We start from the raw sequence: 144,179 nt of genomic DNA on the forward strand, positions 1-144,179 counted from the left end.
TTGTGTTTTTACAATCTTATTTATATCGCTCCGAAGAGAAAGAAGGGAGCTGCAGAACATGCACTGCTTTCACTTTGATGCTTGTATTGATTTTCCCCTGTTCTCATTAGGAGGATGCTTTAAGGGGGCTGGGCTGATTTGTTCTTCCTTGATCTTAGAAGATAGTGCAGGGCATCTTTGAAGCCAGAATGTATGTTGGTTGTCATCTTTGTGAACAAGAGCACATGTATATTTTCAGATGGTTCATATTCGAAATATATCTCACCAAACGGTATTCTATTGTACCCTAATAAATCCCCAAAATGTCTTATTTGTTTGTTAGACCCACACACAGCTTATCGGTGTCATGCTTCATCACCGGGTCTCATACTGGTCCCTAGAAACCATGAATGACTGGATGTTCAAAACTCTGTTTCACATACTCCTTCGTATTTTTTCGTGGTTAAATGCTTCTGCACAAGGACAGTAGTAACTGTTGTTGAAGATTACTCATCTCCCCTGGCTAGCAACAAAGGGATGCCTGTTTGAAAAGATGGATTTAAAATGCTTTCTTCAAAACCAGTTGGAATCCACTTCAAATTGTAAATGAAGACTGGGTGGCGATGATAAAGGATTATGAATTAATCTGCTGCCAAGAGGATTGGTCAATAGAGAATTTTAGTGTGGATGGTTTCCAAATGATTTGTGCTCCAGCAATTCCTTATTCATCAGGCAGACCAAAATGGGGTTTGGCAGTTCTTGTGTCAGCCGGGGCAACATATTTAAATGTTGAAGTTCTGTGTAACTCAGCCTGGTACTAAATAATCCGTTTATCCCTCCTGGCTTTCCCTGACGTAATACTTGTTCATTTTTAGGTTTCGTCTAGTGAAAGCTTTTGTATTGAATGTATCTTAAAAGCGGCTTGCATCCCGCCCTCTAGCTTTCATTGGTTCCTCTGCTTGCCACTTACTTTTCCTCCATTTCTATTGCCTGTAGCATGTTTCCTGCATTTACCACTGATGATTCTCTTATCAGTTTCCCATTGGTAAAGTACAGTATCCATTCACTTTTGGAGAACTATTTTCTTATGGTTTTGCCTGCACAGCACTTTAATTTTAAGTGCTCACACAGAAATTAGCAGATTTTTATACCCAATTTATCACACAGAGAGATTAAGTGATTTGCCCAGAATCACAGGATGTAGCGCCACTGACTTGAACCTTGATCCCCAGCTCTTGAGTCAGCAGCTCTGGCTGCTGCGCCACATCCTCTCCTCTTCTGCAATACTTGTTCCAAACGGAGGCAGCTGCCTTTTCATGTGCTCCTTCAAAACAAATATCCCATCGTGCCAAAAGCAGGCGTGTTGGACCTAAAATATGTTTTCTGTAACAATCGACTTTAATGCATCCAGAATATCATACCCACAAGAGGGGAGACCTTTTCTTAATTTAACCTCAATTTTCTTTGTGTACACAATGCTAGTAATAAATGAGTGTTGTTGGTAAACCTATAACGTGCACAAAAAGTATAACATTAGCCATTTTGTGGTGATTTGATTTTAACGTTTTCTCTTTTCAGTATGGCAGCTTGAGGTTGACAAGGGCAACACTGGGCGCCCTCTGGGGTGACATCACGGAGTCTTGTCTTCCATGTCTATGGGCCTCAGACTGCGCTCTGGGATGGAAGTGGTGAAACCAGCCCGGGGAGTGGGCTGTGTGTGCTTGGGGTTTCCGGCCTGGGGCCAGCACTGGGGCTCCCGTATGGCACCTGATGTAGCAGTGGGTGCAGGATGGAACTTTGACAGCAGCGAGGGGAGGCGGCAGCTGAGATCCCACCCACCAGAGGAGGGAGCAAGCATCGCACAGTGGGCAACTGTGTGGCTGTGAGGCCCCCAGTCGACTGCAGAGGGACCTCCCAGTACAGGTAAGAGTCATCTCAGTGTACGGCACTTAAAAGTGACACTTCTGCCAGCCTGATTCTGGAGCGGCTAGAAGAAACGTCAGGTAAACTGTTGTATCTGTTCTTTCCTGCACCTCTTCCAACCACTGCTCAGCTTTCACTTTCTTGTCAGAGTTTCGCTTTTCTGTTGCCTGTTTCATCTGCTCGTTGACCTTGATATGTCATGTCTTGTGTGGTCGAAAACCAAGTTTATTCATTGCTTCTCGCTGGGAGATCAAGAACTTCCTTAGTCCCCTGACTGGTGTGGTGTGCTACCCTAAAAGGGGTTACTCAAACTTCCACAGGTGTATGTTTCTTCATAGCTGCCAAGGCTTGAGATTGCTTATGTGTGACATTTCCATAATTTCAGTGTAATTATGAGTGACATTCAACGACTACTAGAGACACATTCTGGAGATCAAAATCAAGCAATGAAGATGAGGGAAACATGTAAATATCAGATATTACACCCATTTGAGCAACAAGAAATTTAAAAAGATCTTAAAACTGCTGCAAAGCACCAGGCAACTAAGGACACTGCAGGATGGATGAGCGTGTGTGCCAACCTTGCAACACATCTCTCATTAGTGTCCTTTTTCTTTTCACACACTTTTATTAGTCATGTGACTGGTAGCGCCTGCTCTCGGTCCTGCATGAACTCACACTCATAACCATGCCCATCTGGTGCTTTGCAACATGACGAATGAACCAACTACATGTGTGCAGCAAATAAACTAGAGTGACAATTTATCAAAAACAAGTGAAGCCCCCTCGTGTGTATCCATATCCCAACAAGCATTGGTAATGTTTTTTTGTTGTAAGTTGTAGCTTTGTGAGCAGTTGTGCAATAAAAGTTAGTGAAACCATAAGGCTTTTCAGGCCACTGCATTTACATTTTCTTTAGCACTATCAATATGTTGAGAGCTGTGTTCATACTTTACACACTTTTTCACAGATTCAGAATTACAATTGGTATTATCTTGTTGACTCATTGGAGCGCACAAAATATTGGCTTTCTTCATAAAAAAGTCCTAACACTTTAACGGAGCTTCAGTAACTCATATTGCACAACTGCTCACTAAGCTACAATTTACAACAAAAAACAGCTTATTATTTTGTTTTGGCGGCAGCTCTTACCTGCAGCTGTGCAGGACGGCCGTCGCAGGAATTGCCAGCACCGGCCCCGCTCTTACATGCAGTCGCTGGGCGGCAAACGCAGAGACCACACCGGGCTGCACAACGGCTAGTTACGCCATTGATTACCAATGCTTGTTATTATAATATCTTTGACTAAAGGGCCACTGATGTCATTGATCGATTGGATGCCATATCAGGCCTCTTTGTTAAAAGGAAATGTGATACTGTCATCATACGGGCAGGAGATTTTAACATCACAAGATGCTGTTTTAGAGGACTATCTGTTTGTGGCTGTGTTGACGGGTGCGGCGAGAACATCACACATTTTATACATACTCCTTATGATGAAGCGCTAAATGGGCTTGTAGTTAAGAATAATTTGTTATTAGTTAGGAGATAATTAACACCCATCAACCTTCACTGGAAATGGTCAGGTAGCCCCATACATTTTATACTGGTGTCACCTGAGCTGTGCTCTATAAATCTATATTTTAAAATTCTTGTAAACTGTATGAGTGACAACAACCAGTTATTAATTGCTCTTAACCTTGATGTGATTGGAAAGGGTAATAATGCAGAACTACAGGATTTAAATTATTCTACCAATATTGGTTTGAGATTTAAGTGGGACAAAATCAACCCTACTCAATTTTATTGACCTGATCTCAAATAACAATGAAGCAATAATGACATGTTTGACACCAGAGTTTAGTCCTGTCACTGTCTTGGATAGATTTTGTAAGGTTTGATAATCTATGGCTCAACAACTTACATCTAAGAAATCTGTGAGGGCCACCCCAATATATAGATGGTTTAATTCAGCCTGCTCAGTGGCATAGGCATCTTAAATCCACCCTTAAAGGATTCCCTCGAAACAGCGAGGCTGTAAGACCAACCAGAAAGGTATATGAGACTGGCCTGGAGTTAAAGAAACAAGAAATTAAAAGGTCTGCATGTGAAGACTTGAAAGCAGCTGTAAATTGTAAGGATAACAGAAGTTTTTGGGTTATTGATGCCCTAAGTGTGACGGGTATGCCCAGATGAGGGTCCCGTGCTAACTGTGCCACTGGAATCATGCTATACCTGGCAGATGAGCCCCTATTAAAGGCAAAACCAGTCCTGGATTGCATGTGTTCCAGTTCATGGAGGACCTGGCCTGTCAGTTTTGGCTGGATTATTCCAATTGTAGCAGGTTAAACGCTCATTTGCATATGGCTGGGTCCAAACTGAAGTGGCATCGTGGGCGAAAAGCAATGGTACGGGATAGGGCCCAAGTGATCGGCTGTGGATGAGATTGATTCAAGCATTCCATCCATTACTTTGTTTTTTGATGCCCCAGCCTTGATTAATGGTTTTTAAAACCAGATGTTTCCATCACAGAATACTGAGTTAGGTTGACAGATCCGGTACTGTGTCCTAGAAAGCATATGTAAATACTCTATTGTTGGGAGGAGTTCTGCATATTAGTTACAGGTAAAAGTGGGACTGGGGTTGCATACAGCAAAAAGGAGTTCACCACCTTGTATTGTCAACTTTTCCATCTTGGAGACTATTATATTATCCTTAAACACAGTAGCCAGATTATCTCTTTTTTCCCCTTGTTGACAATGTGTGATGGCTCAATATCCAGATGAAATAGCTTCATGAAGTATTTGAGCCATAACTTTTCCTGATCAGTTTTCTGTGAGGAATAACATGTCCAGGTCTGTATCCATCAGTAGATAATAGATGTATTTATTTTTGTCATTGAGCCAGTGTCCATCAGCTTACTATGAAGGTAGAGTAACATTTTGATGTGTACGGAAGTGTTGGAGCCCAGGTTGCTATTAGTGGCATCCATTGAGCTCCTTGTTGTTCTGACACTATGGCTGGATGTAATTTGTTCTTCATCTTTATAAGAAAGTTGAGGAAGTAGGTAGAATGCATGGTGGTAGCACTGTGACTTTCCTCATAATCGCTGTCCTCCTCAATCAAGCTTATTGGAAATGTAATGGGGTCGTTGTGGGGGTGACTATGACGCCAAGTGTATTTTTTGAAACAGGTTTTGGAGTAAGGCTATCTTTTGTTGTTGTGTTGAACTTCAGTTTAATTCTGCTCTGATGTAGCACAAGTGATGCAAAAGTTGTGTGAGTGGTATCTCCATTGCATTTGTTCAAAGTGGATAGAGTGTGAGTAACAGGATGGGGGATCATAAGGATCTAATTTTATAGCTCTAAGGGCCACATGCATCATTGAAAATACCAGTCGCAAAGGCGCAGATTCTGCGGATCTGCCCCTTTGCGACCGGTATTTTTGCATTTGGGATGCATCATCCCAAATGCAAAATTCGCAATATAAATTTGCGATTACTTAAATTGCGATTGCATTTATCGCAAATTGTGATTCCCTAAATGCAATTCATTGACCAAAAAAATTGTGATTTCGCAATTAAGAAATGCTAATTACCATCAATTCCAAGTTAAGGGTAATTTGCGAAAACTTTGAAAAATGCACAAAAGTCCATTTTTCAAAGTTCCATGTTGCACACATACATGCTCTTGGGGCATGTGTGTGTGCAACATGTGATAACAATGCATTTTCAGGGGTGCATTAGGGTGTCCTTTTGGCACCCTTGAAATTGCATATGCAATTTGCGAGTACCTATTTGGTACTCGCAAATTGCGCATGCAATTCTCATTGATTGGAATTAATAGGAAGCAATTCCTTAATTGCGATTCGCAATTTGCGAGTCGCAATTAAGGAATGTGTAGGATTCGCAATTGTTTTTGCAATTCCTACATGCATAAGCATTTGTGATTCCTAAATAGCGATTTCTTAACCTCTTCAGTGCCCATGACGAGATAGTCTCGTCATGGAGCACGGTCGCGCTGTGCCCATGACGAGACTATCTCGTCATGAACCCCACCCACTAATAAAACGCCCGGCACAGGAGGGGGAAAGGGCGTGGCACAGAAGGGGTTAAAAATTGCAATTTAGGAATCGCAAATGCAAACTTTGATGCATGTGGCCGTAAATTCAGCAATTGATGAGACCTATGGATGGGTGGGTTGGTGATTCGCTATGGAGTGCTGGATGGTTAGGGTGTATGATGAGTGTAAGACCTGGCTTCCTAGGCACCAGGGCACTCTGGGGTTACTGTACTCCAATCGCATCAACCGGAGTTTTCCCTGCTGGTGTACTGGGGCCTCAGTATTAGTGGACCCAAATCTGAATAACCAAGTACTCCTCTCCAGCACTTGACTCTCTCAGGCTGGTGAGACAGAGCAGTCCAAGGCTTACTCAAGCAGGTGAGGTGGGTTTAGATATTCAGAATACAGTGCACATCGTACTACCAGCTGATAAAATCAATGTCCAGTCAGTCCTTTACTTGTTAATACACACAAGAGAAATATACTATAGACAGATGTCTCTACCACCCTCTGGGCCAGAGTTCTAACCCCAAACACTATTGTAGTGTCTAGACAATAAACTGTAAAAACACAGTTAACATGTGGACACTCAATTAGCATTGCATATTACAGACTATGTAGCACAGGGTTGCTCTCATTCGCTAGAGCCAGGATACCAATCCTTGTATTGAAATGATATTGTTTCAGCATTTGATGTGAAGTCAAACGTTCTTGGTTAGCCCTTAACCCACCACCCATGGAAGCAGAAGTGCACCTCTGTCCTGAGTGAGGACACAGGTCTAGTGGCATCAGGTATGTGATCACAGGTGCCTGCAGTCTTGGCAAAGTTTAGTGGAGTCCCACGTGTCCAGTAGCCACTGGCTGGCTGTAGGAGGTAGTAGCTGCCCAGAGTGCTAATACACCCTGATACCCCCGGATGTCAGAAGAAGAAAGGAGGGAGCCTGTACCATGGGACACTCTTCATCAGCTACAGATTGTAACTGGAAGTACGACAAGAGCTCCCACAGCACAGGGGAGGGGTCTAGGCAAAGTGATATCAACTTCAAGGACCTGGATCAAGCTTCCATGTCTCCCTCTGTCTCCGTTGATGTTCTGCAAGCATCCTTATCTTGAGCAGTTATCTGCAATTTCTTGTGATTCAAGCAGCAGCTCCACAAGTCTCATAGACAGCTGGTTCCTTGACCAATGCCCTGGCTCCTCATTAAACTGGCAAGTTCCTTTGCAGCATAATCTAACAGTCACAGAGAAAAATTGCTCAAATTCAACCCTTATCAAGGGTGTTGCAGACGCGGTGAGCCAGTGTCTTATCTTGCCTTCACATCAAAGACCCTGGCTGGCTTCTTTGGACGGACCTGGATTGGACCACCTTGATAGAATCGTAGACCAGTCTTAATCAATAACTGACTGCTAAGGCCAGACTTTTATCAACTCTGATTGGTAGGCTGATCCAATCAGAGGGTCTGCTACTTTTGAATCCTGGGTGGCCCTCCAATCGTGAGGCACATTTTTGGCATGTTCACTGCGTGTCCAAAGCATGCAAAGGATGATTTGCTGTCTTTCCCTGTCAGGCTCTTAGTGCCAGCCCAGGTTATTCCCCAGAGAAGAATTTTAATTCACTTCAGACCAGGAGGCCCTGACCATCACCCAGCAGAAAGTGGGGAGGGTTCCTCCTAGTAGAGTTAGTGCAGCTAAACACAGATAAGAGCAAGTGTCTACTTCCATCCCACCATGCTTCTACAGGTAATATGGAGGGGCCCGGAGGGATAGGAATGTCCCAGAGAACAGTTCAGTTCACACTACACACAATTGCACAACTCACCATCCTCCCCCAGGAAACTAACTAGCATTCAAATATACATCCCAGACAGGCAAAGGCAACAGAACCACAGGCAGGGGAGACTGCACAGACTTGATCAGGCAGGTGGCTAGTGGCAGACTCTTGGTAGAATACAGGGATACTCTAACTATAGATTTATTGCTGCCACCACAGCCAATCTACCACAGCCTGGGGAGAGAGGGCAGTAGCCACTCTCTACGAAGTAAGGGTGCAGCATGCATGACCCCTCCCCCTCGACCTCAAAGCCAAGCTCCATGGTCTCAATCCATGTAAACAGGGAGACCCTCAGTGGACATGCGTGGTTGTCTTGCCCACTGAGGTAGAGATCCAGAAAACATACAGTAACTTTCAAGTGACCTGCCAGGGGATCAGCATAAGACAGGGCAAGCAGTCTCTCCAGAGACATGCAGAAGCCTTCCCAGCCCAACAGGGGGAGGTAGTAGGTGAAAGTCTTGTAATGGTGATAGTAGTGAGGTGTAAGTGTGGAGAAAGGGATTAGGGTGGCCGACAGAGATTAGAATAGTTATCAGGTATATGAGGATGATAAGAGAGTGAACAGTGGTGTGAGGTGGAGCCTGATAGAATAGGGAGACAAATAGGGAGAGAGGTGGGATGTGACTATGGATACATGCTTTTCAATTGGGAGCAAAAGAAATCTGGGGTTAGAATTGTTATTGCCAGAAGGTGAGGTTGCACAGTGGCTATATTACTGGATTTTACTTAAGGAGCTCCTGTGTCACCTAGTTGTAAGAGTGTATACACAGGTGCAACTATCCTTGCCTGCCTTGCTGTAAATTGTACTAGTTGCCTATTTGGTGTATTTATTGAACAGTCAAAAATTCACAGATGCTGTTTAAAAATTAGAGCAGGGACGGACTTACAATTTATCTTTAATCATGCTTGGATCTCCATACTGAAGAGCAACTGGTAAACAGGCTATGAATGAAAAATGGGTGCTTACGTTTTTGACAGATATACCATGTTAAATTATAGCCAAATCATCAACGCAGAAAAATATCTTACAAAACACAAAAATATACTCTGTTGAACTTTTGAAATAACCCTATACGTTATGGCAAGAAATGAATGTCAGATATCTCGGTGTCCTTGGATGTCATATGTCGACGACGTTGTTTCTTTTTCTCGCTTATTATCTAGAATAGTCATTTTAAGATACTTCCTCAATTCTGTGCAAATTTTGATGAGGGACTGAGTTCTAGTCAAAACTCCATTCTCCTCTGTTTCCCTGTTCTCTGATGGACAGAGTAAAAGTATAAAACGCATGCTTGGTTTCAGCATTTAGTGGAAGGCTTATGCAGGGTATGTTACCATTTGTCAGCCAGTTCTCTATCAGCGCATGACTGATGCACAAGCAACGAGGCCTAGGACTTACAGCTTTGAACACACTTTCAGAGTTTTGAGTAAGACTAGTACATTTTCTTACACTATGCACGTTCACATACACATGGATGCTCTGGACTTGTATGGAGGGAACACATTATGCAACCAACGTCTAGACTGCTGTGTTTCCACTAAAAGTACCTAGCCTTTATTATGTTTGGGTGTGTTCAAATGTCAACTATCAATACATATACAAGATACACACGGAAAATCTTTGCCTTTTTTCAGAAACATTGTGAGCGAAGTGATTGACAGAATTTGTGAATTGTTTCGTCCAGTGTCAAAACCAGATGCAAAATTGCTATTGTTCCCCCAAAAAGGCACAAAAAAGCATGTGTGTATGTTCAAAATAACAGTGACAAAATGCTCAGAATTCTTAACTCACCTCTTCAATGCCTCCCGAAATAGGACCACTTCATTTTATTTTCCTTTGGTTCATTTTGTTCCACACAGATTGTTACTTTTTATCCTCGTTTTGGAAGTTTTTGTCCAGTTGACCTTAACTGATACTATATTGTAAAATAGCAGGGAACATAAAAATGATCAGAAGGAGGTTAGCTATTTTATTCCCATAAAGTCTCTTTACGTTCCAAAAAATAACGCAAATTTAAGTCAATATTGTGGAGCATGCTTGCACGTATAATTCTATTCCATCAATGAATATTTGCAACATTAATATTTCACTACATTTACCCTGACTCTTCCTACTAGCAAGGCTTTCATAGTTTGCCCAAGTAACACAATATACAGAAACAGCACCTGTGGTTTGACTCACAATACTTTCTTATTGTACACCCGCATCCTTCAGTTAGTACTGTAAGGCAATTGTAAATAATTTGGTTGCTAAGTGGCATTATTCATTCGAAAAATGTGCCACTTGAAATATCTTGCAAATGAATTAAGGAGGAATATTGCGCACTCTGCAACCCACCTCTCCTGAAAACACTGGTCCCTGCCTGTGTTGCTTGGCATAGATCTGAGTATGTGGGTTTTCAGGGGCAGCCGACCACATGGAGGTCTGCCCCTGGGGACATTGGGAGGGTGGTGCAGTCCAGGCAAATACCATTTTATTTTGGTTTTATTTTGGTTTTACCCATGGGGATATAGTCCAGTGGGTTTATAGCTGGCTGTTTTGGACTAATTGCCACCATTTTAGGTACAGGTGACCTGGTGACTGGTGGCAGGGAGTGCAGGCAGGGAATTCTTAAGTCTTGCCCACCCGGCTCCCTTTTTTCTTTGTTTGCTGATTTTTTTTCATTTGCCCTGTTTCTTCCAATAGGTTGCTTCCGTTTGGGACAGGTGCACAATTGGGGGTCGTTGGTTGTAATAAATGTTTATCACTTGAGACAGGTGTTTGGTAATGGCCTGGAAACTTTGCATGAGTTTACAGGCGTTTGATTGGCATTGCCATTGGCGAACCACATGGAAAGAGAGAGGGTGAACAACCTCTTACCTGGACAAGGCAGGAAGTTAAAAGTTAAGTATAGGAAGTTAAATTGGTTAGAAGTTAATCCATGCAGTCATTGGCTGTAGGAGAAAGTTAAGGTTACAAACTGTAGAACTGCAGAACAACAGGAAGTAGATAGTTGCGAGGTTAGGTATGTGGGTGGGACGGGAGGGGTGGGGCTTGGAGAATGGATAGTTCTTTTGATGTTTAGCGAGGCTTTAGTTTTGTAAGGCGGAATGCCCAGGAAAATATTGTGAAGTGCACCTGTTTCAACAAAGCATGCTTTTTCACACAAATCAAGCGGTCTGTGCTTCGCCCTTCTCTACCAGTGCGAAAAAGGAACACTGACACCTCCTCACACATCTTCACAGCCTTGTACACACATGCCCCCAGTCCCAGTGTGCCTGGTGTAATTTTGCCATGCAGAAAATCCCTTACCGCACCTTGTGGGGATTGTACAAGGGCAAAATTAACACACTTTGGGCTTGATTACAAGTCAGGAGAATTAAGACATGCTTTCATGAGTTAATTTCACTCCATCTGATTACCTCTTGGATTTTCCACATCCAGATTAACCGACTGTGAAGGAACCCGACCCGATTTTGCCAATTAGAAAAAAAACCCAGAAAAATTGCATGAAACTTTTGGTTGCAACTGCAGCCAAGGCCGGGGGAACCATGCAGTGCTTTCTCCTGCTAGAAAAAACCTTTCTCCTCCCCCCTGTACTCCCCCCACCCCTTTCACTCACCACCCACCCCACAAACCGGACCTATATTTATTAGAAAACCCACAAGGAATGTCAATAGTGTGTGGTTTTACTGCCAGAAGATTTTGCCACACACAGTAACTCCCTATTCCACGGAGCTAAAGTCATAATCGTATGGCACTAGCGTTACTTTACCGCATAAATGAGCATGAAAGTTTGCTGCGCAGTAAAGTCGCCTTAGTACTATGCAACTAATAATAAGAGTGTTTTTTGAGTTTCCTGCTCCGAATGAAGGATAACTGTCAGAATCTGGGTTAGAAGTCCAGACCTCTGCATGATTTTGTTTTTTTCTGACCCATTTATCCATACAAATTTCACCAGGTATTTCCTAGCAAGGTCATGGATGTGTGAAATGACTGCCCTACTTAGAAAACTGACATTGGGCAAAGACAGTGTTTACTGCTATGTTCTGCTCTGGCCGTGCACGCCAGGAGGAGGGCCACAGTTTTTAAAAGTACTCTGGGCCTTATTTATGTTTTGGTAGGTGTGTGACATCCACAAAAAAATGGCAGATGTCCCATCCGGACTATAGTGTGCAAGGATCAGTGCTCTGGAAATTGTAAAAAAGTTGGCTAAAACACACATTCTTCATTTTTGTATGGCAAAATATGGCTAAAAATCATGCAATCCTGATATACGCCTCTGGAAAGCTACTGAAATCCTCAGACAGCAGCAAATGCTATGCCATCCTACATTTCTATAATCCTTCAGAACACAGTGGTATGCTATACGCCTCAATTGCTAAACCTCATATAATAGGAAAAGTCCAAAACCATCACCTTTTGCTGACACCTGATGCAGACATTGATTTTCCATAAAAACGAGAACTGTCTTAATTGCAGTTCTTGGCAACGCAGCATCCATGGAGATATGGGGAAATCATACATGTGTTTCAAGTAGATGTCGCTGGCACTGGCCACACAAGCTATCCTTACCAGGAATGACCTGCAAACTGATAAATATCTCTAAACAGATTATTCCTCAAATTCTCTCTGCAAAACAAGTGGAATCCACCAGGGACTGCAGTTTCATACCACCTGGCATTCCCACCTTCCTCTCAATTAAAATGATGCCACACATACGAGGCTGGCATCCCGAAAGGGGTGGAGATTAGCTACAAATGTATCATGTATCTAGGCCGCACATAGTTAACTGATGCTGATATGTTGGTGGCTCTAGCAATGCCACATATTTTGAAAAGTAGGTGTCGGGCTTGAAAAGATTGTGTTATTTGCAGTGATTCCCAATAATTCTGTACTATACATTCTATATGTACATTCTATATGCGTTCATAAATAATACGTAGGTACTTCTTAGATTTCATGTGAACGTGGGGCCAACATCTTACATGTTTTGCAGATGCATGTCAGCAGTTAGGAAATTGGTGAATTTCCATTGGCTAAAGCCAAGCAATGTCAACACAGAGCCATTGGTTGCCAAAAGGGAGACTGGATCTTTTGTGTTCTGCCCTCTGCTTTGTGGCACTCCAGCACTCCTTGCGTTTGGAGTTTGTGGAATTGCTTTGGAAGAGAGTTAGATTTCCTCCTACTATATATCTGGACAGTTGATGAACAGTTTGAATATTTGAGACATATTATATAATTGTAGGCTTGGATTAAGTGATTTGTTAATTTCCACTTCTCTAATCCCGCTATTCCAGAAAGAGTATTCCAAAACTTTGTTATATTTACTCAGTCGGAAGCAGAAACCAGTGACATTGATAGGTATCCGGCGAACAGAATACCACAACCAGATTGTGCACCAATTCATCTTACTTGCCACAAAAGTTATGAGCCTGTGCTGCCTTATTTTCTTGAATATATGACTTTACAACATATGCTTTTACAACGCATTCTTTACATCACAACTACCATTACATTGCATGATTTTATAACGCATGCCATTACAACGAATTTTTAAAAACTACCATTACAACGCATTCCATTAAAACACATACCATCACAACGCATAATACTTTTAGGGCAACAATAAGGTAAGTGTTGGATAGTGTAGGGGTAAACATTACTATTCCCACTCCAGTGAGTGCAACAGTAGGGAAAGTGTTGGGGTAATAATTACTATTCCCATGTACCCCAAAAACCATTCCCACCCTCATACTAAAAAAATCTCCATTACTCACCTATAATGCGTTGTAATGGCATGCGCTGTAATGGTATGTGTTGTAATGGCATGCATTGTAATGGCATGCGATGTAAAGGCAGTTACGTTGTAACAGTTGCGTTGTAAAGTTAGGTTGTTGTAATGACTGTGTTGTAATGGATGCTTCCCTATTTTCTTATATGGCATTGCATTGTTGTGATTCACCACCCCATCATACACATGCCCATTTCACACTCTTTTAGAATACCACAATATGGAATTGATCGTTCCAATCTCCACTCCATGCAATGTGTTTGTATCTGCATATCATTTTCTGAAACTATTTCCAATTTATTTTGGAGCAGCAATTTTGCTTTTCCTGTTCTGCAAAGAACTTCAGTTGTTGTGCCTCCTTCGTGAGGGATAACAATCAGAAGATATTCAAACGATTCGGAAGTAAATGTTCCTATACCCTACTGTCTCAGAAAGTAAATTTTGACATGCTTGCAGAAATTTGAGTCAATTCAACCCTGAGACCTATACTGTGTATGTTGATCCCAGAGATAATTGAGTTGCCTGGATTTCCAGATCTGTGAATTTTAAAAGGTGCAACGTTTCTGGTGACAAGCTGTCTGGAAAAGCTGGTCAAGTTGTTAGTGGGTGTTGTTGAGTTGGACTACCAATACTGTTATGTTCTTGACACTGGTGGATTTCCTGAGGTATTTATCATAACAATTTGTATTGAACACGTCATGATACTTCTTCTAGTTTTTGGGTACATAGCTAGAAGAATAGTTGCCTAATGGTGACCAACAACTATTACCTGCTATTACCTACTATTAACTATTGCCTCCAATGCATCCTTTGTAATCGTAGTGCCTTCACATTACGATATATTTACCATGTTTAACTGACGGGCTCAATGACTTAAGATCAATACTAGCAATAAAACTTGTCACTTCCACCCAAAGTTAAAATCTGTGGGCACACAAGGATGGTTGAAAAGAGACCTATCCCTCGGCCTTGAGCCTGTCTGGCATTCATTCTTCACCGTTAAGTAGATGGTTGTCTAAGAAGTGTATTAATGAATCTCTTTGAGTGCTGTAAAATATTGTTCTACGTTCATGTTTTAGTTATAATTTAACATGATATGTATGTCGACAACTTAAGCAACAATTTTTGTTTCATAGTCTGTTTACTACTTGCTCTCAATTCCACCTAACCAGGACTATAATCTGGTTTCAAATTTTGCTTTGGTTCCATACTTACCCTTTTCGCTCTTCATTGCGTTCACTTTTTGTTGGTCAGCTATTATCTTTCATAGATGGCTTCTTAACTTAGTTATAGTGTATATTGGATATATGTCTTGATAAGTTACTTGAACATTTCAGAGCAATTATCATTCGGCCATATGGCTTGCCTTATAGATTCACCATATTTTGTTTGGCGTAGTCTCAAAAGACCAGACAGAGTGAAGTATTTTTAAAGGTCTTGTTCCAAGGGTTGTGAGGATATCAGTGCAGTATTCCTCTACCTAGAATTGCAAATACTGTTTGGTACTCTGGGTGTTGTTAATCCCGCATGTGGGAATAGTGAGGCATTCAAGCCAGAGAAGCGTGGAATTAGCATGGAAATTGGTATTGCCACAGGCTGACTCCCCACAGTAATTAACAGTTTTCTCCCTTTTTTGCCTCAAATTCCACAGGCTTCTTGCTAGTAAAACACATCTTGTGTTGCGTGGGAGGAGTGGTGATTAGGGAGTGTTACATTCTTATCCCGCCTGCAATTCGTAATTTCAAAAGAAAAGCTGTTTCCAGTCAAATCCAGAATTGCACCAAAGTTGTAATAGGGGCTAAATAGAGAAATGTCTTTGAACGATATAGGCCAACATATACCCACTCATTTCAATGTATGCGAGCCTTTGGCCCACTGTCCCTGAATTTCTGAGTACTCATATGTCATTCTAGGGTGTGCTTTACCACTGCTTCTGTACTCAAAAATCAACTGTTGGTAATTTTAACATATTCCGTGGAGGAAAAGCTTTCCTGTCGAATAATGTGACGTTTCTCCAGCTGCACACATATTCCTGGTCCAGGGACTTTTGTTTGCTGGCCAGGCATCCAACTCAGTTTTACAAGTGAACTTCAATGCTGAGCAGTGTTTCGGGTCAGTAGAAACATTCATAAACAGGATCTCTTATCTCGTCTATTCTTGGAAGATTGGTATCCTACTAACGATGCCGACTCAGTGCCTGGCACAGTGTTTCACCAAGTGGGGAGATAGCAGAGGTGTCCTGGAGAGATATTTAAAAATGCATTCCACAACTCAATTTGAGTCAGAGTGCAAAAACATTTTGCAACAGATGATAAAATATTGAAAGCAAATGTTTGACGCCCCCAGAGTACATTATACACCCATAATATCGTTCAGAGAGAAAAATCTTTATTTATCCCATTGGAGGGACGAACAGATGAGAAGCCAGGCTTTTGAATGTGTGCCAGTTAAGGAGAGGCCGACCATCTACAAGTGGACATAAAAGCTTACAGTTCTGAAGCAGGAGAGATAACGTAATTTGAAAGCAGAGAGCTGCTGTTATGCGTAAAAGTATTTCCCACTTTCCCAGAAATAGATGTGAAAGAGGGCTGCGGACAGTGCTTAATCTGAGCCGGTGGTTTCCGGCACTTAATCATCAACACTGGTGCTTATCACCAACACCAGTTAAAGACGCATCCATTTACGAGGAGATTAAATGATTTGCCCAGAATCACGCTGAGACTCAAACCTGATTCACAGGCTCCGAAGTCTGCAGCTCTGGCCATTACGCCACATCCTCTACCCACTTTCATGGTTAGTAGTTGGTTCTGTTTTAGGCGGCGGTAACAGGAGTAATGGGCTTGTGCAAGCTGCCTCCTGACGAGAGCCCTGGCACTTATTTTGTTTTACAAATTAACCACTGGCTGTGGACAAACCTGCTTTCAAGGAGTCGTCTGAAGAGGCAGGAGGTATGCAAGGCCCCTTGATGCTCGGTAGAGCACATCATTCCTGTTGAGGCCAGGTGATGGGTATACAAGCATCCTCTCAGTGTTACCTTTTTGAAAGGAGTTTATGTGGTAATTAAAACATAAAGGGAAAAATGATGCATCTGAAGCGATTTTGTTGGTCTTTGAATTATTACCTCATTGTTGGGGCCGCTTGTTTCAGATTAAAGAGATACAGACTTATTTCCACGAGGTCTGCTCTGCCTCTGTTCGCATCCAATTTTAGGTTCAAAGCGTGAATATGACATTTCTAACCATTTTGGTCATCATGGAAGCCACATTGAATGGGGACCGTATGACAATCTTTCATTCTTCTCGGATGCTATTGACTAATTATGAAGCCTTTCTTTCGGCCATAGAAGACCCTGGGCTCCAGTAAGTCTTTCAGGCTATTAACTTCAATTAAGAATTGACTGCCAGAGTCAGACAAATGATACAATAGGGGTTTGTTATACATAAATGTTATACAGAAAAGTCTCACACAGTTCCCACTGTTTCAAAAACAGTATGAGACAAACTCTGGGCTTAAAGTTTTTTTTCTATACCACTCATGACTGAACAACACTTGAACTCAAAGCACTCATGGAGTCATTAAATGAATGCAAAGACAGCTCCATAGATAAGCAACATGGAATATTATCTCCGTCCTGCTGGGAAAGACCAATCAAACGGATGAGGTTTCAACGTCTTGTCAAATAAAATATTATACAACACTCAAAGCGCCTCATGTGCAAAGATTCCAAATAAAAAATTGTAAACTGCGACTAATAATGATTTGCAATTTGCGTTTTCTTATTTGGAATGTACTAGAATGGATTCAGTAAAAGTGGTAACAATTTGCGCACAGATTTCCAATGAATGCATTGGTTTTTTGTGAACCAACCTAAGTACTAATGGGTCAGTGCTCAAAATATCAAATTGCGGCAGGCCACAATTCAACCTATCTCATTAATTTGCATGAAGTAGGCCGCAAATTATGACCCACTATGATTGGCCAAAATCACAGGGATGGTGTCTAGTTGGAGTCAGCGGACCACCATGTCTGTGATTGTTATTTATTGAAATTAAGTAAAAAAAGGTGCATAAACATGTGCCGTAAGTTAGTACACAACACCTTAAGTACCGATACAATTGACTATTCTTCTCATAATAATACAAGGGAAGAGGTGTGGCGCCACGGCCAGGGAGACTGACTCCGGAAGCTGGGGATCACGGTTTGATCCCCGGCGCTGGCAGCAGATTAGCCCAGCACCATGTGACTCTGGGTAATAGCTTGCTTAATCTTCCCGACGGCCCCCAGTGCCTAGAGACCCTTACGGGTGATTGTTCGTGCTTTAGAAATGTGGATTATTATTATAATTATACATCTTACAGTCAATATTCCATCCAGAGAACCCGGGCTTATCCCAGGGCTGCAATGGCCTGAACCTAGGGATTCTATATCTTTTCATATTTCTTGTGCACCCCTCGGGCTGTATATACTAGTATCTTGAGTGGGGTGCAGTGGTTCATCCCTTACGTCCACTCACTGATTGAGAGTTCACAGTCATCTTACCAGTGGCCTGCTAAATCTCTCTCTGTGATTGTTTTTAGAGAAAGCAATAAAAACATTTTTTTAAACACTTAAAAAATATGGAAAGTTGCACAAACCCTTTTTCGGAGTAGGCAATCGTCCCATGGGCTACTTTTTGTCAACATTTACAAAGAGGAAAGGGCCCCTTAGTGACCCCTTCCCGTTTTGAATGGCTAACCACCTCCTTTGAGTTGGTAGCAAAATATTAGGGCCTGATCCACAAAGGCCCTCTGCACTCGTGGTGGAGGTTCTGCATTTGTGGGGGAGTCTCCGCACTCAGGGCGGAGTCTCCGCAATGAGAATTCTCTTACGTAGATTCCACCCCTAGTGCGGAGCCTCCCCCATGACTGTGGGGCCCCCGCCACGAGTGCAGAGGCCCTTTATGAATCAGGCCCGTAATGTTTTGCGATTAGATTTCAGTCACAAAAGATTAATATCTAACATAAGAAATAGATATCTTGAGGGGACGTTTGAACATACCCTTTCCAGATACTAGTTCTGTATGGTATGGTTTCCTAAACCCATTTAACGATTTGGAAAACCTTTTCTGAATCGTTAAGTGAGTCGGAAAGCCTTTCCCAAATTGGTAAGCTGGTTTAGCACATTCCAAAATGTTTTGAAGCTGTCTCAACCTAAACTGAGGATTTGCAACCATTAGAAGACTTTGTGCATGAGGCCCAAAGAGTGAGGGGCCGGATTTCAATAGAGGGAGGTACGACTTACCTAAACCTTTTGGATCCTCTCTGACGCTAAAAATCAGAAGACAGCAAGAAAAAATGCTTCTTAGTTTTGCTCTCCAGTGGGGCTTTAAACATGTAGATCTAGTTATGTGCCTCTACAAGAAGACCAGTGATGAGCTGGTACTGACTATGAAACAGACCGAGTAGGGGGCTACTCTATTAAAGACAGTGAAATGTGATCTGTTAACTAACACCCGTCTGCGGAATGTACATGGTCTCCTCATTGGCAGTCTGATCAACATTGTTCAAGTTGTACTTGAGAGGATATATCCAAAGATTGTGACGGGAGACTCTGAAATAGAAGGCATTATGCAGTGCCCAACAGTGCCCTACTCTTTTCAGGCACCATATCTGCACATGAAAGTCAGTCACCACTGGTAGAATTTGTTGGAGGTTTTACTCTCATTCAACAGCGGTCAGTGCAGGTAAGTGCGATGGGGCGGTGGGGCGAGGCGGGGGCAGGCCTGGGAGGGAGAGATGTTGACATATGATGGAATAGGATTTATATAATTTTCCCTATTCCGTCGTCTGTCGACTTCATCCCCTCCTGCCCCTCCCCCGTCCCGCCCCACTGCGAATACCTGACGGCCCGCCACTGCTCTCATTTCAGAGTCATGATCTTGGCAGAGGACCAGATGATTTGTACTTTTAGGGACCTGACAGGGCCTTTTGTGGTGTCCTTGCTTGGCCTGCCAGCTGCATGATTGTGCCTGGCGGTTTCATTTTCCTTGAATGTGGCTCAGCCGTAGTTTCTTTGATCAAACCTCTTTCAGGAAGATCAGAAGGATGCTGCTTCGTGTATTTTCGTGAACATTTCAATGAATGGGCACCATCAGCAGACTACAGCTGGGAACTCCATTGACCAAATAAAAATGCGAATGCTAACTAGGAGGATGAGAACATTCAAACTGAGCCTCTTTTCATTGTTAACTATGAACCAAAGTCCTTGACAGTATTTCCTAAAATTGTTCTAAATAATTGTTGGCATCACTTACAAAGAAAACCTCCAATTCACAACTGACTTGCTTCTGTAAATTTACGTAGCTTACTCTTGTGTATAATATGATATATGAACCAATTATTAAAAGCTAGAGTGAGTCAGTGAAATAGGCGTGTATAACTTACAAGATTTGTTTAGATTTTTTCTTTTTCTAGAGAAAAATACAACAACTTGTGGGTGCTTAATGGGGCAAGAAACCGGACACTGTGTGTTTTTTACTTTGTAGTATAGACCAGAAAAAGAAATCCCATTCCACTATAGTTCTCCTTTATGTTTTCTAATCTTGTGATAGGGAGCTAGCAAATGATAAAATGTGCCCTCTTCAATTACATAATTAAAACAACCCCCACCCCGAGTGTGGATCAATTCCACATGTGTACAATTGCTCTAAAACAGGATTGAAGAGGTGTCCTGTGCAAGGTGTCCTTGGCCGGGAGAGGATTTCAGATGAGGTATGCCACATAATTGTCCAATACAATAGGAGACCCTACTTTAAGGAGAAAATTATGTCAAAATAGCATGAGTCATTGAATAAACCAAAAATTGGAGTTAATCTCAGTAGAAACTAGTTGGACCAGTTTGCCTTTTATTAAATGGCTTTCATGACAGGTAGATGAACTGATGGTCTGTCCTTATGAAGAGTGATTTATGTCTCCTCCTGACTCCCTGTAAGTAGAAGCCCAGCATCCCTGAAATAAGTGCAAGTGATCAGCGCAGCCAATCAGCAGCATGAATGCTTCCTTCAAAATGGCAGTAATTGAACTTGGCAAACTTTGCCGAGCCGGTATGTCTGTGGCCTCATCAACTCTTGTTGATGTTTCAGCACCTCCGTCTTGATTAGGTAGACTATTTTTTTATAGGAACTGACACCGGAAATGAGAAAGGCAGTGCTTTACTGTTCTAAGAAATTACTGTGATAGCTTATTACTGATTAAGGGTAGCGCGAACTGGAAAAAAACTGAATTTCCTCTGTATCTACTTACCCACTACAGGGGAATCTAATGCTTTTGCAAATTTAATACGAAAATGGGACAAAAATCCCTTACCTTGAATAAAATAGACATTTCAAAAGAAGGAGTACAGGTAATTGAGATACTTAAGTTCATGTTGGGGGCTGGAGGGAGGGGATTTCATCAGGAAACTTTCTTCCACCTTAGGCATATTACAGTGGATGAAATTCTGCTGTTAGATTCTCCCACAGGTTTAGCACTTCCCCCAGAAATCATGGGATTTCTGTTACTACTCGATTGTCGAACAGGTCCCAAGTACTTTTATGTCCAAACTGGAACAAATTGGGACATTGACAACCTGGTGACAGGGTGAAACTTTGCTTTTCATCTCACTCTCTTATGAAATGTTGAAATGTAAAAACCTTTGTTGATGCCACGTGTAGTGAAAAATAACTTTTAGCCAGTCCTTAGTTTATAACAGAAAATGACTGCAGGTGCACAGATTTGTACTTAGGAGGTCACGCAACTTCACCTATTGGGCGCGACCACCAAGAGCAGCGCTTGTATCCGCCATGAGCCCTGGCTGCATAGACGCCACCCAAAGACAAATGGCAGCCAGAGACTTCTTAGCATGAGTTGTAAGTGTTTCTCATCAGAGATAATTCTTCAAAAAGTGGGTGAGACATTGTATTTTGCAGCACAATTTTCAATTTAATGTTCCCAACATATACTTTTCCCAACATATACTTTTTACACTAGAAACACTAGAAACACTGAATGTCAACAGAAAGATGAGATCCAGTGTGACTGGTACTTAAGGAGCGGTTCCAGTATCTTCTGTGCATTGAATATTATCCACTCTGTGTGGAGTTTCCAAATTCCAGACAACATTGGCTTCACTGGTTTGGCAAGGGGGGACCACTGGACCTAATGCAAGCAGGGAAAATGGGATCCGTTCCTCTCCGGCTGAGTAGCAAATTACAACTTTAATAGGGCCCTTACTCTGTGGCGGCTGGCATCTACCAGGATGGGGAGTGAGGAGGGAGGACGCGCAGGGAAAATATTATTTAAGGAAATTGTTTTTACCTCAGTTGACGCGACGTCCTCACTCCGGACCTCTCCATCACTGCAACCGGATGCTGGAACTCCCTTGGCTAATCCTGGCGCTGCTTACATGCAGCATGTGAGCAGCACCAGGATTGGTGGGAGCAGCCTCACTCGGTACTCCACAGCGCCCCTGGAGGCCTGCACAGTACAGCTGGGTTGAGAGGCTTAACATGCGCATGTGTGGCTGGCCATCTCAAGACGGCCGGCCGAAAGACATGCGCACTTGAAACAGTGCACAGACAGCCCACCCTCCTCCCTGCTGAGTGTCATGCTGCTGTCACTCAGCTCGGTACAGGGGAAGAAAAATAAAATGGCAATTAATCACCATTTTATTTTTCATCTTTGGGGGGATTTTTAGGTGGGGCAACGCTCCTACGCTCTAACAGAGGAGCCGCCCTGACCTTACTCCCTTGTCGCTCCGTGGCACTGAACCTGCTGTAGTGCACTAGTGAGAGGTGCAACCTTTCATACAGTGCACATATTGCAAAGCTGGCTTTCAACAGCCGTTTTTATATATATATTTAATCTTTATTTCGGCCAATTTGGCCATAAAAGGTATACACAAGAAACACATATGAACATGTAAAACCGTCAAAGAAAAATAATCAGGAAACAGCCGTTTTTACTGTTTATACATGCGCAGATATGTGCTGTTGCTGCTACTGCATGACATCTTTTGCCTCTAAAAATGTAAGAGCTCTGTGTTATCGAAAGCTCCTGATCATTCCTCACAGCACACGTGAAAGCAGGCTCTTTACCTTTTTCTCTGCCTTGTTCAATGTAGTGGAATGAAGAGACCGGGTTTGCATCCTGTTTCAGATGACATCATCGAAAAGGAATGTCTGACGAGGAAACACCAACTCCCACCTCCCGTTTTCCCATTTACTTGTTTTTTTCACAGGCATCTCCCCGGTGCTGGATAGCTTGAACTTGTGTGTTCTAGAGATGCTCGGGTTAGCTTGGCGTTTGCAATGCTGGGGCAGCTTTTCGCCGGCTCGGCCGTGGCCAGCAGTCTGTGGGAAGCTGCTTGTGGTGAAAGGTGCCCAGCACCGAATCAGTCCACGCCGATAGAAAAAGGTTTCTGTAATGAAAGTGAAACTCACATTCAGCCAGCAGGGTGGTGCAGTGACTTGGATAAGCAACAGCAACAACATGTGGCGGCCTAAAGGCCGTGAGTTCGAATCTTGGCAAAGTAGATTCACTCAATGCAATTATCTTTCAATGGGTAATACAAACGACATCTGTTATTTACAACACTCAAAGTCACTTATTAAGTCAAGCTATGATGAAATCAGGAGTTGTTACCCAGGGAAATAATGCTTTCTGGCAGCTGAGATCCTCCGAAAAGAGTTACGCTCTTGCACATAACTAAATGGGTGCACAGACTGAACAACGGTTAAATTCTGCATTATTATGAAATTATCTCTTTAACTATTGTGCGTATAAATGCATGGTGCTCCCCCAGATAAATTCAGCTTCCCGAAAATAGGCGCGTGTGGGCCCCACCGGCACCTAGGGAACAGATTAACCACAGCCTCCAGCGCATCTTTATGCAAAAAAACATTTTAGCATAGTTTGACATTTTTGGAAATCCAGTCAAACATTACATCAAACCCAGGTTACTCTGCGTTAATGTCTAATGTGCATGCATGTGACCTCAGCAAGTTAATCATGCACATCTACACCACCAAATTCTAGAATATGACTGCAGGCAATCTTGTTACTTCTCAAGGAGCTGCAGCAGTGATATCACAAAGGATGGGTGTTTCTTTTATAAAAATAATTTCCTGAATTATGGCTGCCAGTGGCATTGGACAATTGGTCCTTAACTACCAGGAAATGCCCTTCCCACTAGCCCAGGCTTTGGCTTGCAGAAGAAGACATACATCAAGTCTGCTGAGGAATGTTACATTGTGTCATTCCTGCATAGAGCGACCCATTTTTCGCTTCAACCTCTGTGTTTGCAAAACGTGTTAATGCTTCAGGTTGCATTTTCTATATCTGATGATCTTAAGGAATTTTTTGGAATAAAGAAGTTACTTTTCTATCAATCTTGGCCTATTGGACTTCTTGAGCTGTGCACTCCCATTTGTCATAATAGTTTCTGATCTGGAGCACAGTGACGCCATTCAACGGCTGACGCAGGGGTAGTTTGCACAGCGAACTCACGTATAGGAACTGGCACGAGGTGCCGCATAGGAGGTCTGTCGTTGTTGCATTTGGATAATCGCGTTAATGCTTCACCATGTTTGTAAACTGGACTATGCTTTCATTTCCTTTTATTTCCACCAATTGTCCTTTTGCTAATTGTTCATATGTAGGATTTAAGGTTGATTTGGATGTGTAGGATATGTAGAATCTGAGGCTGATTTCATAGAATGCTCGTGCAGTGTCTTGTTTTATCCTGACAATCTATAAACAAATACGGTGTAATAAAACCTCTAATGAAAGGAAGGGGCGTGTGTGAGTGGTAATCCAAAATTCCCTGCCTTAAGCAACTTAGAATCACTATTGCTCAATAGTGTGGTCCCTTGCTCGGGGGTAGGAGGTTATCTGGCCTCTGCATCACATTCCTGAAGTGGCCATGGCGTAGTGAAGAGCTCACTGGCCCTAAGCTTCTCTTCCTGGTTCCTGCCAAGGTGCGTCGAACCAGGAGGAGGTCAGTGAGGTCCAGGGAAGACTGAGCGGAAACCCTAGATCCTGGACAAGCTGTCAGAGAAGGGGCGGTGTCAGGTGAAACTGGAGATTATTTCACCCTTTTGCTATCTGGAGGTTATGGCAGTATTCAGCAGAAGCCCAAAGGAACCCCCAACAACTGAGCATGGTTATGGGACACAGAGGAAGGGGATGCTAAACATCTACAGAGAAGGGCCTGGTCAGTTTCTAGACACATCAGGTACAAATGAAATCCGAGCAGCTGAGAGGCGAAGGTTGCCTGGATCGCAGCGATGAAAGCCCAGGCCCTTGGCATTGAAATACCCCAAAATATGGGTAGAGAGGGGCCCGGACAAAATCTTATCCAATTGGCTATCTCTCCTCTGTGATTGGTTGGACATGATAATCAGAACAGAAAAGAGACCACAATCCTGGTAGAAGGTATTGCCCTCACTCCTCCCTAATTGAGCATTTGTTTTCAGGGAAGAATTAAGAATGACCAAAAGAGGACCTCCGCGGGAGCTCTTCGCCAGTCTGAGGGATCCGCCAGAGGATTGTGCGGATCTCAACTGAGCTCTTCCAATGCCCTCATCCACATGGAAAACCTAATTCAGAACCACTGAAGATAACTGGTACTATTGTGAACTACTTTAATGATACCCCATTTGTCCACCTTAAAAGAATAAAAGACTGAGCGAAGCGGTCCAGAGTCCCATGCTGCCTGCATAATTCAGCTGTGAAAAATTAATTCATGGAGCCACAATAACCAGCTAATGTGTTCTTCTCATGGTGTATTACAGAAAAGTAATTGGTAGGGGTAGCCTCATCGTGTAGTTTGCAATAAAGAATATTTCAAAAGAAGAAGAAAAAAACATGTAAAGCCTTACATTTAACTGGTATCTGATTGGAAACCACACCACACCACATTTTCTGAACAACAAGTGCAAATTATGCACCATTAAATATTATTCAATTTTATTTACATCAGTGAAAATATTTTATTTAGTGTTACCTGTTTTGTCGCAGTGATTCACGGTGCTAAGAAACTATGAGGGGTTTGTGTTGCAACAGCAGTCTTTTAAGTGCAGCTCACACTGTCAAATCTAATAAGCAAAAACTACCTGTCAGTGACTGACAACTTTTGTTTCTTTCAGTTAAGAAGGATCAGATCTAACTGAGAGCAGGTCCTTGCATGTCAATCTTATGCAGGCATCTGATGAGGATGAGGTGCGTGAAATGCTGCAGAAAGGTCCCAGAGAAGGAGAGCTGCCATGTCCTCTCTGTCAAGGATCATATAGATGTTGTCCATGGAGGAGCTGAATGCCTCTTCTGTACTGTGGTTGGGCCTGAATCCAGACTGCCTAGCATCAAGGAGCTGGTAGTTGCTGAGGTGGTCGTGAGGCATCAGTTAATTAGTTTGTCTAAGACCTTGGCCGGGTATGGTAGGAAGGAAATGGGTCTGTATTTGGAGAGCTTTGCTGGGTCAGTGGATGATTTCTTGAATATGATGCAACTCCTGGCTTGTGCTGACTTTCTTACTTGGCAATCTTTTAGTCAGTGGGTTGGCTGTAGCAATGTGCGGTACAGCAGTTGGTTTTAAAAATGTTTCCATGAGGAAGAGCAGGTCCGGAGTGTGGGCGTGCAGTAAGTCCTATATCGCCATGGCATGTTTGGTGGATAAGCTGGTGTTGAGTAGCATTATTGCAAGTTTGATGCGTTGCATAGGGTGGTAGGTCTGTGTGAGTGCAGTGGCTGTATTGTGTGACTGAGAGAGAGTGTGGTGCTGGATGCTGTTGATGGGGCAGTGGTAGGTGTAGGTTATGAAATTGTGCATGAGAATTTGCAGGAGGTAAATGTGAACGATCTCTCTGCGTTGTGTGGTGCGGTGTGACAGCAGAGAGGTGAGCGGTGGATGGGGTTAATAGCGGGGAGGAGCATTGCAAGGTTGTGGTGGGTGAGGGGAGGACCATGGTTCTTGTGTTGGACTTGGTCCAGGTGTGGATGGGTGCAGACGGCCTTGTCTTTGGTGGGCCAATGGTGTACTAGCACAGCGTCCGTGGTGCAGCCGCAAATAAGTAGTTACTTTACATATAACCAATCAAACTTGTATAAGCCCGGAGCGTGGTCTGGCCATGTACAGCGATGGCCGCTTAACTCCGGAGCTCGGTGTCGAGACGGGCCCCAGTCGGCGGCAGAGGCATCTTTGGCACTGTGGGGAAGACGTGAATAACCTCCATGTGCAGCAGTGAAGTAGCGGACACAAATGCTAGTGTCCCAACAGTGAAGAGAGCCCCCATTCCAGCCCGCGCTGCGGACTGCGAGAAGGGCCTGGGGCAGAACCAGGATCCGCGGCTCACAAAATAGTGAAAGAACTATACAAACCAGCCAGCATGTCCCAAACTATGCCCCTTTCAGTAGACAACTGCGAGATAATCAGCAACTCCTTTATCAACAAAATCTCCAACATCTACTCCTCCTTCAAAAGCCAACCCACCTCTAATGAGCCAGATTGGGAAATCCTGGCTCCCCATCCCGAAGCACGCTCTCACTTGAGCAACCTTGTCCCCTTCCCTGAAGAGCAGGTCGCAAAAGCGATGAACGAGGTCAAATCTGGATCTCCGCTTGACCCATGCCCTCATTTTATCTTTTCTCGGCTCACATCGGTCATATGCCCTTATGTAGCCCAAATTTTCAATACATCTCTAGAATCTGCAGTATTCCTGGATTATTGGAAGGAAGCTATTGTATTTCCATTATGAAAAAAAGCTGGCAAGGAAGTCCACAATCCTGCTAACTACCGACCAATCTCCCAACTTTCATATTTGTCTAAGATATTGGAGAGGATGGTCAATAAACAACTAACCAACTTCTTAGAGACCAATGAACTTCTGGACCCCTCTTAGACTGGCTTTAGAGCTACAAACAGCACAGAAGCCACCTTACTTGCGGTATTGGACAACATCAGATCCTTGGTAGACCAGGGCAAAGCTGCCGACCTGATCCTCTTGGACTTGTCGACAGCTTTCGATACCGTATCTCATGGCCTCCTGCGGAGCATCTTGCGCGAAAAGTGACTACACTCAAAAGCCCTTCAATGGTTCAACTCCTTTCTACGTAACAAAACACAAAATGTACAAATGGGTCCCTTCTCTTCTAACCCAAAAACTATTGATTACGGTGTCCCGCAGGGAGCCCCCCTGAGACCTACCCTTTTCAATGCCTATGTTTCCTCTTTGGCCAAGATTGGCAGGTAATGGGGCTTTAATATCTGCTCCTATGCGGATGATACGCAGCTGCTGATAGCCTTCGAAGAAATGCATGAGGATACTAGGAACAACGTGATCAACTGTCTCTCAGAAACTGCATCTTGAATGACAGACTATTGTCTGAAACTAAACACTGAGAAGTCTTAGATCTTGCTTTTTGGAGGCGCTCACCTAGTTTGGGATGCTACCTGGTGGCCCCGGTCACTAGGAACTGCCCCAAAACCCAAATGGGTTGTAAAAAACCTGTGCATACTCATCGACAATGCACTAACCATGCAGGACCAAGTCCGAGCGATGTGCGGAAAAAGCTTTGCCATGCTAAAGCTAATAAGAAAACTCTTCTCCTGGATCGCCCTGAACTGCAGGAAAATCATTACCCTTGCCTTACTTTCTAGTAACTTAGATTATGGGAATGCGCTCTATGTAGGTATGCCAGACTACCTTTTTTCCCCGACTGCAGGTGATCCAGAATGCAGCTGCCAAGCTTGTCTGCGATAAAAACAAATACAGCTCGGCATCAGAATGTTTGAGGAAGCTCCATTGACTGCCTGTGTGCCAAAGAGCCAAGTTCAAGCTCCTGTGCTATGCACACAGAGCTCTACACAAGCGTGGTCCCTGAATCCTGCAGGCCAAAATCAAATTCTATGCCCCTACACGAAAACTGAGGTCCTGCTATCATGCTTTGGCAAAGTCCATATGCATTAAGAAAGCTAGAGAAGGGAGCTGCTCTTTCTCTCATTTGGCCGCCATTCAGTGGAAGGAACTGCCTTTAGACCTTCGCCTCATTGACGATTACATGTCATTTAGGAAGAAGCTGAAAACACTTCTGTGTCCTAGGATGTAATCGCTGACATTCCGCAGCCTCTTGACCAGGTTTCCCGTTTCACAGATACCCTGGTACCGCTCCACCCTCATTTCAGGTCACAGCTTTCCCAGCGCCATGATATCCCTTGGGATGACTGTCACGCTTAGCAAATTCAAAAAATAAAAAAAATACAAATACAGTACTACATGTGCTTGCATGTCATAAGTCCCGCTCCTCCTTTTCACAGTCTGATCTGCCTTTGGCACACCTGGGACCTGCAATACATGTGAATCCGACGGCCTCACATGCCATTACACCCCAGGACACATTACACCCCCCCACTGAACAATGGACTCGGTACAGAAGCAGAGGCAGTTGAGGCTTGCTTATCCACACTGTGGAACTCGGTGTGGTCTGGGAATGTCTCCTGGCAGGATGATGAGGAAGACTGCTCGACAGCTCCTGTTTACAGAAGCGCTAAATCGGGGATGCTCCACGAGCAGCATTCAGAGGGCCACCTCCTTGGAATCGAGATCAACTCCTCCCACTATAGCTGCCACACCGGACTCCCCCATGGAGCAGATACTACAAGAAATCTCAGCCGTGGGCCGACGGCTGGGGAGCATGGAGACATCCATCTCCACCTTAGCCACCGAGACCAAGTCCAATGCGTGCGGACATACCCGGATTCTAGAATCGCATGTATGGCCTAACCCAGATTGTCTCTGTCCTGGAGGACTGCCTCAATTCTATGCCATAACAAGACCAGGAACTCCTATACCTATGCAGTAAAGTTATAGATTTGGAAGACAGGAGCAGCCGAGACAAAGTCTGATTTTTCAGATTTCCAGTAAACTTGGAAGGCTCCAATGTCAAGTCTTTTCTTGGGGCCACTCTCCCAAATCTTACAGGTCTAACTTTTGACCGCCCCCTTGGAGATGCAGGGAGCTTATCGTGTCGGACTGCCCCGACGTGGAACACCTGCACGCTCACGACCGCTTATTGCTTGCTTTCTATGCCACGAGGAGGCCAGACAACTGATAATTGTAGCCTGCACCCACGGCCAGTATATATTTGAGGGCCATGAGATCCGGATAGCAGCGGACTTCTCCAAGGAAACCAGCGAGCGTTGCAAGGCCTTCCTTTGCCTGAGGCCCCTCCTCTGGTAACAGGACATTAAATATGGCCTCTTCGAACCCGCATGTCTTTGGATCACCAGGGACAGTGTCTCAAATGAAATCTTTAACCCAGAGGAGCTCCGTCATTTTCTGGAAGGTCTCCCTCCTCAGGGAATGGATATTGTTGCTTCTACCCCTGGAGACAACTCCACTCTGCCATTGCTAACTCTTCCTGCGCACTCCAGCGGGCTCCGGCGGAACTAGGGAGGCTCCCGATACAGAAGCAGGGACCCTGTTAGAGTTGCTCGCTCCCTGGGAGACAGGACTGGGTGGTTCCACTCACACAGAAGCACAACAAAGACAAGTTGCGCTATCCCCTAAAGCCCAACCCTTCCCAGGACGGTGCATCCTGAGAACTAGTGAACTTTGTTCCCTGTACCCTGTCGGAGGAACAAGGATTGCCGCACTGAGAACTGACGAAGGGGCCGAATGGCTGAGTACCAAATTACTTTATTATAGACTATTTCTTTTTACTTTATTGTTTCTTTTCTCAGTATTTAATTGCTATCCGCATGCATCCTATCTGTTTTATGCTTTATGTATTATGGGTTTCCTAATCCTGAGAGCCCCCTCTTCCAACTCACCTCTCGTGTGCTACTCCATGTACCCATCTGACGCAAGTGTACAGCATTAAGAACCTAGCGATCAGAGCTGCCCTGCACTACCTCCGCTCCATTCCCCTATACGTCTTTTTCCTTATTAATCCTGCATCCCCCCCACCTCCTGGGAATTGACAGTGGCCATGACCCTGCGCCCCAGTGATAACACATTCTTCAGACTTAGCGGATTCGGGTGGTGCATCTCTCCTCTCTACTTTGCCTGACTCTATCCATGACCACCCAAAGCGTGGCCACACCACCTCTTCCCTTTCTCGAATCCGAGCCCCGGGGCCATCCTCGCTCTATGCAAAAAGCTATGCCCACATCCACCCCCTGCCGGAGAGCCTACCAGGAAGCACCTGTGGGCCGCTTGTCCCTGCATCTCCTGCCTTGTATGAGGCCCTGCCCCTACCTCCCACTATACCCTTGTAGGCCCTCCTCCGTCAACTGCAATACACCAGCATGGGTGCCAGTTGCACACAAATAATGGATTCGGTACCCCAACCCCATAGACAACAACTTGGGTCACTGTCTATCCGCAGGACTGACCTCCCCCCTCCCTTCTTCTCAGTCGCACAACCAGTGGTGCCCTTCCATCATTCCTCCTTACTGCACAGGACCCTGGAGCCTGCCTTTTCCCTTCCCTGCATGCCCGACCATGCACTAACGTCGGCTATGACTGCGCGGCGCACTGGAATGCTTCCTAGCCAGCTCTGCTGCCCCGAAGGGGACCCCCAGCACGCTATAGTCCGCGAGCTTAGACTTGCAGAGAACAGCCCCACATTCTCAGAGGCGCGTCCCTTGCACGCAACTTACCCCTCTACTATCTTCCCTTCCCCTTTCAGACCCCACCCCTCGCGCCCTCTTTGGTGATTCCTGTCCACTCATTCCTAGTAAAATCACATGCCACCCGGTGCCCGCTATGCCAACGTGACCGCTCCCCTTGCCCGTCCACTCCTTTTTACCCCTCTCTCTCCATACTTATCCACATCCACCTCTCCCCACCTATCCTTTACCAATCCTACCCTAGCCCCCTCCCTGTTCGACTACACCGGTCCGCTGCCTGTACAGTCCCTCTAATACAGCGCTCCCTACCAACTCTACCTCTTCACACACCCTAGCACACCCCCTTCTCCCTCCTCCCCACAAGTGTCCGGATGCCTTCAGAGTCTCCTAGATCGCATACAGCAGTACCCGTACACTGCTCCTCCCAACCACTGCGCATCCCCTGGTGGAATGTTATTGGCCTCATGCACTATATTAAACAAAAGAAAGTGCTCTCCCACCTCCAAAAAAAGAAAGCAGATGTTGCCCTCTACAGGAGATGCAGCTGACTGCCTTGGAGTCCGATAAACTCTCCCACGACTGGCCGGGTAGGGTGATTCATAGCAGCGTGACAGTGTTGGCCACCACTGAGGGGGGTCAACCGTGAAAATGCGGAGTTGTAATACATCCCCGCAAATCATTGGCTGTTACAGTCATGAAAACATGGTCCGACCAAGTCGGCAGATACACATTTGCCAAATTGAAACTGGGAGACAGATCCCTGTGGTGGGCTCAGTGTATGCGCCAATGGGAGCCAAACACTCCTTCTTGCTCCCCCTAAACCGTCTGCTTGTAGAGATTGGGGTGACTCAATACATTATAGGTGGTGGCTGGAATCTCGCACACGATGCTGTGCTAGACAAGACGGGACCCCTGGACGGGAGGAACGACGGGGACAGAGCCCTGCTGGGAGACTTTCCTTCGGACCACGGTCTTGTGGATCATTGCCGACTTTGCCATCAGACGGACAAGGAATACACCTCCCTGTCTTCGGTTCATGGTACCCAGTCCAGACTGGACTATTTCCTCATATCTCATCCTGCGGTGATCGCTTGGTGGCGAATTTCGCATATTGGAGGCCGTTCTCTCCGATCACTCTCCGGTTCTGGACGTAAACAATGGCGCCAAAATGTCCAGAGATATCGCTCACCCCAGGGCAAGAACCACTCTGAACACATCTATCTACTTATCTGGCGAACAACAAGGCTTTAGTAATGTCCTGCAGGACCTTGTGGGCGGCCGTAAAGGCAACTATTCAAGGACAACTAATGAGAAATTCGGCCGTGGCCAATAACCAGGCGGCTCTCCGTCATACCAAGCTGGAGAACCAGATCACCTCCCTTACTCGTCTCTACTCCCCCCCTCCCTCGTGCCCCATCGCCACCACCTGGAACTGGCCCTTATGGCCCTTAATGGCCTCTTCACCTCCAAAGCCAAATACGCCTTCCAATGCCTAAAAGGGGAGCATTATGAACAGGGGGAAAAAGCTGGTCGACTGCTGCTGGTGCAGTTGAGGCAATGTGAAGCTTCAATGGCTATTCCCTCTATCCAATCTGTGACAGAGGATGTCCTTACTCAACCCAAGGACATTGTTAATGAATTTGCCTCATTCTACTAATAACTTTACACTCCGGAAGCACCGGCCAGCGCATAACGGCTATCCGCATATCTCGAGGGAACTGATCTTCCGTGCCTGATGGATAAAGGCAGAGAGCTACCGGAAGGGGATATCAGTAAAGAGGAAATAGCAGCAGCCATTGCTAAATTGCCCTACAATAAGTCTCCATGCGAGGATGGATTCCCTGCGGAATACAACAAATGGTCCAGAGAAGAGGCAATTGATACTCTACATGTCGCCTTACAAGAGGCTGAAAGAACGGCCTCCTTAGGTCCCTTCTCTAAAAGAGCGGTGATCACGGTCTTCCCCAAACTGGGATGAGACCCACTCCTGTGCACCAGCTACCGCCCCATCTCTCTCCTAAATGGGGACATTAAAATATTAGCCAGCTTTCTGGCTGCACGACTGAGCAAGGTCACACCATCCTTTATCCATCAGACACAGGTTGGCTTTGTCCCAGGCCGTTCCTTGAGAAACCACCTCCACACCCTAGCCCACCCCCAATGGACCACAAAGGATCTACCAGAAGATGCGGTAGCCCACTCCCTAGATGCAGAAAAGGTATTTGATCCCATCAACTGGGGGTACCTCTTTGTGCAATGACCTGGGAGAACAGTTTAGCTGCCCACTTTCCCTCCAATTGTTCCTACTGACCATGGCCTCTATCATTCGCCACTTGCCATAGCGGGTATACCCATTGCGGGAGGCCTCTCTAAAATATATTATTATGCCATCAGCATTCTTCTTACCCTTAGAGATATCCTACGCTCCATGCCAGCACTACTAGAAATCATTGAAGGCTTTGCAGCCCTGTCAGGCTACAAGATGAATTGGTACAAAAGCGAGGCCCTCCCACTCTCCTCAGGCATTACGAAGGCAACGATTCATGGTCATTCCTACCACTGGAAATCCTCCCGACTTAAATACCTTGGGGTCCTGGTTAACAAAGGCTTAGAAGAAATGGTTGCAGATAACCTTACACCACTAATCGCACAGATGAAAACAGACTTCAATAAATGATCCCTCCTGCGATTGTCTATGTGGGGCAGAGTGCAAGGCATAAGAATGCTCACATTGCCACGCTTTACTTATTCCCTGGGAATGTTGCACGTCGTGGTGCCGTAGCTACTCTACGCCTCATAGATATTCGGATATGGGCCTTCGTTTAGGGCTCTACCCGCACCCGCTTAGCCACATCCAAACCATGGCCTGCTGCTTCTGTGGTGGCCTGGGCTTACCATCGATGGAACATTATTTCTTAGCCCTACATCTCTCCCAGCTTGCCTATTTGCTTCCGGAAACGCTTGATCCCCCGCAGTGGGTCACAATGGAACAATCCCTCCTCACTTGCAGTGATGGCCTTGGCCCCCTCTATGGGGACTATACCCACCAACAATCTCCTCCACACCCCGTGATACAGGCTACACATAAAACATAAGAAGGTAAAATTGCCAACAAGGGATTTTGTTTGAAAAGAACTGATTACTTGAATATTTCAAAAAACTTAATTTGTAGGTGTGTTTAAATAAATTAACACCACAACGAAATCAATCAACTGATCTAATCGTCAGATATTAACAACAACACACACGGGGATTTAGTTTTGTGATTTAAACACAATAAATTTTATATATTCATCAGAAATAAAAAGGAGTACAGGTGAAACAATGATTTGAGCAATATTTCATGAAAAAAGGGGGCGATATTAGATCCACATTTCATCAATAAAGCATCTATTCCATCTTAGTTTGAACAGAGACAAAACTCATTATTGAGAAAATAATCAACTGTACATAACAAATAGTCTGAAAATAGATGGTAAAGTCGACGTTTCGGTCTTGAGTGGTGTCAATCCGTCAGACCATCTTCAGGACAATTATTGCATAGCAAAAAGACTCCTAAATGAACATAATACAAACAGTTACATCCATGTAAACATAATTTGTGCTGTCAGAATTAAATACATTATCTATTAAGAACCAACCTGTGTGCGAGAGGTGAAACTATAAATGTTTTTATCTAACGAATATTAACTCCGTCTAACACTTCTTGTTGATAGAGCAGTTATCATTGTTTTATATTAAATAGTTACCTTTATGAGAGCACAATTTCTAGAGAAAAAGCAAGATTTGCTTACTTTCTGAATCTTTTAACGTTCTCACGAGACTTTGTTTAAAATCGTGAACTATACATTTTTCATTGGTGCTGCAACAGAAAAGAACGAAAATTCAGCATATAATTACAATGAATCATTGTGGTTTCAAAGAGGAATGCAGGAGGTAAAATCAGATCCTACCAGTTAGTCTTTAGAAATTTTGACTGCCAATTTGTTTAAAAATGGGAGAGTCTTTCCTCCTGTAATTTCGCAGCTGTGTGACAAAGCAAAATGGTATAATATTATACAGTGACTTTCATCTACGCTAGTTGTTTTCATCCTAACGATACTGTCACTACCGAAAACCAATATTTAAGCAGTGCATTTTTCTCACAGTGTCGATTAACTTGTAGTTCCGCTGTTGTCTAACGGCGCACAGTGATGCAATGTAATACAATGGCTGCACTTATTTATTTTAACAGTACTTTCTTTACCTAAAACCAATCTTTAAGCAGTGCATTATACTGATGGTGTCAGCTTGCTTAGAGGCCAGATAGTCAATGCGAGTATGCGAGTATTGCTATAATTAATCTGTTTTTCGATACATCCAATGGCTGTGTTATTGTCGTTCGATAGATGTTAACAAGCTTCTATAGGTCTTAGAAAGCTTGTATTAGTGGTTTACAGTTAGTCGTTACTCTCGGTCCACCGTACCTTAATGTAGTAATTAATCTAAGGGGAGAGTGAAAGAACATTTCTGGGGCTAAACTGAACGCAAGTCTCTCGTGCCCGAGTAATCAGTTTAAATTGGTCCAGTGTTTGTCGTAGTGTTACGAGGAATACGGATGCTCGAGTCATCGCTACCGTATCATTTATTTTAGTGCAACAACAACATTACTGGGGCTAAAACTGAACATCACTCTCTCACACCAGGGTGACCAGCCTGCATAGGTCCAACGGTTACAATAAGGGGAACAAAGTGTCTAAATTGAACTGACTATTCGTTTTAGTCAAAAACCTATCATATGAGTCACATAATTAATTTGACTCGTGCTGCATACATTTAGGACTATAACAGAAAGTAAGAAATACTAAATGACCTAGCACACACTCACTAACCACGTAGGAGCTAGAGTCTACTTACATGTCTTAGGTCTGAATCAAGGCACGCATGGGGGGTCCGTCCGAGTCCGGAAAGCCTAATTTTTCTAATCACACTGGAGTGTTTTTAAAGGCAAGCGGCAACTAAAAGAGGAAGTCAATACAACTGACACCGGAAATGCATCTAGATTGTTTTGGCGTTGTAATGGGGCGGCCATCTTTGAGTGCCCTACTCATTAGGGTTTCGTATGTTATTGCTGCTGCTGTTCGATGCACCCTCTTTGTTATGACAACGTCTTTAGATGTTGAATCTACATTTCTGTTAATCAAGTATCTCAAAGATTAAAATTACGAGAACTGGATTAACTCGTGATTCTTTTAATGTAAATGATGTTATCTGATTCAACGAGCCTACATTGACGATCAATAGAGGTTGAGAAGCCAGATAGAGAAGCCATTTCGGACTACCTAAATTGTTATTGGTGAATCGCGATTTAGTCCTTATTTAAGAACCGCCACGTGGGAGAGTCTTCTAGTTGTTCTAATCACTCTCTAATTATAAGTTTTCAGATTATTGTACATTAATCAGTGCATTTTTCCTGAATGAATAATTTCATAGCAGAAATACAACATGGCGCTATGCACACCGTCTTTTGGGCGTAAACCACCGCCTACACGCCAAGGCATCAATATGGGCAATGACAGCATCCGTATAAACGGCCAGAAACTTAACTGGCCCAAATAGAACACGGTAGGTATACTGACCTTGGATCAGGTGCTGCTGAACAGTGATTTAAAGCTCTTCGTCAGCTATGGGAAGAATTTGGGCTACACCCGCAGCAGGCCTGGCAGCACCTGCAGCTACAACACCGCCTGAGGCGATGTTTTGGTCCTCGACATTGGGCTCTGCAATCCTCACCGATAGTGTACTATCTGACGGTGTGAGGCTGCCACAGGAAAGTGATATCAGGACTTTATGGAACCCTAATGAATCACCTATTCACACAACCTCTCCTACTTGGCCTCCGCGCAAAGTGGCAGGCACGCTTAAAATTTACCGTTGAAGACGAGGACTGAATAGAAATCGTAAAGGCCTTCGACAAGGGAACTAGTGAGGCCTGACTGAAATTTTGCCTGTTTAAGACCCTACACGGTTGGTACTGGACTCCTTCGAAACTACAGAGGGCAGGCCACATTCTAGGTGTCAGAGATGCCCAGACACGCCCTGCAATCTCCCCTACATTCTCTGTGAATGTCCCTCTATCCAACCTTTCAAGTCTTATATCGGAGTCACCCTGTGAAACTCAATACCCCTCCGCCTTCCTCTCACCCCTCACATCAACCTCCTACATGATATCAGAGATTCCCCGGATATTACTCTCCCACAACGCCACCTCCTACACACGGCTCTGTCCACAGCTAAGCTCTACATTTCTCGACAATGGAGGTCACCCACTCCCCCCTCGCAAGAGGACTGGACAGTAGCGGTGGTCCAAACAGTGTCTCACGAACACGTAAGACATGGCATGCAGCACCAGGCGGAGGTGTTTACGCAGACATGGGCCCTCTTTCTTTGGGAGAACATACGTTAATATCTTATCCAGATCCCGCCGGACGGACTGCGATAACTGCAGGTCGACATAGCCCCCCATCTTCATCATCTTCCTCATACCCCACAGATACTTCTGACTACCCTCCCACATCCTCCTCCATTACACTTCCATACCTTCCTCTCTCTTCCCCCTTACATGCACATTTTTACCCCCTTCTCCTCCCTCCCCCATCACCCCCCCACTCTGCCCTTCCCCTAACCCTCCCCCTCCCCATAAAGCCTTGCCCCCCCTCATTTACCTTTTCCTGCCACTGGACGCGTAGGTAGGAACCTGTCACTCCCCCATCTGATATGGGCTGTCACCACCACACAATCAAAACCTGGTGCCCCAATCCCCTCCTTAGGGATGCAATACTTTCGACCACAAGGACCCTCAGAATCACTCCCCTGCTACCCCCCCATTACCTGTCATCGATGCCCAAGGTCTATGATAGTCCCCAGTCCGGTTCTGTCAAGGGGGTGCCCCCCATGATTCCCCTTCCCATCCCCCATCCCCCTCTCGCATTTTCACCTTAGCTTCGGAGGCCCTTGCCAACTCGCGACCTCCCTCCCGTTCCCTGATCAGCGAGTCCGCCACTTGCGGCCATCGGTGGGAATGGCTGAGGCACCATCTCTGATGTCCACTGCATTGAGTCAGAGTACTGCATTTCAAGATGTTCGAGTTCTTGCAATGTTCATGCTGATGATATAGTCAATATATTCCTTTATATTGTTATGCTCCCCTCCCCCTTTCCCTCTTTACCCCGCCCTCCGACTCCCTTCCCCTCCCTGAACTTCTCCCCCTCCCCTCCTCCTCATTGCAGTATAGATGTATCCATCATGCTATAACCTCCATTTTTGTACTATGTTGTGCGCCTGTCACACTGCTGTGGTTTTTCTTATACCCAATAAAGAATTACAACACATAAAACTAGTATAAGCCATAACTCAAGACAGGGAAAGGAAAAATTAATTTACAGCATTCAAAGAACATAGAATATATACAGATAATGTAGTCAAAAGGTTTCATACAGAATAAATAGGCTCAACGTCTATATTGATGTATCCGTCTTTTCTGGAATATGCGGGCACTGGGTTAGAGATTGTTTGAATAGAGGAGTTTTGAGCTGTTTCCTGAAAGTAGTGCGAGGTTCGAGCTTTCTAAGGTTCATGTGTCGAGAGTTGCATGTGGTAACGGCTGTTCTCGAAAATGATTATTTTTTTGCTAGTGAGGAACTGAATTTTTTAAGCTTTACCAACAGATAATATTTGCTTCTTGCTTCTCAGGCCATTAATCCTATTTCAATGGAAATATTCAGCTAAATAGGAGAAAGAGCTTGAAAAATATCCTAGCTGGTGTGGGAAGCCAGTGTAGGCCAATAAGCATTAAAGTTATGCAGACAGTTTTATTTATTGGCATTATAAGTCAGTCTCACCACTGAATGAAAGGCAGCTTTCATTGAAGCCAAATGTAATTGGGGGATTTCAGCTAGTAAGGCAATATGAAAATCTAGTTGGAATAGGACAAAAGCCTGCACTGCTGTCATGAAAGAGTTTGAAGGGATTAGTTGATGTATCTTCCCCAACAGAAGAAGACAGTAATTTGCTTCAGTCTTGTTAATGTATAGGATATATGTAAGTGCAGGATCAATGGTGAACCCCAGTGATTTAACTGATGGTTCAGGGGTTGTTAGAGTAAGTAACAAGGCTCAGAAGAAACAGATTCAACTTTTTTGCACATGAAGAGAGAAGAAGGAATTATTTTTTTTCAGAATTTAAGAGGAGAAAATTGTCTTTCATCTAAGATTGAAGAGGGCCGTGCCCAGCCGAAATGGCTACCAGGATGTGCCCTTAGGGAGCTCTGTCTTCTTGCTTCCTAATCCTTCTTTATCCTGTGCCCGCACTCCACCTGTGGACACCGAGGCATGCTGCTGCCCCCTGTACCCAACTGGTGGGCTGTGGGGACCTACTGAGGCCTGCCTACCCCTCCAGTCGGGATCCAATCGGCTAGGTGAAACATGCTGAGGCCCGCATTGCCTGGGGCCTACTCTGGGCCAGAAGACTTCTGGCTGCCATCCTTTCTGGGACTCATGGGAAGAGCCGCACAGACAGTGAAAGGATCTTAAAATGGGCCCCCTCCCCAGGAGACGTTGATGGCGGCTGCTTGGCCCGACCCTGCGACTCTTCCTGGGCCTTGCCGCCCCCTGATGACAGCATGCCGTAGACTGCGCTGCTAAGGGACTTTGGCAGTTCGGACTTTCAACGGCCGTGATAAGCTATGGGGTATGGGTGAAAGTGCGTCCCTCCCCCGAGAGACACTGTAAATGTAAATGTGTTTGTACTTGTATAGCGCACTGCTACCCAAATTAGGGTCTCCTGGCGCTGCACTCATACCGCTGTGGAACCCTTCCAGGCTTTTCCCTGTGAAATGTCCACTCCTGGGCACCCCCAAGGTGAAGCCAGGCATCCCAGTGTTGTTGTGGAGATTAAGCAAGCTATTGCCCAGAGTTGCAGAGTGGGACCCATGATTAGAATAGGCACCGAGGCGAGAATTAACAGGTCCGAGGAAATTGAGCCCAAGACCCGCCGAGGCGGGAATTGAACCCTGGTCCCGGGCCAGATCTCTGCATCAGGGTCTGCCACTCTAACCATTGAGCCACACTTCTCCTGTGGGGGTATGGGCTGCCTGCACTAGGCCTTGATGGCCCCTGAGGCCTGTGAATTTGGCACGGCCTGAGAAGTCAACTGCTGCTTTCTCACAGTCCTGCCTTGGTCTGTGGACCAGCCTCGCTGCCGTCTGCGGCTACATGAGTGGGGACACTGAGAGGGCCTGGTCCTTCGGTCGGCTCATGGCCCGGATCGTATGTGGCACTGGGTCCCCGGTGGCTGATTGGGCCGCCTGCTGCCTGGGAGGCTTCTGCCCCTGAGAAGAGGTTGGGAGTACGTTCCGCTTGCCTCGCCCTGGTCAAGGGCTGGCATTTGGAAATCTACTGCGGCTGGGAGAGGATGTGAGGAAGAGGACGGCTAATGGAGACTGGTGTTGCTGGGTGGTAAGTTGGCTACAATATGAGGGACCATGGCGCTGGACCTTGAGAGAGGCACTAGCATTGGCAGCGAACAGCTGTGCACTTGGCCTGATAAGTCTTCCCCCTGGGCGACAAGCATGGGAGTGCGCAATGGAGAAAGTGGGCTCCAATCCAGTTGGGCTGCTTGAGCAAAGGCCCTACCCTGCCAATTTGCTGAGGTCCCTGACACTGGCGTCCTGAACTGCCTCTGAATTTTGGTCTCAGTACTTGAAATACTTTACCCAGTGGTTTCCTCCTGGGTTGCAGGTGGCCTGGTGCTTTCTTATATCCTAGCCCGGAGGCTGAAGTGGGCTTGCCAGGATGAGGCTGAGTTTGGCAGGTACTAACAATGATATGCTTCTGAGTGGATCAGTCAGTGTGTGCGAGTGTCTCTGAATGAATCTGTGAGTGGGTGTATGAGTCTCTGACTGGGTCTTTGAGTGGAAGCATGTCAGTCTGACTGGGTCTCTGAGTTGGTGCATGAGTGCCTGAGTGGATCTGTGAGTGAGTGCATGAGTCTCTGAGTGCGTCTGTAAGTGGGTGCAAGAGTGTCTGAGTGTGTCTGTGAGTGGCTGCTTGAGTGTCTGAGTGGCTTTGTCAGTGGGTGCCATAGTACCTCAGTGGGTCTGTGAGTGAGTGCATAAGTGTCTCCGTGTGTCTGTGAGTGGGTGCATGAGTGTCTGAGTGCGTCTGTTAGTGAGTGCATGAGTGTGGCAATGGGTCTGTGAGTGGGTGGATGAGTTACTGAGTGAGTCTGTGAGTGGGTGCATGAGTACCTCAGTGGGTGTGTGAGTGAGTGCATAAGTGTCTAAGCGGGTCTGTGAGTGAGTGCGTGAGTGTCTGTGTGGATGTGTGAGTGGATATATGAGTGTCTGAGTGGGTCTGTGATTGACTGCAAGAGAGTGTCTGTGAGCGTACTATTTTTTTGCGCTTATTTACGATCTTTGCGAATTTGTCATGACACCAAATTTGTGAACATCGCATGTGGGACTGAAAAATCTGTTCTTCGACTGTGCCCATAAATTAAAATGGTGGGTGCAACTTGCTGCTCAGGTTGCTCTCAGCCAATCACGGCATTCCTGTTGGCACGCCCATTCTCTTCCCTGTTGATAGATTCTGGCTGCCTACATTTCTTCGCTGTTGATAGATTCAGGCTCCCTAATTTCTTCACTGTTGATGGTTTTAGGCTGCCTATCTTTCTTTACTGTTGAAAGATTCAGGCTGCCAAACTTTCTGATGGTATAGGCACCCCTGCATTCCTCCTGGGGATGGGGAGGTTGGATGTGTACATCTTGACACCAAGATGTAATCACCCTAATTCGGTCATGCATTAGTACAATGTAACTTTTATAATGTAGTTAGAGAGAGTGATTTATTTTGATGGCATGTATTTTTTATTTAATAGATAAAATCCGAATAAAAGAAATGTTCCCTTTGGATTTCCTCATTTGTGCTGAATAGAACTGTGAATCCTCCTTTTTGAATCAGTATCATAAAAAATTGTAAAGTGATGTAATCTGATCAAAATAACTTAAAAGTGGGTGAAAATTCAGTGCAGGCTTAAGGAGAAATTAAATGTGTTTTTGTTTAATATAAGATGTTGTGGAATCAATGGAAATATTTTACAGGCAAAATGGAAAAATAAACACAGTCTCAGTTAATTACAAAAAAAAGGGAAACATTAACAGCAGTAAATAGGCCTTTATAGGGCGTGTGAGAGTGTTCGGCCTACGTCTTTTAAAGTAACCTCAAATATGAGCAGAACACGGAGAATGCCTACTAAATTATGTCCTACACATGCTGTTTGCATTAATACAAGTGCTTTCTTCTTTAGTAAGCATCACTGGTTCGTGGAAAGTGGATCTTTGTATGCAAATCTTCTTGTCAATGTTTTTTGCAGGATTGTTGGAGGATTTCACAATAAAGCAATCTGTACGGGGCTGTAGAAAGAAAAACACTGAAAATGTTTAAAGACCAACACACAAGTTCTTAGCACAGCTAGTTCAACTTTCGGTCTCTTGGGTCCTTGATGCATTCTTGTCCAGTGCCAGAGAATGTATATATGTACGTACGTACGTTTGCATGTTTGTTTGTATGTCTGTATGTATGTGGCACAAACCTAGCCGAAAGGAGGGGAGCGCTCTACAGGGTCAGGCATGTAGAACCAGGAATGCACTACCACATTCCACTTTTATGATACCTGTTGGACTTGGCCCTTCTGGCAGGTTCACCCCTGAACTTTTTTGCTTTTATTGGTGACTTGGTGATAGTGGTTTTTGGTTCCTGCGCACTTTCCCTGTGTCCCAGGGTAAAGTGCGTGCGCACTCTGAGTGCATGTGGTGAGATAGGCCTGCCCTCCCATAGGAATGCATGGGGAATGTATGTGTACCTAGTAGTTCCTGATGCGTGGGGTGTGCAGGCCCGAGTTTGGTATGTGCGGACTCGTGTGATTGAATGCTGCGCGATGATGTGTGCGGCGTGCATGTACCTAGTGTGGAAGTGCCACTTCTAGAAGTGGGCACTTCTGTGTGCAGTGTGTCTGGCGTGTGATTGGCTGGAGCTGGCTGGTGAGCCTGGCTCCAGGAGTCTGGTTGGGTCTGCCCCAGTGGTGAGTGTGAGATTAGCATGCTGATGGCTGGGGAGGAGTGCACCTTGGACCTGAATAGGGCAGGGCTTTCCCCACACAATGCTGGCTCCGCCCCCTGTGGTGCGACTGACGACCCTAGCCCTGCCAGAGAATAGAGTGAGAGGCTGAGCACATCAAGGGTGCTCCCCAACCAGCTGCGACTGGTTTTCCCCCTCACCCTGAAACAAGAACAAATGGTTTTAGTGTATAAAAATGGGGCTGTGTCCCCACAGAAACTGTTCTCTGCCAGGATCCTACTTTTAGGGGGGGCCTGCTGCTGCTGGGCGCCAGGAGAGACCGCCACTGGGGACTGCCTCCCTGCTGGAGGGCCCTGTGAGCTAGCCCCTGGGCCCAGTCTTTGCCCCCTACCCCTACAAGACTTTCCCTGGACTTTGCATTGCTAGAGGAGAGCATTTCCTCTGCCTCCTGGACGCCTTTATTCCCAGGGACCTGGCCTTTAAGCGCTGGGAGCGCCTTATTTTGCCCCTAAGCGCCTGGAAGCGCTTTTATTTCCCTTCAGCGCTCAGGAGCGCTTTGTTGCTGCAAGCCGGTGCCCACCCGGCATTTGCCCTGTTCTGGACTGATCCGGAGGTCCCCTGGCAGGTGCCCACCCTGCCAGGGACATTGCCGCAATATCGAGTGCCCACCTCGATTTATTGAATTCTAAAAGCGCCGGTGCCCACCCGGCATTTGCTCCGTGAATCGCCCTCCGGCGCCCGACCAGGAAGTCAGGCGGGCCGGGGGCAGGCCTCCGGGACAACCGGAACAGGAAGTGGGAAGGCAGGAGCCTACCCCGCCTCCCACCGAGGACTCGTGCTGATTTGAAAGCCCCGGAGCCGGCAGGAGCCTACCCTGTGCCCCGGGGCCCTGGGGAGAAGTACTGCGCCCCCACCCAGGCGGGAGCCCACCCCGCACTGGGACGTGCTGCCGGCTGAGGAAAGAGCCTTCCCTGACGATCCCGGTGAGTGAGGGCTCCGAGGGGGGGTCTGGCCCACATTTCGCTCCCGCCCCAGCGGGGGCCTTTCTATGCTCGAGTCCCAGAGTAGGACTCCAACCTTCTGGGGACAGTATTCTTTAGCCGTCCAGAGCGCGAGTGGCGCTCCAACTACGGGGGCATTTTCCTGCAGTCAGAGCGGCCCCGGAAGGCAGCGGGCCGCTCCAACGAAGGGGCAGAGTATTTGTTTCGAGCCCACGAGGCTCTAACGGGGCACATTTGTTTACAGAGCCACGGAGGCTCTGGGGGCCTTTCACCTTACTTCTCGAGTCCAGGACCAGGACTCCAACGGGGAGGGCCATCGTTGTTGTAGAGCGCCAGGACGCTCTAGTGGGGCAGTTTCATTTCTGTTTAAGGTGAACCCACGAGGCTCCACACATAAGGGGGCATTGCTTTCGCAGAGCCCAGTGAGGCTCCAACGTGTGACATTCGTTCCAGGGGCACAGTGGTGCCCACGCTCCTCTCCACAGCTGCCCAGCACTTAGTGGGCAGCTGCAACGTTTAGGTTGGGGCGCTTTGCGCTGACTGCGTGCGCAGTCTTGCCCTGACTCTGCTGGACACAGCGTGTCCTAGCCCCGACAAGGCCAGTTGGCCTAGGGACTGCCACAGGTGGTGGCTTATGTGAGTTCTTGCGCTATTGTTCCTTTCCTGCACCTCTGAATGTGTTTTTATGCGTCATGTGCCTTGTTTTACACCTCTGAATGTTTTTATGCATCATGTGTTTTCCTTCCCTACACCTCTGAATGTGATGCATCATGTGTAACGCCCTATTACCCCTACAGGTATTGTGATACTTAGGTGGTTGTTTGTTTTCTCCTAGTACAGGTGGTGCTAGTGAGGTCCTGGTTCCCTGCGCGATATTTTCCTAAGGTGGTTAGGGTTGCGTAGGTGGTACTTACCTGATACCAGTAGTTACTGGTTGTGTGCTATACATGTTATTTTGTGCTACAGTAATTTTATTCCTATGTCCTATGTGCTAATTTCTACAAAGTGCTAATTCCTGACAGTGGTCCATGTGGCCCTGTCCCCTGTACATATAATCCCTTGTAAATTCTGCCCGTGCCTGTTGGCACATTGTAAAGTGTGTGTTTTTATCTAATGTGTTGTGGTATAATACAAAGGTTATTTTTATATAATACCTTGTGTGGAGTTTCCTTTGTGGTGGGCCTTGGGTGTTGTTGCTGGGTGCGTGCGCAAACGCTTTACACATCGCCTCCGGGATCAGCCTGACTGCTCGTGCCAAGCTACCAAGGGGATGAGCAGGGGTTATCTTTGGCGTGTAACTCCCCAGCCCTGACTAGAGTGGTGGTTTCTGCCTGGCTTTGGCGCAAGCCCTAGCCAACCAGAAATCCCATTTCTAACAATACCCAACATGTTCTCTCAAACACCATAGTCTCATTATGAAGTTCCCTTGAAGGGGCTGGTAAAAGGAGTCCCCCTGCTGAAATTGCGAGATACCCACTAACTCCACAGATTTTGTCTTTCACCTGAAATCTCCACCTACTACAGGCCTGTAATACTCCCCTCCTCGCAAGAGTTAACGATGCACCACTGTCTGTAATTCCTGGGGTGGATGGGAGTCAAGTTAACAAGAATTACTACGGGGCTCTCGTAATGAGGCCCTATATATATATATATATATATATATATGTATATATATATATATATATATATATATATATATATTATCTACTGGAGGTCGCCAGTAGATAGTTATAGTTAGGACCGTGTTTCCATAGGAAATCCGCAACATTCTATTTGGAATAACTTTGGCGCCGGTTGACGAATCCTCGCGAAATTTTCAAAACTAATGGGGCGCTACGCTCCGCTCCTACCCTGAAAGTCTCGGGGGGATTCGTCAAGCGGGGGCTGAGAAAAGAGGGGGGTCCCAAAACGCGTTTCCCCCATGCATTTTTCCATAGGACCTTTAGACACAGCTACAGCCCGAACGGCTGAACAGAATTACTTGAAATTCGGCAGAGAGGTAGTCCTCAGGTCAAGGATGTGCCTTTTGTAGGTCTGGTGTAAATATGTTCAGTAGGTCCTGAGAAAATAGCATTTAAATCAATATATATATCTGTAAGCGCGCTCCGTGCGCTTACCGTAAGCTTACCGTACGCGTACGGTGCCATGCGCGAGCTCAATTCTGATTGGTGGTTACATGACTGTAAACATTCGAATCGGTCGAAATCAGGAAGTGTCGGCCGCCATTTTCTGTCTCTCGCACTGAGAAACAAAGGTGGGGAACGTGAAACGGGGGCAACGAAGAGAGTTGCAGACCCCCTAGTGTTTGTCAGGGGGTCCAAGAAGGACCCAATAGTACGAAAAATAAATGTAATAATTTTTTTAAAAAATCGCGGGGTACGCGTACGGTAAGCTTACCGTACGCGCACGGCAAAAAAAATAAAAAAAAAAAAATAAAGAAGTAACAATCATATTTATTAAATAAATTAAAGGACCCACAAGGGAGAAAAAAACAAATGTTACTGCGTAAAAAAAGGCGAGGCGCGCACGGCATGGACTGCGCAATGTGGGCGCTCGGTGCGCGAAGCGCACCGAGCGCCCACAGCGCGCGCACGGTGCGCCAAACCCACCGTGCGCGCAGGGTGTGCGCATAGTGAAAAACCAGAAAAAAAAATAAAAAATAAATACATAACTTAGCATTTAAAAATCCGTACAAATTCACTGAAAAAACCATAGGTTTCACACACGTTATAGTTAGGAATTATCATTTACAAAACCTTGCAAATTCACTTAAAAAACCATAGGTTTCACACATGTTATAGTTAGCTGTACATTTCACTCGTAAAAAACCAATGAAATTCCACGTTATAGTTAGATCAGGTAACTATAACTTGCGCGACCGCAATCCACAATGTGTAATTTCAGATGTCATCATTGATGTAATGAGTGATGTCACTGACCATGTCATGAGTGATGTACTATGTGACGTCATCAGCAGTTTATTGTGGGCGCGCAAGTTATAGTTACCTGATCTAACTATAACGTGGAATTTCATTTGTTTTTTACGAGTGAAATGTACAGCTAACTATAACATGTGTGAAACCTATGGTTTTTTAAGTGAATTTGCAAGGTTTTGTAAATGATAATTCCTAACTATAACGTGTGTGAAACCTATGGTTTTTTCAGTGAATATATATAAATAAGCAAAAAAGGAAAATGACCAACCATGAACGACAATACAATAATCTTATGACAAAACTAAAAAAAGAAAACAAAATAGTTATCAGAAACTCCGACAAAGGGGGAAACATTGTACTTTGGCCTATGGATAAATATTTGGAAGAAGCTTATTCTCAGTTGAATGATGTGCAGTGTTATCGTAGAAGTACAACGGCAAAATATAAGACTATGATAAATCAATTTCATTCAAAACTATTGGCCTGGAAAAGTGTGGGACTGCTATCCATGGAAGAGTTTAAATATCTAAAGACAGAATACCCACAGACTCCATCCATGTACTTTATTCCTAAGGTCCATAAGAATATTCAGAAGCCCCCCGGAAGACCAATAATATCAGCTATCAACGGGCCACTTGAACATATGTCCCGTTATATTGACTTTTTTCTCCAAGACCATGTGAAGAAACTAAAATCATTTGTGCAGGACACTGGGGATTTTATCAAGAAAATCGCTAACATCCAATGGCAGGAAGGGTATTTTCTTTTGGCCTTAGACGTATCCTCACTGTATACATGCATTAGGAATCAGGATGGGCTAAAAGCAGTTGATCATTTTCTGACTAACAGACCATTGCATTATGTACAACACAATAAGATGATAATGGATATGTTGGGGTTCTGCCTAGAGAATAATTTTTTTATGTTTAAACATCAAATGTTCCAGCAAATTCAAGGTGTGGCTATGGGGGCCAGCTTCTCCCCTAGCTACGCATGCCTTTTCATGGGCTGGTGGGAGGAGCTGGTCCTCATGAAAACATATGAGCAGACTTATAAAGAAAATATTGTATGCTGGTTACGTTACATAGACGATCTCTTTATTATATGGAAGGGAACCCAGGACAAAGCAATTAAATTTGTTAAGTCATTGAATGACAACGATGTAAATTTGCAGTTTACATCGACTATAAGCAACAAAAATATAACTTTCCTAGATGTTCAAGTGAATATAACAAACAACAGTATGAACACTTCATTACATCGTAAGGAAACAGCAGGGAATACTCTGCTTCATGCCTCTAGCGCCCATCCCCCGCATCTAATACATAGCATTCCCTATGGGGAAATGCTTCGAATACAGAGAATTTGTAGTGAGAAAGAAGACTGCTACATTAAGCAACAGGAATGTAGACAGCGATTCCTTGATAGAGGATACACAAATGCATCAATTAAAAATGCGATTGATAAATCTAACAGGCTTGCTAGACACGAGCTCACACAAAACGTGAAAGCAAGTAAGGAAGAAGAACAGACTCATGCTGAACCCACCAGACTTATTCTGACTTACTCAAAGCAAGAGCAGCAAATAAGAACTATAATAAGAAGAAATTGGCCAATAGTTCATGATGACCCCATAATTGGTACACTATTGCCTAAACAGCCTGCTATCACATATAGAAGAGCGGCTACAATGGCCAATGTTCCAGTTAAGAAAAACCCTGAGGAAAGTGAGAAAGTGGGATGGTTGGTGGCAAGGAAGGGCTTTTTTAAATGTTCTGTATACAAAGCATGTAACTATGCTTTAAATAGAACCACCTATCAGACAGCATTTAGTGGTGCGACAAGAGAGATCAGACAACATTTGACTTGTCGCACTGAGTTTGCAGTATATGTGTTACAGTGCTCCTGCAACCTACTGTATATAGGTAGCACGAAGTTACAAGTCCATAAGCGCATATTGCAGCACATTAGAGCCATCACCAACAGTGACACAAGCTATCCTGTAGCTAGACATTTTAAGGCACATCATGAAAATAACTTAAAACATCTTCAATATTTTGTGATTGATGCGATACCCCCACTCGGCAGAGGGGGAGATCGGGAACAAAAACTTAGGCGCCTCGAAACACGCTACATTTTAGAGTTAGATACCAAATTTCCAGGGGGTCTGAATACTAGCGAGGATTTGCACACATACCTTGACTAGAAATTGCGCATTAATCTGATTTTGGCAATTAAGTTGCTCCTGCAGGCATTGTCAAGAAATGAATATTAACCAGTGGGCAGGTGGTGACATATGTTAGAATATGGATTTGTGGGTATGAACAAATAATTTTAAACATCATGTTTGTGTAATAATTGGTATTAGTATTTAATATTTAATATTTAACATTTAATATTTAATGTTTATTGTATATTATTCAATACTTATATGAAAGAAGTTATTTTTAAATACCTACATTTTATGTTCTGCATATTTTACCACCATTATATGAATCTATGTCTCTCCTTTTTACTTCACTGATTTTAGAGTTAATGTCTTACTGTTGGTTGATTGATTTGAATTGGTACAGACAATAATGATGGATTGATTATGCTGGTATTTTACCTACTATGCAAGGAGAGGGTTTGTTTTAACGGATCACATGTGTATATTTTAGAAATCAATTATTTATATTCATATTTATTTATTTATTTATTTATATACTTGTATATTTCTTAATTCCACACATGTATTTTCGACTGCCCTTTGTCAAAGTATACCCAAACAGAGATCTGATACATTTGGCAGTCATCCAATCTCCTACAGTACAATCGTTGTCTGTTCATAATACTACACCAGTCTCAACCAGCAAATGCATGGCACATGAACATCTCCAGTCCACGATATAATCTATCATAAGAGTCAGCTCAGACATTGAATAGTCTGTGACATAAGAAAACAAATCTTGTGACTATTATTTCAATCAAATGCTGAGGGAGGTTATATAGTCTTATAGTCCCTCAGCACAAGTTTTTAAGCACTTTTTGAACTTATTTGCACTTTAAATAATTTTTTTTAAACACCGGTTCCTTCACTAATTTTCAAAACATTTATTACACGGGTATATTTTAGTTTCACACAGGTCCCATGCAAAACAATCTATACAAGCAATCGGAAAACATATAGGTATTAGGCATTTAAGCCATTATTTAATCGTTTGATATGACTCTATGAATATGAAGTTATAAGAGTTTACCAATAATTGACATGACAAGTGGGTAATTTTATAAAAGGCTTGTTAGCGATAAAAATTGTAAAACCTATAGGTCTGTCTTTTAAAATTACACACTGTTGTAATGTTTTAATGTTTTCCATGTTTACTCACCATGTGACCATGTAATTTCACTTTAAAAATGTATCCTCCCCGTGCAAGCGCTGTCATGTGATCAAGGCAGAGGAGCTGCCGAAACGCGTCATGGTGGAAGGTGTGCTTGCATATTAAAATCTACTAAGCACCAAATTGGGTCCATTCTCGCTTTTTTCCAGCAGCTCAGCAAGGAGAAGTAGAGCGAGCGTTCTGCTGATATATATATATATATATATATATATATATATATATATATATATATATATATATATATATATATATATATTACCTACTGGCGGTCGCCAGTAGGTAGTTATAGTTAGGACCACGTTTCCATAGGAAATCCGCAACATTCTATTTTGAATAACTTTGGCGCCGGTTGACGAATCCTCGCGAATTTTTCAAAATAGGTGGGGCGCTACGCTCCGCTCCTACCCTGAAAGTCTCGGGGGGATTCGTCAAGCGGGGGCTGAGATAAAAGGGGGGTCCCAAAACGCGTTTTTCCCATGCATTTTTCCATAGGACCTTTAGACACAGCTACAGCCCGAACGGCTGAACAGAATTACTTGAAATTTGGCAGAGAGGTAGTCCTCAGGTCAAGGAAGTGCCTTTTGTAGGTTTGGTGTAAATCTGTTCAGTAGATTCTGAGAAAATAGCCTTTAAATCAATATATATATCTGAGCCAGCTTACGGTGCGCTTACCGTACGCGTACGGTGGCGTGCGCGAGCGCGATTCTGATTGGCCCTTAGATCTTAGTAAACATTCGAATCGGTCGAAACCAGGAAGCGGCGGCCGCCATTTTCTCTCTCGCACTCTGACAGGGGGTTGAAAAACAAAGTGCAAATCATGTAAAGGGGCTGTTTACACAGCTCCCAAGCACCTAGCCATGTCGAGGGAGTCCCCAACGATCCCCCAAGTGAAAAAAGGCAATTTTAATTTTTTCGAAAATTTCGCCGATTACGCTTACCGTACGCGTACGGTAAGAAATAATAATAAAATAAAAAAATATCCACATTCTCCCCACCCCGTGTGCAAAAGGTGCCCGAAGGCCACCTTTTGTGCATGGCTCATCAGAGATAAACAAAACATATATTTTACCTGTCACAACGATGCTCATCATATGACCTCCATGTGCGCACGGTGCGCGAAGCGCATCGTGCGTTCATGGCCCATCTAGCGTAACGTGGGCACGCGGTGCGCGAAGCGCACCGCGCGCACGGAACGAACTGCGTTAAGTGGGCGCGCACGCCACAAATGGCGTAAAGTAACTTAGCATTTAAAAAACCGTACAAATTCACTGAAAAAACCATAGGTTTCACACACGTTATAGTTAGGAATTAGCATTTAAAAAACCTTGCAAATTCACTGAAAAAACCATAGGTTTCACACATGTTATAGTTAGCTGGACATTTTACTGATAAAAAACCAATGAAATTCCCCCGTTATAGTTACTGTAGGCAACTATAACTCACGCGACCGTAATCCTCTGCTGATGACATATGTGTCTTTATGAAAAAAAAATATTTGTAATATATGTATAGCTAAAATTTAATGGAAGAAGACATGGGCAAATAAGTGTCTAAATACAGTATTAGCATCAGCAGAGGATTGCGGTCGCGTGAGTTATAGTTGCCTACAGTAACTATAACGGGGGAATTTCATTGGTTTTTTATCAGAAATGTCCAGCTAACTATAACATGTGTGAAACCTATGGTTTTTTCAGTGAATATATATATATATATATATATATATATATATATATATATATATTTGTTTATACAGAGTTTTATATAGCGCAAACTTGACCAGAAGGCATCAGGTATCAGAGCGCTTTACACAAGCACGAGTTGCATTACATGAGGACAGATTCATTTTTGTCAAGCCTAGGGAGATTAAGTGATTTGCCCAGAATCACAGGATGTTATACCTCCTTGCCGAGACTCGAGCCCGGTTCCCCAGATTCGAGGTCGACTGCCCTAGCCGTTAGGCCAACTCCTCACCGAAGTAGAGGCAGACAACTCATACTCCAGAAACACTAATCCAGCAGGGGCAGATTGACAACACCTTTTATGTACCTTCCCCCATCTTCTCTGGGATTTGCCCATAAAAACATTTTGCCCATGACAAACTGAGTTCTCAGAATTTAGGCGCATAAGTGAACAAGGGGATTAGGAGATAGAGGTTCCAATTCAAGTATTTGCATAATTGCCAAAATGGAAACCACAAAATTCCAAAGAAGAACTTACTTTCACAATTGAGCTTGACTGCAGCTTGATGGTGATTACGATGCACATTACACAGCCATCACCAAATAGAATATTGATCCAAGCTAGGACAATACTGGCCCCATGGCATGACTATCCCCAGATAGGCCAGAGAAGAGACAAAGGATCTAAGAAGGAAAAAAGGATGGCATATCTGCAAATAATTAGTACGTTAGTAAAACAGTAGTAGTATTTATTTATTTGGATACTTGTGAGGCACAGCATATTGCAAGTGCCTCAATGTGCCAAAAGCATTCCTTTAAAACATTGAACACCAATAGATTTGAACAACATACCCAATTTATTAAACAAGTCACCTATAATCTCAACTTCAAAATGAAAATAGCAGCAAAACTGCTATGACACCAAATGAAGTCAAAGTCCCCAAACACATTGGGCACTCAAAACTCCTCAGCCCTCATCCTCATTTCCACGCTAGTACTCGTCAAGACCCACCACTGCAAACGCTAAGAGATTACTACACATCATGAATCTCAGTGGTGCTGACACTGGGACAGCGCAGAAACCTCGGTAACGGGGAAAACCAAAAACCCCGCACCAATATCCTTCCCTTTAGGCAGACCGGTCGTCACGCTTAACTCACTATACACACACATCCATTGGTGGGGCCCATAACACCAATACTCACACACTAACCATTCACCGGTCTGCACACAGTTGGAAGGATGAGCGGTTTCAAGCGCTCAACATGTGGGGGAAACACCTATAGGGAAAGAAAGAGTTAATTTACAAAATATACATTATTACCCTTCTGCCTACAGAGCCTCAATCCTGAACATCATGGCACTCCCTGCATGTGGTCAATGGACCAAATAGTTGGATTGGTTGATGGTGATTTAGAACCAGCTAAAACACATTCAAGATTTAGATCTTACTTTCCTCAATAAACCACAAACTCATTTCGTGTTTAATCAATATCTGTTTATCTAGATTTCTGAAAGAGTTAATTATTAAATTTCAAATAGAGCGCGGAACATCATATTTACCTAATCTGGCTAATTGGAGTCCTCTTAGTCATTAGTTCATGTTGCAGTCAGTTGTCAGAATTCAAAAGTCTTTCGCTCAGCACGCTACAGTCTCAATAGATCAGCATAGACCAGAGACGTGCAAGCATCTGTCAGTGCCCATAGAATCTTAGAAAAGTTCGCAATTTTCGATAATTGGGCAGCATCTGGATCGTCATCCGCGCATCAGCAGCATAGCGATAGCATGGACATCATCGGGCATCGGGAACCTCTCAATGAACCAATGAACGAATGAAAGAACGAACCTCTCTATTCTACCGCGCATTTTTATAGTAATATCAAAGGAAGAAGATACATTTTATTATTTTAAAACAGTCATGATTGGTCGGTTAGGATCATTCAGTGCTGACATTCGCAATATTTGGTACAGTTCAGGGGAGATGTAATGGCTTCCTCTAAAGTCAGTCCGTTCTAGTTCTTATGTGATCCGCTATTGTCTTTCGTCTTGGCAGTCATCCCACAGTGTTCTTGCTTGTGCTTATTAGGTACATAGTTCATGACGAGGTCTGGAAGTTATAATTGCAGCTGAGCACTTCGCTCCATGCCTCGTGGGACAGTGGCCATTTTGGGGTGTCGAGTCGGCAGCCATTTTGAGATTTAGGCCCAAGCGTTAACTTAAGCGAAACAAACACAAAAGAGTAATTAATGCATAGAAATAATAAATCTAATGTTAACCCCTTACTAATCCCCTTATGTGCTTGTATTTATCTAGCGTATAGCAACATTTAAAGCGTTTATATTCACCATTTTGGTTCTCCTCTCGAGCAACATTACAAAGACGTTACAAAAGCAACATATATCATGCAATATTCTATTCAATATATATATACTACTGTTAGTATGCGTACGGATTTTAGTCAAAATGGTTTTTTGCCATGCGATATGCAATCCCACGTGTAAGGTTGGTTATTTAATAATGTTGGCTTAATATTCATGCAAAACTCATTTAATAATATTATAATTAATAGATTATTCAATTAGTATTTTCATGCTAAATGGGGGAGGCATACAAAATTTTGTACTACCCGCTCCATCAATCCCCCCTTTGGTGATTTCATCACCACACAAATAAAATTTTGTATTAATTTCTCAAGAAAGTGATATGAATTCTTTTTGGTTAATTTACATTTCTGTTTCCCCAATTTCTTCTCTTCTAGCTGTTTTATACATGCTTTCTTTCATCTTTTCTAATTCTATTTCTTCAAATTACCTCGTTTGTCTCTTACTCTGTCTTCTTTTTAAATTTTCACTTTTCAGCTTTTTCTGTATTTTCTTCCTTTTATGACACATACACACCAATCTTCGAATTAATACTATAAAAATCACACATATTAATGGAAATAAGATTCTACCTATAAAGGTACTACCTAAGTTTATCAGGAAATTTTTAATAGACGAAAGTTTATTCCCAATTCTCTCCCAAACACTTTCAACCTCCAGTTGTTTAATTTCCTAATGCAATTCAGTTATATTCTTAATGTAAATTTTCAGATATTTACTTTCGTCTGGAATGTAAGTACAACAATGTTGAACTTTCAGCATTCCACAAACTCCACCCTCTTTTGCCAATAATATATCAGGGGCAAGTCGATTCTGCATTACCATGGCACGCATGGCAAACATTTCTGTATTTACCAATAAAAATCCTCCAGCGGTGCTTGTTGACAAGCGATCCACTACTGTTGATAGTTTTCTAATTTTGTGTGCATTCAGAGAGATTCCCACTGCTGGTATCAATGCTCCAAATATGTCTCCTACAATTTCTGACCAAGATTCTCTCTTTCTACGTGCTAAATGACTACCTAATGTATGTACACCATCTTCTTCTCTTCCCATATGAAATATCTTTGGAAAGACTAGACCTACATAACATGTGCCATACCAATGGTCTGGCAAACGATAGTATGCCTTGTTCCCGCAGATAAAATATAACCCAGGAAAAACTGGATCATTTCCTCCTTTAAATCCCCATCAACCCATGATTCGGTATGTATCATGGCACTCACTACTACCTGCAAAATAATTATCGTACGCAGTTTGATTCCTTCTAATACACAACTTCCCTTTCTGAGGCCAATCTAAAGCCATAGTTGGACTAGCTTCTCCCTTCAAGTGTTTTTCCATTTCAACATCCCAGACTGTTTTCTCCTCTTTTCCCTCAGATACTTTCTTTTGCATTTTCAATCTTCTTTCTTCAACCATATCCAAAAACGTCTTTTCTTCCTTCTTTAGGTTATTCCTAAATATGTATTCTAATGTTAGTTCCTTTGTTTCTAAGAAAAATTCACCTTTGCAGGCTTTACTTTATTCAATTTGTTAATCACAGGAACTTGTGAAAATATGTTATCTACATCTGAAAAATAATATTCTAATTTACCTGTTTTATAAAACAAACTAGCTATCAAACTACATGTTATTCCATAAGTTACTGGAAGGTGATGGTAAGTCACTCCCTCCGATACTGATGCAGGTAACTGCATACACACATAGCAGTCTCTCACGTCCATTGTCTTTACATATTCGTATAAAAGTTTTGAAAACACAGTGTTAGAGAAATCATTTATAGACCTGTCTTTATGTAGATAGTTTCTATTTATTTTAGTCTGATATACTTTCTGAATCTTCTCTATCTTAGTCTTATTATCACTATGTCCTTCTATTGTGTCTATGGTAACTTTAAATGAAATCATTAAGGCTAATACACTCCACAAAAGCATTAGTAATCCTGTACAACAACAACACATTTTAAACCACCTTCTAATGATCAGTGTCTTTTGACTTAGCCTCTTCTACTTCACAACTAGTTTTGTCTAACCCAAGGCTCTAAGCACCTACTTGGTTCTACCAGTTTTGTCTTTTCTTGTATTCTATTTCTTTTCCATTAGCAGCAATTTCGTCTTTTTCAGTTTGGCATTTGGTCGTCTTTCACTTTTCTCTCATAATCTTGATACAGAACTTCCTGATCATCCGTCTCTTCTCCAATAACGGACAAGATAACTCTCAGGATTTCCGATTCTTCGTCTTCCTCAACCACTTCTGGTACAGTCACCTCTGGGTTTTCTTGGCTATCCGCCTCTTCTTTTATTTCAGGCAGGGCCACATACGTCCATTCTGGTGACTTATACTTCTGGTTGGGTTTTCTTGTTCTTTTGTTTTCCTCAGTTGTAACTATTGTGTCATCTTTTGACTTTTCTTGGCTTGATACTTCATTCACCTGTTCTGCTCTTGGTGAATTCACTCGTGTCAATCGATATCTTAATCTCTTTATCTTGGTAGGCCAGATTTCATCTCTTGCTGGTCTTTTCGGTTTATTTCCTTTATCGTTCTTTTCAGCTCTCCATGCTCTTTTTCTCAGGACTCGTCTTTCTGGTACTCCCTCATCACTTTCTTCTGTTTCTGTTTCAACTTGCTCTTTACTTTCAGTTATTCCACTTTCCACCACTTCTTTTATTTTCCCTTCTTCTGTCCCTCCTCGTGTTTCTTGTACAATATCTTCCTGCTGACTAACTATCCCTTCCTCTAACTGGATGTCAGTATTCCATACAACTCCTCGAGGATCTTCCGCAATAATCTTTCCCTCTCTCCATGTATCTTGCACCTGTTCATCTACTTTTGTTATTTCGGGTGGAATTTCTCTTAGTTTTTCTTCTGGAATCTCTTTATCAATAACTTCTTTGATTGTCCCTTCACTGCTTCTCTCTTTTCCTGAGCATACTGGTATTTGTTCAATCTCTGAATCTGAGTTGGTATCAGAAATCTGTATTCGTCTTCTCAAAGGGATATTCTCTGGGGTAACGATCAAACATGGCTCTGACTCCCCCCTTTCAGGATTTTCTCTTGTTCTTACTTCTTCAGTGTCTGATTCAGAGCTACCTTCTGACTCGTCATAATATTCTCGTTCTTGGCTATCCACTGGATTTGGGTGGTGGCATCCGCTCCAACCTGATGAAACACAGAATGAACTGCGTCAGCCAGCACCTTACAGTAATCCAACACCAAGTCATCAGATATAGGCAACAGCTTGTTGACTGGTATGAATACATGGCGCATTGCTCTTCCCATGATAATCTCATGAGGACTCAAGCCCGTTGTTCTATCTGGAATTGATCTAATAGTCATGAGTACCAGAGGCAACACATCAGGCCATTTCAAACCTGTGGCTAAACACATTTTTCCCAATCTGTTTTTTATAGTACCATTCATTTGTTCCACCACACCAGAAGCCTCTGGGCGATAGGCACAATGTAGTTTTTGTTATACATTCAATGCTTCACTAATCAATTTTATGATCTCATTATGGAAATGCTGTCCTCTGTCTGATTCAATTGTAACTGGGAACCTGAATCAAGGGATGAATTCCCTCAACAGTAGTTTTGCTACAGTAATTCCATCACTCCTTCTTGTGGGATATGCTTCTACCCACCTAGAAAACAAACAGACCATTACTAGAACATACCTCAAACTATTACAAGGCGGCATCTCAAAGAAATCAATCTGCATTCTGGTGAAAGGCCCTCCTTCTCGACCTATCGTTCCTAGACTTACTACTGTTTTTCTTCCAGGATTGAACTGCTGACATATAAGGCATCTTTGACAAAGACTCTCAGCTACAAGTCTAAATTTTGCATTGTACCAAGTTTGCTTGAAGGACCGAATCATCGCATCCCTCCCTAGATGTCCCTGTCCATGATACATCCGTGCCGTGGCAGATATCATGCTATCAGGCATGACTGGTCTTCCATCTCGATAAACCCAAACATGATCCGTTTCTCTTGGTGCACAAACTGCTTTTACCCACTGTCTCATTTCCTCATCTCCTGCTTCTTCCTGCAATTGCCTCACTTCTTCCCAGGTACCCACAATGTTAGTAAACATTAGAGTTAAAGAACTAATTTCCCTCTCTTTGGCCCTGTTCACGGAATTCTGATTTCGAGCACAATATTGAGCCATATCATTGGCATATTTATTTCGAACCGCGAGATATTCAGCAGTTTGCACATGGGCAGCACACTTCACAACAGCCAATTGTTGAGGCAGCTGTATCGCCTCAAGCAATTTTCCAACCACTTCATCATTCTTTATAGGAGTTCCACTTGAAGTCAGAAATCCTCTCTGTAGCCATATCTGGCCAAAATCATGCACAACACCAAAGCCATACTGACTATCAGTTATCACAGTCACTCTCACATTCTTCCCAATATTGCATGCTCTAGTCAAGGCTATAAGTTCAGCAACTTGGGCCGATTTTACTCCTTTCAGGTAAGATGCTTCCATTACTGCTGCAACTGTGCATACTGCATATGCTGCACTCAAATTTCCTTAGTCTGTTCTCAAACATGATCTATCTACAAACATCACAAAGTCGCTCTCAGACAAACGTACATCCTTTATATCAGGACGTGGTTTGGTACAGATATCCAAAACATCCAAACAATCATGATCCACTTTATCTCTGACTTCGACATTTTCAGCATCAGGCAATAGCGTTGAAGGATTCACATTCAAACATCTCACAAGGCTCACATTTGTTGCACCTAATATGACTTTCTCATACTTAGTCAGCCAACTATGTGTCATGAACTGAGTGCGACTCCTTGTTGAAAGGATTGCCACATCATGAGGTACAAACACTCGCACAGGATAGCCCATCAAAATTCCCTCACTCTGTTCCAGACTCTTACAAGTAGCAGATACTGCTTTCAAACAACCTGGCAAGGCTACAGCTACAGGGTCTAACATAGCTGAAAAATATGCAATTGGTCTTCTCAGTTTTCCATGTTTCTGTATCAATACGGAAAGTGCACATCCATTCCTCTCACTGCAGTACAGCTCAAACTCCTTTTCATAGTCAGGCATTCCTAATGCTGGCGCTTCACACAAACTGTCCCTCAATTTCTTAAAAGCTGCTAATTCTTCCTTACCTAAGTCAATGGGATCTTTCACGTCACTTCTCGTCAGTCGTACCAAAGGTTTGGTAATCAGGGAAAAATTACTTATCCACTGACGACAATATCCAACCATTCCAAGAAACATCCTCACTTCTCTTTGTGTCATTGGGGCTCTCATTCCTTTTATTATCCTGATTCTGTCTATTGTTATTTTTCTTAGTCCTTTTTCAATTTTGTGACCCATATATTGTACTTCTTTCTGACAAAATTGCAATTTTGATGGTGACACTTTAAGTCCTCCATCTGCTAAATGATTTAACAATGCTATGGTGTCCACTACACAAGCTTCTCAAGTCTTCGACGCCACAAGTAGGTCGTCGATATATTGGACTAGTACTGAATTTTCGGTCATTTCTAAATCTTCCAAAGACTTTTTCAATATCTGATTAAATATCGAGGGACTCTCCGTATACACCTGTGGGATTCGGCACCAAGCCAAAATACGTTCGCCAAAACGGAACGCAAAAATTTGCTGGCTATCATGGTGCAACGGGATGGAAAAGAAAGCGTGACATAAGTCAATCACTGTGTACCATTCTGCATCATGAGGAATCTGATACAAAATCGCAGATGGATTTGGTAGAATAGGACAACATGATACAACAATTTTGTTTATCTTTCTCAGATCCTGCACTATTCTGAACTTACCATTAGGCTTTTTCAGTCCCATAATTGGTGAATTACATGGACTACTCATTATTTCTCTCAAAATTCCTTGTTTAATCATTTTCTCAATTATAGGAGTAACTCCTTCAATTATTTCAGGTGTCAATTTATATTGAGGAACATTTGGGTAGCTTATTCCTTCCTTCACTGTTACCTTTACAGGATCCACATTTCTCATCAACCCTACATCTTCTCCTGTAAAATCCCAAACTTCTGCTTTCACTGTCTGTTTCAATTCTATTAGTAGTTCATCAGGGTTAAATACAGCATAGGCTTCAGTAACCTCGGTTTCCATATTAGCCATAGTCATTTTATACAGTACATCTTCATCAGGGGTCTCAAATGCTATACCATCAGGGGTACAAAATATAGTGAAATTCATTTTGCACAACAGGTCTCGTCCTAATACGTTTTAAGGACTAGAATCACACACGACAAAGCGGTGCATTTCGGAAAATTTCCCTATATTAACTTTTACTGGTCCTGTGAGATACGTTTTAATTTGTCTGTTGGATACTCCAACCACTTGGATTGTTTCATCCGAGAAAGGAAGATTCTTAACATCAGCTGACCTAACAGTTGATCGAGTAGCACCAGTATCTAATGTACTAGTACTAGTACAATAGATACTGGTACTAGTACTAGGAAAGTACTAGGAAAGTAATATTTTCATAATTTACATTTCCGTCCACAAAAGGGCCTGTCTGGTCTACCTCTAGAGTTGCGCCAAGTACACACTCTTCTTCCTCCCTTCAGCACCGTCAATAACCTTCTTCTGATTCACTCTCATCGCGTTGTAGCCAATACTGCGAAACAGCGCTAGCACACGGCAGCTTAGTTACCTGTTCTTTGTTGTAGAATCTTGTCTCATTACTGTATTTCTGTGAATTAACGCTCTGTGGAATGGGTGGTTTTGGCACCTGAGTCTGTTGGGTAACAACCTGCTGCTGTCGCTGCGGTTGACCACTCACCTCTTTCTGCACCTGCGGATTCAATGATGCATTATCACCATTAATATTTGGGGGAAATTTACACTCGGATTTCCAGTGCCCTATTCTTCCGCAATTATGACATGGCCATTTCTTTTTGGCTTCTTCAATATTAAATTGTCCCTTTCCTTTTCCTGTATTAAATCTAGGTTTTGGTCCTGCATTATTCGCCTGTTCAATCAATTGTGCTTCTTGTCTTTCTGCTACCTTTACTTGTGCCCACATTGCTTTCTCTTTTAATTTACGCTGCTTAGCTTCAATTTCATCACTGAAATATTTTGCATGTCTCAATACTTCATCTATTTTCTTATTTTGCCAATCCACTGTATGCTGCTTGATCATTTCACTACTTTCAGGGCGTAGTCCATATACAAATCTATATACAAAATGACTTAAATCTTTTTCACTTAAATTTTCATCATCACTAAATTGTTTAAAGGCAAGGATTAACCTTTCATAATATGCGTGTACTGACTCCTTAGCTTCTTGATGAGTCCGATCTATTTTTACCCAATCAGTCTCTTTGTTCATATTTTCTCATCACTTCTGGATCAGGGGCACCTGTCTTTGGGTCTCTAGGGTATTCTTTTGTAGGCCAGTCTATCATCAGTTTACACTCTGTCCATAGATCTGCTGGCACTATTATGTCAAATAGACTATTCAAATCAATCCACAAAACTTTTGATAATTTTACAAATCTATCCACTTGTCTATACCACTCGACTGGCTTTTCGCGTAGTCGAGGGAAATCATGTGTAAATGACAAAATATCTTGCCTAGTCCAAGGAACATGTACATATCCTCCTCCTGGAATTTCTCTCATAGGTATTCTGTCACTATCTTTTCCTTTTCTCTTATAGGGAAAGCTGCAAACGTTTTCTCTGAGGCATCATCTCGTTTTCGTTTTCTAAACCACTTACTTCTCCATTCCCCACTTTCTCAATAAAATGATTATGTCTTTAATCTGGATTATCCGTCCTGTGGTGTTCAAGTTTTCAATATCTTTCTCAGTGAAATCTACTCGATATGGTTTTTGTAAAGCTTTTACCTTTTCCATGTCTATACCCATTTCATTTGCTATTTCCTCTAATCTTTCGTGTAGGCTTTTTTCTCTCCAAGTTATACTTTTACACAAAAACAATAATTCCTCATCCTGATAAGTTTTGAATTTTTTTGTAGGAATCGTTCCTACTATTAATTCTTCCAAAACCATCCTTAGTTTAGCTACATCTATAGATTAGGATTCTCTGTCTTTTCTCTGTAGGTTCCTTAACCATTCACTTAACTCTTTTGAAGAAGGACCTACTGGTTTTCCTTCATTGCTTTGTTCTGATTCTCTTGGGATTTCCAATATGGGATCTGTGTTCATTATTAATCTTTCAACTAAACCTGGATTTGCTGTTAGATTTTGAAGCATACTTTGTTCTGATACACTTACTGTTTTTCCTCATGGGTTTTCTTCTGAATTTATCCTTGGCCTTTCTGTCTGTTTGTTACTGTTATAAGGGACCGTTAAACAATGTTCATTTTCTTTCTGTTTATCAAAAATAGGCATCACTGGACCTATAGTTACAGGAACAGTCACGGCTTCCAAGTTTTTAGTCAATTCCCTGATCTTTTCAGTTAACTCCAAAGTGGTTTTTGCTAATTCTGTTGAATTCTCATTACTTACCTTGTAATTCCTGTTTTCTCACTGTCTCTCTGAAAGAATCATTTCTCCCTAACTCTTTGGGTATTGGTTCAATCTTAATACTTCGTAAGGTCTCTCTCATTGGGGCACTTGGTATTAACATTTCAGATTCTGGTTGATACGGATGTGGATTTTTATAAAACATGTCGTCAAGAACATCATCCTCTAATTCATTCACTCCATACCCTCCTGTCCCTATATTATGTCTCTTTTCCATACATTTTTTACCACTAGCTTCTTCAAAATGTCTCACAGTGAACAAACAATCAACCATATTTGCGCTTCGCCATCTCCTCATTCTGTCATCATGATTCTCTTGACAATGGGGTCTACCAAACATGTACCTATATCTTCCGCCACTCCGCTGTCTTTCTCTGTCATACATCTCATCTTCCCATTCCGTCAATGCTTCAAATTGTGTTGGTCTAGGTCTCGGTTCTAGATTCATCATTCTCTCTCTTAAATTTCTCAAAACCGCTAAATTAAATGAACCATGCTCTGGAAATGCCAAAACTCCATCGTCTTTCATATATTTCGCCCAATTGTCCAACCAAATGCATGTATGATACCCGTATTTTGCAACCATAAAGGATGCGGGCGATTTCGGTGGAGGAAGCAACTGTCCCTCTCTAGTCTTAATCAGCTTGTCCTTTTAAACAAACTTTTAATCTTCCCAATCCAGGACTTTTTCTCCTTTTCTGGCGGACCGTAATACATCATTTTGTCTTCCGTGTATCGCTAGACTTCCCTACGACTATTCTGTTGTTTTAGCCAATCGTAGCGTGACTCACACTAACGCACCAATCCTGAGCATCTATATCACTCTGTAATCCTCCAATCCCAGCACGACTCACACTAACGCACCAATCAGGAGCGTTTACGTCACTCTGCAATTCTCCACTCCTAGCGTGACTCACACTAACGCACCAATCAGGAGCGTTGACGTTTCTTACTAGCTAGCCAATCCCAGCGCAGTCTTTCTGACGTCAGCTTTTCTCGCTGCTACTGCTTCTGCTGACCCCTCCTTTACAAAATTTCTCGGTGAGCTTCTTTTTCGTTCTTTAAACTTACAAATCTGTTAGTAACAACATAAATACGCCACCATTATCTGTTTCGCTAACCAAGGAATAGTAAATGACCTTTCTTACAAGAATTCCGTCTTTCCCGAGAGCAGCGCTTTCCTCTGCCCTACTACAGAATCGTTACTTCCGTTGATAAAGTAGCACATCCCTCTACTTCACCCTTCTAACAAGCATCAGCTAACCATTTCTATAGAATTAAGACACCTAGTTGGAGACTCAATGCTCCTGAGAAATAAAACTAGAGTTTCACAATTAACCTGAATGCTATTTCATTCACGCACTTTCATACGGAAAATGTAGTTCATTCACACAGAATTCTGTCTTTCCCGAGAACAGCGAACAGACTGTCCTACTACAGAATTATGACACTTGTTAACAAAGTAGCACTTCCCTCTACTTTATCCTTCTAGCAAGCTTAGGGAACACCTATTACCTTTCCAGTGTTAAGCGTTATCAGAGCTCCTTTTGAACTCCTGAAGACCAAAATTTCATAAGTGACCTTCGCTACCATACACTTCTCTCATACAGAAAACACACGACGATGTTACCAAATCGAACCCAGATAATGCGTCGTGCAACTCCAGTCGTTACACGTTTTTCCCCGTGTACCTACAGGGCAACAACAATTCTGTCTTTCCCGAGAACAGCGCTTACCTCTGCTCTACTACGGAACCGTTACAAAATTACGACTTCCTACATCCCAGAAGCCGTCAAACAACATAGAACTCAACGCAACTCAACATAGTGTGTTAATACATAAACCAATATTTCCACAATCGATAATCAATAAGCTATTTACAAGCAATAATCACCAAACCAAAACACTAAAACCATCATCTTGCTACCAGAAAAACTGGGACAGCGCAGAAACCCCGGTAACGGGGAAAACCAAAAACCTCGCACCGATATCCTTCCCTTTAGGCAGACCGGTCGTCACGCTTAACTCACTATACACACACATCCATTGGTGGGGCCCATAACACCAATACTCACACACTAACCATTAACCGGTCTGCACACAGTTGGAAGGATGAGCGGTTTCAAGCGCTCGACATGTGGGGGAAACACCTTATGACCTATAGGGAACGAAAGAGTTAATTTACAAAATATACATCATTACCCTTCTGCCTACAGATCCTCAATCCTGAACATCATGGCACTCCCTTCACGTGGTCAATGGACCAAGTAGTTGGATTGGTTGATGGTGATTTAGAACCAGCTAAAATACATTCAAGATTTAGATCTTACTTTCCTCAATAAACCACAAACTCATTTCGTGTTTAATCAATATCTGTTTATCTAGATTTCTGAAAGAGTTCATTATTAAATTTCAAATAGAGCGCGGAATATCATATTTACCTAATATGGCTAATTGGAGTCCTCTTAGTCATTAGTTCATGTTGCAGTCAGTTGTCAGAATTCAAAAGTCCTTCGCTCAGCACGCTACAGTCTCAATAGATCAGCATAGACCAGAGACGTGCAAGCATCTGTCAGTGCCCATAGAATCTTAGAAAAGTTCGCAATTATCGATAATTGGGCAGCATCTGGATCGTCATCAGCGCATCAGCAGCATAGCGATAACATGGACATCCTCGGGCGTCGGGAACCTCTCAATGAACGAACGAACGAATGAACGAATGAAAGGACGAACCTCTCTATTCTACCGCGCATTTTTATAGTAATATCGAAGCAAGAAGATACATTTTATTATTTTAAAACAGTCATGATTGGTCACTTAGGATCATTCAGTGCTGAGATTCGCAATATTTGGTACAGTTCAGGGGTGATGTAATGGCTTCCTCTAAAGTCAGTCCGTCCTAGTTCTTATGTGATCCGCTATTGTCTTTCATCTTGGCAGTCATCCCACAGTGTCCTTGCTTGTGCTTATTATGTACATAGTTCATGACGAGGTCTGGAAGTTATAATTGTAGCTGCGCACTTTGCACCATGCCTCGTTGGACAGTGGCCACTTTGTGGTGTCGAGTCGGCGGCCATTTTGAGATTCAGGCCCAAAACGTTAACTTAAGCAAAACAAACACAAAAGAGTAATTAATGCATAGAAATAATAAATCTAATGTTAATCCCTTACTAATCCCCTTATGTGCTTGTATTTATCTAGCCTATAGCAACATTTAAAGCATTTATATTCACCATTTTGGTTCTCCTCTCGAGCAACATTACAAAGATGTTACAAAAGCAACATATATCATGCAATATTCTATTCAGTAAATATACTACTGTTAGTATGCGTACGGATTTTAGTCAAAATGGTATTTTGCCATGCGATATGCAATCCCACGTGTAAGGTTGGTTATTTAATAATGTTGGCTTAATATTCATGCAAAACTCATTTAATAATATTATAATTAATAGATTATTCAATTAGTATTTTCATGCAAAATGGGGGAGGTATACAACATTTTGTACTACCCGCTCCATCAACACTCTGAGAAATAAGATTAAATCAATCCATCAGAACTTGTAGAGCGTGCTCATCACCCCGAGAGGTATCCAGGCACTTGTGAGAGGTGGACCTACTTGAACAGCCAGGTCTTGAATCTACTCCTGAAGTAGGCGAGGGAGGTAGATGTTCGGAGGTGGATGGGGCGGACGTTCCAGGCTTTGGCTACGAGGTGGAAGAAGGAGTATTCTTCAGCCTGGGGATGATGGATGTGGAGGACAGTGGCAAGACCCTGGGCGGCAGCCTGCAGGTGTCTGGTGGGCTGATGGAAGGTCAGGCGGTTGTTCAGGTAGTCTAGTCCTGTGTTGTGGAGGACTTTGTAGGCATGTGTAAGCAGCTTGAAGTGGCATCTATTCTTGACAGGGAGCCAGTGCAGGCTACAGAGGTGTGGGGTGATGTGGGATCATCTGGGCATGTCGAGGATCATTCCTGCTGATGCATTCTGGTTTGCTTGGATGCTCTTGAGGATGAGGGTGATGGTTCCGGCGTAGAGGCCTTTCTTGTAGTCAAGTCGACTGGTGATGAGGGCTTGAGTGACGGTTCTTCTGATTTTGGTTAGGATCCATCTGGAGACTTTTCGGAGCATTATGAGCGTGTTGAAGAAGGTGGAGGCATCCAAGTTGATCTGACGTCTCATGGAGAGTTCGCTGTCGAGGATGATTCCGAGGTTGCAGGTGTGAGTGGTGGGGGTGGGTGCTAGTCTGAGTGCGGAGGGCCACCAGGAGTCGTCCCACGGTGAAGGGGGTCTTCCAAAGATGAGAACTTAGGTTTTTTCAGTGTTGAGTTTGAGGCTATGTTGATCATGGTGTTCTGGAAGTTTGCTCTGGTGGTGTCTGTGTCTTTGGTGAGGGAGAGAATGGGCTGGGTGTTGTTGGAGTAGGAGATGATGTTGAGACCGTGACTGCGAGTGATGGTTATCAACCCTACAAAAGTGCCCTTAGGTCCTTGAACGCACAAGGCGAAAGTGTGTGTGGAGCCAACTATGCTAAGAACAAGGAGGGGAATCCCTTTTCAGGACGGTTTCCCTCACACACCAGAGGTGTCATGCTTCATCATAGGGATACCGCCTCGTGTCACAAGCCTAGTCGTGACGCGGGCTGTGGAAATATGGATTTTTCTGGTCAGTTATGTCCCCTATCTTGGACCCCAACGGTTCTATGTGCATGTTACAAGTACATGTATGTTCCCTCCAGTTCCAGTTATGAAGACGCAAATACATGTGCGTCCACCGTTAACATGTCCTCTTTCAGATCTGCCATGAATGGGCCGGATATTCCATTCCTAAGTACGAAAGGCCACCGCCTTTATATGGTTCACTTATGCCATTTTACAGTCCAGGCAAGTAGGCCCTGATTCTGTCATCAAGCTTTTTCTGCCTTCTTCCTCTGAAAGCTCCAGTCTGAGCCTGCATCTGTGACCATGAACTTTGTCTCATCCTCTGCGCGGCTCACGGTGCCTGACATCAGCTTGCTGCCTGCCAAGAACTGTATTTCACCTTCGAAATTATCTGCTCCGTTCCCTGCCCAATGCATTCCTGTCTAGTAGTTTAAATAAACATTCTGCCAGCTACCGAGCAAAGGCCCGGCTTCTCTGTCTTTATACAAGTAATTCATAGCCCTATTACCATGGAAGACTTCTGCCCTCGCATCTAGTGTAGACACTTAGACGCTTGTACACACACTAACAGTCAGTATAGTCAGTATAGAATAAGATTCTACTCTAAGAGACCTCTCTTTTGGATAACATAGTTCTTTAAACATAGGATGTTAGATATGATTTGGGATTAGGTTGACTTGACCCTCCAGACATCTGTCGCCACATGTAGAGCTAAATGTCAAGTCCCCTTCACCCCCTAGTCGCACGTCAATCACACGTCATGCTGCTGTGCGCGCATTTCTGCCAAGTATTTCTGCTGACATTGCGAAATTCTTTCATGGAACCACCCTATTATGACATCACATCTGATGACGTTCTTTAGTCACACCCAGTTACACCTACTTTTGCTACGTATGTATGTTTTATCCACACTATCAATTGTTACGCCTCTCGCATTTGCTTCACTGTAATGCCTATTGTATAAAAGTAATTACTTATCAATAAAGTATGTACTCCACTTCCTGAACCTCCGTGGTGATGGAACTTGGAGGCCACGATTCGAATCGTCCATTGGAATAAAGCCCATTCCGAACCTCTAATACCACGGATTCTGCCTCTTATTTATTGAGCTATTTTTATTATGTTTTGTATCAAATTAAGTCCCGGTAATTAAATTATTTACCACATGAATGGCGCCCGAACAGGGACACTTTCTCATCTCACGCGCCGGCGGTGCGTTGCAGGCCCGGTCTCCTGCCACAGCTGGACGGACAACAACGCGTACCAGCAGGATTTCCTGTATCTCCCTCCGGTCAAGCGGGGGCGACTGAGGCTGAGATCAACACCCAGACGAGGCGGTGAGAAGTGCGAAGTATCCCGACCAGAGCCTAGCTGAGAGAGCAAGATCCGAGGTATACAGAGGCCCACCAGGTTTCCGATGTCCCGAAGTGTCCGAAGTTTTCGAGTCGAGTCCAGTCCGGTCCAGTTCAGTTCAGTTCCGTTCCGAGGCCTTCCGTTCCGAGCTACCCGGTGAGTACCATTACTGGGGAGGCGTTCTGGCGTGCACATAAGTTGTGCCGATCCAGACGGGTTTGGGTACACAAATCCGGTCTGCACTGTTTTAGCAGTGTATCTGTACTGTTTAGCAGTATATCTAGTATATCAAGTATATAAATTCAGAAAATTCCGTTAATGTCGAGAATTATGTTTTGTGATTAAGTTTTCTTAGATCGTCATCTTCATTGTTGCTCATTTAAAATGTTAAATGTTAAATGTATTAATACGTCCTGCATATTGTGGTGTGAATGACTGTTCATTATCGTGGTTTATTGTATTAAGTTTGTTCAAGACCAAGTATCAGACCAGTTCTCAATATGCCGCTCTTTTCGAAACTAAGACAGATCACAACTAGAAAAGGGGTACTCGAAGAAGCTGTTCCCATTCCTCCTAGGGACACTCCAGGGTACTTCATGTATCATAAACACGGCTTAGACGCTATATTATTTCTTGATTTATGGGTAGACTACACTAAGGAATTACCAGAAAGTCAGAGGTGGCCCGCAGCTGGGACCTGGGATACAGATTGCATCGTGAAAGTAGAGGAAGAATTATGGAAAAAGAAAGCTAGACAGTCACAGAAAGACGCCATTGAATTATGGCGTAAAGAATCGTATAGACGGACAGAAAAAGCACGTAGACAGGAAGAGAAGAGTAAAGAGAATTCAAATAAAGTCAGAGAAAATCTATTAATTGAAGAAGGTACACGAGTGAAATCAGAACAAGTAGACAGACAAAGAAATGCCCTTATGAAGGGTATGTATCCCCTTCTGGCCGAGGGATTACCTAAGGCTACTCCGGGGATACCAAAAGACTTGCCACCCCCATTATTTCCAATAAAAGTACATCCTAAGGGGCATCCTAGAACCGCAGAAGATGTTTTTCTTTCCTCATATTTAGATGACGCAGCTCCCGAGTATGCTAACCCCGCCCCACATAGACCGTCGGCCGGGGAGGTTCAACGCCAAGATCCTGTATCTGTATCTCTACAACAACAACACCTGACACAAAAACCGGCAAGCACGTCCGTTTCCACATCTGTTCCTACAGCTACTTCTATAGCTGTGTCCACACCTATAGTTGCTGTATCGCGTTCTACGAATCCTTTCACGCCCGATACTCCAGACGGGGCTACTGGAGGTGCTACCAACATTTTTTCTACGCCACCCAGAGTAAATAAACTTACCTTTCTAGAGTCAGCACATCCACGTACCCCCAAACTCATAAATTCCCGCACGCTTAAGGAACTTCTTATAGATTGTAGATATGACCCTGTGCCCGGCAAAGAGGACGAAATGATCATGGCATCATTACGTATCAGACGAGCCGCGGTGTATTTAGGGAAGTTACCAGGAATGACTGTGCATCTAGATAATATATATCATTTTGTCCAAACAGGGCGAGATTCTGAAAGTATTAACAGAGCTATGGAATACCAGAAAGTGGAGGTACAGGGGGAACTGTTACGTTTCCTCATAAATTGTGTGATCAGAAATCAAGACCGACCGGGGGTAGACCCGGAAACAATGGAAACTCTTACCAGATGGAGCCAGAATATATCAGAAGGGAGACATGATAGGCAAAAATGTATAATAGCCATGTGCAGAAAGATCCGAAAAGAAATGGAACGCCTACACGAAGAGAGATTAGCGGTAGACCAGTTTGAACAAAACGAGGAGGAGGAAGGATCAGGACCGTCCACAGGACAGTCCGAAACCATAGCCTATGTAGGTAGAGGAAGATCTTGTAATAGTACTAGATGTTTTACTGACCCGATACGTCCGATATGTCCAGATAATAACAGGAATTTCCAAACACCTATAATAAATATGAGGTCCCCCGAGCATTCGTTCCAAGCCGCTGACAAATTACTGCGAGAACGAAGGGGTTATCATTTACTCGATTCTATGGATGAACAAGAATTAGCCAGGTCAGCCGTTCATTGGGTTGATAGTCCCGGAAAATATGGTGATGATACAGTAGCACACACATTTTTGAACCTCACCCCAGATGAACAGCGTTTAGCTGGGATTTATATGATTCAACAACTTCTTATACTATATAAAAGCCAACATTCAGATCCTGGTCCCTTACCTGATATATTGACTGAATTACTCACGAATAGATGGAGAGGTTCAGGTACTAAGTTAATTAAGGAAATACTAGAATCCAGAAAGCAGTACATTCTTTTTGTATGTCCAGAACATGTTTCACTGCCCACCAAGGAAAGACCGATGTATTACATGGACAGACAGAATCCCTTACGAGAAGTACACCCAATAAAGGGCGAGGACAATCAGTTTAAACGTGTATTTGTATATACGCCCATATCAAAAATAGAATTGTTAGAAATGAAGAAAGTGGTACCCAGTCATGACAAAGACCCAGCGGGTTTCCACCGAGAAATTAAAGACATGTTACTCATGGGAGAGTATACCTATCCCGACATTATGACAATATTAAAGGTATTAATGCCTGCTGGCATTTATGAAAAACTCAAGGAAAAAGAGTGGGAGGTAGGAGACCAAAAGATAGATTGGACAGCATTAGAGAATGAAGAAAAGGCCCGAGGTCCAGGTTCGGGGCTTGGGGACAAAACTAAAGCACTACCAGGTTTACTAGTACAGGTACTGCCACGTTTATTAACTACGAAAAAGGAAGACTGGGGTGCAATCTCAGCCTGTAAACAAAAGCAAGATGAAGACACTAGTGATTTCTATGCCCGATTCGAAAAATGTTTTGGTATAAATAGTGGTATAAAAGCAAGTAGCGAGTCATACCCACATCTGTTTGTGACAAAATTAGTTGAAAATTCCTTGCCCCAAGTGAAGAATAGAGTATTAAAATTCGAGAGTACCTGGCAAGGTAATACCCCATCGCAAATGTTACAAATGTTACAGTATCATTACAATAGAATTAGAGAAGAACAAGAACATGAACAAAGACGCATGAAAGACACAAAAATGAAAATGCTAGTCTCCCAGACAGTTCCAGCTGAAGGTCATAAAAAGGGTACGACACAGTCCGGTGATTCAGCAAGACCTGTAAAAGGGACATGCAACTATTGTAAACAACCAGGTCATTACATACACGATTGCCCAGTCTTGAAGCGTAATATCGCCACAGGTAAAACACAAGAAAGACCACGGCCACCTAGACAGGATCAGAATGAACAAGGAGCACCGCAGCATGCACAGTCCATGCCAGCTCCACAACAGTCTATACAGTTTGTGCCAGCTGCACCAGCGCTGCCGGCTGCTGCCACACAAACCACGACACGACAGCTGTACCAGACCGCACAGTATGACTATCCTGATTATCAACGATACGCATGAACCAGCCTAGAGAGGGAAGTTGACTTACCCCTTATCGAGGTCCCTGTAGACCAAGAAGGACCTTATGTACATAGTGAATTATTAGGCCAAGATAGAAAATTTTTACTTGATACAGGGGCAAGTCGAACAACTATAAAACGTAGTGAAGTTCCAGGGGCACCCCTCTCAGGCTCACAGAATATTTCCCTTGGTTTTTCAGGAAAACCTATTGTTAATGAAGTATCACAGCCTCTTCCACTTACGATAGGACCCCTGACCAGAACTACAGATTTATTGCTTACTAAATCATGTCCAGAAAACTTGTTAGGTATAAAAACACTGAAAGCTCTAGGAGCTATAATATGTTGTTCTCCGGAAGGAGTAAGATTGTTTTTACGTGATTTCAAAGGTCACTATGTGTCTCGAGACATGGATTCCCGACTGCAGACTTTACCCACACATTTATGGGCACAAGGCCCTACAGATGTTGGTTGCATGAACATTACACCATATCGAGTCACACTAAAGGCAGGAGTGGTACTACCACGAATGCGACAATACAAGTTACCCCCAGATGCTGTAATGGCTTTACTGCAAATCATTGACGAGCTTATTGGCCAAGGAGTGGTTGTGGAGACCGACTCCAATGTATGTAATTCACCGATAATTCCGATTCTTAAACGAACTGATCCAAAGGCTCCCCCAGTATATCGATTGGTTATTGATCTGCGCGAATTAAATAAATGTATTGTACCACAATACCCCGTAGTTCCAGACATCTCTTCATTACTGACAGCTATTGATTCCGAAGCAACATTCTTTACTGTAATTGATCTCAAGAATGCCTTTTTCAGCGTCCCAATAGATCCAGAAAGTCAATACTTGTTCGGATTCAGTTTAAATGGACGTAGCTTTAAATTCACACGCGCACCTCAAGGATTTACAGAAAGCCCCAGCATCTATAGCCAAGCACTGAAACGAGAACTTGACAGTATACACATGCCAGTCAACACTGCTCTGCTTCAATATGTCGATGATCTGCTGATCACCGCCCGAAGCGAACCTGAATGTGAAAAAGCATCACTGACGGTTTTACAAGTTCTAGCCGCAAAGGGACACAAGGTGTCCCCTTCTAAGCTGCAATTCTGTGTCCAGCGAGTTATTTACCTTGGTCACTCGCTGTCCAAGGAGGGAAGGCAGCTTACACCAGATCGCATCCAGCTAATTGCAAATATGCCAATACCCAAGACACAAAAGGAGGTGCGGGCTTTCATAGGCCTCACTTCGTATTGTAGGCAGTGGATCCCTCAGTATGCATTTCTAGCAAAACCACTCATTCAATTAACAACACAGGAGGCAGCCACATCGACTGTCCTCCCTTGGACTCAGGAACACACACTAGCTTTTGAAAGCTTAAAGAAAGCTCTATGCCAAGCACCTGTTTTAGCAACACCATGTTACAGAAAACATTTTACACTCTTTGTTACAGAACGAGAAGGTACTGCCTTGTCAGTACTCACACAGGAACAAGCAGGATCACACAAACCGTGTGCTTATTTTTCTAGTACATTAGATCCCGTAGCTCAGGCTCTGCCTGCGTGCCTGAAATCAGTGGCAGCGACAGCTTTAGCAATCAGACAAAGCGATGCCATAGTGTTAGGACATCTATTGACAGTCCAAGTACCACATGCAGTAGAGGTTCTTGTGAATCGAACGCAAACACAACATTTGACTATAGCGCGACTTACAGGTTACGAATTAACATTGTTTCAGCCACATATAGAAATCAGACGTTGTAGCACATTGAATCCTGCCACACTTTTACCTGTAAACGGAACAGACCCACTAGCTCATGACTGTATTGAAGTTATTACAATAACGACGAAACCCAGACAAGACTTGACAGATGTCCCATTGTCAGATCCAGACCTGACGTTGTATGTAGATGGTTCATGTATGAGAACAGGTACAGGAGAGTTAGTGGCCGCTTATGCAGTCACAACAGACACTGAAATTATTGAAACAAAGTGTATAAATACCTTGTCCGCTCAAGCAGCAGAGCTCATCGCTCTGACACAAGCCTGTATTCAAGCCACAAATAAAAGAGTCAACATATACACTGATTCACGTTATGCATTCGGAGTTGTACATGACTTCGGCGTGCTGTGGCGAGAGAGAGGTTATTTAACTTCTCACGGTGCCCACATTCAGCACGGACCCCTTATTCATGCCTTATTAGATGCAATACATTTACCCACTGCAATATCGATTATGAAATGCAAAGCTCATACGAAAGTTACTGATATCATTTCTCAAGGCAATGATCTAGCTGACAGAACAGCTAAACAGACTGCTCAAACTCAAACATCCGACATGACAAAGACAATAGTCCAGACACCAACACATTGCATGATGGTTAAGGATCCCGCTCTTGATGTAATTGACATACAGACACATGCTACTCCAGACGAAATAAGGAAATGGACTGAATTAGGAGGGATCCAAACGGATCAAGGATGGATGACGAAGGAAAAATCTGTGTGGTTCCTTCCTGATTCAATGGTCCAAGTCATTATTAACACTGTCCATAGTCCAGAAAAAGCTATGCTAGACAGCATTCAACACATTTGGTTCAACAAACATTTACGAGCAGCAGCCAAACAAAAAGTTCGTACCTGTATGATCTGTTGTCAGTTCAACCCAGGAAAAAGCATTCCCGTAGAGCAGGGTGGATTTCAGCCTCCTGATCACCCTTTTGAAATTCTCCAGATGGATTATATCCAGATGGAACGATGTCGAGGATTCAAATATGTTCTCGTAGTTGTCTGTGCTCTTTCCCGTTGGACAGAGGCATACCCGGTTTCAGATTACACTGCCCCGACTACTGCCAAACAGTTAGTTCGAGAATTCTTCCCACGATACGGTTTACCACGTGCTGTCTACTCAGATAACGGCCAGCCGTTCTCATCCGAACTAATGAAACACGTTTCACTTTTGTTAGGCTATCAGTGGAAATTCCACTGTGTCCGACACCCCGAGGCAGCAGGTCTCGTGGAAAGACATAATCAGACCCTGAAAATTAGATTGTCCAAAATATGCAGGGAGAAAGGTGTCGACTGGGTAGTAGCATTACCAGTTGCACTCTTTTACATGAGAATGGTAGCACACTCTCGAACAGGGCTATCCCCGTATGAGGTGATCTTTGGCAGACCACCAAATATGTGGGGGACGCCTATACCACGTAAAATAACTGATATTGACTGTAATATGCTGACAGATTATTTGGCTTCCTTGATGTCTGCACTACAATCTTGTCGTTCACAGGTAGCTGCAGCTTTTCCTGACAACACTGAGGTGAAACCCCATGACGTAGTTCCGGGGGACCTGGTCTTGGTGAGGAACTTTGATCGAAAGACTCAGCTGGATCCTAGGTGGAGGTCGCCGCAACTGGTCTTGCTCACCACAAGGACAGCCGTGAAGATCGAAGGCAGGAAAGGCTGGGTACATTCAAGTCATATCAAGAAATTTTATGGACTACCATCGGATGTAAAAACCACACCTCGCGTGTCTTCACCCATTGACTCAAAACTTCCTTTGGTTGAATCAAGTAGTCACGAACAATATAAACTAAAACTCAGATCTAACCAGTCGGGCAATTTGATTGTTTAAGTCCTCTCCAAGGTGAAGCGGTTGAATTTGTCTCTGACATGTATCCCTTAGACCTGAATAGAGAAAGAACCCGAAAAATGTTGAAACGACATGCATACTGTAAATCACTGCGTAGTCATTGCACAGTGACGTTATTGATTTTGTTTTTCCTAAGTCTTTTAATAATTACTGCAAGTATATTGTTGCACATATGTTATCCTATTTTTAGACATGTTTATAATGTTACTGCTGAACATTCTTTTAGTGAATTACCTCCGCATGAATTGTCATACAGATTTGCGCTGCGCAATAACACTTTTATTAGTATGTTACATCATTCCCATCAGGTTAGCAATGCTACAAATTGTTGGATATGTGGCCGACTCCCTCCCTATCAGAACTATAAAGGAATTCTACCTCTTTTTCCATACCCGTTCACACACAACGGCTCCTGTGGAGCATGGTTTAGTTTACTTAATTCCCAAGATTCGAACTCCGCAGTTTATCAAGACAACGGGGTATGGGGAAATCTGAACTTAGTTTTACTTAAAGTCTGCCACCCCAACAAGGAGGGACTTCCCAAAAGAACAGGAACTGATCTAGAAAATGAAGTATATGGATTAGGTAATTTTACGCTTAATCTCCTGATCTTGAATGTCGAATCCGAAGCTACTCCAAGTTTGCCCGCCATGTCAGTATTTCCAGTAAAAGGTGAATTATGTGTAAGAAAGAATGGCTCCATACATATGGGCCATAGTAGATGCACCATTGTAATAGAATTCAGTGATCAAGGCAAGTCGACATTTAGAGCTTCCCGCCATTCCTATTTTATATGTGGTCAGATGGCATATGTACGTTTGCCTCTAGTTTGCCTCTAGATTGGGATGGTACCTGCTACATTGGATTCCTTTAAGTCCCGGTAATTAAATTATTTACCACAGGGCTACAACCCCCTCTCTGCGAGGGAGGAGCTCAGGGATGTTTTTTGAGATGTTGGGTGGTCATAAAACCCAATGTGAGCGTCATATGTGGTAGGGGAAGTGCAGTGCTTGATGAGTGGTGGTTAAAACTAGCTACAAGGTTAGCCTCACAAATTGTATTGATGCTACCTGGTGCTATGGTAAAAAACAAGTAGTGAGTAGTGCAACTGGCGACATTAGATGCTGTTGACCTGCACAAGTGTCGTGGCTTTCGTCAGGATCTATAGTTGAAGCTACTGCGACGTAAGTGAGGAAACAATTAAATTGTGATCAAGCATCTATGTGTGTATGAAGATACTTAAACCAGTGATCTGGCAGTTCTCCAGATTCATCGGTGAGACCTGTGAAAAACATAAACAACATACCACGCTGTTAAAGCAGTAATGCACAAAATGGCATAGTTAGACCAAACTCATTAGTCCGAATGGACAATTACGTGCAATTAAATACATAGGTGTCATGCATCAGAGCTAGTGTAGCACTTTGGTTACTAATGCCTAGCTTCTATGTCACTCACCTGCAATAGTCAGGTATTTTACCACATCTGTCCCTGGCGAATTGGCAATCGGATCAAACGCCTGTCCAACCTAAAGAGTAAAGGGGGGGCGTTACAAATCTGAAAGATAGTGCCCAAATAATAAAAAGCATCAAGCAAGCATCCAGGGTACAAGCGGACAGAAGGTTAATAGCGCAAAAAACAGTCTGTGTACCTACAAATCAAGAGTAGAAAGGAAGCCATAAAGGATCCCTTACAAACGCACAAGAAAAGCTACTGAAGCTGTACTTGTGAATGGCCAACATGAAAGCTTCAATGCAAGGAGGTGGAGGGAGACGGTGTCGTAGGTCGCTGGCAGATCGAGGAGGATCAGGGCTACTGACTTGCTGCGGTCAAGGATGGCTCTTACGTCATCTGTGGTGGCTATAAGGGCAGTCTTTGTGCTGTGGTTCGGGCAGAAACTGGATTAGGAGGGGTCGAGCAGGTGGTTGGATTCCAAGTAGTCTGTGAGTTGGTGGTTTATGGCTTCCTCCCGTACCTTGGCTGGGAAGGGGAGACGTGAGATTGGGCGGTAGTTCTTGAGGTCAGATGGTTCTGCTGTGGGCTTCTTCAGAAGTGGCATGCTTCCAGGTTTCCGGGAATGTGGCAGAGTTGAACTCTGTATGGATGATGCTGGTTAGCGGGGGTCCGATTTCTTTGTGCCCGAGGTTGAAGGTGTGGTGGGGCAGGGGTCAGTGGGAGCTGCGAATGGATGAAGGACATGATGGATGTTGTGGCTTTGGTGCAGAGTGGTGTCCAATTGGTCTGAATTAGGGCAGGAGATTGGTGGGGGGAGCGTGGAGGTCCAGCTGTGGCAGTTGGGGTTTGAATTTTTTGTAAATGTTAGCAAGCTTGGTGTGGAAGACGTCAATGAGTGAGTTGTAGAGGGACTGGGAAGGCTGGATGCTGTTTTTGACGGCGTCTGTGGAGGCGAATACAGCCAGTCCTAACACAGCTTCTCGCCACTACATGCATGCAGACGCGAGAAAGCACCCAGGAGGACATTCAAACAACAAAAGTGTGACTGGACCTCAGTGGCTGTGAATGCGTAATGGGGTATCATCATCTGGAAAAAAACACATCAAAACATTCTCCCTATGATCCCACAACTGATCAACAGGAAATTAATGGTACACTAGCCATATTATTAGGGATGTAACTATTAAGTGTATCAATTGCTAAGCCACAGAGCCCCTGTAGACTGTCAAAGGACACACAGATGGCATTTCGGAGCCACTCATCTTAACTGCAATCTGAAAAGGCACAAACATATTCAAGCCGAAGTTAGACGCTAAGCCAGTTTCATTTGAATAGCACAACCAATCAAGCAAGTCAAGAGAGTCTTTTAGGAAATAATTGACTTTCCTTTCAAGTTAAGATTGGGTGACTCCTCAAACCATACCATAAAGAAAGCCAAGAATCAACACGTTGTCTATTGCCACTGCCAGAAGTAAACAAGACTTAAGATTTCAGTCAGTATGCGATGTGTACTTACGCTTCACTGATTATTACTACTGCTACTCTGACAAATTTAATAATGATGCCTGTTGAGTGGCAAGATGGATGTGTAGATGCATGCAGACAAATTAAATCAGTCTGAGTGAGACACACAGGAGATGCATATACAGACCCTGAATGCACTCAATACCCCCTTCCTTCAAAAGAGGCTGGGGATAACCATTTAAAACGACCATAAATCTACTGTGGAAGCTACAAGCCATCCATAACTTTACTGTGAAAGTAGAGGAGATAAAAGAGTGCAAACATCCGGGCACACTGCATCATCTAGAGAGCAGTATTTTAACACTGTTTCATATATTTGCATCAAGGGATGTGCAGAATCAGCCTCATGTTTCAAAACAAAGCCTTCTACGAATGGCACACATTCTTAGAGATAAAATAAAGACCCCTATTTACAATGTCGAAGGCACCACAATTTACCCTGCCTGCCAGAAAATGCACACCAAAAGTGAAACTGCAAGGGCAGACAGAACCACTCAATGATGTTCAAGGATAGTGGAAGCTAACCTAATATTAAATGATCCCCTCTCCAAGGGAATCACACCTAACAAGTTAAAATATGTCCTTGTTACACCTCTAACGAAAAACACACCAGCAAATGCACTGGACCTCTCTATCTACCGGTCGAGCTCTAACTTGCACTTCCACCGCAAAATCCTGGCTAGGGGAGTTACAACCCAATTGCCAGACTAAATGAAGAAAAACGATTTCTTTATTCAGGTCTGGGCTCTTACCCGTAATCTGGTCTGGGTCTTCCACTGTCTGATGTATGGGTGACTGTTTCTGAAAGCCACAATGTCACCATACACTGGAATAAGTGGTAGGCAATTAGGAAATTACCTTTGAGAAGATGCTGATCCAGCGCGAGACCGGGGGGGAAGATAAAGAGAGAGAGAAGGAAAACAAATTTACAACTATCCCTTCTTGCGTGGCAGACCTGTCGTCACACTAGTTCATTTACACACGCATTCATTGGTGGGGCCCATAGCACCAACACTCACACGTCTCCACTCACGAGTCTGCACACAGGAGGGATGATGATTTCGCTCTGGACATGTGGGGTGGGGGGTACCTTATTACGTATAGGGAAGAAAGGTTATTTTACAGAATATACATTAGCATTCACCACTTATAGATTCCTAATCCTAAACATCAAGGCACTCCACCACTTGGTCAACGGACCAATTAGTTGGATTGGTTGATGGTGATTTAGAACCAGGTAAAACACATTTAAGACTCAGAATCCTTTACTCTTTTCATTGAAAAACCACAAACTCGTAATTTCTGTTATTCATATTTGTTTATCTAAATATTATTTGCAATTAATATCAACATTACCTATTGCTATCTGGATTTTTCTCTAATTCATTTGGCTCTGCATGACCGAATTTAGCCGTTAAATTGTCCAAATAAAGCAGGCCAAAGCTCAAAGTCCAAAAGTTCTTTGCTCAGCACGTTACAGTCCCAAAGATCTCCAAAGGACCAGAAATCGTGCAAGCATCTGTCATCGTCTGTGGGGTCGATAGAGGTGTGCAGTCATCGAAACCGAGGAATGCCTAGAACGTCCCTCCCTATTCTACTACTCAATTCAATTCAAAGTAAGCTTTATTCGATTATTAAAAATACAATCATAAAAGCACCAGACAACAAATATAACTTACTATACAGGTTAGACCAAATACAATTTAAGGGATCAAGTATACAAAATTTACAATATCTAAAAATCAGCCACCTAAACAGGTAAATTAAAAAAACATATTTTTCCTAGCAGCAATGGATTTAAGAATAAACGTGGCGGTAAAAAAGCATATGTCAACCTCATTTAAAGAAAATAACAGGTTCATAGCAGATTTCAATGTACGAGTCCCATATTTCTTGAAAAGTGGTTTCAAGTAGGCAATACGCAAATACATATACAAATCACATGTGAGGAGAAAATGTGTGGCACTCTGTTTAGTAACTCGATCACATGGACAGGGAACGGTAGGATATTTTCTTATTGATGGAAAAGACACCAAATGATGAACAATACCTAATCTCAATCGAATTAAAACGAACCGAAGCGAGCATCGAGTAACTTGAGAAAGGTATGGTTGAAATCCTACAGTAAGCTCCTGTGAGTAATAAAAAGCCACAGTTGCCAGCTGCATATTCTTAGAATGGCGGCGTTGGACTTTTTCCCTTAAAAAGATCTGTTTAAAATCAGACTTGGATAGATCGGACGCATAATATGGGTTTTCTAGGATATTCACCTTATAAAAATCCTTAAAAACAGAAACCACATAGTTTAACCATGGGATTTGCAGGTATTTGTCTAGACAGAGACAATCCGTAATAATGCTTCTGTTAAAACCAGTCTCTTCCTTCATCCAGATTGACCTCCATAACATTAATGGTTTCAACTCTACCAAATCAGATAAATAATTCAGCCCCAATTCATCATGAATTAATGTGGTAGAAGCGGACGTGGGGAGACATAATAACTTTTTTTAAAAACCATTTTCCTCAATCTGGAGCACTCCGTGAGGGCAATAACCCCAAACCCCAGCGCCAGAGAGCGCTGCCGAAACACACTTATTATTGTAGGTGTGTAACATATCTAGTAAACGGCGATCCCCCAATTCAATTGCGAATTTAAAAATGCCGTAGGCACTTCTAGCCATTTTAGCTTTAACACTTAAAATTTCATCAAGCCACATCCCATTACTTGAAAACATGATGCCAAGGTAACAAAACTTATTTACTAAAAGAATTTCCTGATTCTCAATGTAAAAGGGTCTCAAGTTCCTTGTTTTACGGCCACATGGTAAAACAAAGGTTTTAGAGTGATTAAGTTTTAATTTCCTGTTGTTTATAAAATCAGAGAATTTGTTCATTAGCTTTGGTAAACCAATAGGGGTTCTTGAGAGGAGGACCGTGTCGTCTGCATAGAGCAACACAGGTACCTCCTGTCTCTCAATTTGCGGGGCATCACATTTAACTTTTTTTAAAACAGCTTCTATGGCATTGATAAAAAGAGAAAAAAGAAGGGGTGCCAACACACAGCCTTGCCTAATGCCAAGACTCACCGAAATTTGGCTTGTACACTCTCCTTCTTGACCATAGCGTATTTTTGCAGACAGTTTAGCATAGAGTCGTGCCAAGAAAAAGATGATAGCCTCGGGGGCTACAAGGTCCAGAAGGGTTAACCAAAGTAGGCCATGGTCTACCAGATCAAATGCGCTACTAAGATCGGCGAAACAGAGAAAAAGGGATCCCTGCTTCGTGCGTGTATTTTTCCCTATAATAAGATCTAAGTTAACGCATTGTTCCAAGGTTCCCCTTCCTTTCCTAAATCCGTATTGCGACTGGGCCAAAATACCCTTATCCTCTGCCCATTCCTCTAACCTAAACAACAAAACCCGACTCATGGTTTTTAGAGAGGAGTGTAGAAGAGAAATAGGGCGGTAATTTTTTGCTTCGGATCTAAGGCCCTTTTTATATATAGGGATTATTATGGATTCCCCCCAGGTTGACGGAATCATTTCCTCTACAGCCGCATTAAAGATGGTGGATAGGACCGGACCCCAAATTACAGTATCAGCTTTAAAAAGATCAATTGGCACTCCATTTGGCCCAGGAGCCTTTCCACCTTTACTACATCTTAAAGCAAGTACTACTTCAGAAGGAGTAATATTAAGTGGGACAATCGGCCGTACAGAAGGTAGCCGACTAGGCGTACATAATATATCACTATGGTTAAAAATTGATGAAAAATGGAGAACCCAGCTTTCCTTACTAACTTGAGAGGTAATAATCGGGACATCGTCATTCCTTAAAAATGGACTATTGACAGTATCCCAAAATAGCTTACTGTTAGATAGCTCCACCGCAGCCGTCAGTTTATCCCAGGCTTCAGCCTGAAGTTCACGTTTCCTACGCTTTAACTGCTCCTTATAGGCTGGCCTAAGATTGATGATGGATGGCCTATTTCGGGGTCTACACGAGAGAGCTTCCTTAAGCTTCTGCAAAGCCTTGGTGCAAGCCGTGTCAAACCACCCATGATTCTGATTATGTCGCTTTTTGTTAGAGGTAGTAAGGACTTTATTAATAATATCATTGATTTTACTATAGCATTGTAGGATAATTAGGTGACCAGCCTTTTTTTCAAGACACGTACTTATCTCCGGCAGACATAAAGTGACAATTCTTTTCAAGTACGTGTCTGAATTAGTAGCAGTCCACTTGATCCTAAAACCATTGGGCCTACTTAAGACAACGTCTTTAACGATAGTCTCGGACCCTTGGTCCCTATTACCCCATAAAGACAGGCATAGGATAATACAATTATGATCACTAACAGAAAGGTCCAAAGTCACTGGAGTACCACAGAAGGGGACAAGATTCACTGAGGTAACAAGGTGGTCGATAATGGTTCCAACGCCCGTACCAGTAAAAGTAGGGACGTGGTTGCCATGATCATCTTTTACACTCTGTAAGACTACTAGATCATATTTAGCCATAACAGACTTCAACATCTCTCCATACGAATTGTGTGGAAAATGGACCGCAAGATCAACACTATCAGCAGCATATCCACAAGCCTCGATTAAAGATAAGAAACAGAGGGGGGTATTAAAATCGGCCGCCCAAATAAAATCAAAATGAATGGGATTATCTAAACATAATTTATCAAGCGCACCCATTAATTCCATAACCGCAAGTGATTGCCTCTTATCAAACAAATTGTTATAATAATTAACAATCAAAACATTGCGGCCATGTTCATGCTGTAACCAAAGAACTTGGGAGTGATAACCAATTATTTCATATGCCTTAACGACCACCGGGAGTTTAATTGACAATAGTATTAAAAGTCCACCCTTCGCGCGGCCTGACGCAGATTCCTGGGCTGGAAGATTAAAAGAAACAAACCCATCGAGGTTAATTTGATCTTTGCACCAGGTTTCCTGCATACAGAGTAGGTCACAGCTACCGACGAACTCCCTCCAACCCAAAACATCCCGCTTTCGTTGCCACCCGGCAATATTCCAGGTGGCTAAATAATAGCCAAGGCCAATAGAACCAGAACGAACGAATTTAGACTGGGGCAATGGACCTAAATACATAAGTGCGTTCTCAATAGGAGGACCTGTTTTCGAACTAGGGGCCATATCAACCACTGCATCCAATGGGATCACCTTCTCACTCCAAGCCGGTGAATCAACATTAATAATCACCGGCTCAAACGGAGAACCAACTATCTTCGAAACAAGGTTATCAGCGCAACCTCCCAAAGCTTTATTTGTACTGATTAGCTCACTCTGCAGGACGGTAGACCGTCAATCACAGTCTTCCAGACCCGACAGACCTTCAAACCGATTAAATAGGGGAATTCCTATGTCCATCCTTTCAGCGGGGATACCAGATATAAACGGACGCGGACGACTCCAGTTATAGCATATCGGTGGGTAAAAGAATGTAAGTGGTAAAGAATTAATGTGAGAGACCGAGTTATATACGGGACAGGTGCAAATATGCTCTTTTATCTCTAAAATTTAAGACAACGCAGTCTCCCTTTACCGATTTGACTTTAGGACCCACCCAGTCTACCCTGCGTGCGAGAATAATTTCAGCTGAAACCGACGCTGGTAGTGGCCTATGTTGGTTAAGCCAGTAAATACACTTGTGCTTAAGGTCCAAAAATTCCTCTCGTTTCCCATCTACCAATTTTGGAACACCTGTAAGAACGACAACATAAGGGATCGACTCAGGCGGAAGATTTAAAAATTGCCTTTGGTCTGCTGAGACTAAATTTCGGGAGTCTCGATACCCTAAAGGTCCATTAATATTAACATTAACTTCAGTCCCAGGGCCAATCCCAACCGTTTTATCAGACAGATTAGGTAACACCCTATTTTCAGTTGGAACATTTGCGGGTGGTTGAATATCCTGCGATAGCCCTTCTTTTGCAATTGGACCCTCTTGGATACAAGGTGTTAAATTCGGGGCATTTGAATTGGCTCTATCCCGCGATTCCAGTCTAGATTGAAGGGACGCAAGAGCCAATTCGAGGCAAGAGATCCTATTTTCAATACGATCTAATCTATCGTTAAGCGGAGAGATAGATTTATTTAACATTAAATCTAATCTATGCCAAAAATCATCACCTAGCTTATTTAGCATGCTATCGGCCGGCACCAGGGAATTAGACAAGTCTTTTTGCAGCACCTCCCCTCTACTAACAGGGGCTACAGGGTTGCTATTTTGGTGGTCTAATTTACGGTTTTTAGAAGACGGTCCCAAATCATGTATCTTCCCCCTTTTCTTTTTTAAACAAATCCCCTTCGTAGTAGTAACAGAAGATGACTTAAGCAGACCCTGTTTAGTAACAGAGGTCGATCTGGTTCGGACTGGGGATGATAAGGTGGGAAGGATTGCTGGGTTTAAGCTATTAGGACGGCATGAAAGCCTACAGCTTGACATGCCATCCTCCTCAGAAATGGGATAACACCTTTGTACAGTTTCCGATATTCTCTCAATCCGGGGTGAAAGGCTCCCATTACCTATCATGGAATCTGCTACTGTACCAGATGGAATTGGCATTTGGTAATTAGGAGAATTAGCATGTCTAATAGATCCCAATGAAGAGCGTTTATCTGCCACAATGTCCAACGACAATCTCCTCTCCGTGAGTTCTATTTCATGGGCTAAAAGCGAAGATGCTCTAATTAAAAATGTATCTAATGTTCCAGACACTGAACCCCTAAAGGGAGACTTATGACTTGAACATCCTGGGGGGGAATTCATGATCCTACAGTGATATAACTAATAAACCAAAATAAATGAACAATAAATACAAAATATCACACCGATAACACCCCCAGTGCACATAAGACAAACCCGATGTTAGGGACAGAGCCCGTCCCGTCCTCTGCCGTCCCCGAACGGCCACAAACGGCCCCGCCCTTGTCCCGGGCTTCTCCCGGCGCGCGACCGCGCTATTAGGAGCTCCGTCTGTTAAATAGCTATTACAGGCAACAGGGGGCGGGAAGAGGACACAGCTGGTCGCTGTTACGGGGGCTGCTGGTCCTCGCAGTCCCGTCCTTCTTGCACTCCCAAAGTCGATACGCCGGTTATGCTGGGCAAGGTTCCAGGGGGATTACTCACACCACTAGGCAGGCAAAGCAACGATGAATTCAACCTCCTCTGCGAACAGCACCCACGAGGCGGGGGCCGTGAGGAGTTATGTAGGCAGCAATTGCAGGCAACAGGGGGCGGGAAGAGGACACAGCTGGTTGCTGTTACGGGGCTGCTGGTCCTCGCAGTCCCGTCCTTCTTGCACTCCCAAAGTCGATACGCCGGTTATGCTGGGCAAGGTTCCAGGGCGATTACTCACACCACTAGGCAGGCAAAGCAACAATGAACTCAACCTCCTCTGCGAACGGCTCCCACGAAGCGGGGGCCGTGAGGAGTTATGTAGGCAGCAATTGCAGGCAACAGGAGGTGGGAAGAGGACACAGCTGGTCGCTGTTACGGGGCTGCTGGTCCTCGCAGTCCCGTCCTTCTTGCACTCCCAAAGTCGATACGCCGGTTATGCTGGGCAAGGTTCCAGGGCGATTACTCACACCACTAGGCAGGCAAAGCAACGATGAACTCAACCTCCTCTGCGAACGGCACCCGCGAAGCAGGGGCCGTGAGGAGTTATGTAGGCAGCAATTGCAGGCAACAGGGGGCGGGAAGAGGACACAGCTGGTCGTTGTTACGGGGCTGCTGGTCCTCGCAGTCCCGTCCTTCTTGCACTCCCAAAGTCGATACGCCGGTTATGCTGGGCAAGGTTCCAGGGCGATTACTCACACCACTAGGCAGGCAAAGCAATGATGAACTCAACCTCCTCTGCGAACGGCACTACTCTTTTTATAATACATTTCGGGATAACATGAAACATTTTTAGGCTAAGAAAGACGGTGATTGGCTGGTTGGGGAACATCCGATTTTTATTCTATGAGGTTCTCATGGATTTTGCTGGTTCATTTCCTCTGTCAGTGTTGCCCTTATGCAACATTGTTGAAGATTTGATTTGTATGTCCCAATTGTTCATTTAGACCAGTTTTTACTGACTGAAGTTTGGCAGTCTTCCATGTTCCTATCCTTGACAAGGAACACGGTGAATTGGGGTCGTCGGGAAGTTCACGGAGCCATCCGAGTCTGCACAGTAGGCATCGCGCTCACGAGACGGTGGCCACTTCTGAACTCCATTTCGGACGCCATATTTTGGTAGGCCCAAATGTCAACTATAGCGAAACAAATACAAAAGAATAATTAATACAAAGAAATGAAGATTCTAATGTTAAACCCTCACTAATCCCTTTATGTATTAGTACTCTCCTAGCCTTTAGCGACATTTAAAGCGATAATACTCACCTTTAGGATCAAAACAGGGACGCAAACGTCACATAAGCAACATAAATCATGCGATATCCTATTACCACATATACTACTATTAATATGCGTACATATTTTAGTTATTAGAATTATTTTGCCATGCAAATAGCAATTAGTCCCACATGTAATTGGTGTATGCAAATGGTTGGTTTAGTTTAACACAGCAAACCATTAGTAAAATTATTATAAGTAGGTTATATAGTTCGTATTTTCATGCAAAATAGAGGAGGTATACAAAATGTTGCTCTACCTGCTCCATCAATCCCCCCTTTGGTGATTTTTAAACATCACCACACTACCTTAAAATTTTATAAAATTTGTAAGTAGAAATGAATTCAGTTCTCTCAATATTGTGTTAGATCATGACTGTTTCTCCTGTCTCTTCTTCTCTTGTCTTTTTATACATATTCTCTTTCCACTCTTCTAATTCTACCTCTTCAAATTCTCTTTCTTTTTTTTCTTTCTCTCTTTTCTTTACAGTTTCTCTTATTATGTTATTTCGTATTTTCCTTCTTTTGCTACATAGACATCATAATCTCAGAATTAATACTAGAATAATCACACATGCTACTGGAAACAATATCTTACCAATAAAGGTACTACCTAGTTTTAGTAAAAAGTCTTTAATAGTAGAAAACCTTTTTCCAATCTTTTCCCAAATACCTTCAACCTCCAGTGGAACAATCTCCTCATGCAAATCAGTTATTTTCTTTATGTACGTCTTTAAATCTTGACTTTCGTCAGAAATATAAGTACAACAATGTTGCATTTTCAGCATTCCACAGACTCCACCCTCTTTTGCCAAAATTATATGAAGGGCAAGTCGATTTTGCATCACCATGGCTCGCATGGCAACCATTTCGGTATTTACCAATAAAACTCCTCCAGCAGTGCTTGTTGACAAGCGATCCACTACTGTTGATAATTTTCTAATTTTACGTGCATTCAGAGATATTCCAACTGCTGGTATCAACGCTCCAAAAATGTCTCCTACAATTTCTGACAAAGATTCTCTTCTCCTACATGTTAGTTGTCTACCTATCTCATGTGCACCATCTTTTCCTCTTCCCACATGAAATATCTTTGGGAAAAACCAGGCCTAGATAACATGTGTCATACCAATGGTCAGGTAATCGATAATAAGCTTCGTTCCCGCAGATAAAATATAATCCAGGAAAAACCGGATCATTTCCTCCTTTAAATCCCCATCCACCCATGATTCTATAAGTATCATGGCAATCACTTGTGCCTACAAAATAGTTATCATATGCAGTTTGATTTCTTCTAATACACAACTTCCCTTTCTGAGGCCAATCTAGAGCCATTGTTGGACTAGCTTCTCCTTTCAAATGTTTTTCTCTTTCAACATCCCAAACTGTCTTTTCTTCTTCTCCATCAGGTACCTTCTTTTGCATTTTTAGTCTCCTTTCTTCTACCATATCTAAGAAAGTCTTCTCTTCTCTTTTCAGACTACAAGTTAGATTATTTCTGAATATTGACTCTAATGTTAATTCTTTAGTTCCTAAGAAAAATTCACCTAACACTTTAGCAGGTTTTACTTTATTCAGTTTATTGACTACAGGTACTTTTGAAAATATGTTATCTACATCTGAAAAATAATATTCTAGTTTCCCTATTTTGTAAAACAAACTTGCTAATACACTACATGTTATTCCATATGTCACAGGGAGGTGATGGTACGTCACTCCCTCAGACACCGATGCAGGCAACTGCATACATACGTAGCAGTCTCTCACATCCATTGTTTTAACATATTCATACAATAATTTTGAAAAAACATTGTTAGAAAAATCAGTTATGGACCTATCTTTATGTAAATAATTTCTATCTATTTTTGTTGGATAAATCTTCTGAATCTTTTCTAAATGAGTCTTATTCTCACTATGACCTTCTATTGTTTCTAATGTAACTTTAAATGAGACCATTAAAGCTAACGCACTCCACAAAAACATTAGTAATCCTGTACAACAACACATTTTGCACCATCTTCGAAGGAACACACATGTTGATTTTCTACTTTCTGTGTTTGCCATTTCGGAAAATGATCAGTGTCTTTTGACTTAGCCTTGTCTACTTCACAACTAGTTTTGTCTAAACCCAAGGCTCTAAGCACCTACTTGGTTCTTTTTCTGTTATTTATTTTATTTAGTAATTTTCAAGTTTCTCTTTCTAGAGCACTTTTGTCCTCTTCAGTTTGGCATTTGATCGTCTTTCACTTTTCTTTCACAATCTTGATTCAGAATTTCCTGAACATCTATCTCTTCCCCGATGCCGGACAAGATAACTCTCAGGATTTCCGATTCTTCGTCATCCTCAACCACTTCGGGTATAGTCACCTCTAGATCTCCTTGGCTGTCTGCCTCTTCTCGTACTTCAGGAAGTGCCACATACGACCATTCTGGTGACTTATACTTCTGGTTAGATTTTCTCGTTCGCTTGTTTTCTTCTGATGGTGCCTGTTCAACGTCTTTTGATTTCTCTTGTCTAGACATCTCATTCACTTGTTCAGCTCTAGATTAATTTACTCGTGTCAATCTGTATCTCAATCTCTTAATCTTGTTTGACCAAATTTCATCCTTTGCTGGCCTTTTTTGCTTACTTCCCTTTTCATTTCTCTCAGTTCTCCATGCTCTTTTCCTCAGGACTCGACCTTCTGGTACTTCTTCGTCACTGTCCTCCGATTCAGTTCCAACTTGACTCTTACTTTCAGTAGTCCTTCTTTCCACCACTTTCTTTTTCTTTTCTATTTCTGTCCCTCCTTGTGGTTCTTCCACACAATCTTCCTGCTGACTAACTGTCCCTTCTTCTACCTGGATGTATGGTTTCCCTACATCTCCTCGGGGGTCTTCCGCAACAATCTTTCTCTCACTTTCTGTATCTGGTACCTTACCATCTATTTCTGTTATTTCAGGTGGAATTTCTCTTGATTTTTCATTCGGAACTTCTTGATCAAGAATTTCTTTGACAGTCTCTTCTCTATTTTTATTTTCACTCTTATGTGCCTGTACTGGTTCAGTGTCTGATTCTGAGCTGGTGTCAGAAATCTGCAATTTTCTTCTTAATGGAAGATTCTCTGGTGCTATAGCTGGACTTGGTTCCGACTCCCCCCTTCCAGGAGTTTGTCTTGCTCTTATTTCTTCAGAATCTGATTCGGAACCTGTATCTGATTCTTCAAAGTATTCTCCTTCCTTGTTATCCACTGGATTTGGAATTTGCAAGGTGTGACTAGCATAAATCCAGTTCTTCACTCCTGCACATTTTACAGCTGTCGTCGTGGTCAGGATCACCTGACGTGGTTTACCCCACCTTGGCACCAAACAATTTCTTCTTCTATGCACTTTTATTCTCACCCAGTCACCTGGGCTCAGATCATGAGCTGACTTCTTTTCAAGGGTGGTGGCATCCGATCCAACCTGATGAAACACAGAATGAACAGAATCAGCCAACCCCTTGCAATAATCCAACACCAAGTCATCAGATATAGGCAACAGCTTGTTGACTGGTATGAAAACATGTCGCATTGCTCTCCACATCACAATTTCATGAGGACTCAAGCCTGTATTCCTATCTGGAATAGATCTTATAGTCATGAGTACCAGAGGCAAGACATCAGGTCATTTCAAACCTGTGGCTAAACACATTTTTCCTAATCTGTTTTTAATGGTGCCATTTACTTGTTCCACCACACCAGAAGCCTCCGGGCGATAGGCACAATGTAGTTTCTGTTGTACATTCAATGCTTCACAAATTAATTTCATGATTTCATTATGGAAATGTTTTCTTCTATCTGACTCGATCGTGACTGGAAAACCAAATCTAGGAATGAACTCTCTTAATAATAGCTTGGCTACTGTAATTCCATCACTCCTTTTAGTTGGGTATGCTTCCACCCATTGAGAGAACAGACAAACCATCACTAGAACATATCTCAACCTGTTACAGGGGGGCATTTCAATGAAGTCTATCTGCATTCTTGTGAAAGGCCCTCCTTCTCGTCCTATCGTTCCCAGACTTACCACTGTTTTTCTTCCAGGATTGAATTGCTGACACATAAGACATCTTTGACAAAGGCTTTCAGCTACAAGTCTAAATTTTGCATTATACCATGTCTGTTTGAAAAGTCTGATCATAGCATCTCTTCCTACATGTGCTTGTCCATGATACCATGCTATCAGGCATAACTGGTCTTCCATCCCGATAAACCCACACATGATCTGTTTCCCATGGTGCACATCCTGCTTTTACCCACTGTCTCATTTCCTCATCTCCTGCTTCTTCCTGCAACTGCCTCACTTCTTCCCATGTATTCACAGTGTTAGTAAACAACAAGAGACATGAATTCATTTCTTTTTCTTTCCCACGATTCACTGAGTTCTGATTTTGTGCACAATACTGAGCCATGTCATTGGCAAACCGGTTGCCCGCTGAAATATAATCAGCGGACTTGGAATGCGCAGCACATTTCACCACCGCTAACTGCTTAGGCAGCTGTATCGCCTCAAGCAATTTTCCAACCACTTCAGCATTCCTTATGGGCGTTCCACTCGATGTCAAAAACCCTCTTTGGTACCAGATTTGCCCAAAGTCATGCACTACACCAAAGCCGTATTGACTATCGGTTATCACAGTCACTCTCACATTCTTAACCAACTTGCATTCTCTTGTTAATGCAAAAAGTTCAGCAACTTGGGCTGATTTTACTCCTTTCAGACACGATGCTTCCAATACAGCTGCTACCGTACATACTGTATACGCTGCACTCAGAATTCCCTCATCCGTTCTCAAGCATGATCCATCCACGAACATCACATAGTCACTTTCTGTCAAAGGTACATCTTTCATATCAGGACGTGGTTTGGTACAGAAATCAAGTACTTCCAAACAGTCATGATCCACATTATCTCTGACTTCCACATTCTCAGCGTCAGGTAATAATGCTGAAGGATTCACATTCAGGCATCTCACAAGGCTCACATTCGTTGCACCTAAGATGACTTTCTCGTATTTAGTCAGACGACTATGCGTCATGAACTGAGTGCGGCTCCTTGTGAAAAGGATTGCCACATCATGAGGTGCAAGCACTCTCAAATGATATCCCATCACAATTCCTTCACTCTGTTCCAGACTTTTACAAGTAGCTGCTACAGCTTTTAAACAACCAGGCAATGCTACAGCTACAGGGTCTGACATAGTTGAAAAATATGCAATTGGTCTCCTCAATTTTCCGTGTTTCTGTATTAACACAGAAAGTGCACATCCATTTCTTTCGCTGCAATAGAGCTCAAATTCTTTCTCATAGTCAGGCATGCCAAGAGCTGGTGCTTCACACAACCCATCTCTCAATTGTTTAAAAGCCTTCAACTTTTCTTTATTTAATTCAATGGGATCTTTTACATCTCACCTTGTCAAGCGTACCAGAGGTTTTGCAATCAAGGAAAAATTACTAATCCACTGACGACAATATCCAACCATTCCAAGAAACATTCTCACTTTCCTTTTATTATCTAGATTCTATCTGTAGTTACTTTTCTTAATCCCTTAAGCTCAAAGTCCAAAAGTTCTTTGCTCAGCACGTTACAGTCCCAAAGATCTCCAAAGGACCAGAAATCGTGCAAGCATCTGTCATCGTCTGTGGGGTCGATAGAGGTGTGCAGTCATCGAAACCGCGGAATGCCTAGAACGCCCCTCCCTATTCTACTACTCTTTTTATAATAAATTTCGGGATAACATGAAACATTTTTAAGCTAAGAAAGACGGTGATTGGCTGGTTGGGGAACGTCCGATTTTTATTCTATGAGGTTCTCATGGATTTTGCTGGTTCATTTCCTCTGTCAGTGTTGCCCTTATGCAACATTGTTGAAGATTTGCTTGTATGTCCCAATTGTTCATTTAGACCAGATTTTACTGACTGAAGTTTGGCAGTCTTCCATGTTCCTATCCTTGACCAGGAACACGGAGAATTGGGGTCGTCGGGAAGTTCACGGAGCCATCCGAGTCTGCGCAGTAGGCATCACGCTCACGAGACGGTGGCCACTTCTGAACTCCATTTCGGACGCCATATTTTGGTAGGCCCAAATGTCAACTTAAGTGAAACAAACACAAAAGAACAATTAATACAAAGAAATGACGATTCAAATGTTAAACCCTCACTAATCACTTTATGTATTAGTATTCTCCTAACCTTTAGTGACATTTAAAGCGATAATACTCACCTTTAGGATCCAAACAGGAACGCAAACGTCACATAAGCAACATAAATAATGAGATATCCTATTACCACATGTACTACTATTAATATGAGTACATATTTTAGTTATTAGAATTATTTTGCCATGCAAATAGCAATTTGTCCCACATGTAATTGGTGTATGCAAATGGTTGGTTTAGTTTAACACAGCAAACCGTTAGTAAAATTATAATAAGTAGGTTATATAGTTAGTATTTTCATGCAAAATAGAGGAGGTATACAACATTTTGTTCTACCTGCTCCACCAATTCCATCATTTCAGGAGGAAAAAGCCAAAAGCATGAAAAACCTCCTGGTAAGACGAAGACTTCAGGGGCTTGAAGAAAACCAGGAATCTGGAGTCCGATATTGGAATTCTTCAGGAGTGAGGAGTCAGGATCAGAAGCATAGGCAGCGCGGAAACAAGCGAAGGAGCACAACTTTTTTGTGATGCAGTCAGGAGGAAACAAAGGGAGAAACCGCCATGATGGAAAGGGAAGCGAAAAGAGAATGAAAACCTGAGTGGACTAGCAGCAGAGCCTCCTTAAAAGGCAGCTGCAAACCCTCAGACAGGTGATTTCCATTTCGGAGTTGACGAAAGGAGCAGTCGCAGCAGCCAAGAGCCTAGGAGTACAAAAGGAAACAGGCCCAGGTGAAATACTCCCCTAGCCCACACCTGTGCGCTTTGTTCTGTATCTTCTGATGCCCAGTAACAGCAAGGTCCTGCAAAGTACTGCTGTTTTCGGGTGCCTGATTGGCAGAGAATCCATGCACTCACCACTCCTATTGGACCTGCATTCATGCATCAGACCATGTGACAAGCAGAAACTGCACTTGTAAATATCAGGGGAGAGCACCACATCAACCAAGATGAAAGCCATAACCATAGCATTATGATCTGAGCAGTTCAAAGTTTCATCAAGAGAATGGTCTAAGATCCTTGGTACAGCAGGAGAGGCGTATCTAGTGCACAAGAAAACAAGGATGGCAAGAATAGAGATGAAACATGGACAGAAAAAAGGTACGTTCATCCCCTGTCGCAGAGAAAGGAGCATTGTTTTTGGTGCTGAACCACATGGCAAGCGCCATATTTGTTTCTTCCTTGTTTAGAAAGTATAGGCATTGGGGTGACAAAGCAACACATTTTGAGAAGGCGTACAAGACGTCCAAGGGGTTAAGGTGAATGTGATGTCCTGTGGAATGCAAATGGTTGACGATAACTTGGAAAATTTCTTGTTGGTGATGGACAATGATCATGGAGGCAAACCCATCTGTGTGATCACCATTCAGAATACAAGGGTGAGGGGTATCTGAAAGTAAGGCTCACTCCTTTCTATCATAGCTAAAGCTCATTTGAGAGAAAGCAGTCTGATAAATTATGGCTAGAGTCTTAACAATAAGGTAGGCCACCAGAGTATCATAACCAAAATATTGTGTGACAGAAATATCTTGACCTAAATATTGTTTGAAAAATGATCACCCTATTGTAGGTAATAGAAAATGTACAAAGATTGGGACAATATTTCTGTAAACAATAATTAAGACATTATATCTGAGTCAGACAACATTGTTGTTATTGACATTCTGAGAGCCACCCATAGAACAAGAGTTGTGTCAAATAACAAGATAGTTTTGGAGGGTGATTTCCAGGGTGTCTTAGCATGCCCACTTGATGTAGCCTTTGCACCAGTTGTTTTACTCTGTACCCATAAATCAGCCGTTTAATTGATGTGACTTGTAATAGCATTCAAATTTGCTATTGTAGATTAGGGGAAATGTTTCAGTGTATAATCAGAGTTTACATATGGTGCTCAGCATATTCAAGGAAACGGGGTTGTCTTTATGTTTGGATCAGAGTATCGTTTTGAGTGTTAAAAGTCCAGTATTTAAGCCATTTAATTCAAATGAGGTTATTATGCCTCAAACGGGCCCTATTACTACCCTGAAAATGCAGCATGTCCAAAGACTGGGAGCACACGACTCGTTTTTTCTTCCATTTGTCAGATTTATTCAGTGTTTACCTCTCCTTATTGCCAAAATGGAATAATCCAAGATTATTTAAAAAAGTTGTTGAAATTCTTTTGCGATGAACAATAATTTGTAAGGTACCGGGAATGAATGTGCTTTGTGCTCATTTGATCCTGACATACCATATGTAGGCACATTTGAAGCTAGTGTGTATGTATGGTCTGAACATCACACTCAAACAGAGGAGAGTGACACGCCCTCATCGCCTTTATGTTATATCATTGCATCAAGAGGATTCTCCAGAAAATATTTGTATTCAATTAATATGGTATGAGTTACTGGACTGGACAGATTTAATCATAAAGGGCCAGATGCATCAAGCATTTTTGCGTTCTCAGATTCTGCGAATCTGCCCGCTTGCGAATGCAAAAATTGCTTTTACGATGCAGCAAACCTAATTTTGCGATTAGGTAACCTGTTACCGAATCGCAAAATGGGTTTGCGATTCAGTATTAGGAAGGGGCGTGTTTAGGGCGTCCCTTCCTAATACCAAATTGCATCAGTATGTATGAATGTTTTGTGACCACAATTGCACCATTATCCGGGTATTTTGCCACTGGTCGCTCTATTTTCACTCACTGCCTTCCGTTTTTAACCTCCTCTAGCGACCGCGACTATAAGCATCTTCTTGTCTATCTGTCCTTTTTCTATGGTCCACAATCTCCTGAGATACGTTTTCTCTTATTCTTAGCACTGCCGTAAAATTGTATGTAACCAGTCCTGATGATGGCCTAGATTTCTACAGGCCGAAACGCCGTCGACTCCAACAGCGTTAATTTTGGCGCTCTTATGCTATGGACATCCAATCTATTGCTCTTCATAATTTTTCACCATTGATTGTTTGGATGCCCTAATTTTACAAAACTTATTCTATCACTTTATTCCCTGTTGCGCCCTGTATCACCGCTGTATATACCACTTCACGGGTCACTTGCGCCGTCACAACTTTCACGAGCACTTGTGCACAGTATTCTATCGGTTACATTACCAGTAATGTAATGCAGTGCTTCCTATCCATGTGGCTTGTACATATGATGTGTAATATGTCCAACATGCTTTAAGTACTTCAAAATACAAAAAACTTTAACGTAATTTTGTCTCCCTGTGCCTATCCCAACGTTGATTTACTCCTTAACAAACTTTATTTTTGCTTACTATATTTGTTCCTTAAAATGAAACCCACATTGAGACATTGTTCCTTGATATAATATATTGCCCCAGTCTCACTGTGGTTTACGGGCTACCTCCTGTGGTCTGATATTGTTCACAATTGCAGTAGCAAAACATTCGCATTTTACCACCTACTTCAAGTAGATGGTAACCCATTCGCAAATGGGAAGGGGTCCCCAAGGGACCCCTTTCGCCTTTGTAAATGTGTGTATAACCATTTTAAGAGCAGGCAGTGGTCCCATGGACCACTGCCTGCTCTTAAAAAAGGATTTTTTTTCATTTTTCGCTTTGCAAAGCATTTTGTTTTTCTTTAAGGAAAACGGGCTGCTTTACATAAAAAAAATTATTGCTTTATTGAAAAGCAATCATGGGCATGGTGGTCTGCAGATCTCAGCAGGCCACCATCCTCGTGATTTTGCGATTCCTAGGGGGAGTCGCAAATTGCGACCTACCTCATTAATATTCATAAGGCAGGTAATTTGCGACCCCCTAGGAATTACAAAATGTGTACTATACACCTTCATACATTGCATTTTGCGATTTCCTAATTGCGAATCCTTGTGATTCGTAATTAGGGAATCGCAAAATGCTATCTACATACATCTGGCCCCTAATTCCTCCATTGCTGACATGCTTTGGAGTAGGCTGTTTTGTAGGGCACAATGGAATGACACTTTCATCGATGGCAAGCAGAGCATGTGTTTGTGCGCCTTGTATTTTTCATCTATAAGTTTCAATAGAGAGTTCAGCAGAGTTCCGAGACCATGTCAATTGGCATATATTTTGAGGGCCGGTGTGCCATAGAATTTAGCAGACATTTTATTCCTGCTTCATATTAACACTTCGGAAACAATCAAATCATGAAGGAATGGTGGATTAGTAGCTAAAATATTTTGCTATTTCCGATAGAGGCAAAGTTGTGTTTTATCCCCTTATTTATTTAACATTTTTATTAGTGAATTGTTTTCCGGCCTTAAATGTTATTATCTCAAACTTACAGAAACGTCGACTCACTAAAACCTAGGCATTGTTTTACACCAATAATGTTCAGTTGCTTACCTATGTGCTTGTAGGCCTCCACAGATTCCTTCGTAGCTAGGCAAAATCAAAACTAATTAGAAATTATTAAAGGAAAAAATCAACGTTTTAACTTTGGGGCACTGAAGTACCAAGGCAATTATGGATAATCAAAGAAAGTGAATTCCTTACCTGTGTGCAACCTAAAGCCTCCTTTGTAAACTCAAAATCCCAGCCTCAGATTGTCTGGCTAATAGTCTTGGAAGATTCAGCAGAAATTATTAGAATTGTTTCATAATTTACTAATTAGGGCATGCTCAGTGAAAATTAGCTCAGTTTCACCAGGGGTTCCCAAATGCGCTTACTTGTTGCTGCTAAGTTTCTGAAAAACCAAGAGGGCCTTTTTGGACTCTGCCTACTAGGGCTACATCGGGGAACTCTTGTTAAAGTCAATAGGCTACAAATGAAATTCCATTCCAACAAACTTTGACTGTTCAAATTTATTACAATCTGATATTTTTTCATGCTGCTTTCTTCGAGAGGGAATTTCGTGCACTGCAGTTGGAAAGAAGTGTATCTGACCAGTGCAGTGACATGTTTCAATATGGATCGATCTCCGAGCAATGGCAGGGCAATATCAGTAACACAACAATTCTGAAGTCGTTTTTTAAATATCAATTTTAATATATAACTATAACATCGTCTCATGCCAGTGATTTTAGTTAGATATCTTTAAGTTCTTGAATTTACTGTACAAATATTAACAATGATCATTCGCTTGCAATTTCTTATCATTTTTCGCAGCCAGTACATAGTAAACCATTTTCACAGAGGAGATTGCAACTCATACCTTAGGCAAAACCATTGTCAGACGGAACCATAAGAACAGGAGGATTTGGAGATATTGTGGGCTTGAATTAGTCATGCGTTTCATTTTTACTTTATAAGGAGAGTCACGCATAAAGGAATCAATGGTGATCAGGTAATGGGACGAATTTAAAAGGTATTGTCTAGAATCCTCTAAAGTGAGCATCTCCTCCAGCAAATGGCCAGCGAGGACCAAACAATTATTTGTGAGCCTTTCTCAAGAATGGGGCAAATGAGTGTCCCTTTGTGGCACCAGTAGCATGAACTCTGAATAATTCTAGGAGTCTTGCTAGTGATCGTCTTTCTATGAGTAGCGCATAAAATCCTAGAATGCCTCTTCAGATGATCTTATGCTGCAGCCCGGGTTTAAATTAAGACTTTTGTCACCATTTGGTTTGGAGAGTTGGTTGTGTCCTTGTGCTGCAACTGGTTATAGCCCTTTTCAAGAACAGCATTCACAATCCCTGACACGAGGGCCGCTCAAACATGCAAGATGCATGGTATATTTGGAGTTGACCAGTGCATTCTGGGGGTCCGCTCAGTGGCGGCTCCTCCACAATGGCAGAGGAGTGTCGTCCTCCTGCCCACAGAGGAAAACAAAAAATAGAATAATAAAACGTTTTATTATCATTACATTTTTCTTCACGGTGGGCACCGGGTCTTGGGGGCGGGCCATCGTGACAACAGCAGCAGAGAGGAGGAGGTGGAGGAGTGGTGGGCACTGCTGTCAATGCGCATGCTGGTCTTAGGACGGCCAACCTGACACATGCATTGACATCTCTCCAACCCAGCTGCGTTGCTGGGTGGAGAACAACAGCAGGCACAGGCTCCCAGCCCCCGATGGAGAGCAAAACCAGCCTACTCTGCCCAATCTAGACGCTGCTCTCATGGGTACTACCACCATGAGAGCAGCGTCTGGATTGGCCATAGGGGAGCCTGGGAGCCTCCGCCTGTGACCAGAGCACCTGTGGAGCAGAGGAGCGGCGAACGGCAGGAACCTTTCTTTTGTTTGTTTTGTTAATGCCCCCCCCCCTTGCTCACCATTTTTCCCCGACACCAACCGCTACTGGATTCTCCACTCCAGAGTTCTACAGATGCTGCAGTGACAACTTTTCCCATAGCCATCAGGGCTCACAAATCAATCACAACAGATCAGCACTCAGTGGTTGAATTAATGAATTTTTAACATATATGGCGCATGGCTACTCAATGAGTGTCCTGGTGTTTGGCATAAAAGAACGGGTGGGAGGTTGGATGAACAGTCGAGGGCGAGCAGCCCGATTAAAGTTTAAATAGGTAGGCTTTCAAGGACCTTGTAAAGGTGACTTCATCTCTAATGGATCTCAGATGGAGAGACATCTGGTTCCAGAGCTTTGCGGCAAGGCCTATAAAGGGGTCCCCTCTACACTATCTTCTAAAACAGGGGACTAATAACAGGCGTGCATTACTTGAGCGCAACGCCCTACCAGGTCTGGACTCGAGAATCCTCTCGTTCAAGTAACTGGGTCCAGTGTTGTTCAGAGCCTGGTGAGTTATTGAATGCACTTTGAACATGATTCACTTACGGACCAGCAACCAGTGTAGCTGCTCTCGAAGTTGAGAAACAAAGGAGTGTTTTGGCAGCTCACAGAGAAGGTGGACAGCCATGTTCTACATAAGCTGGAGACGTTGCAGTAGGTAGTCCGGTGGTTGTTGGGTATGTCCATGCGGTCTAGGGGTATTGGTACTGATGTGCGGCTTAGGTATGGCGGAACATGGGCTAATGCTGCTCCCACCTGGTCCATCTCTGACCTGCATGGGCACCCTTGCATGTACCTCACAGGTTCAGTGAGGCTCTGCATGGCCCACAAGTCAAGTCTCCCTTCTATTGTTGATGGGGAGTCTCCAGTGCCGCAGGCCTCGGAGGGACACTCCTTCTGGCAGGGCTCTCCAAGCAGCGGGCCTGACACCTCTTCATGGCATCAGGACTGAACACACCCGACACGCGCCGAAGCCGCCCATGGAATCATATATTCCAAAGTCAGATCACACATGCAAGAGAATCACCAGAGAGCCAGCTACCGTTTCGGCAGTAGAGTGTGATTTTCATAAATCTGGATACCAGGTTAAAGATATTCCCTGTCATGACAGACAAAGAAAGATTCACGTCTTTCCGGTGAGGAGTAATGCCAGAAAACCCTGATTAGCTGTTTCCTCGTGCATCAGACGTGTACCGTGTTTATATGTTAAATAGTGCTACCAGTGGGAATTGAAAGATATGTATGTACGTTGCATACGTAATAAACTAGCTCATGTTCTTATGTGCAGTTCGACATAGCGCGAACTCGACCCGACGGTTTTGGAGCGCTTTACCTGAGCACCAGTTACGTTACACAAGGGCACATTCACTTTTGTTAGGCTGGGGGAGATTACGGGATTTGCCCACAGTCACAGAACGTTGAGCCGATGCCGAGGCTCGAACATGGCTCCCCCTCTGCACAGTCTGCGGCTAGTTCCGTTACGCCACATCCTCTCATATACACGACGCAGTGTAAATAATACATGCATCTTTCACAATGGCACATGAAAATTGTATTTCATCCATCCACCTCCCGTTCCGTCTCAGAAACGTCACTGCCCTTTCAACTCTGAGTCTGTGTTTTCTACTGGAAAGAAATCTAGCAGGTGAATTTAGAGGACACTTAAAATCGCAGCTCTAATGGCTCCATGCCAGTTCAGAAAGCAATAAGTAAGTTATTCAATTACTGAATAAATGTGCATTCCTCTGCTGGCCATTAAATCGCACGTCTCTGACTATCACATGCCTCCAGTGCAAGGACACCGTGACCTTCACATCCGGCACCCTTCTGAAAACCAGACTAAGGCAGCTTTAATTATTCAAGCACTAATACATTGGAACTGCGCCAGTATCATCAGGAACCTGGACTCGGATTTAATCAATTCCAAGGAACTCACAGCTAGGGCGCGGTATTATGTGGTCTGGGTTCCCTGCGCTCACCAGAAAGTGTCTTGTCACCACTCTTACAAGTGACTCCCTCCTTTTGCAGAGTGTCATAAAGGAATCTAGCGCCCTCATTTCAAGTACTTGGAATTCCCATTAACCGCAAAATTTGGAATTCTGAGGGATACAAGTAATTTCACATTGCACCATGACACATCTGTCTCCGGAAACTGCCGCAGTCATTTTGACTGCTGTAGTTTCCAGAGACAAATTTGTCGTGTTAAAGATGGTGGATTTTGTCCCTTGGAAATACGGCACTCGTATGAGTAAATCAGTGCAGAAACACAGGTTTTCAATGTTATTTCTCATTTCGAAATGACTGAAATCCACGGGTTCCGTAGTTTTGGGTGTGAAATTTCGACTTCCAGAATATAGCATGTTACTACATTTATTTTAGATGCTCTGTAGGTATTCTGCACTGGGCCCATGAATTCGATCAATGAAACTCAACCCTGCTGTACTGTAGCTGAAATCGGGAAAGAGCAGATTTTTCTGAACTATGATGAAGTATTGATTTGATTAAAGACAATGTAGAAAATATTAAGGTTTCCTACTCTCACTTTATTCAAATATTAAGGTTTTCTACTCTCACTATATTAAAACAGAAACAATACAACACTGTGCAAAATGCCCGTGGAAGAAAATACATCAAATTGAAACACACTATTCAACACCAATCGACAGTGAGTAGAGCCCATCAGAACCTCCTCTTTTAGGCAGATGAAGAACCAGGAAGCCGAGATTCTGACAAGAAACAGCCAGTCTTACCATTCTAAGGGAGAAGAAGGCTCTTGAACCCATTGCCGCTTACACCCGATAGTGCTTATATGCTCCATTATCAGAATGCTGAGTTTGAAGAATAGAAAATCGAAGGAGATCACAAAATGTACATAAATATATGTACGGGTGACATTTATCACCCCAGTACCCAGAGAAGTGATAATTTTCAACTCAGTACCTTTAGCAAAATCAAGAATTCCCTTCATAATAATTTGGAAAATCAGCAAGTTATGGCAACACTGCAGGCTCATATTATAATTATTGAAGCACATGCAAAAAGACTTAACAATTAACCCAGATCTGAAAAAATAGTCAAGATCTCATGATTGCCAGACAAAACAGTGACTTTACAATGATTATCAAAATGAGGCTCGCCCTATGAATGTAGACCCTTCTCTGTGGGGTCAGCTTACCTAGCCTCCATGTTTTGGGGATTGCCTGTCCCCCACACCGGAGATCGAGAACCTGGGAATCCGGCTTGACTCTGATCCTACTATGGACACCCAGGCAACAAAAAAAGTGGCAGGGACATGCTTTTGTCTATTAAGAGCATTAAGGAAGATTCTAAAATGGCTTCCAACCGAATCAGGAAGAATTGTGGCACAAGGCCTTAAACTTTTGCAAGTTGATTACTGCAATTCGCTCTACTTGGGCAGTCCAGCCTATGTGGTAAAAACATTACAGATATTCAAAAATGCTGTAGTTTGCGTTCTGTTGAATAATCCTAAATCCCAATCTGTATGCACAGCACTGGCAAGTCTTCAATGGCTCCCAGTAAAGAGAAGGATTGTATTCAAGGCCCATTGCATTGCACACAAGATCAAATATTCTCAGGGACCACATATCTTAAACCAGTTAATTGTCCCACACAACAGATCACGAGATCTGAGATCAAACAATAGCTCCCTCCTGGTGACTCCAAAGATCAGGGGCGGGTGCTCCGCTAAGGCAGAGGAGTGTCGCCCCACTGCTCTGTGAGTATTTGAAAAAGGAAAGATAAAATTATAATAATTAATGTTATTATCATTTTATTTTTCCGTGGCTCGGCTGGTTTGGGGCAGGGCTGACTAACAGGAATAGGAGAGGAGTAGTAGGCACTCACTTACGTGTGCAGGACTGTTTGGCCGGCCCTCTTAGGCTGGCCAAACAGTCATGCTCACTTTGCATGTTCTTCACTCAGGAGTGAAGAACATGCCCAGGCCCCCAGTACTTCTCTGAGCGCCGAACCACTGCACTCAGACCAATCACGACGCTGCTATCAGCAGCGTCGTGATTGGCTAGGGGAGTCTGGAAGCCTGGGTGCTTCCTGTTCCTGGTTTCTGCCCCTGGAAGTGGGCAAAGAGGACTGAGAGGCGACAGCCAGCCTTATTTATTTTCTTTTGTTTACCCGCCCTGCCTCCCCCGTTAAGTTTCGGCCACCACTGCCAAAAAGATCAAAAGAATCAGAGGTGGAGGACTATTCGTTACATACTTGGCATCTAAACTATGGGATTCCCTCCCCATACATTTGAGAGCAAAACACAATCTCCTGAGCTTTAGAAAGCAATTAAAGACACACCCGTTCAGATAGTCATCCTAATACCTCTTATCATGATGCCGGCTAGCGCTGGAAAGCCCGAGTTTGGGTAGCCATGTGTTCTATAAAACTAGGTAACATATCAAGCAAAACCTATGTAGGTAAACAGCATAAGGCCTATATACTGAATAGAAAAAAATCATATTTATATTCGGACAAAAACTGTATTGTGAGGATATGAAAAGGTAAATAATAATTGTCAAGATTTGGTGATATTCTTCAGACCTGTGGCAACAACAAAGAAAAGCAGTCAAGATGCTTCTTGAAAAATCAAGGAAACATCCCAAGAACGTGTAATTAGCAAAGATTATACTAGAGGATTCAATACTTTCAAAATAAATGATCAAACATTTATTTTAAAGGAGACCGAATTAACTAGAAAGTAGGCCCTCTAGATTTCCTAATGATCCAATGCCCGAGTAAGCTACTTGTTTGGGTTAAGAGTGCCGTTAGCCTTCCTCTCATAGAGGCAACCGCTCATTACTTCTATTAAGGTTCCGCTTGATCTAAACTTTGCAATTGTTAGGGTGGTATTGAATATATTTTTTCCTAAGGCACATGATTTACCTAACTTCTGTCCCATTTCCCTCTTGCCATTTCTAGCTAAGCTGTTGGAAAAAAAGTTGTTTCTTTTCAATTACAGGAGTTTGTTGAGAATGCTTCATTGATAGACCCTCTCCAGGCTGATTTCCGCCCAGGTTATTGAACCGTAGCAGTAGTGACTTTGGTCCTGGGCAATCTTAGGAGAATAGCTAGTGATGGTGGCGTCTAGGCCCTGACATTGTAAGAATGCTAAGCGCCCTTCAACACCATCAGTCATCAGATCATCCTGCAATGGTTGCACAGCCTACACATAAAATTTCAGGTTCAGAAATTGACTGAGTCCTTGTTGATGTATATGATCAAGCCTTTTTAACTTATCTCTTTCACCCATACCCAAAACTAGTCAGATAGGTCGGGCAACTGGAATTCACTATCTCCCTTCTGTTGCTCAATTTACCTCTACTCCATTGGCTAATCTGCTGCATGGCTTAGGCTCGTCCTTTTTAGGTCTCGCCTAGCTATTGCGTAGCAATTGCTATGCGAGACTCTAGTAAGAGGGGCTCCCAAAAGTGCTCCCAAAAGTGGATTGCATGGCGAGCACGCGCACAATCACGTGCATCGTGCCGCCATGCAATCTGGGAAGCGCTTCAGCCCACTGGCGCCCTCGGCATCAAACTTCAAAGGGTCCGCTCCCCCGCCTGGAATGCGCTCCCCCGCCCCCGCCAAGCGAGCGCGCCACGCTCAGCCGCATCACAAATTTGCTTTCACTTTCGCGGCGGGTGCTATCTTTATGCTGCTTTCTTTCCATAAGTGATTCAAGGAAATGAAAATAATATGTTTTACGTGTTTCCATCAACAATTCTTGTCCTATCTTGACGGTGGCCCCATACATCTCTTCCTCTCACCCCTGGCCTCTCACTCGTTAAGATACTCATCTTGGTCTCTCTCTCGCACCACCTTCCTCTCTCTCTGTGCCTCTCTCGTCCTCTGTCTACAGGCGTCTGTCTTGATCTGTGTTCCTCTTCTCTCCTCCCACCTTATGTTACTCGTCTTTAACGTCTGCCCACCTGCACCCCCTTCCCCGAGCTCTCACTGCCTCTTTCTGTCAGGTCCCTGTGTTTTTTCTCCTAATGAAGTGTGGAAGACGGAGGGCGCTGGCACGGAGGAGTGGGGTGGGGTGCCTCGCTGTAGACCCTGGGGGTGAGGTGCTGTCGAGCGGGTGGGGTGCGGTTGGGGGGAGGACCGTCTGTCACAGCTGCTGCCCTCCTGCATCTTTGGTAATTGGAATTTGTAATTCCGAAGGCAGTGAAGGTTGATCAGCAGCCTCTACCAGGATGCACTGCGAGCGCTGGCTCGGGACTCCAGGCATGCTTCAAGAGAGGAGTGGGCAGGGCATCGCCAGAGTGGAACGCACTATCATCATCACACACCCTGGTTTCGCTGTCGTCCTTTCTTTGATCTTTAAAGGTCCATGGATGTCGACGGGTCCTTGGGCAGTGTGAACCGTGGTTTGCAGGCAGACAAGGACTTGCAATTGTTCACCACCACCATGAAAGATCCTCACTGCTTCCTCTTCTCGCATGTTGAACAGCAGCATGGCACAGGTCCCAAAAGAGAGACCTATTGGCTATGCCAATGCTTGTTCCTTTTGGATTTATACAGATGTATACAGATGATACATAGAACTATTGAGGATGCCCAATAGAGAGGATCCATCTGTTATGTCATTTCCTAGTGCGCTTGATGCAAAACAATGAGCACAAACTGCCTGAAAGTAAATCCGACCGAGTTTCCCCTGAAAAAAGGATCCCCTTTTCTTATCAGATTCTAGTTTGTGGATTAAGTCCATGTTCATGTGGGTTTTCCTGGCTAGGGGAGTTGGAAACCATGCTGTTTTAATCGACACTCAGGTGTGTGTGACTACACATATTTATGTAGTGTCATAAACTTGTTCTTACCATCTTAGGGTTGCATCTTTCCTACCAATGTCACAAAAGACAATAATGATAAATGCCTTTGATAACTCCCATCTGTATTTTTGCAGTTCCATCCATTTAGGTTCCCAGCAAAAGCCTTGTCAAAGTTACAGCTGCACGAGTATTACTGGGTCTGGAAACATCAGATCTCTAGCAAAGTGAGAAAATAACACTGCCTCCCAATGCAGAAGAAGGAAGCTTTTATGGTGCATCTCGTCTGTTTTTTGGGATGTCCATTTATTTTGGCAAGCAAGTTCCATAAGCAGTGGAATCTCTATAAAAGATGTTTGCGGTTGCTGGTCTCTGAAGGGTCCACTGGTAAAACTGATCTGGCCACCTAAATGCCTATCGTGAATATAGTGTAAACATGTGCATAGCCTGCCACATTCTACTTCATTGTATTACATGGAAACACACATAGGTACGGATGCTACAAGAGAGCTACCAGACTGTCCATCTCCCGGCCTCTTGTAATGTCATAGTCTCTGCTTAGTTTTCACATTTTCTTTTGTGCTTGTATCTAGATAGGTCTGTAGGCACACAGATATGTATTAGTTGAAGTTAGGGAACAGAAAAATTACCCATGTTGCCAATATCCATATCTGCTATCAACTACTAGATTTAGTCTCTACATCTGTCTCAGCTCTGACACTATGATTACACCAAATGCACAGAGGGAGAAAGAAAGGGGAGTGAATGTGTGTGTGTTTTGTTTCTGTGTTTGTGTGACCACTAGGCTAATCTATTCGGTCCCCTGATATTCCTTTGCCACTGTCTGCTCTGTCTTTGCTCTTGAAGTATCATTAATCATAAAGACATATAAGTAGGTAGTCAAGGTCATATGAGGGCTGTCAACTCCATCGAGACTACCCCTATCTGCCTGCCTGTGCCAACTTCAATAACACTACTTGCTTAGGTACTGATTTCAGGTAGGTTACTCTGTCACAAGTGTGGCAGATATTTTGTTTGCCTTATTCGAGTGTATTAAATGCTACAACACTTGTAATAAGGCGGAAGGGGTCATTGTGACGCTTGTGCCAGGTAACTCGATCACCAAAGTCCGAATCAGGCTCTTAGTCTCCACCTCTTCTTTGGCTCCTAAACAGTGGACACTGTTGGCATGAGGCATTTTGCAGCATTAAAAAAAACATCAATACATTTTCTGATGAACAGCCAAGCAGGATTGTTTAGATATGGGGACAGGTTGGATGCAGGTATGGGGTATCAGATTTGGTTCAGGAGGAGAGTCCTGGACCCGAAATCACTGCCCCCTTGTATATAAAGATCAAACAGTTCTGCATTCAATAAAATACAAACATGTTTATGTATACAACTGACTTAAAAAACACTATGGGACAATACACATGGTATAAGGTTGCTATAACTTTTTTGTCCCTTGGCCTCTTTAATTTTCCCAATTCTACGTAGTTTCATACTTGCTTCTTGAAACCATTGTTGGGTGTATTCTGTTTAAACACATTCGACCAGCGCACCACGCCTTGTGTGGGAGGACCGCTGGGCTTCCACGAGATTGAAAACATGATTCTAAGCATAGTGTCGGGTGCAGCTGATGGGGCACCAGTTTACAGGTCCCCAGGTACCAGGATCCCATCCACCAAGGGGATGGTAATGGTTACCTATGTTTGTACATATCACTGGGGTTAATATCGCATCTGGCGATCTGGGTGCATTTATGAGAGTGCCTTGAAGTACTTTGTTTATGGTCCTGATGAATTGCCGTGAATCCCTTCAGGGACCAACAGTGGCATGAAATATGTCAACCTTTCCATGATATAGCAAACGTCCGACACATTATGTCTTATTTAGTTTGCACTTAATCTTTAATTAGATCAGACCTAGCTCCCCTGAATGTCCAGAGAGTCAGAGCCTATTTTAATTAATATAGTTTCACCACACCCTGCACCACATCGCTCACCACTACCTTTCACTAAAGGATTAGGCACAGTTCAGCGGGCTCACATAGGAAAAAGATCTCCGATAAAGAGCCCCCTTTTGGGTACCCATTGGGCATTGCAGTGCCCGCCAGACGAGGAGCAGGCCAAATAATGAAGCATGGCACTTCGGTGTGTGAGGGCTCTATAATCCTATGAAGGTTACTCCCAGGGCCTGGGGGTCTCCATCCGATAATACCCTTCAAGAGTCTGGAACTGGCACACATTCTGTTTAGTAGTATTCTATTTTAACACCATAGGGCTGCTACTAATGTCTTCCCAAAAAGGCGCGCTCCTTCACTACATTGTGTAGTGATATATTTATGTGAGAATTTAGCTAAGAGACACTTTAAACTTAGCCAGAAATAAAATGGTATCAGGCCTTAAAAAGTGAAAAATATTAGGGCTTCTTAAAATTTACATTGTGCTGCTGAGAATAGTCCTCTTCAGTTTTTCTGTCTTGTTCTCTTTCCCTCAGCCTGCAAGCAAGGTGAGTGCCTTCTGTTCTTCTCTTTTATTCTTGCCCTAGTTTCTCTCCTCTCAGCCAGTCTCTCATCTTTTACTCCCACTGGCCCTTTTGGTTCCTGTTCTTCCTCTTAGCCATTCCTCCTCAGTTTCATCCTATCACCCTTTCACCCTCTTTTCCTTCTCCCCTCTTCTCCCCCCTAAGTTCTGTTTTCTTTCTTACATGAGCCCCAGTTCAGCTCTCACATATATTGTACTGCAAGGTGTTCCTTTTCCTCTTGTTTTATGGAAGTAGTAGTGCATGGTCTAAATAAATGAATACTGTATTGCACACCACCAGGATTTGTCTTCCTTGTCCCCAACCCACCCACCATAGGCACAGAGGGACACTCTGACATTCCACTCTCAGTGCCAACATGCTGAGGCTCGGTTATCATACCTCAGCCTGTCAAGAACTCCTGTAGCAGGAATTCACAGCAAACTGGTGATGGGGCGTGAGGGTGGAGTTCAGATGAATTGTAACCAGTATGAGCACAAACAATGGTTCCCCCAGGGCATTGAAAATAGTCAATTTCTCTTAACAGGTCATGGCATCTAAGTAGAAATAATTCTAATTGTAATAGGGATGTTCGAATGTAGGGGGAACACCACTGTGGTCTCATATGGAAAAAGTCCAGAGATTGACAGGCATTCTACCCTTTGGCACTGCACCAGCCTGCATGGGTATACTTGAGGGTACCCTGAGATCCCTGAGACCTCCTCCCAGGGAGAACCCTCAGGGGTTCATTGGCATTGCACTACCTTCCATATAGCATACAGTCAGTGAGTCTCCTGGCAGTATGTTTATAATTTCCACATCTGTTATATGGTGCTTGTGCAATGGGAATGGCCACATGCAAATGCGGGAATTCCCCCCTGTGATTGCTCTGGTGTACATTTTGTGCCTGTGTGATCCATATTACAGAAGGGCAACTTAAGCATCTTTGGCCCCTTCTGTAATACCAGACCACTCGAGGAGTGCAAACAACAGATGCACAAGCCTGTTGCGTCCCTGAGGCACACTGTTTAATACGGCACCAGGTAAAGAAATGGTATTCCAAGCACAGTATACAGGGAAGGGTATGAACTCTAGTCTTTCTACACTGAGTGTGACCCAGGCCATGCTGCCATTCTAAATTCTTTGGCAAATATTGCTCTATGACCCGTTCACACCTTGATCTACTTGAACTAGTTCAGTTTCAGTCAGTGCAGCGAAAAGTCCTTCTTCTGGAAAATGATTCAAAGCCAAACCCCACATGTGGTTTTACAAGGAATTCTAGTGGAATGGGGGAATCTAAAGATTAGTGCAGGGAACATGCATTGAGAGTCGGGATTGCTAACTGTGGCTACCACGAACCTTATACATAACCCGACAGCTTGAGGGGCTACATATACTGGGTAGAGTCCCTAACCTGGGCACCCCAGCTAATGAATACCCAGCATATACTAGCCTCCTTGCACATATAGCAATCATGCTGGGAGGGTCTATGGGACCCACCAATAAGTTACTACAATGGATTTGTCCGGGACAGAAAAAAGTAGCATCAGCAGTATGAGTCAGATAAAATAGCCTTTACCTGCTACTATAATCAGCCACCAACTATTAGTAGTGTCATGGGATGGTTATGTGGACAGTAGTCACCAGTGTTACAGGAGTACCACACGGCGTGGACAATCACCTACACAGTCTAGTACTCTGAGTGGGTAATATGTTATTTTCATGTAGAACAGTGCTTCCCAAACTTTATAAAGAAACATAACCCAATTGTTACAACAATAAACTTTTGCAACCCATCTAGCTTTAATAGGCATGAGATGGGCAATTTTTAATGATAATAAAACATTTACAGACAACACATTTCCGTCCAAATAACCACTAAATTTGCATATACATACAGTTTTATTGATAAAACTATACTTCTTCCAAATGATAATCTGTGGACATCGGGGTTCTGTGAATATTCATCCTTTGTGCATCACCAAGCAAAATGTTTTGATGTGTTTTGATCCTATTAAAACTTTTGTTTCCACTAAACTTCTGAATTACAAAAGAAATGTGCTTTATTTTTGCCTTCCTTACTACTGAATGTGTGCTGTTCATTTACAGATATTTACACTTTGTTGTGTGTTGCAAAAAAGTACATCCTACAGCCTTTCCTTTGACACTCCCTGTACCCCAGCAAAGATTATCACAAAATTCATTGTATTTTTCTTTCTCTGACTGCTAAGTGAGAGGAGTTTATAAACATCAATCTCCATGTTAAAAAAGTAAGCAGTATTTTGTCAGAAGACATAGTCTCACATTTGACCTCTGTCTTTGAAACACAGAAAATGTGACAAGATAAATACAGAATTTAAAGGCATCTTTATTTACTACTTGGACTACCGCGACCCACAAAAATCGACTCCGAACCAGCAGTGGGTCAAGACCCACAGCTTGGGAAACCCTGATGAACAGCACTGGTCAGGAGATTTATGATCTAGACCTTCTGCACTGGAAACATAAATAATTGTCCAAATGAGAAAATGAGGTATGTCATGTGAACACCGCAACAAGAGACTTATGACCCTGAATTTATCAAGCTCAAAATACGCAGGACTGCACTATACCCCTAACTGGCAGATAAAAAACCATGCATGACAGAGCAGCTTGACTACCCAGGCAGAAAAGGGATGGTGTAGCCCCTATCAAAGGCACTGGATGAGCCCCACCAAGAACTATACATCTAAACCTCTACATGTTTACACCAGTGGTGAGGCCCCCTAGGGTCATGGCTGACAATAGAGCAAAGACATGGCAGGAAACAGACTGTGGAAAATGCCTGCTCCAGCAGAAGTTGAAACCAAACAATAGAGAACCGAGTCACCCACCTGCCAATGCAAGGGTCCCAGAAGAACAACACAAAGAAATACTCATGAATCCACCTCAGTTCACTACTGGCTACCAAAAGGCAGAAAAGGCAGAAGAGTATGTACCAGGAAATGTCTCAGAAGGAGACTCCAGCACAGCGACAACTCAAAGCACCAGTTAGGTTGAGCACAAGAAGAGCCTCCAAACAGATAGAGATCTAAGGTCCAATGACCTCAACCCAGGACCACAACCGGCAAAAGCTAGGGTCCAATGGCCTCAACCTAGGGCTTCAACCAGCAACAGTTTAAAAGCTGAGGCACCAGCAGCCAATCAGGAGCCAAGACCACAAATAAAGAAGTGGTCCAGAAGCAGACAGGGAGGGACCAAAATCCAATAAGGAGGATCAACAAACAGTAGATTGCCCAGGTGCAATAATGACAAAGCATCAGATTGTACTGAATTCCACAGCAATGTGACCCAGCAGACCCAGGTAGAAACACCGAGGACAGAAACCACTCTAGCAAACACCCACACTGCTCAGAATTAGAATCCCCGATCACAGCCCTGATGGAGGGAACCACAACCATGCACAACCACGAAGGGCACAGTGTGATGAAGTAGGACGCACACAATGAGAAGGTCACTAACAAGTTATTTATTGTAGTACAGCAGTAGGAAGGAAACATCCCAGCCACCACACCAGCAAGCCAGCAACTGACATGGGACTCCTTGTGCCATGCATTCTACATTCTACCCAAATGTTCTATACATTAAGCATTGGCCTAACCTCTTAGTGATTTATTTATTTAATTATTTAAGTATTTATATAGCGCACATCTACCCGAGGGCTTCAAGGCGCTTATAGTGTAAACTGAATGTCACATTTCCAGTGCTTACGCGAGGTTACAGAGTAAAGAGCCATGTCTTTAGACCCTTCCTAAAGGATAGTAGATCAGAGGCATTTCTCAAATCAAATGGTAGCTTATTCCACCATCTTGTAGTAATGCTGAAGAAACTTTTTCCACCCCATCTCTGAAGACGGAACGTGGGCTCGGCAATTAACTTCAGTGAAGTCGACCGAAGTGTTCGTCCAGGGATATGCCATTTAAAGCGTTTTATCAGGTAGCTGGAACCTGAATTTTGTAATTCTTTAAAGGCAATGCATAAGGCCTTAAACCTTATGCACCTCTCCATAGGTACCCAGTGCAGAGAGTTGAGGGCATGTTTAGCCGATCTATGTTTGGCTAATCCAAAGAGTAGTCTTGCGGCGGAGTTCTGAAGTACCTCTAGCATAGCTACAACCGATTTGTTTATTCTGACCAGAAGCCCATTGCAGTAATCGAGTTTTGATAACACCAAGGCTGACACCATAGTTTTCTGTAGGTTTGTTGGAACAAAAGGGAGCACTTTCCTTAGGATTTTCAATGTGTAATAAATAGATGTAGTAAGCATTTTTACATGCTGGGAGAAGGAGAGAGTGGGGTCCATAATGACTCCAAGAGTTTTAGCCTTGGCGGCTGGGACGGGGACAGCTCCCAGTTCTAATGGCCAACAGTCTGAGGACCAGAATGTAAAAACTCTGTTTTATTTGTGTTTAACTTAAGGCAATTTTCGGCCATCCATTCGCTAACACTTCTCATGTAGTGTCCTGTTTTTTGCTTGACATTGATATAATAATCTGTGCGTCATCTGCGTATGATACCAGTTCAAAACCATGAGTTTTGATCATACGAGCCAGGGGAGCAACATAAATGTTGACAAGGGTTGGGCTCAGGGATGAGCCCTGGGGCACCCCACATGGGAGCCTAAAGCATTTTGATTTAAAACCTCCTATTTCAACAAATTGTTCCCTACCATGCAGGAATGACTTAAGGAGTGCGAGGGCCGAGCCACCAACTCCTGCCTCACAAAGTCGATCAATTAAAATGCCGTGGTCTACCGTGTCAAAGGCAGCTGACAGATCTAGCAGTATCAAAGCTGCCGATCCTCCTTTGTCAACTGCCAGTCTGAGTTCCTCGGTGGCGGTAAGCAAGGCAAGTTCAGTACTATATTGGCGTCTAAAACCATACTGGGTAGGATCTAGGACCTGATTTTTCTCAATAAAGGCACCTAGTTCCTGATTCATATGTTTTTCCAGAATCCTAGCCGATAGAGGTAGGGGGAGATGGGACGATAGTTTCCTACATCAGTTTTGTCTAGATTGGGCTTTTTTACTAAAGGTAGAATGGATGTCTTTTTCCATAGCAAGGGGAAAGTTGCAGTTTTAATGACGGTATTTAGAACCTCCATGAGAGGGCAGGCGAGTGTCTCAGCTAACATATGGCTTATTTTCGAAGGACAAGGGTCCAGTGGGGATCCTGACCTAGTTGCTACCAGAATCTTGGCGGTGAGTTCATGATAACACCATATACCATTAGGATACCACACACAGGCAAAGCCAGAGCCAAATGTGCAGCCATAGAGATGGAACACCCATACTGTGAGAATACAAGTGACGAAAAATAGCCTTACCCTGACACATGAATGGACAATGTAAACCCCAAAACTCCACAAAGAACCCGCAAAACCTGGGGTCAACCATAGGAGTGCATCAGACATCTCCCCATGGTACATAGAGAGCCCCCAAGAAGCACAAAATTGTGGCACAATATCCTCAAAGAGCAGGTGCAAACAGCACAGGAAGCAAAGATACATAAACGAATGTCAACAAAAGAAAGACAGATCTCTTTAAAGAACACTATTTCACAATGCAGAAACAATACAATAACCAGCTAACTTTCCTATCACTTGTTGACTGTATGCTTCCCTTTGATCATGTACATCTCTCCACTCCGTTTTCAGCTAGGTTTGCTCTATACAAATACCACATACATGAATAAATACATGTCTACACACATACAAGTAGGGCCAAATCAACCTGGTCAGTAGAGAACCTGTACAGACAGGTCACACCTCAGATGAGGAAGATTGAGATGACTTTGAATATAATTAATTCATGCCCCACAGACAGCGGAGGTAACATCCCAAAAAGAGTAGAACCTCATGTTAGAAGGATGAAAGGGTGAACAGGACATTATTTGATCTAAAATCATAAACTGCAGGACTTAGCACATTATGGTGGTGAATGTCAAACTCACAGGCCCAGCCCATAGACAGACTCCAAGAAATGGAGCACTAAACTGGCCTCTTGGCCATTAACCCATTTCCCACCTGTAACCAGAGGGAAGAGCATAATACTACTAAGAATGTGTGACAACTCTAATAAATATCCTATTTAACTACCACCATACAAATACACGAGGGAGCCAAGAAGAGCATAATTCAGAAAGCAGAAAGATCCCAAAGCTGCACAAGCAAAGCAGCCCACCCACCCCACAAAGAAACAAAAACCTCAGATATGGAACACACTTGGAAGGAGCGAGCATCACTGACCATAGAAATGCAAGGCTCCATCAAGAGAAAATGCACAGCTATTAACATATTACACTAAACACAGCAGCTGGAGTTGGAATCTACAAGCCAATGCTCAACACCGAAGAAAGAAGAAAATGAAATTGAGACAACAGGCAGAAATCTACAGCCCGAGCTGAGAGTCAGGGGACTTTTCCCGGATGTGACCAATTGATAGCGATTGAGAGGATATTGAATATTTGGGCCATAATCTTTCCCTCAAACGAAAGACCTGAGAAATGAGCAAAAATCTGTAAGACCTGGCCCATTGGCGTGAGTCTCCCTTCCATTTTTCGTTGTGCCTCATATGTTTTGCTGGTGTTAGTTGCTCAGGGCACTGTGCCAATGCTGTCCGGTGCCACAGTGCAAGTGCTCCCTATTGAAAATGAATGTATGATTTGTGACTCCATGATTGGTTGGGTTGGTTTACTTGTCAGACCCTAGTACAGTGCACCAGGAGTGCCCAGGGCTTGTAATCCAAATACTGCTGGTGGGCTTGCAGCACTGGTTGTGCCACCCACAGAAGCAGCCTGTAAACATGTGTCTAAGGTCTGTCATGCTGACTGGGCAAGTGCACCCACTTGCCAGTCCCTAAACCTTCCCTTTTCTTCATATCAGACAGCCCTATGGTAGGCCCAAGGGCATGGTGCATTGTAAGGATAAGGTAGGACATGCCCTGGTGTGTGTGGCGTGTCCTGATAGTGAATTACAGCCATTTTCGTTTTTCACTATTGCAAGGCTACCTGTTCTCCATAGGCCAGAATGGGCAGTTTGGTTATTACATCTTATAATCCTAACTGACTCAGACAACATGGTAGAAATTCGAATTTAGTATGCCTGAACTCAGGATGATAAAATACATCTTTTAGTGAAGTTGGATTTAACATTCTGTGTTTGAAAATGCCACTTTTAGAAAGTAGGCATTTTCTTGTCTAACCATTCAAACCTGCCTCTGCTAGGCTGTGTGTATTCCTTTGTCTGGAGTTTAAGTGACAGGTCTGGGAGATCTACATCCAGATGGGTGGGAGGAGTTGCACCTGGGACCTGAATAGGGCTGTGCCTGCCTTCCACAATGCCGGCTCCACCTCCTGGGGAGCGGCTGATGTCTCTGCCCTGCACAGTTAATGAAGACAAGGAATCCTGTCAACAGAGTGCTCCAGAGCTGTACTTGCCTTCCACAATGCTGGCTCCACCTCCGGCGGGGCGTCTAATGTTTCTGCCCTGCACTGTGAAAGGAAAGGAGAAGTCGGGTAAACAGAGTGCTCAGGAACTGGTTTGGACTGGGCAAAGGCCCCTCTGCCTTGAGAGGACAAAGGATTTCTGGGTATAAATATTGGGACCCTGATCCCAAGAACTTAGATCACTTTGGGAAAACAAGAAGAACCTCTGCTGAGGGAGGAACCAGAAGAACCTGAGGAGGAAACTATCCCTGAACCTGGGGGATCGGCCTGCAGTGGTTGCCTTAGTGCCAAAGAGAGGAGAAAGGAACTTTGTGTGTACTTTTGCTCAACTTGTGAAGGATCTCCAAGGGCTTGGAAAAGAGCTTGCCTCCTGCTGAAGTCTCAGGAACAACAGACTCCACCCCCCAGCTCCCCCGAGTTCTTTGGAAGTGCCTGCTGCTGCTGTTGGGCCTTTGGAGGGACTGCGTGTCGCAAGGAGCTGGAAGCGCGACTCAAGAAGGAGAAGCGTGCCGCCATCGGAGCTGTTGTCGTCGCATCTCGTAAAGTGTGTCGCCGCTGCAGCATCGCATCGAGCGGAAGCTTCTCGCATCATCCAGGGAGTGTCTCGCAACGCCGAAGAAGCGTGTCACCATTGCAGCCATCGTAGCTGATGCATTGCACCGCATCAAGAGAAGAGTCTCGCATCGAGGAAGAAGCGTGTCGCCATCGCAGCCATCGTAGTTGTTGCATTGCACCACCGTCGGAGCTGCTGTCGTTGCATCGCGTAAAGGGGTGTCGCCGCTGCAACATCGCATCGAGCGGAAGCGTCTTGCAAACGTCGGAGAAGAGTGTCGCTGCCAAGGCCGCTGTCGTCACATCGCGTAAAGTGTGTCGCTGCTGCAGCTGAAGCATCGAGTCGAGTCTTCTCGCAACATCGGAGAAGCGTAACGCATCTGGAAGATCTTCACGTCTTTATTTCTTTGCACCAAAAACTTCATCGCATCAACATCGTTGCAACACTTTCGTTGCCCTGCGTGTCGCATCAAAAAGGTACATTTACTTAAAGTGTCGCATTTAAGAAATTAAGACAACTAAGCAAAATCCTACCATCTAAAGTAACAGTATTGTGTGTTTTTGTCGTTTAATGGTCTTGTGGTAAATCTATATAAAGAATACTAATTTTTGATATAAAACTTGTGTGGTGTCCATTTGTAGTGTTGTCACTTGGTTACTGTATGTGTTCACAAATGCTTTACACACTGCCTCTGAGATAAGCCTGTCTGCTCGTGCCAAGCTACCAAGGGGGTGAGCAGGGGTTATTTTTGGAGTGTACCCCCTTACCCTGACTAGAGGAGAGGGTCCCTATTTGTCACAAGTGCATACCTGTCGCAACTAGAGACCCCCAAGTCTAACATTGGTGGTCAGCGGTGAGGATTCTGGACTTGCATTTGTGACTCATGTACAATGTACTCATGTACAATGATTGGTACTACTTAGTGAGTGCAGACCATAACGCGACCACATACTTGTTGGTAGATTTCTTTTTGGGACTTTCTATTTTTGAGTACTGCCAAGTTAATCAGGATGGAGAAAGCGGCATCCATAGTCTCTGTTAATACTGAATTTGAGTGGGAAGAAGAGAAAATGGACAGGTACACTGCAAGGCAGCTAAAATACTTCTGCAAGCAATTTAATGTTTCTACTACTGGATGTAAAAACAAGGCAGAGTTCTACAAGGCACCGAGGGCCCGGGTAGAAGCAAGGAATGCCACTGATGATGATAATGCAGAGGAGCAGCTGGATGGGCCAGTGGGTCCAAGAGGAAGGAGACCCCCTTCCCCTGCCGGTAGCAGTGTTTCTGGTAAAAGTCTATCTCCAGAGGAGTTGGCAGATAGAAAAGAGTGAAGGATGCATGAAATTGAGCTGACCAAGCTCAAGTTAAGTGGGCAGTTAGAATTGAAATGCAAAGTAGGAAGTTAGCCCTAGAAGAAAAGAAGCTACAGTTTGAACATGAACAGATTTTGAGGAAGTTGGAGTTGAAAGCCCAGAGCTTAGGGAGTACTCCCTCTGGTGGCAGCACACCGTCAATGCCTGTGGAATCTAGAGTATACATCCCTAAAGATGTGGTGAAGTAAGATTTTTAAAATGATGATATTGGGCAGTGGTTCAAGGCCTATGAGGTAGCCATGTCTTCCCACCGGGTCCCTGAGAAGGATTGGGGAGCGGGGTTGTGGGGACGGTTCCTTAGTGAGGGGCGGGACACACTGCTAGACTTGCCTTCTGATGTCTATAATTCCTATCCCCACATGAAAGATGCATTGATGTCTTGATATGGGTTGACCCCTGAGATGTATAGACAGAGGTTCAGGGGTTGCACAAAGATAGCCAACAGAACCTATGTTGAATATGTTACTTTTTTCTGCAGAGCATTGGATGGTTGGGTGAAGGGTAGCAAAGTCAATGATTTTCAGGGATTGCTCGATTTGATTGCATGGGAGCACTTGTCAAGTAACTGTTTTCCTGAGCTACGCCAGCACCTGATTGATAGTAGGCTGACTAATCCTAGGAAGCTTGCTGAGGAGGCGGACCGCTGGGTCAGTACCAGGGTCCACAAGGGTCACGTGGGAGACTCCGCCAAGAGTGGGAAGGGTCCCCAGCAGAAGAGTGGGGGGGACAAGGGTAAACAGAGGGAGTTCCATAAGAGGCCCCAAAGTAATCCCCAAGGGAACCAAGGGAAAGGTTCTCAGCATCCCCCCCAGAAACCGTCAGGGGCCCGACAGGTCCACCTGCTCAAAGAGGGCCCCGAGATGCTACAAATGTGGAGAACTGGGTCATTTTGCCAATGATCCCAAGTGTCGCCTCTTTGGAAAACCAGCACCCACTGGTGCAGCCCCCCGGCAGATGGCTAGTGTAGCCCTGGGTGAGGAGAGGGGTGCCCAAGGTGGGTGGGGTCCTGCAGAAATGTCCCTTGTCTCCTTAGGAGACTGTGAGATGGTCCCTAGGACCCAGCTGCCTGATAACACTAAAAAATACAGGTAGTGGGTGACCATCAATGGCCATAGAGTGGAGGCTCTGAGAGACACAGGGGCCAGTGTGACAGCTGTCAAGTGTCACCTGGTGTCTCAAGAGCAGGTTGTCCCTGGAGCATTCTATCCAGTTGTTGCCGCTGACAACACAGAGAGTCACTGCAAGGTGGCTCAGGTTCCCTTTGAGTGGGGTGGGGTCTCTGGTACTCTTCAGGTAGCTGTGAGGCCCGCCATGCCTGTTGACTGTTTGTTGGGTAATGACTTGGAGAGCTCACCTTGGGCGAAGGTAGAGCGGAATGCACATTTAGAAATGTTGGGTATGCCTGACTGGGCGTGTGTGACCACCCGGTCAATGGCAGCGAGTAAAGGTGCTCAAGAGGACCTGGAGCCTGAGAGGGAGGCCCAGGTACCTGCCAGCAAGAGGAGATGCAGGGGGCGCGGGAAACCGGCCCCCGAAGTTCCCATGGTCCAGGAGGGAGCAGACCCTGAGGGGGATGCCCTGGAGCCTACAGGGGAACAGGTAGCCGAACTGGGGCACCTGCCTGAGCTGACCCATTGGCAGCAAGAAGGAGGACCTTCCAGGGAGGAATTCTGCAAGGAGCAGAAAGAATGCCCTTCTCTTGTGGGTCTGCGGCAACAGGCTGCAGACCAGGCAGCAGGTGATCAGTCTGGGTCACATTGGATCTACTGGGAGAATGACCTCCTGTATACAGAGCCTAAGGTTGCTGAGCCTGGGTCAGCCCATGTGCTGGTGGTACCCCAGCGCTTCAGAGCCTTCCTACTGTGGCTGGCTCATGATATTCCATTGGCAGGACATTTGGGGCAGGACAAGACCTTTGAAAGGATTTTCACCCATTTTTATTGGCCCCAAATGCGCAGGAGTTCAGACACTCACTACAGGACATGCCAGACTTGCCAGGCAAGTGGTAAGAGTGGGAGGAAGCGCAAGGCTCCTCTCCAGCACTTCCCTGTAGTCAGCACCCCCTTTGAACGGGTGGGTATTGACATTGTGGGGCCACTGGACCCCAAGACAGCCATGGGCAACAGGTTCATCCTGGTCTTGGTGGACCATGCCACCTGGTACCCGGAAGCCATACCTCTGAGGACAGTGACGGCCCCCGTGGTGGGACGTGCACTGATGGGAATTTTCTCCCGAGTGGGATTCCCTCGCGAGGTAGTGTCTGACCGGGGTACCAACTTCATTTCCAAGTATATGAAGTCCCTGTGGCAGGAGTGTGGTGTAACCTATAAGTTCACCACTCCTTACCACCCCCAAGGAAACGGGTTGGTTGAGAGATTCAACCGAACCCTTAAAGGCATGATTATGGGTCTTGAGGAACCTATGAGGTGTAAGTGGGACGTCCTCTTACCATGAGTCCGGTTACCTACTTGGTGGACTTGCGGTCTCCCAGGAACCCCTTGAGGGTCCTGCATGTCAACCGCCTGAAGCCCCACTTGGAGATGTCTCAAGTGGGCATGCTCTTGGCAATGGATGCTGGGATGGAGGAGGAGACCGAACCTCTTCCTGACCTCCTGTCAGCCAAGGAGCAAGATGGGTCAGTGGGTGGTGTCAACCTCTCCTCCACCATGACCCCTGAGTAATAGAATGACTGTCACCAGTTGCTGGGACAGTTTTCTGAACTGTTCTCCCTGGTTCCCGGTGTCACCGATTGGTGCGTCCATGAGGTGGACACTGGGGACAGTACACCTGTGAGGCACAAGGCATACAGATTGACTGACAGGGTAAGGGCTTGCATCAAAGAGGAGGTCTCAAAGATGCTTGCGCTAGGGGTAATTGAGTCCTCTAGCAGTCCTTGGCCCAGCCCAGTGGTCTTGGTCCCAAAGGCTGCCGCGCCGGGTGCCACACCCGAACTCCGGTTCTGTGTGGACTACAGAGGGCTTGATGCAGTCATCAGGACTGATGCACGCCCCATCCCCAGAGCTGATGTGCTCACAGATCGGCTAGGGGCTGCGCGGTACCTCAGCACGTTTGACTTAACGTCTGGGTACTGGCAGATCGCCTTGACCGATGGGGCAAAGGAGAGGTCAGCATTCTTCACAGCAGATGGGCACTACCAGTTCCGGGTGATGCCCTTTGGGATGAAGAATGCCCCTGCCACCTTTCAGAGGTTGGTCAACCAGGTGTTGGCTGGACTGGCCTCATTCAGTGCCGCCTACCTAGATGACATCGCAGTGTTCAGCGCCAGTTGGGAAGAACACCTGCACCACCTCTGGGAAGTGTTGATGGCGCTGAGGAGGGTAGGCCTCACGATCAAGGTGAGTAAGTGCCAGATCAGGCAGGGTTCCATGGTGTACTTGGGACACCAGGTAGGGAGCGGCCAGGTGGCGCCCCTACAGCCCAAGATTGAAACCATCCTGGCTAGGGAGCCGCCCAAAACCCAGACAGAGGTGAGAGCCTTCATAGGACTCACGGGTTACTACAGGAGGTTTGTCAAGGGGTATGGCAACATTGTTGCACCCTTGACAGCGCTGACTTCCAGGAAGCAGCCAAGGAAAGTGATTTGGACTGACACCTGTCAGGAAGCTTTTGAGGCCTTAAAAACTGCTATGTGCACAGCTCCCGTGCTCTTGGCACCCAACTTCTCCAAGGAGTTCATAGTGCAAACAGACGCTTCAGAGCATGGTGTGGGGGCTGTTCTATCACAGATGAATGAGGAGGGCCTAGATCAACCTGTAGCCTTCATCAGTAGGAGGTTACTTCCACGGGAACAGAGGTGGAGAGCTATTGAGCATGAGGCTTTTGCTGTGGTCTGGGCACTGAAGAAGCTGAGACCCTACCTGTTTGGGAATCACTTCTGGGTTCAGACAGACCACAGGCCCCTCAGATGGTTGATGCAGATGAGGGGTGAGAACCCAAAGCTGTTAAGGTGGTCCATTTCCCTACAGGGGATGGATTTCACAGTGGAACATCGTCCCAGTACAGAACACGCCAATGCTGATGGTCTGTCCAGATTTTTCCGCCTTAGTGATGAGAACTCCCAGGAGGTAGGGTAGTTCTCCCGACATTTCAGCTGGAGGGCACACGTGTTAGACCTGGCACATTGGCGTGAGTCTCCCTTCCATTTTTCGTTGTTCCTCATATGTTTTGCTGGTGTTAGTTGCTCAGGGCACTGTGCCACTGCTGTCCAGTACCACAGTGCAAGTGCTCCCTATTGAAAATTAATGTATGATTTGTGACTCCATGATTGGTTGGGTTGGTTTACTTGTCAGACCCTAGTACAGTGCTCCAGGAGTGCCCAGGGCTTGTAATCCAAATACTGCTGGTGGGCTTACAGCACTGGTTGTGCCACCCACAGAAGCAGCCTGTATACATGTGTCTAAGGTCTGCATTGCAGAGCCTGCGTGCAGTCTGGTACTGTCATGCTGACTGGGCAAGTGCACCCACTTGCCAGTCCCTAAACCTTCCCTTTTCTTCATATCAGACACCCCTATGGTAGGCCCAAGGGCAGGGTGCATTGTAAGGATAAGGTAGGACATGCCCTGGTGTGTGTGGTGTGTCCTGATAGTGAATTACAGCCATTTTCGTTTTTCACTATTGCAAGGCTACCTGTTCTCCATAGGCCAGAATGGGCAGTTTGGTTATTACATCTTATAATCCTAACTGACTCAGAGAACATGGTAGAAATTCGAATTTAGTATGCCTGAACTCAGGATGATAAAATACATCTTTTAGTGAAGTTGGTTTTAACATTCTGTGTTTGAAAATGCCACTTTTAGAAAGTAGCCATTTTCTTGTCTAACCATTCAAACCTGCCTCTGCTAGGCTGTGTTTATTCCTATATCTGGTGTTTGAGTGACAGGTCTGGGGAATTCCAGTAGACAGGGTGATGTGTCCCAGTGGTGAATAGAGAGATCTGCATCCAGATGGGTGGGAGGAGTTGCACCTGGGACCTGAATAGGGCTGTGCCTGCCTTCCACAATGCCGGCTCCACCTCCTGGGGAGCGGCTGATGTCTCTGCCCTGCACAGTGAATGAAGAGAAGGAATCCTGTCAACAGAGTGCTCCAGAGCTGTACTTGCCTTCCACAATGCTGGCTCCACCTCCGATGGGGCGTCTAATGTTTCTGTCCTGCACTGTGAAAGGAAAGAAGAAGTATGGTAAACAGAGTGCTCAGGAACTGGTTTGGACTGGGCAAAGGCCCCCCTGCCTTCAGAGGACAAAGGATTTCTGGGTATAGATATTGGGACCCTGATCCCAAGAACTTAGATCACTTTGGGAAAACAAGAAGAACCTCTGCTGAGGGAGGAACCAGAAGAACCTGAGGAGGAAACTATCCCTGAACCTGGGGGATCGGCTTGCAGTGGTTGCCTTACTGCCAAAGAGAGGAGAAAGGAACTTTGTGTGTACTTTTGCTCAACTTGTGAAGGATCTCCAAGGGCTTGGAAAAGAGCTTGCCTCCTGCTGAAGTCTCAGGAACAACAGACTTCACCCCCCCGCTCCCCCGAGTTCTTTGGAAGTGGCTGCTGCTGGTGTTGGGGCTTTGGAGGGACTGCATGTCGCAAGGAGCTGGAAGCGCGACTCAAGAAGGAGAAGCGTGCTGCCATCGGAGCTGTTGTCGTCGCATCTCGTAAAGTGTGTCGCCGCTGCAGCATCGCATCGAGCGGAAGCTTCTCGCATCCTCCAGGGAGTGTCTCGCAACGCCGAAGAAGCGTGTCGCCATCGCAGCCATCGTAGCTGACGCATTGCACCGCATCAAGAGGAGAGTCTCGCATCGAGGAAGAAGCGTGTCCCCATCGCAGCCATCGTAGTTGTCGCATTGCACCACATCAAGAAAAGCGCCTCGCATCCACGGAGAAGCGTGCCGCCGTCGGAGCTGCTGTCGTCGCATCGCGTAAAGGGGTGTCACCGCTGCAACATCACATCAAGCGGAAGCGTCTCGCAAGGCCGCTGTCGTCGCATCGCGTAAAGTGTGTCGACGCTGCAGCTGAAGCATCGAGTCGAGTCTTCTCGCAACATCGGAGAAGCGTAATGCATCTGGAAGATCTTCACGTCTTTATTTCTTTGCACCAAAAACGTAATCGCATCAACATCGTTGCAACACTTTCGTTGCCCTGTGTGTCGCATCAAAAAGGTACATTTACTTAAAGTGTCGCATTTAAGAACTTAAGACAATTAAGCAAAATCCTACCATCTAATGTAACAGTATTGTGTGTTTTTGTCGTTTAATGGTCTTGTGGTAAATCTATATAAAGAATACTTATTTTTGATATAAAACCTGTGTGGTGTCCATTTGTAGTGTTGTCACTTGGTTACTGTATGTGTTCACAAATGCTTTACACACTGCCTCTGAGATAAGCCTGTCTGCTCGAGCCAAGCTACCAAGGGGGTGAGCAGGGGTTATTTTAGGAGTGTACCCCCTTACCCTGACTAGAGGAGAGGGTCCCTATTTGTCACAAGTGCATACCTGTGCCAACTAGAGACCCTCAAGTCTAACAAAATCTTTGCCACATTTTGGTCCAGGGATGGTCTCTTTTTTTTTTTTTTTACAAGTGGATCACATAATTTGTTTCCAGGAGTTGGAAACAAGCATTGACAATAGGGTAGGAGGAGGAACAACACCCAAGCCAAGTGAGCAAGACAGAGATAAAAAAAGGGTTCTTGGAAACTGGCTGTTGGTTGGGAGTTCTAGAAGGTTTGTAGATGGTAAAGGGTAAATAAATATTTTTCCTTTGGAAGCAGCAAGAGGGAAGTGGGCTAACAACTGTGCCAATGACATCAGGCGAAAAAGTGCATGTAATTGAAGGTGCATCAATGTAATTCCTTCATAAAACATACTTGACCTTCAGTAACATTTTCGCTGGCCTATTTGCAGTAATTTTGTGATCGTATTTTAGGAATGCAAATTATCTGTCAAATATTAGGTCTTTCAAGTACTTCTCCTTTCCTAAAACAAAATCGACTCGATTTTTACTCATTTCACAAATGAAGGCGATCTCCCTAATTGATCCTGGTCGTTAAAGACTTTTGTCAATATTTTTTTTACTTAACTTTTCGTAGTTTTATAAAATGAGGCACAATAATAGCCTGGACCAGAACTTTTATGTACCTTGGAACTTTTAAGAGGTCACATATTTCCTCTTTTCTAATCGCCCCAGACAAAGAGGTTCCACTTCCCTTATTTATGTGTCGGAAAGCTTGTTCAAAAACAAAGTTTTACAAAACAGCTTACTGAAAATTAGCTTGCTTTTTTTTTAAATAGAAAAATGGTAGCACAGAATAAAATGCTCTGATTAAATACACTTTCAAGAATTGTTTTATTTACTCTCCGAATAGGTCTGCTAAAGTAATCTATATTTTTATAACCTAAAAATGGACCAAAATATATTGTTCCCCTGCTGTTTTTGTTAGATAACAATTAAGGACAAGTTTGTAAATTTTAAGCACTTGAAAGGAAACAGTTGTTTCCTTAATAAAAAGAAGCGTTGTCACTCTAAAAGAGAAGTTTTTCAAACTGTTTAACAGCAGTAGGTTAACCAGCTTTAGATATCTTTCAGAACATAAATGTTAAAAAGTATCGGCTGGATCGTCCTGTTAAATTTGTCAATCTATATATTTTTTTGTCTTATGCACAGTATTGTATAACACATACAAAATGTTTCCTGCTGCATAGGTAGCCCTATGGGAAAAGCATAGTTTGTTAGCAGTGGGTCTGAAGTACATGGCGGGTGGTAGACAGAAGGATAGAAGAGGTAAAGGTGGAAAGGGGTGGGAGGAAGGGTGTGTCAAACATGTGCAGTTAGGGGTCACATGGCGCTCAACACACATCTGAGTAAGTGGCTTTTAAGTTATTAAGCATATTTCTAATGTTGACAAAGAGAGTTCCAGAGACAAGGCCAACCTCAGGTCACTATATGTTTTTGCTGGCGCTCTTTTAAATGTGGCAAAACCAAAGGGGATGATGGACGGAGTGTTGAACATTACAGGCACTCACCCCCAGTCAACTGATCTGGGTTTAATCCATCATCATTCTTTAGCTCACTCCGCCACCCCAGTTCAGACATGGCCATATGCAAATTAGTCTGACCCTGTACCTCATGGGAACAGTCCAGCCCGAACTGCCAAGCCATGTCTTCCCTGGACCGGAAACAAGCATCCTGGGACCGGTTTCTGGCTAATCAGCCGTCATCAGCCAGGCTAGCTTGAATCCAGTGGCAAAGTGAGCAAGGGACCCACGTCTGGGCATACCCTGCCAACTTAGGACGAACAAAGCAAAACCAAAGGGGATGATGGACGGAGCGTTGAACATTGCAAGCACTCACCCCCAGTCAACTGATCTGGGTTTAATCCATCATCATTCTTTAGCTCACTCCGCCACCCCAGTTCAGACATGGCCATATGCAAATCAGTCTGACCCTGTGCCTCATGGGAACAGTCCAGCCCGAACTGCCAAGCCATGTCTTCCCTAGACCGGAAACAAGCATCCTGGGACCGGTTTCTGGCTAATCAGCCGTCATCAGCCAGGCTAGCTTGAATCCAGTGGCAAAGTGAGCAAGGTACCCACATCTGGGCATACCCTGCCAAATTAGGGTGAACAAAGCAAAACCATCAATTGTATCTTTTGCTCTTTTAAATGTGGAAGCAAAGCTATTGGTAAAAGTGCTCGCCACCAGACTCTTGGCTCATTTCCCGACCTGATTCATCCAGATCAGGCGGGAATTATGCCCCGGCAGGCCACACGACATAATATACATCGAGCTCATAATGCAATTGGTCTCGGTCAGCTGGACCTATTCATCCTCTTAGAGCACTTAAAGTTTGGTCCAAAGTTAATATCATACATTAGCATGCTATATCATGGGCTGACTGCCTCCGTGCTTATAGCCGGTAGGGTGTCCGCACCATTCCCAATCAGCCAGGGCACTAGACAGGGGTGCCCACTCTCACCATTGTTGTTTGCTCTGGCTATCGAGCTATTGGCAGGCTGAATTCACCTAGACGCTCAGATCAGGGGCTATGAGTAGACCAACGAAGTTTCTGACCTAATAGCCCTGTGTGTCGATGATGTTCTCTTCTTTATGATTGACCCCCATAGGACTGGTCCCCGTATTCTCCAAATTATGCAAATATTTGGCGAGACCGCTGGGCTCTTTATGAACGTAAATAAATCCACACTATGGCCTCTGCAGGGGTCAGATCTCTCCCAGACTCGGGAGGGTTTGAAATATTTCTGGGTCTTCATAACAGACAAGCAGGAGATGGCTTGGGCTCGCTATATAGACATGGTTCTCACTAAGGTTAAAACAGAGTTGAAATCCTGGGCGGGTTTAGCCCTTTACCTATATGGCAGTTCAGCAATATTTAAGATAATCTTCCTCCCCAGGCTCCTGTACCGATTACAGAACCACTCCTACCCCATTCCGCAAACGTGGTTCAGACAGATTAATTCTATGTCAAATGGGTTTCTTTGGGGGTGAGGGGCAGTCAGACTGGCGCTCCGCATCTGTTTCCTATCCACCTATTGTGGCCAATATACAGTCATATTATGCGGCCTCCCAGCTGCAAGTTCTCAATGACTGGTGGTATTGCCCAAGAGAGGAACCAGCAAACAATGTAGAGAGATGGTTATTGGGAGATCCATCGCTGCAAAAATATCTATATGGCTGTGCTAATACCCAGACTCTCTCTTCTACTACAAGGGTTATACTGGCGTTATGGTGACAGTCTCTTCGCCATATTGCCTGGTTAAATAGGCTCACAGGCAAGGCCCCACTATGGTGTAATCGCCTTCTCCCACAACTGCAATGCTTGCAGGGCTTTCAAGGGTGGGACCGGATTGGGATTTCTACATTGGGGGACGTTCTTCAGGGCATCACTCTTAAATCCTTCTCAGACAAACAGGTGGTATATTCCATGACTAACACCCAATTTTACAAATAGTTACAGTTTCGCTACGCACTCTCTCTCTATCTTAATGGTCTCACAGCCCTTCCCAAATTCAGTCCATTTGAGGGAAAACTCCTTATAGGGGACCTGGCTGATCATAAAATTTCCAAAATATACCAAACACTGGTCACCCGCAGCGCATCAACACTGGAGTCCCATAGAGAGATTTGGCAGGCGGATATAGGCCCGATTGATAATAATGACTGGAGGGAAGCTATAGAGTCCACCTGGGGAGCTGCCATCTCCTCGCAATTGCGGTCGCATAGAATGTACTATAACCGGGTGTGGCTTTATAAAGCCGGGCTCATTGCGTCCACAACGTGTCAATGCTGTGGGGTGGAAGAGGCCACCTTTATACAAATGGTATGGACATGTTCGGCTCTTGATAGGTTCTGGGGGGCGTCCATAGATGCCTAGCTGAGGTGCTGGGATGGACCACACACAGTACACCACAAATAGCTTTATTACACATTGCAGAAGACATTGGGTGGTAATAGACATAAACGTTACTGACTGTTTTTAGGATTAACTTTAGCCAAATAAGACATTGCTCGCTCTTAGAAGGCACCCTCTCCACCGCTATTAGGGGTTTTTGAAGCGGGGTCTTGATTTTTGCATAGGGTAGGATTAACATGTATATATCTATATGGATAGATAGATAGATAGATAGATAGATAGATAGATAGATAGATAGATAGATAGATAGATAGATAGATAGATAGATAGATAGATAGATAGATAGATAGATAGATAGATAGATAGATAGATAGATAGATAGATAGATAGATAGATAGATAGATAGATAGATAGATAGATAGATAGATAGATAGATAGATAGATAGATAGACATATCAGGCAGGAGAACAGGCCATGGGTCGCCAAACACGACCCACGGCGAGTTCTCCTGCCTCCACTGCCGCCAGACCCTCACCACCACCCAGGCCTACAACACTGTCGACGCCAGAACCGACGACACCCTAAAATGCATCCTCCTCAATGTACACTCCGTACACAAACATGCCATGGAAATCTGGAACCTACTCGACTCTCTCACACCCGACATCGACTTCTTCACAGAGACCTGGACCAACGCATCCGCTACCCCCGACATCAGCACCGCCATCCCAGATGGATACAAGATCCAGAGGAAAGACTGCACCAACCACCCAGGAGGGGACCTCGCCATTGTCCACAAGAGAACCCTCCACCTCACCACCTCCAGCAAAACCTTTCCCTCCGCCAAACACCTGCACTTCCAGATGCAAACCACCCCCAAAGCCACACTCTGAAGAACCCTCGTCTACAGACCCCCCGGCCTCCGAACACCCTTCGCCACCACCATCACCGACTTCATCGCACCCCACGCCATCGCCTCAACAAACTACACACTCATTGGAGACCTGAATTTCCACCTCGACAACCCCAGCGACCCCAACTCCACTATCCTTCTTTTATTTTTTATTTATTTATTTAGTGTTTTCTATAGCGCGAACATGACCCTGTGTAGGGTATCAGAGCGCTTTACAGCTGTATTTCGGTGAAACAGAACCATATACGTTACAAGTCATTAGATGTCTACCAAGTTTAGAACAAAACATTAGGCAACAAAGGATAATATATACACATATAGTCATCAGTCAACATTTGAATTACCATGAGTAATTTAAAGTAATAGGCTACATTTTGAACATGTATATACAAGTCCATATATGGTTAGTGAGCGGCTAGCGGGCACATGGAAAAGTCATGATTGGTTTGTAGACAGTGACAAAGATTCTGCTCTATGAACTTATGGGAGAAATTTCCTCATATAAAATGCTTTTGCTTCCTTTTTGAATGCCGTGATGGATGGAATTCTTCTAATGTTAGGGGGGATAGCGTTCCAGATTCTCGGAGCTGCCCCGGAGCTGCCCCTTCATGACAACCTCGCCAGTATTGGACTTAAACAACTCGTCAACACATCGACCTACAGAGCAGGACACACCCTCGACCCATCTTCTCGGCAGGAAACAGCGTCCAATTCAGCCACACAATGCAGCCACCATGGACCAACAACCGCTGCGTACACTTTGCCATCATCAAACCCAATGTATCCAAACCAGCTCCACGCCCACCATCAAGGAACTGGAGCAAGGTTACCGACAAGCAACTTAACTCCACCCTCACTGAGACAACCAAACCTGGGTACCCGACGCAAATGACGCAGCCAGAGAACTCCACACCTGGATCTCCGACTGCGCAGACGAGCTCGCCCCACTATGCAACCCCGACAGACAACACCCCAGGAAAGCCACCTGGTTCACCACCACTCTCCAAGAAGCCAGACGCACCTGCAGACGCCTGGAGAAGAACTGGAGAAACATCAAGACAACTGAAAACCACACCACCTACAAGGACACCATGACGGACTACCACAACCAGATCAGAGCCACCAAGAGGAACTTCATCCACAACAAAATCCTGACCAACTCCAAGAAACTTTTCAGTGTCATTCAAGAATTCACCAACCCACGCAGCGAAGCCACAGACATCACCCCATCCCAAGAACTCTGCGACAAGCTTGGAACCTATTTCCACCTCAAGATCAAAAACCTCTACGACAAATTCATCGACCATCCACCAGGTGCCACAGATGGCCCCCCGCCCCTCAGAAATACCAGTCAGCCCACCATCTCCAACTGGACACCCATCACGGCCGAAGACACCGCCTCAACCATGAAAAGCATCCACTCGGGGGCCCCCACCGACCCCTGCCCCCTCACATCTACCACAGAGCCGTGGCTACCATCACACCCGAACTACAACGCACCATCAACACCACCTTCAAAACAGGTACCTTCCCAGATGACTGGAAGCATGCAGAAGTCAGACCTCTGCTCAAGAAGCCCACAGCTGACCCCACCGACCTCAAGAACTATCGGCCCATCTCGCTCCTCCCCTTCGCAGCCAAAGTTGCAGAGAAAACAGTCAACAGGAAACTGACAAGATTCATTGAAGAGAACGCCGTCCTCGACCCATCCCAATCCGGATTCCGAAGCAACCACAGCACAGAGACTGCCCTACTCGCCGACACAGATGACATCCGCACACTCCTGGACCAAGGCCACGCCGCAGCCCTCATCCTACTTGACCTATAAGCGGCCTTCGACACCGTCTCCCACCGCACACTAGTCGCTAGACTACATGACGCAGGCATACAAGGAACAGCCGTGGACTGGATCCGATCATTCCTCACCGGAAGAAGCCAAAGGATCAGACTCCCACCCTTCCTCTCCGACCCCACGAAAATCACTTGCGGAGTCCTACAGGGTTCATCCCTGAGCCCCACCCTCTTCAACATCTACATAGCCTCCCTCGCAGCCATTGTCTGACAACACGGCCTCAACATCGTATCCTATGCCAACGACACTCAGCTCATCCTCTCCCTCACCAAAGACCCCACCACTGCCAAACTCAACTTTCAGAAAGGAATGCAAGATGTCGCAGTCTGGATGACCAACAGCTGCCCGAAGCTCACCGCCAAGAAGACAGAAGTCCTCGTCCTCGGTACCACCCCTTCTGCATGGGACAGCACCTGGAGGCTGACCACCCTCGGAAGCCCTCCTACCCCCTCAGACCACGCCAAGAACCTCGGCATCGTACTCAACTCCTCACCCACCATGAACCTACAGGTCAACGCGTCACCTCCAGCTGCTTCAACACCCTCCGCATCCTCCGCAAGACCTTCAAGTGGATTCCTCCTGAGTCAAGGAAGAGAGTCACCCACGCACTCATCACCAGCAGACTGGACTATGGAAACGCAATCTACGCCGGCATCAACAAGTCCCTACTCCGCAAACTCCAGACAATACAGAACACCGCAGCCAGACTCGTCCTCGGCATCCCCCAACACAAACACATCAGTCAACACCTACGGAGTCTCCACTGGCTCCCCGTGGAGAAAAGAGTCACTTTCAAAATCCTCACTCACGCCTACAAATGCCTACACAACAACGGACCCAAATACCTCAACGACAGAATCAACTTCCACGTACCCAAAAGAAACCTCCGATCTTCCAACCTCGCACTGGCCAAAACCCCACGCATCCATAGAGCCAGAGCAGGCGGAAGATCCTTCTCTCACATTGCAGCCAAGACCTGGAACGAGCAACTGGCAGACATCAGACGCGCCCCCTCCCTGAACACCCTCAGGAAGACCCTCAAGACCTGGCTCTTCGGCTAAACAGATCTGCGGACCCCCCTCCAGCGCCTTGAGACCCTCACGGGTCTCAATTGTAGCACTCTTACAATTCCCTGATTGATTGATTGATTGATATATATATATATATAAATATTTATATATGAACAGATAGATAGATAAATAGATAGATAGATTGGAAAGAAGTGGAAGCAAAAGCTAACAATTCTTTTGAAAGCTGTCACAATTCATGCAGTTTAACCATTAAAAAACGTAATGCTTTAGTTCCATACCAACATTTTAAAAAGAATAGTCCTACAAAGAAACGAGAGAAGAAAACTATTCTAAGTCATCGACACCAGTAAATAGATTGAAAAATAAGACAAACCAAAGAGAAATTGAACAAAACAATAAGACCTTCAGAGAGGTTTGCAGAATAAAGTGCCCTGCCATGGCTGCATTTTCTTTGTAGTACTTAGTAACAAAGCAAGAATCACTTATATTTCAATCTACCAAAAAAAAACGAATCCCAACTTTCAGTCTAGCTATCCACATTCCAGGCATAAAATAGTTCAATTATGCTTATGATTTAGAGATTATTCCACTCCTTAACGTTTGTCCACATTGTGGAATTTTTTGTAAAACATATGTAATCTGCTAAAAATGCAAAATAGCTATTAAAATATTTTTAAAATATTTCAGAGAATGAGTGATATGAAAACCAATACAAAAATATTTTTAAAAAAGCCAAACAAACTGTTTGGTCAACCAAATGATAATGTTCATACAATCCAGAGGATAAAAGAATTAAAATATCTGATTTCAACCCCAGTCAAAAATATGAAAAAATATAAATTGTAAGAGAACCAAAACAGTATTAAAACAAACGAAGACAGAATCCAGGGAAATCTAACTCGAAATGGCAGAACAAAATAGATGTTATTCAATTAATCCCCTCAAAAGCCAACAATTGGGCTAAAAGAATGAAACATCCTATTGATAGTTCCCTGGGTTGAACGATTCAAATATATCCAGCTGGAAATGCCCTAACAAATGAAAAAACTTTTCACATATCTTTTATCTTTTAGAGGCTTTTCAATTCTATTGGGTTAACAGCCTTCTTATACAATTTGAGTTAATGCGCATGTGTACACATGCCACCAAATAGCGCAAAGTACAGCCAATGTGACTATGCACATTTTCACACAATTTATTTTCACTTTGTACAGTGGTACAAACATGAGTGCAGCTTCAACGTTGTGTTGTCATTGAGGCTGTTCCTTTTGATGTAGTCCAGCTGCAGCTTATCTGGGATGATAGCGAGGCCAGATGCTTCTTTAGCTGGGCCTGCTTCACCCTCATCCAGCTGCCTATTGTTTGTGACTCATGCTGGGAGAGAAGGAATGATGTACTTTGATAATGACATCACGCTGCAGACATGACAGTAACGTGGTTATAAGCACTACAGATTAGTACAAAATGAATATAAATGGGACCACCAGCATTTAGAGTGAAATACTAAATGTTTAAATGTTGTAAAAGAACGCACACTTAATTTGTAAAAGTAAGAGTGCCGGTGCCCAAAGCTCTGCTCAGAAGTCGGTCTGTGCAATTAAACATTAGCACGCTGAATAACAAGGCTGCTAGTCTTAAATCCACCTCATGACTCTTTAATCCACCACCAGATACTCCCTGCTCCTTTATCTTACTCTTGCAGGTTCCTGCTTTCTCCTTTTGTGATAGATTTCTGTCTTTCTCTTCCTCCGTCTTTCAGATTTGTGTTTCTTCCCATTACTTGCTCATTGTAAATCTGATTTGGACAACTAATTGCCAGTCTCCAAAAATAAGTGCCGGTGGCCCCCCCTGTCAACCACTGGTTCAAATTAAGGACTGAAAAAAACTGTTGCTGTACATGTCATGGAAAATGAACCCTGTATGAAGGCTAATGGGTGTGGTCACAGTCAAACAGAGTGGATGATCAAAACAGTGGTATCTGTCTGTGCTGAAAGAGTTTGCATTATATGTGCAATCTCTGTCATAACAGCTGTCTGGGTAGGATTTATGCATGCAGACCCAGATGACTTCAAAGGGCACGTGAAGAACTGTGTGTGCAGTTAGGACTTCCCCACACTCATTTGTGCTTTCAGTCCCCGCTCAAAGCACAGACCTGATGAAGAGGAGAGAGGAGTTGGCTTAACGGCTAGGGTGCTCGACCTCGAATCTGGGGAACCGGGTTCGAGTCTCGGCAAGGACGCTGAACATCCTGTGATTCTGGGCAAATCACGTAATCTCCCCGTGCCTAACAAAAATGAATGTGTCCTCATGTAACGCAACTGGTGCTATGTAAAGAGCTCTGATACCCGATACTGGGTCAAGTTTGTGCTATATAAAACAACGTAAAAAAAAAAGGGTGACATACCCCGAAACCGGTCCCAGGATGCCTGTTTCCAGTCCAGGGAGGACCTGGCGTGGCAGTTCGGTCTGGACTGTTCCCATCAGGCACAGGATCAAGACTGATTTGCTTATGGCCGGGTCCAAACTGGGGTGTCATAGTGGGCAAAAGAACGATGGATTTAACCCAGATCTCTTGACGGGGGAGAATGTTTGAATCATTCAGCATTCTGTCCATCATTTGTTGCTGTTACACTTTTTGCCCTAAGTGGGATAGGTATGCCCAGACGTGGGTCCCTTGCTCCCTGTGCCATTGGATTCAAGCTAGCCTGGCTGATGAAGGGTGACATACCCCAAACCCGGTCATAGGATGCTTGTTTCCGGTCCAGGGAGGACCTGGCTTGGCAGTTCAGTCTGGACTGTTCCCATGAGGCACAAGGTCAAGACTGATTTGCATATGGCTGGGTCCAAACTGGGGTGGCGTAGTGGGAAAAGAACAATAGATTTAATCCAGATCCCTTGACTGGGGGGAGAATGTTTGTATCATTCAGCATTCCATCCATCATTTGTTGCAGTTACACTTTTTGCCCTAAAAGGGACGGGTATGCCCAGACGTGGGTCCCATGCTCACTGTGCCACTGGATTCAAGCTAGCCTGGCTGATGAAGGGTGACATACCCCAAAACCGCTCCCAGGATGCTTGTTTCTGGTCCAGGGAGGACCTGGCATGGTAGTTGGTCTGGACTGTTCCCATGAGGCACAGGGTCTAGACTGATTTGTATATGGCTGGGTCCAAACTGGGGTGGCATAGTGGGCAAAAGAACAATGGATTTAACCCAGATCTCTTTACTGGGGAGAATGTTTGAATCACTCAGCATTCCGTCCATCATTTGTTGCAGTTACACCCAGCTAAACTTGGTACAAATAATCTGGGGACAGATTAGCCATCAGAAGCAGGACCGTTGGTGATGGAAAACCCCTGAAACTAGTACCTCAAAGCCTGTTTCCTCTCTTTCGCCTGCAATTATCGCAGAATCATCAGTATACTTCTCATCTGTACCTGAGAGTTAGTGAGGGGTCTGAAAGCAGAAAAATCATGGTACACTGCGGCTGGTGAAGGACGGTTATGACCTAAGCAAGACTTTTCCATCATGTCAATGGTGGCTGCTTGCGTAGCATCAACATCCTGGAGCACGGTGGCAGCCATGTTCCTCCTAGAGAATCACTCACGGCTGCAATAATCTCTTTGTATCCTTCAAGGTGCTCAAAGACTCCCTGCGCCATGATGAGCTTTACAAATACAATGCAAATATCTAAAATACCAAGAAGGATAGTCATCTTTGCTTCCTTTTTATACAAAAACTGACAAAAAACTGAGCGCTTCCGCTCCTATTCATTGCTTTCATTTTCCAATCAATGCGAAAAAATAGTATTTTCGCGTAAATTAGGACACATATGATGCAGAATATATTTATTTGAGATTCATTCTGCGTGTTTTATCTGTAAATGTATGCCCTGTAATATTTTACAATTTTAGCTGGCAATTAAAGGAATCTTTTTAAATCATGGAATATTCCTCAATGCAGCAAAGTGTTGATCCATCAGTGCACTCAGAATTCTAGAACCTCCCCGTGGCTAATGCTTAAGATCAGCTCTTGATTTATACGTTGATGTATTACTCTGCTCTCCCTTACCTAGACAGCAGAGGAGTGTGCTCAGGGTCACCTTGGGTGTACCAAAGGAAATGGCTGCTGTCATATTGCAGCATAAAAACGGCACCTCATTAAAATGCATCAAGCTTAATGTTAAGCAGTTGAAACATACCATAAAATGTCGATTTCACGGTTAAATTTAACTGCATCCGATTCCATTTTTAATCACATGCTCTGCATTCTAAGATGTCCATTTCCCGGCATTTGGCACCAGTCACTGGTAAATGTTTTGTTTGCACTCCCCTGCATGACATTTCCTTTTAGAAAGGAGCAGACCTACTTTGAATTCAGTGTGAGATCTCTTTACTTCAGCCATTTTCTTTGATGGATGGCTCCATCATTCCCACTCTTGAAAACAGGACCTTATCCTAATCCTAATCCATTTAAGGCCGTGGCCCCTGCTCCAGCCATTGTGCCTGCCATGTCGCACACATCCATGGCTTTACATTATTTGAAGTGGTACATGGAGTAAGCACTGGGAGAAAACAAAATCATACAAAGGAAACTGACCAAATTATTGCACAGTGGCATCCAATCAGAACTAACTTCCTTCCTTACATCCCTCCATGTCTCCTCTCACTCTATTTTTTATTTCTCCTCTCTCTTTCCTCCATTTTTTATTTCTCATTCGTGTCTTTGCTCTTTCTTTCTTTTTTCCCCTCTCTCGCACCCACCCACCCACCTACCTACCTACCTTCCTTCCTTCCTTCCTTCCTTCCTTCCTTCCTTCCTTCCTTCCTTCCTTCCTTCCTTCCTTCCTTCCTTCCTTCCTTCCTTCCTTCCTTCCTTCCTTCCTTCCCTCCCTCCCTCCCTCCCTCCCTTCCTTCCTTCCTTCCTTCCTTCCTTCCTTCCTTCCTTCCTTCCTTCCTTCCTTCCTTCCTTCCTTCCTCCCTTCCTTCCTTCCTTCCTCCCTTCCTTCCTTCCTTCCTTCCTTCCCTGTTTAATCAACAGTCTTGTACTGTTTCCTTAACTCATTTCTTCTCTCTCCCATTTTGGATCTGCCTAGAGATAATTTTAGCAGTGTCAGAACTCATATTATCACCAACAAATGTTTCAAATGCAGCATTGAGAGAGGGGGCTGTTAGCTCAACCCCTAAATTGTTAATTTTCTCTAAAGACATCTGATTGTTCAGAAGTTGTGTTATCCCACCTATTAAGTAATTTAAGTGGTCATACATGATAGCAACACTGTTAACACAGACCCTATGTCCAATACAGTATAATTGGGATTTTAATGGTGTAGTTCTGTGACAAACACAGTAGGAAGGTGTTTTACATTATGAACTCTTCGACAAATACATCAGGAAGGTGTTTTACTGTGTGAACTTTCTGAGAAATGCAGTAGAGAGGCATTTTACAGGAGGAACTCCAGCAAATAAAATAGAAGGGGTTTTGCATTATGAACTCTGTGATAAATGCAGAGGCAGAGGCTTTACATTGTTTAAGGTTGTAAAGAATTACCACACATGGTGTTACCAGGTATGCCTTGACCACATGCTTCATGTACAATGCGTGGGGTTACATCATGGCGGTTACAGGGACATTATAGTTAGGCTAAGATTTCACTCATACAAAACCATAGAAATGCAGTGGTTATAGTTACCTGAGCTTACTATAACTTATGCCCCCACAATGCACTGCTTATGACCTCACATATTACACCAGTCATGACCTGCTCATTGACATCACTGATGACATCTCAAATGACATCACTGATGACATCACTGGTGACATCATCCAGTAAATGTAAGCGTTTTATAAAAGTTTCTGCATGTTAAAGATATATACTAATATACTACAAAAGTTAAATGACTATAGCTTGTGTACTATTAATGAGTGATACTATTTGTAACACATATATGGGAGTGACTTTGTGACTCTGTGTATCCATGTGTGAGTAGGTTTATGAGTGGCTCTATGTGTGTGTGAGTGGTTGTATGGGTGAGTGAGTGGCTGCATGTGTGTGTGAGTGACTGTGTATGTGGCTATGTGGGTTAGTGAGTGGGTATGATAGTTATGTATGGGTGAGTGAGTAGGTATGTGAGAGTCTGTATAGGTGAATGATGGGGGGTGTGAGTGGCTTTATGGGTGAGTGAATGCTTGTGTCTGACTGTATAGGTCAATGAATACACGTGTTAGTGTTTGTATAAGTAAGTGAGTGGAGGTGTGAGTAGCTCTATGTGTGAGTGAGTGACTGTATGAGTGAGTGAGTAGGTGTGTGAGTAGCTGTATGGGTAACTGACTCAGTGTGTGAATGGCTAAATAGGTGTATGAGTGGGTATGTTAGTGTCTGTATGACTGGATGTATGAGTGGCTGTATTGGTGAATGAGTGGGTGAATGAGTGGCTGTATGAGTGAGTTAGTAGTTGTGTGAGTGGCTTTATGAGTTAGTGGATGTGTGTGTGATTTATAGAACAGTCAGTGCCTGTGTGAATACCTGTATGGGCCTGCGAATGGGCATGTGAGTGGTTATATGGGAGTGGGTGTCAGAGGTTGTATGGGGTTGTGAGTGGGTGTGTGAGTGTTTCTGTGGGTGATGTCATTTGTGATGTCATTTTAAATGTCATCAGTGATATCACTGACCATGTCATTAGCGAGGTAATGTGTGAGGTCATAAGCAGTGCACTGCAGGGGCATAAATTATAGTTAGCTCAGGTAACTATAACTGCTGAATTTCACTAGTTTTGTATGAATCCCTGCAACCTTTGGTTTTTTCAGTGTATTTCTATGTTTTTTGAAATTTTATTTTCTGATTGGTACCTGTAAACATTGAGAATGGGTGTGTGAGTGGCTTTTTATGTTGGTGAGTGGGTGTATGAGTGGCTGTATGGCTCTGTGAGTGGGTGTGTGAGTGGCTATATGGGTCTGTGAGTGGTTGCATGAGTGTCTGAGTGTATCTGTGAGTGGGTGCGTGAGTGCCTGAGTGGGTCTGTGAGTGGGTGCATTAGTATCTGAGTGGGTCTGTGAGTGGGTACATGAGTCTCTAATTGTGACTATGACTGGGTGAATAAGTGTCTGAGTGGGTCTGTGAGTGGATGCTTGAGTTTCTGAGTGGGTCAGTGAGTGTGTGTTTGTGAGTCTCTGAGCAGGTCTGTGAGTGGGTATATGTGTGTGTGATTGGGTCTGTGAGTGGCTCTGTGAGTACCTCAGTGGGTCTGTGAGTGGATGCATGAGTGGGTCTATGAGTGGGTGTGTGAGTCTCTGAGTGGGTCTGCCAGTGGGCTCATGAGTAGATGAGTGGGTCTGTCAGTAGATATGTGTCTGTGTGGGTCTGTGAGTAGGTGCATGAGTCTTTGAGTGGGTGAGTCTCTGAGTGGGTCTGTGACTGTGTGCATGAGTGTCTGAGTATGTCACTGAGTGTGTGCATGAGTCTCTGAGTGGGTCTGTGAGTGGCTGCATGAGTGTCTTCATTGTTCTATGAGTGGGTGGGTAAGTGTCTGAGTGAGTCTGGGAGTGGGTGCATGAGTCTCTGAGTGGGTCCATGAGTAGATGTATACGTGTCTGAGTGGGTCTGTGAGTTGGTGCATGAGTGTCAGTGGGTGGGTGCATGAGCCTCTGAGTGGGTCTGTGAGTAGGTGTGTGAGTCTCTGAGTGGATCCATCAGTGGATATGTTAGTGTCTGTGTGAGTCTGTGAATGGGTATGTGAGTCTCTGAGTGGGTCTGTGAGTGGGTCTGTGAGTCTCTACATGGATTTGTGAGTCTGTGAGTGGGTCTGTGAGTGGATGTGTGAGTTTCTGAGTGAGTTTGTGTGTGTCTGAGTATGTCAGTGAGTGTGTGCGTGAGGCTCTGAGTGGGACTGTGAGTGGCTGCATGAGTGTCTTCATTGTTCTATGAGTGGGTATGTGAGTGTATGAGTGAGTCTGCAAGTGGGTACATGAGTCTCTGAGTGGGTCTATGAGTAGGTGTATAAGTGTCTGAGTGGGTCTGTTAGTGGGTGCATGAGTGTATGTGGGTGAGTGCATGAGTCTCTGAGTATATCTGTGAGTAGATGTGTGAGTCTTTGAGTGGATATATCAGTGGATACCTTAGTGTCTGTGTGGGTCTGTGTGTGTGTGCATGAGTCTCATAGTAGCTCTGTGAGTGAGTGCATGAGTCTCAAGTGGGTCTGTGAGTGGGTGTGTGAGTGGGTGTGTGAGTGAGTGTGTGAGTCTCTGAGTGGGGTTGTGAGTGGGTACATGAGTATGTATCTGAGTGGGTCTGTGAGTGGGTACATTAGTGTCTGTGTGAGTCTGTGAATGGGTACGTGAGTCTCTGAGTAGGTCTGTGAACGGATGCGTGAGTCTGTATGTGGGTGTGTAAGTGTCTGAGTGGGGCTCTTAGTGGATGTGTGAGTCTCTGAGTGTGTGAGTGGGTCTGTGAGTGGGGCATGTGTCTCTACATGGGTGTGTGAATGTCCAGTGAGTCTGTGAGAAGATGCATGAATCTCTGAGTGAGTTTCTGAGTGTGTGAGTGGGTCTGTGAGTGGTGCATGAGACTCTGCATGTATCTGTGAATGGGTGTGTGAGTCTCTGAGAAGATGAATATGGTACATTACAACACGATGTAATACATTGCGTGCCATTACAACGCGGTTGTTACAATGACCGTGTTGTTAGTACACAATGTATTACATCGCAAGTCCTTACAACGACTTCCAGTAGGGGGAGCGCTGGAATTAGGAATACTATTATTAGTATTATATACTATTCCTACTTCAGCTTGCGCAACAGTAGGGAAGGTGTTGGAAATCATCAACTTCCAGTAGAAGGCGTTGTAATGACTTGCGATGTCATTACATTGCGTACTAACAATGCAGTCATTGTAACGAGTGTGTTGTACTAGCACACGATTCCCGAGTGGATATGTTTCCTGAGTGGATATGTCAGTGGATACCTTAGTGTCTGTGTGGGTCTGTGTGTGTGTACATGAGTCTCGAAGTAGCTCTGTGAGTTAGTGAATGAGTCTCTGAGTGGGTCTGTGAGTGGGTGCCTCAGTGTATGAGTGGGTCTGTGAGTGAGTGTGTGAGTCTCGAACTGAGTCTGTGAGTGGGTGCATGAGTATCTGAGTTGGTTTGTGAGTGGGTACATGAGTGTATGAGTGGGTCTGTAAGTGGGTATGTGAGTCTCTGAGTGGGTCTGTGTGTGTGCATGAGTCTCATAGTAGCTCTGTGAGTGAGTGCATGAGTCTCAAGTGGGCCTGTGAGTGGGTGTGTGAGTGGGTGTGTGAGTTAGTGTGTGAGTCTCTGACTGAGTCTGTGAGTGGGTGTGTGAGTCTCTGAGTGGGTTTGTGAGTGGGTACATGAGTGTATGAGTGGGTCTGTGAGTGGGTGTGTGAGTCTCTGAGTAGGTCTGTGACTTAATGCTTGAGTGGGTCTGTGAGTAGGTGCGTGAGTCTCTGAGTGGATCTGTGAGTGGGTGTGTGACTGTCTAAGAGGGTCTGTGAGTAGATCCATGAGTATCAGAGTGTGTCAGTGAGTGTGTGCATGAGTCTCTGAGTGGATCTGTGACTGGGTGTACAAGTGTCTGAGTGAGTCTTTGAGTGGGTTCATGAGTCTCTGAGTGGGTCTGCCAGTGGGAGCATGACTCGCTGAGTGGGTCTGTCAGTGAATACATGTCTCTGTGGATCTGTGAGTGGGTGCATGAGTCTTTGAGTGGGTCTGTGAGTGGGTGTGTGAGTTTCTGAGTGGGTCTGTGAGTGGCTGCATGAGTGTCTTTATTGTTCTATGAGTGGGTATGAGAGTGTCTGAGTAGGTCTGCAAGTGGGTGCATGAGTCTCTGAGTGGGTCTATGAGTGGATGTATAAGTGTCTGAGTAGGTCAGTGAGTGGGTGTGTGTCTGTGAGTGGGTGCATGAGTCTCTGAGTGGGTCTGTGAGTGGATATGTGAGTCTCTCAGTGGATCTGTCAGTGGATACGTTAGTGTCTGTGTGAGACTGTGTGTGGGTATGTGAGTCTCTGAGTGGGTCTGTGATTGGGTACGTGAGTCTCTACATGGGTGTGTGAATGTCTATTGGGTCTGTGAGTAGATGCATGAATCTCTGAGTGAGTTTCTGAGTGTTTGAGTGGGTCTGTGAGTGGTGCATGAGACTCTGCATGTATCTGTGAATGGGTGTGTGAGTCTCTGAGTAGATGAATATGGTACATTACAACACGATGTAATACATTGCGTGCCATTACAACGCAGTTGTTACAATGAACATGTTGTTAGTACGCGATGTATTACATCACAGGTCCTTACAACGACTTCCAGTAGGGGGGGTGCTGAAATTAGGAATAGTATTATATACTATTCCTACTTCAGTTTGCGCAACAGTAGGGAAGGTGTTGAAAATCATCAACTTCCAGTAGAAGGCGTTGTAATGACTTGCGATGTCATTACATCGCGTACTAACAACACAGTCATTGGAACGAGTGCGTTGTAATAGCACACGATTCCCGAGTGGATATGTTTCCTGAGTGGATATGTCAGTGGATACCTTAGTGTCTGTGTGGGTCTGTGTGTGTGTGTGCATGAGTCTCAAAGTAGCTCTGTGAGTTAGTGCATGAGTCTCTGAGTGGGTCTGTGAGTGGGTGCCTGAGTGTATGAGTGGGTTTGTGAGTGGGTACATGAGTGTATGAGTGGGTCTGTAAGTGGGTGTGTGAGTCTCTGAGTGGGTCTGTGATTGTGTGCATGAGTGTCTGAGTGGGTCTGTGAGTAGGTGTGTGAGTCTCTGAGTGGATCCATCAGTGGATATGTTAGTGTCTGTGTGAGTCTGTGAATGGGTATGTGAGTCTCTGAGTGGGTCTGTGAGTGAGTGTGTGAGTCTCTGACTGAGCCTGTGAGTGGGTGCATGAGTATCTGAGTTGGTTTGTGAGTGGGTACATGAGTGTATGAGCGGGTCTGTAAGTGGGTGTGTGAGTCTCTGAGTGGGTCTGTGACTGTGTGCATGAGTGTCTGAGTGGGTCTGTGAGTAGGTGTGTGAGTCCCTGAGTGGATCCACCAGTGGATATGTTAGTGTCTGTGTGAGTCTGTGAATGGGTATGTGAGTCTCTGAGTGGG

This window comes from Triturus cristatus, chromosome 3_1 (assembly GCF_964204655.1).
Source record: "Triturus cristatus chromosome 3_1, aTriCri1.1, whole genome shotgun sequence".
Taxonomy (NCBI): domain Eukaryota; kingdom Metazoa; phylum Chordata; class Amphibia; order Caudata; family Salamandridae; genus Triturus; species Triturus cristatus.